The sequence below is a fragment of the Macaca mulatta genome, chromosome 17, assembly GCF_049350105.2.
Source record: "Macaca mulatta isolate MMU2019108-1 chromosome 17, T2T-MMU8v2.0, whole genome shotgun sequence".
NCBI lineage: Eukaryota > Metazoa > Chordata > Mammalia > Primates > Cercopithecidae > Macaca > Macaca mulatta.
Genome location: NC_133422.1, coordinates 32436290 through 32580468, shown reverse-complemented (window position 1 = coordinate 32580468; position 144179 = coordinate 32436290). Strand labels below are relative to the sequence as shown.

The 144179-nt window shown below is 40.3% G+C and overlaps 1 pseudogene; it reads right to left on the bottom strand.

The window, feature by feature from the left end:
- Positions 1–121719: 121719 nt before the first annotated feature.
- Positions 121720–123942, bottom strand: LOC100424365 (protocadherin-8 pseudogene; annotated as a pseudogene).
- Positions 123943–144179: the final 20237 nt, after the last annotated feature.

Genomic DNA, 144179 nt, shown 5'->3' with positions numbered 1-144179 from the left:
AACAGTTAAAATTAGCCATCAAAGCAGATAATTCTTTCTATTATAAGTTATTTAAATATAAGAATTATTTGTGCTTCTTTTGTGTTTCTATTTCAGCTTCCAGAGGTGTGTGTCTAAATAATACTTGGACAAGACATTTAATAGAAATCTGTTACATACGATGGCAAAATTCTCAACTCCAAGCTCTACACCTGGGATGCACATTTTCCTTCTTGTCCAGAGCTGTCTTTGAAATTCGTAGGCTCTTCATGCAATGTGATAAGTGGTTTAAGGGCAAAAGGTGGCGTTAGCTGGTGGATCTTTTTTCTAGCCTTTTTAGTGGTCTTCAGGCCAACAATCTGAGAGGCAGTCTCCTGTTTTAAAGTTCCTGCTTAGTGAGGAAAGATGGAGTGCCCTAAATCTTTACTCCCATAGGCAAGGCGATGTGCACACCAGTACAGCAGCCTCAAGCCTGCCTTCTTCAGAGCAGGACTTTCCCAGCCTCTGCCATATTTCCCTCAGGGCTTAATGGCATTGGTCAAGCCTAAACCACTCTGGTTCTAGCTAGAATTGACCAACAGCGGACCAAGAACATCTGGTTTGTACCTCCTAACTTGACTTACTATGTGAGGTAAGAAAACCGAAGTTAACTATTGCTAGCAGAGTCCAAAGACAAATGAGAGAACAAAGGTGAGAGAGGTAATTTTTAAAACTTCAACTAGCAGGTGGTTCTGAGTATTTATTTTATAGTAAATACAGCAGACTCCTGTTGTCTGCCTAACCCACATCTTCAGCAGAACCGAAGCTCTGCTCTTGATGGTCAAGGAAGGCAGAGGCCCTCTTCTCTCCCAGAAAAGAGAGAGAACCCTGCCTAAGGAAGAGGGAGGAGGACAAGGACAGATCTGTACATCCCTGGAACTCTCTGAGCCCAGAGTTCATTCCTTCTCCATTTTTAGAGTATTCTTCCTCTTTAAATATGCATATTCTATCCTCAGTTCCTTTGTTCCCACTCCAATAACTCTCCTCGGGAAAAGTCTGAACCCTTAGCTCCAATGATCAGGGAGGATTCAGTTTTTGTGAAGGCAGAAATTTACACAATTTTGAAAAAGAACGCAAAGTTGCCAATACGAAATTAGGTATGAAAGTGAAGGTTTACTAAGAATAAGAAAAGAAAACACAACACATTAGTGGGTAGGTCATGGCTGGTCCTAAGTGCTACCCACCAGGCCCCTTCTACCATCAGAGGATTTAGACCAGGGCTGCCACTGCTACCAAAACTACGACGCCTACCCTCACTCCCACTGTATTGATTTCCATTTTCACACAATTGTGCTTTAGAAAATTTCCCCTTTTGCAAATAAGGTGCCTAGTCAGTTGAGAGATTTAACTAATGCTTATGGGTCTTTTGTGCAATATTTCATTAAGCTGTTGCATATCCTGTTTGATAACTACAAAAGGAAATGAACACAGTTATTACAATTAAAAAAAAATCTTTCGGACATATCTTTATTTTCTTTTTTCCAAGGATTGTCTTTTATTTTACATACATTTCTAAATTACAACCACATGTAAAAATGAATTTTATTTTAAAGACTCACCATTGCTCTGTAAAATGCACATAGATTTGCAAGATAGATAAAACATAGACTACAAATTGCTCTCAGTAGTTAAAATTCAATTGCATTGATGAAATTATGGGAAAAGGTTCATTTTCTGGTGCTGTCTTTGGGGTTTTTTGAAATCCTGGGTGCTGGCTTACTCACTAATTTGGTAATTTGCAATAGGCTTCCCAGTCATTAGTGCAAATTAGCAAGGTTTAGCTATAATGTGAATATTAATATCTTCATTTAGAACCATTCCACGTGCTTTCTCCTGGTTTCTAAGGACAAGTTGTTTTTTGAAACCTTGGAGAATGGCTATACAAAATACATGAATATGATGTTTATGAAAAGGTATTTGGTAGCCAATGCATTATTTTTCATCTCATATGAATAAAATGTCAGTGACTTTGGTAATATTGTGTTTCCAAAGCCCCAAAGACTGACAGACAGCTTCATGCACATATTGTGCTATATTAAAGGAATATTGGTCCTTGGCTAGAAAGGATTTTCTAGCCCAGTCTGAGCAATAACCACTTGATCACACATCTCGCTGGAGTCTAAGCTCCTGATAGCAGAATATATGCCTCTCATTTGATGGCTCCAAGCCCTCACTCAGCATTCTGCACAGTCACTGGGGCTGTGTGCCTTCAGCTACATGACCTCTGGGGCATGTTGGAGAAATGTTGCCTTCTGTCCATGACCCTTTTAAGACCCTTTAATGTCTTCCAAAGTTGTCACCATGGCGCTCTCTTGCTTTCATAATTCTCCCTGACAACCACTCCTCCTCAATGCCTGCTTTCACTGTAGTGCTATAATTTAAGTGCATGCCACAGACTTCCACTGTCAGTGTATTTTTTCCTAATAGAACAACACTGGAATTTTTCTTACAAATACACCAAAACTACTAACTCACAGATTTCTTAAGGATAACCTTCTCAGCCTAGTACCTAGTCTTGCTTCGCCTGACTCAGGCCTCAGAGAATTCCAATGCTTTCTCCCCATTTCTTCCCTAAATGTGGCATTATTTCAATTTAACACTTGTAATCAATCAGCTTTCAGGCAAGAATGATCACATGAAACAATATCCTCATGAAAAAGAAAGATAAATTTACCAGCTGAGACCTCCAAACAAGACAGTAAGATGGATGGGGACATGAAAAATCAGAGTTCCTTATTTTTCTGAATTAAATCACCTTAAACTTATGGTTCTAATATTCCTGAAAGAATATTGAGGTTTAGATTTGAATCTCTGCTCTGACACATCTCAAAAACTCAGTTTCCCTTAATTATAAAATGAGGATAAATAATATGATCTCACAAGGCTATAGTAAGCCCTAGAAAGAACTATATGTAAAATACTTAGCACACAGCCTGGTGCATAGTTGAGCCTAAATAGATAGTGATGTTATTGTCTTAACTAAATGTATTATTTATGAGGTATGTGCCTGATTGTCCACTCCGGTCCTTACTGGGGCCCTAGGGTTGACTACTAGTAAAATACTCATTGACAAGGTTGGGCTCCTAATCCAAGAAGGATTCTGAGAGTAGCACGTGTACAAAGAGGCAGAGAGGCAAGCCAACTCTGGATTCTTTCAGAAATTCTAAGACTCAAAAAACAAGAGATTGTCCATACTGAATTCAAAGGGCCAAGTGCAGGAAATGTTAGGGACAAGATGTAAGAGTCGGGATGGACATGAAGTCAGAACAAGAACAGATGGGGCACAGGTGACAGCCATCCTGCACCTCAAATGCAGGTGCCCATTTGCAGCTCACTCCTCTCAGCCAGTGAACATGTGGCTCTTGCATAGGTAGGGCAGGTGTAAAGGGACCAAAATGGGACAGAGAACATAGAATATAAGTGATAAGAATGCTTTCAGCCTATTTTTTTAAATGCTGCATAAATACATTTCTAATACTACCACCTTTGGAAAATACCTGTCTTCAAAGCCTATCTACCTGAAAGACCACATTTTCTATAGACCAGCAGTTCTATTTCCTGAAAATCCCACACGTGCTACCCAAAGTCACATTCCCTGCTGTGCAGAGGCAGCCAACAGATCCAACAGCTGTGTACACTTGAACTGTGTGGCAAAATGACCCTGTTCGGGCAGAGGGCTCTGTAGAGCATCCCTCAGAATCGCCTCGGCATGCCCTTTCCAGCTGCAGTCAATCTGTCAACAGCCTTTATTGGGCACTTGTCCTCAGGGCTGTGGACAGTTGTGTGAACCGATGTGGGGTTCTCTCCAGGAGAGAATGAGATGTGACCTCCTCTACACAAATGTTTGGGCCACCCCTTCACATGGTTAAAGGCCCTTCTCCCCACCCTATCTCTTGCTATTATATGTCATAACTTTCCTACAGCCACCATCCTGATGCATCTGTAAATGTTTAATACTTTAACACAACATGCCTCCTCTTTAGACTCCTCATGCCTGTTCTTGAAATTCATTGAACTCTTTCCCCGCAAGTTATCACATACTTCCTGCTGGTCAATGTGCACCCACTTCAAAACTTAATTTTCAGTGTAGTGTTTAAGGGTTTAGTCTAGGGAAGGAAAAAAAAGGGAAAAAGAAAAAAGTGAAAATGTGAGCCTCATGAAAAGGGAAAATCAGAACAGATTGCAATAAAGCTAAACTGTCTATTCATTTGAATCAAATGCTATAAATTTCTAAGCATAATGTTTGACAGTAAACTGTCATCAAAGCAACAGACTCATTATAAAAATGCTAAGGGTATATAAATCTCATTGACTGCTTATCATTAACTGCACGGGGTGCTGATAGGAAATGCCTGGTTATAATTTACATTTCACTAATAAGGTCCATTTTAGAGTATAGCTGTCAAATCTATTACTCACCTTTCCCCAGTTTTATAGTTGTTCTGGACAGCACTGAAATTGAATGTTAAAAGTGTGGTTTCAAGCGTTATCTTTTCCTCTAATATCTCATCCTTGCATATTGAAGCATGCTTCACCTTTAATCAGAACTCAACAGCCAGATTGTTTTTCAGAAAGTAAACCAAAAGGTAGGGGGGGAGAAACATTCTTTTTAAAAGGCAAGATACAACAGAGTATTATTTGCCCACTTTCAAAATGTAAAAGGTAAAATGCAATTATAATATATCCCAATTATTTTTTCAACATGCTATCCATATTAATAATTTTGGGATGAGGGTTTTGGTGGTCTGGGGGAGTTGGCCGTAGTGACAAAAAGCTGCCAATAAGTTACTACCATGTGGCAGGCACAAGACTGGGTCCTTCCACTTAGGTCATTTTATTTATCTTAAAGCTGGTTCAAGGACTTCAAGAAGTTTAATCAAGAATTATACCATATATTCATAACCACCTAATAAGGAAAAAAGTCGTCATCCCACAAATGATGTGTACAGCAGGGTACATGTCCAAGGAAAATATTAACGCAAATACCAAAACAAAGCAACACAATGTTGAACTGCCAGCACACTTTAGGGTCCATATTCTTGATATGCAAAACACTGAAAAAGTCTCAGTAAACGTGGAGAGTAAGTTTTCATATTTTTGGAATGTGATAAATGGAGTTACACATTGGATCTCCAGTGCACCAGTTCTTGTTCACTAGACACTTCCAAGCTATCAAGAAATAGAAAGAAGAAGATTCCAGAATGTATCAAGCTTACGCATTAGGCAAGGATATAAATTGAAGGCCACAGTGGGAGTTGAGTTTTGACAAAATGTCAAATCAATGAAGAACAGGTTCAGAATAATGAAATCACAGAACTACTAGGTCAAGACCAGCTCTGAACTGAGGAGTTCAAGTGTGACAGGTCTAAGAAAAAGCCTGCTGGACTAGGAGTTGTTGTCCCCAGCCAGTTGGATTTGACTTTGAAATGCTTCCTTTTTGATGGCCATACCCTTTGTGCATTTATTGCAGTAGTACTTATGAGCTCTCCTAGACTCAAAAGATTGTAAATTTTAAGAATGAAGTCACTGAACGGCAATACCACTCCACAGTGGCACTATTCTCAGAGTCAGTGCCCTTGGAACTTCTGGTGTTTCTAAAAACTAATGCCACTGTCTAGAGGACAAGTGGAAACTATGTAACACCAAATTCAGCTCCAATGGGTCTGGGTTCCCAATCCTCCAACTAGATCATTCAGGTGAAAATCAACATGATAGATTATGGAGAAATTAGTTGTTTGTGTCATTGATGCTTAATGTTAGTATCCTACTACCACTCCCTCTGAACTCTGCTATAACTCTCCAGAAACTTCCCCTTAGGAAACAGCTCTTTAACCAGAAATTGTATAACTTCTACTAGATGCCCATCTTGCTGTTTTCGTAAATATTTTGAGAATTCTACATTTCCTCTTAAGATCTTGTTCCCTTTCCATTCTATGCAGCCAACTAGCATTCAGCTTGTCCTCTCTTTGGCCTGAGCCATAAATCCTTATCTACTCTGTCGCTTCTAGTCTCCCCTTCAGCCTTTTAGTGAGATGAAAAGAGCACTAGTGTATTTAGTCAACCTGAATGAAATCCTGCCTCAAACATCGCTAGATATTTAACTTGAAGGAAAGTCACTTAACCTCTCTGAGCCTTTTTCCTCGTTATTTAAATGAACGTGTAAAGCTGATCCAGTGTGCCCCTGTTCAAATGTGTTCAATAGTTCACAACTGCCACAGCAGTAATCTCAGCTCTTTTCCACTTACATTTGACATATTCTCAAGGGCACACCTAGCTTTTATAGTCACTCAAAGGAGGTTACAGCTAGGGTATTGGAGATGTGTAATCACTACTCTCCAACTGCCATTTGTTACAACATCTCCTATGATAAAAATCTCTTATAGAGTATAAAGGCTAAGTTCCTTTGCTTGGCAACCAAGGTTCTCCATAATCTGGCTGCCTCTGCCTGCCTCTGCCTGTCTGTGTGTAGTCCCATCTAACTCAAAACATCTCCCCTCCAAGTGCCCCCGCCCAACACACACACACACACACACACAGACACACACACACACACACACTTTAATACCCAGCAATACTGAACAACCGTGCCTTGAACAGCCATGCTGTCTTTTGTCTCCAGACCTTGGTATAGTTTCCTCCTCCTGAGGTGTTCTATTTTCTTTTCTTGTTTTCCTTTTTTTATTGGTATAAACTTATAACTGTCCTTGAAGTCTCAATTCAAATTCTATTCTAATCAAAAAAAAAAATTTCCCGACACCACCCACTCAAGCAAACTATGATTCTTCTACATCTATCCTCTTTCTATAATTTAAACCCTCTCTTACAGCAGTTATCACTGGTGCTTGTTTGCAAGGTTGGCAGCCCCCTAGATGTTAAACTTTTCAAGGGACTGTGTTGTTTGATCTCATTTCCAGATGTGCACAGTACCCAGCACATTGTAGTTGCTCAATAAATATTAGAAAGATAAATGAATGTTACCAATCCTTCTACAAAACCTCACCAGAAACTTCAAAAAGAATAAACTATTGTTCAATTTTGAGGCCACATAAATATGGCACTGGTCTCATACATCCTCCTGGCACTGTGTTCATAATGAGAGCTGAATAACAATTTGCTCAGATCATCCCAAGCCAAATGTAACTTCATCCAGGAACTTATCAAAATTGACCACATATATGAAGTCAACTGCCTGATAGAGTCATACAGGATCAAACTGTGAAACCGTCACACTCACTGGAGCCACTGACTCTACAGAGTGGGGAATGGAGGTAAAAAGATGACAGCAATTCGGTGCTTCTGAGGATCCATGAACATTACACAGGGAAAAACTGTGCTGTTTAATGTCTGGTTACAATCCTAATTTTAGCCTGATATTTTACTAAGTTGAGAAAGCACATACCATAAATCCATCTCCATAGGTGGAAAAAAATTCAGTGCATATATATCATGGATAGATAAATGATGATATGACTTCCTTAATGGAAGCAAGTGTGTGTGTGTGTGTGTGTGTGTGTGTGTGTGTGTGTGTGTGTGTGTGTGTAAACTATGCAACTAAATGCTTCTAGATAGTCTAATCTGGCCAACAAGACACTCAGAATCAAACCTGTGTGTGACAAGCAGGGTAGTAGAAGAAATAAGGCAATCCTCCTCCTAATTTAAGCTCACCTTTTTATTACCATAAACCAGTGAGAGTATGCAATTCAGCTAGAAACACTGAGATAACAATAGCCTCACAAAGTGCTCCGGAATCTCCAGACATGCTAAGCAAAGAAAAGCAATTTTTATTTTTTGCTGATAAATGGTTTAATCAAACCTAACAGATGAGGCAATATATTTTAAGAACATTTTGTTGTTCAGATCATGGGGTCAGTAATTTTCTTTGGTTGAAACACATTACGGTGTAACTGAGTGTGTGTTGTGGGGGGTGGTGAACTAGTGAGGGAGGATGACATAGTTTTCCTGCAATAGGTAGTGTATTATGTTCTATCTAGAAAATATTTTATAATTCTTATATTTCAAAAATGTTATAAGAGGAGAAAGGCATCAGAATTGATAGGTTTCCTGTGATTTTGCAGAAAGAGAATAAAATAGCAATGCAACATTATGTCTCTCAAAAAGAACACAAAAAAATAAAAACTAAGGTAATAAAAGAGTAGATGTTGAATTTTAATACAGCTTTCAAAATTCAACACATCTTATATATGGTAGGAAGCCAACTTTGGCAAAAATAAATGATCACTAAAAATAATGATCAGGTCATCAAATTACTGTCATGTAATTTACACAATTTAATTCCATAAAAGAGATGATCCTAGGCTATAACAATAGAAAGACACTGCTTTTCATGGCCAGCTATCCCTATGTCACAGCCAAAAGCTTCCAGCTTTCGAAGCTGTGTATCATGTGCTTACAGATTTGCTTTATGTTTTTGCACAGGCTTTTTTGTGCATATATATATATGCATACACACACACACACACACATATATATAAAACTTCATTAGTTTTAGGGGTACAAGTGATTTTGATTACACGGATGTATAGTGTGAAGTCTGAGACTCTGGTACACCAGTCCTGAGTAGTGTACGTTGTACCCAATATGTAGTTTTTTATGCCTCACCCCCTTCCCACCCTCCCCTTTCTGAGTCTCCAATGTCTGTTATATCACTCTGTATGCCATTGTATGCCCGTAGGTTATCTCACTTATAAATGAGAACATATGGTATTTGATTTTTCATTTCTAAGTTATTTAACTTAGAATAATGGCCTCTAGCTCCATCCAAGTTGTTGCAAAAGATATTATTTCACTCTTTTCATGGCTGAGTAGTAGTCCATGGTGGGTATGTACCACATTTTCTTCATCCACTCATCAGTTAATGGGTACTTAGATTGGTTCCATATCTTTGCAATTGTACATTGCTTTTTATATGCCTGAGAATAGACACTTTTAGAACCACACTGACTATAACTCTTAATGGAAAAACTCAGCATGTGTTTGTACAACATTGCTATGGGATAGTGAAAGCCCTTCCCATTTGCAGAGCACTTTCGGCTTTCAGACTACTCTCACACACACTGTTCACTGTCCTTTCAAATTTCCAACAAACCTGGGATGCATACAGGAAAGCACTATCTCATTTTACAGATGAAGACACTGATGCTGAAGTCAACTAGCTTTGGAGAATCTCTAACTAGATTTCCCACAGTGTTTCAACTCCAGCCCAGGACTCCTGCCACCCTCACGGCTGCCAAGAAAGGGAGCTTTGCAGATGTTCCATCATGGATTTGAGTTTCAGCTCCATCAGTTCCCTCACTGGACTACTGTGAGGATGTTGCCAAGTCTTCTATCTCTTGGCCTTACAGAAAGCTGATCTCAGGCTCAGCTCACACTCCCCTTAGTTTCTCATTCAGCTACATCCCCTGGAGGTACTAGAGGTTACTGCAACTAAATAGAGCAGAAATACTAGGAAGATAATCTCCAAGACATAAGACTTCTAGGGCAAACAACTGCCCCCAGGTTATCCAGTCATCCCAGGACTGAGGGATTTCCTAGTACATGAGACTTTCAGGGCTAAATCAAGAGTGAGAGCTTTCCTTGGAAGTAGGATTTAAGGAACAGTCCCAGGAAAATCAGGACAGTTGGTCACCGTGGTTTCAAAATTTTAGTTTAGTATCTTTAGAAACAAGGACTTGACTCACCAAAGGTGTTTGGAATGCTCTTCCCTTCTATTTCCAATTCACCCATCAGTAAAATTTAGCAAGGACTCATATAAGATGAGCCCACTTGTGAAAGACCCAGTTTAGGGAAAAATTGAAACTGAACTCACCCTTTATCTTACTTTCAGTCATTTGTTTAACATAATTGCTAAATGTTTTGTGCTTCATGATAAGCTAAGTATTAGAGAATACATTGTTAAACCATCAAGACTTAGAACTTGCCATCAAACAACTAGATAGATGACAAGCAATGAAGCATCTATACTTTAGTATGGAAAAGACAAAGGATGCTATGAGAGGACAAAGAAATAGGCTGGGCACAGTGGCTCACACCTGTAATCCCAGCAATTTGGGATGCCAAGGCAGACGGATCACCTGAGGTCAGGAGTTCGAGACCAGCCTGGCCAATATGGCGAAACCCCATCTCTACTGAAAATAAAAAAAGTAAAAAAAAAATTAGCCAGATGCAGTAGCACATGCCTGGAGTTCCAGCTACTTGAGAGGCTGAGGCAGGAGAATTGCTTGAACCCAGGCAGCAGAGGTTGTAGTGAGCTGAGATGGAGCCACTATACTGCAGCTTGGGTGACAGAGCAAGACTCCATCTCAATTAAAACAAGAAATGACATGAATCACACTTTGTTTTGGAAGGAAGAGAAAGGGAGTGGACATTCAAGAAAGGAATTTTTAATGAAGAGATGTTTTAGCTCATGGAACTTAGTTGAGTATACAGAGGAAAAGGCATGGGGCTTGGGCTTGGCTGGAACAGTATACTCCCAGCAAAGAACAAGAGGTACAAAACCTAGGAGGCAAGACAGAACATGGTGCATTCAGAGTCCTAGGGCAGGGAATTCAATAGAGGAGCATCAGGAGATGGTTCTAGAGAGGCAAACATGATGGACTTTGTATACCATGCTAAGGAGTTAAGACTATTCTGTGTGCAACTAGGAGCCACTGACGGGTCTTAAGCAAGGCACACTCTGGTTTCAATTTGAAGAATAGATTTGAGAGAAAAAGGAGTAAGTCTGGAATGTAGCAACACAGGAGCAAGTGCTAAAAACTACATGAGGAACCATGGTGGCTTGTACTAAGGTAGTGGGAGTAAGGATAGAGAAAAATGTACAGATTTTTTTTTTTTTTTTTTTTGAGACGGAGTCTCGCTCTGTCGCCCAGGCTGGAGTGCAGTGGCCGGATCTCAGCTCACTGCAAGCTCCGCCTCCCGGGTTCACGCCATTCTCCTGCCTCAGCCTCCCAAGTAGCTGGGACTACAGGCGCCCGCCGCCTCGCCCAGCTAGTTTTTTGTATTTTTTAGTAGAGACGGGGTTTCACTGGGTTAGCCAGGATGGTCTCGATCTCCTGACCTCGTGATCCGCCGGTCTCGGCCTCCCAAAGTGCTGGGATTACAGGCTTGAGCCACCGCGCCCGGCCCAGATTTTTTTTTTTAACTGTAAAGGTAGTAGAATAAGTAAAACATAAAAATGGATTGAATATAGTTTGTGAGGTAAAGGAAAGACTCTAGGATGTCTAAATATGTTGATAGAGATAGAGATAGATATCTCATATCTGTGTGTATATATAATGAATTTATGTTTCTCATTCTCAAAGCAATTGTGTCCCAGATACACAAACTTTAAATTTTGCCTGAGTAATAAATAGAAGAGCTTGGGATTCTGTAGCTGTCTCCTGCTATTACCTCTTTAAAATATTCAGGAAATACGTGGTTATATTCATGAGGACTTCTGGAGGAGATTCTCTACAGACCTCTTGCAGAGTTGGTTATATATTTCCATCTCAGCCCATCTCTCTCTTCCAGTGGGTTATTTATAGAAAAAGACTGTTTCTTATTTATTACAGAACCATACACAGTAGGTACTCAATAAGATACATAGATGGATGGATGGATGGATGGATGGATGGATGGATGGATGGATGGAAGGATGGATGGAATGAAAGGAGTAAATGGATATTAACCTGACCTCAAAGGATTGAGGAAGAATGGCCATCAATTCATGGAAAGTAATGAGGAAATAGTGCTTTATGGTGAAAAGGGATTTATGGAGAAGGTACTGGATTAAATGGTCTATTGGTTCAATTTTGTTTTGTGGAGTTTGACCCTTATCAGTTGATTCTCATTGCTTAGTATTTATTGAGCCAGATTTTCTCTGTACTTAAGCTACTCCCTGGGAGAAGGTTAGGCACTTCTGGAAGCTGCATTAACTCTTTCAAGCCACTAGGGTGCTATTCAATGAATTACTTTTCAGTAATTAAAGATGCTGCAACACAAAAACACAATGTGCTGGGAAATTGAGAGCTAATCTCTCTCCTGCCTTCCCCAGCTGCCTATTTCTGATTACTGAAAAGATAGGGTGCAAATATGTGGGGATTACACAATGACAGTCATTCCTAGTTTCACATAGGAACCTACAGTAGTCTCTTCCTAAAGCCCATGAATTTTTCGCATTAGAGAACAAAGATTAGCAGGATCAAGTGACTAAAGCACTTAACAGCTTTAATCCTTATTCCTGCACAGATTCACTCTGTGGTTTTGTACTTATCTCCTTCAAACTCTTTACCTTCTTTGCTCCTCTCCGTGCCTCTGCAGGATGATAAGAGCAGTTGTGAACCCAGGACAACCAATATCTCTAATCTTTTTTCTTCTAATATTAAAAAAATATACAGCTAGGTTTGAATGACTGCCTCTCTTTGCTGGTGCCCATATACATGCCTGAAATCAGTTCATTAAACAGGCATAGTCTGCCCTGCCCCCACCTCGCTTCTTTAAAGCCAGTGATAGTCACCTTCCATTTTCAAATATCTTGTGCTGCTAGTTTGCATCTTTAATCACCCAGAGCACTGGTCTTGTTTTATATGACTTACAACAAGCAGTTTTGTCCTCAGTTCATTTAAGCAAAATCATCCCTGGTTTGAGCCAAGACATATTCAATATACAATTACCTGGTGGGTCAGGGCGCTGCCGTTTTGTCATTTTTACTGGCATTTTCTCCATTATTGCTAAGTACTGAGCAGTATAAGCTGTCAGCCACATGGCTGGCCTGAAGCTTAATTTTCCTAAATTGCACAATTCTTCAGAAACAGCTTACCCCCCAAGCACAGTCCCCTTGACAAGGGGCAAATAGGGTTAAATTTCAAACTGAGTTATACAGAGCTTGCCAAGAGCAATGGTAGAAGGAAGCAATTAAGCAGAATTTGGGTTTGCAGGGTGAATTAGACTTTTAGAGACAATGCGGAATTCTGTGTCAAAGTGGTGGCTCAAAAACCTTTGAGTAGCCACAAGTTTTAGATTATGTAGTGCTGGAGTAAAAGGAAGCAGGCAAGGTGAGGAAAAGAAATGCTTACTCAACACCCATTATGTCAAAGACGGTGTGTTAGACATTTTTATATGCATTATTTCATTAATTCTGATAACCTTTAAGATAGATATTTTTATTCCCATTTTACAGATGAGAAAACAGAGGTAGAAAGTTTAGTGGATTGACCAAGGACTGCACAGTTAGTAAGTGAGGCAATCTTATTCAAACCTAGCTCTTCTGAATCCATGCACAATGTTCTTTGCACTGAACCACCTTGGAGATGGTTTAAAAGAAGTTTTCTTGGAGCAAAGGACTAATAATCTAGCATTATAGGCTCCCTGTTTAAAAGTCCTGGAATGTAACAGAGGAATACAAAATTAACCGAGTCCTGATGTAACCGAGGAATACAAAATGCCCAGAGTTAATCTTTCCTTACCTTCACCCCATTATCCTCAGTGCCACTCATCTGCTTTCTGCCTTGCCTCCAGGTGATCTGACAGAAGCATGTCCTAGGAGAGAAGAATCTCCTATTCCTATTCTGGGTAACATCTTAACCCCCTGCACTTACTTCTCATGAGGAGAAGCCCTTTGAAGTCCAATAATCTACACAGTCCCTTGCACCTGGAGAATTTGAGAAAACACAAATCAGCTTAGCCACTAGTATTGCATTAGCCTCAAAGACAAACTGTCTGTTCCAGCTTTTAATGAAGAGCAAAACAAGATTACTATTTCCTAAATCAGAGTGTCTCTGTGAGCAAGTGTACACCTCAGAGCACATTGAAATGCAAATGTTAATTATTTGGAGATAACCTGACAATTTCCCCAAGTCTTTGCTCTCTGGCCTGCCACCCCACTCTCTCTCTCTCTCTCTCTCTCTCTCTCTCTCTCTCTCTCACTTTCTCTCTCTCTCTCTCTCTCTTACTCTAAAGGATTGAGAATTTGTTTTAAGCAACATTTATTACTCTGGCATTATCAGGTATTTCTGTTTTTGTTGTGTGAAGATAGAAGTTTAGACTATGAACTCATAGCCACTAGTGGTCTACTTGAATGTAAAAATTGGGACAAGCCTAGAGATTGGACTGTTCTGACAAAATATGTGCAGTAGCTGCATTTCTACTCAGGTAGCATGTCTCACCTGGTCTCTTGGTGAAGCAGAGTTCAGCCCATGCAGTTATGGACCATGGCATGTGGCCACGAGTCTTCTGACAGCATTTTGTCCCACTGCTCATTCTCCCTGACCATCTGCTTGCCACACCTTTACACAACCTGACAAGTTTACACATCCATGAGCTTTGGGTCAACCCACATTGCCAAACAGCATGAAGAATGAACTTCACCCAATCAGAGGTCTGGCCTTTTTCCTGGCTCCTTAGAGGTAACCTCTAAACCCTTGGAATTGCCCAACTGATAGTGGCGCCTTTGGTATTCATCATGGTCCCTCAGACCATACATGACCATCTGTGCTAACAAAGTGACTCATAGTGGGGACCTGACAGTTTATGCTAAAGAATGACATGGGGTGGAGCCAGCCACATGGACAGGCTTAGGATGGGGTCATGCCACAAACGGCGAACATGTGATTAAAGAATTGGAACTGGGCCCGGCGCAGTGGCTCACGCCTGTAATCCTAGCACTTTGGGAGGCCAAGGCGGGTGGATCTCGAGGTCAGGAGATCGAGACCATCCTGGCGAACACGGTGAAACCCTGTCTCCACTAAAAACACAAAAAAATTAGCCGGGTGTGGTGGCGGGCGCCTGTAGTCCCAGCTTCTAGGGAGGCTGAGGCAGGAGAATGGCACGAACCCAGGAGGCAGCGGAGCTTGCAGTGAGCGGAGATTGCGCCACTGCACTCCAGCCTGGGCGACAGAGCGAGACTCCGTCTCAAAAAAAAAAAAAAAAAAAAAAAAATTGGAACTTTAGGTCACATGAAATCAGCCTGACCTCTGGAGAGGAAAGGGCTGGAGACTGAGTTCAACCATGTGGGGAATAACTCAATCAATTATGCCCATCAAATGAAACTTTAATAAAAACTCCACAAACTAAAGCTAGGATATGCTTTCTAAGTTGGCAATGTTCTGCACATTGCCACACATTGATGCCACGAAGGTGCTGTGTCCCTGAGAAGATGAAAGCTTGGTGTTTGGGACCTTCCCAGTCCCAGATTCTACCCTATGTGTCTCTCTCATTGGCTGGTTCCAATTTGCACTGTTTGCTATCATAAAACCGTAATTGTAAGTATAGCACTTTCCTGAGTTCTATGAGTTGCTCCAGCAAGTTATCAAACCTGAGGGATTCCGCAGGGATCTCCAAGTTTGTAGCCAACTGGTCTAAAGTGAAAGTAGTGCTGGTGACCTCCACACTCGGGATGGGTGTCAGCAGTCTTTGACAGGCTTGACACTGTGGAGGACATTGTCCTTAACCTAGATTTTGGCTGATTCTCGGTGCAAACCTACTTTCTGAAAGCAGTTGTTTAAATCTAGTTCCACCTTGCTTTTTCTACTGGCCCTGAATCAAACCTTGTATCTTCCTCATTTTCTAACTCAGTCTCATTGTAACACTCCTTTTAGTGTCCTGAGATGTGTCTTTCACAGGCTCACCCAAAATGTCAAAGGTTAAAATCCTTAATTTATGATCACTACTCACTCTGTCAAAAGAAAATTGTTTAAATGATTCAAATAGAGATTAATGACTTCATCCAGCCAATGCACATCAGCAAACCTCTGAAGACCAGGGACCGCTGAGTAGAAGAGAAGCAGGATTAGAGTTTTATAGCGTGAGAAGATGAGAGAAGTATGTGTCCCTGTGGTCCAGCTCAGGTAGCAGTTTCATCTTTTTATATATATATTCTTTTTTGTTTGTTTGTTTGTTTGTTTGTTTGTTTTTAAGACGGAGGCTCGCTCTGTCGCCAGGCCGGAGTGCAGTGGCACTATCTCAGCTCGCTGCAACCTCCGCCTCCCGGGTTCAAGTGATTCTCCTGCCTCAGCCTCCAGAGTGACTGGGACTACGGGCACATGCCACCAGACCTGGCTAACTTTTTGTATTTTTAGTAGAGACGGGTTTCACTGTGTTAACCAGGATGGTCTCAATCTCCTGACCTCGTGATCTGCCCACCTCGGCCTCCCGAAGCGCTGGGATTACAGGCGTGAGCCACTGCGCCCAGCCCAGTTTCATCTTTAACTGCTGTGAAATTTGAATTTAGAATGTTGTTTGGGCATTGGTGCAATCTCACCCCCAAAACTGTCAGAACAGTACTCTCAAGAGATGTTTTTACAAGCCTTGCCCTTTGCAGCTTAGTTAGGATTTGGGGATGGGGTGGTAGCATAAAGGGGAAAGGGAGAAAAAGAGAAAAGAAGCAAGGGTCAAAGGCAAGAGAATTGGGGGTCTCTCATGTCTGTTTCAGTCTTTCTAACTTCCTATGCATGGGTCCCCACCATCTAAGTGTTTAGAGGCTTAGTGTCCCCCGCTCTGCTCAGTGTTCTTTACCACTCCTGCCTCTTCCAGTCAGGCATCTACTCATTCCCCCTGCACGCTGGTATTACTGTTGCAGGGCCAGAACTTCCTACTGTGAGACCACACTTCCTGTAGATATATGTGGAACATAAAGAGATGCCTAGCTTTTCTTCTAGGATCTCCGATGTGACACGCACTATCTCATTGGCATTTTACTTGGTGCCTTAGAAATGAGTCTTGTTGACTGCTAGGCTTTCTGAGCCGGTGATTCTGTGTTTCTGTACTTTCTGGAAAAATAGACCTATTGCAGTGCCAAGAATACTACTCACTCGCTCACGTACTCACTGCAACACTGCTCCTCCTGTAATCGCCAGTCCTCTGAACGCTGCTTCTTCCTGCCTCTTCCTGCCCCATGACAATCAGGGAGGGGATGTTTACTGAGCTGTTGGAAGCTTGGAGCACTGAGGACCCTTGATATGCCTAAATACTTGTGCTACTTGCTTTCCATTGTTTATTTTGTGGGAAATAGTCAATTCTCTGCACAGAATGTGAGATTATCCTTCCACATAAGAAAATGGGAGAACTGGGAAATTTTTTTTAACATCTTTGTAAAACAAGAGAGAAAAAGCTTAAAAGAAAGTCTTGCTATTTTAAAACGCCACATGGAATCTCTGATGCCTCTACTGTCTCTTTCTAAGACTAAGAGAAGGAAAAAGTCTCTGGAGTGGAAGTCAAAAGACCCAGAGTCCAGGTCCAGCCCTCCCCTCACTAGCTATGTGACCTCAAGAAGCTCGCATGACCTCTACAGGCCTCAGCTTCCTCATCTATGAAACGTACAGATGACCTTAGAGGTCCCTTTTAGCTCCAAGTTTCCATGGTAAAGAATACACATAAGAATACACGCTCTCCCAGGGAGGAGAAGAGAAGACAGGGAGTCAAACATGAGAGAGGCAATGGAAAGGAGGCCCTTCATGTGTGGCTGGAGCCAAGAAAGAATCAGATCCCCCCTTTCTTCATAAGGGACTGCCTTGCCTGTAGTGACCCTGGACACCTTGGCTCTGAGAAATGTATTAAACATCTGAGAACCGCTATTATTCCAAGTGATTAAATGAGCCACTGAGACTAAAGTGGACATTAAATTGAAACCATCCTGACTGATTAGACTGTCCTTGATTGTGTGCTGTTAAACAACCACCTGAGTGGGCATGCTGAGCCCACAGAAAGAAGAGGATTTTTACTTAACAATGAAATAAACCATTATAAACCTAAAGAGGTCATTTTAATAGTGAGAGTGGGAGGGAAGGTAATTTGAGATGATTCTATGAAAATTAGTTATCCTACTTCATTTGCATTTTTTTTTTTTTTTTTTTTTTTTTGAGACAGAGTCTCGCTCTGTCTCCCAGGCTGGAGTGCAGTGGCGCTATCTCGGCTCACTGCAAGCTCTGCCTCCCGGGTTCACGCCATTCTCCTGCCTCAGCCTCCTGAGTAGCTGGGACTACAGGTGCCCGCCATCACGCCTCGCTAATTTTTTTTTTAATGTATTTTTAGTAGAGACAGGGTTTCACCGAGTTAGCCAGGATGGTCTTGATCTGCTGACCGTGTGATCCGCCTGCCTCAGCCTCCCAAAGACCTGGGATTACAGGCGTGAGCCACTGTGCCCACCCCTTCATTTACATTTTAAAGCACAGTAGGCAGGCATTAAATAGACAGGAAACATGTCTTTGTTATGCCAGTTGCAAATATTATTGAAGCATAAAAATTGAGGTGATATAGTTTGGATGTTTGTCCCCTCTAAAGCTCATGTTGAAATGTAATCCCCTGCATTGGAGGTAGGGCCTGGTGGGAGCTGTTGGGGTCATGGGAACAGATCCCTCATGAATGCTGATATGGTTTGGCTGTGTTCCCACCCAAATCTCATCTTGTATTGTAGTTCTCATAATCCCCACATGTGGTGAGAGGGACCTGGTGGGAGATAACTGAATCATGGGGGCAGTTACTGCTATGCTGTTTTCGTGACAGTGAGTTCTCACTAGATCTGATGGTTTCATGGGGGGCTTCCCCCCACCCCCTTCACTTATACTTCTCCTTGCTGCCACCATGTGAAGAAGGACATGTTTCCTTTCCCCTTCTGCCATGATTGTAAGTTTTCTGAGGCCTCCCCAGCCATGCTGAACTGTGAGTCAGTTAAACCTCTTTCCTTTATAAATTACCCAGCCTTAGATATGTCTTTATTAGGAGCATGAGAACAGACTAATACAAATGCCTGGCCACCATCCTCACCATAATGTGTGAGTTCTTGCTCTGAGTTCACACGAGATGGGGTTGGTTAAAAGAATATGCACCTCCCCACCACCCCTTGCTCCCTGTCTCGCTATGTAACCACTTGTTCCCCTCTTTGCCTTCCATCATGATTGTAAGCTTTCTGCGCACTCACCAGAAGCAGATGCCAGCACCATCCTTCCTGTACAGCCTGCAAAACTGTGCACCAATTAAATCTCTTTTCTTTATAAATCATCCAGCCTCAGGTATTTATTTATAGCGATGCAAAATAAAGGGACTAATGCACAAGGTTTAGAAGTTTTCTTTGTAATATCTTGATTGTAGTTAAAGTCTATTGTAAGTTTCCTGGTTACAAGACAGGGATGCCCTCTCTCACCACTCCTATTCAACATAGTGTTGGAAGTTCTGGCTAGGGCAATCAGGCAAGAGAAAGAAATCAAGGTATTCAGTTAGGAAAAGAAGAAGTCAAATTGTCCCTCTTTGCAGATGACATGATTGTATATTTAGAAAACCCCATTGTCTCAGCCCAAAATCTCCTTAAGCTGATAAGCAACTTCAGCAAAGTCTCAGGATACAAAATTAATGTGCAAAAATCACAAGCATTCTTATACACCAGTAACAGACAAACAGAGAGCCAAATCAGGAATGAACTTCCATTCACAATTGCTTCAAAGAGAATAAAATACCTAGGAATCCAACTTACAAGGGATGTAAAGGACCTCTTCAAGGAGAACTACAAACCACTGCTCAGTGAAATCAAAGAGGACAGAAACAAATGGAAGAACATACCATGCTCATGGATAAGAAGAATCAATATTGTGAAAATGGCCATACTGCCCAAGGTAATTTATAGATTCAATGCCATCCCCATCAAGCTACCAATGAGTTTCTTCACAGAATTGGAAAGAACTGCTTTAAAGTTCATATGGAACCAAAAAAGAGCCCGCATCTCCAAGACAATCCTAAGTCAAAAGAACAAAGCTGGAGGCATCACGCTACCTGACTTCAAACTATACTACAAGGCTACAGTAACCAAAACAGCATGGTACTGGTACCAAAACAGAGATATAGACCAATGGAACAGAACAGAGTCCTCAGAAATAATACCACACATCTACAGCCATCTGATCTTTGACAAACCTGAGAGAAACAAGAAATGGGGAAAGGATTCCCTATTTAATAAATGGTGCTGGGAAAATTGGCTAGCCATAAGTAGAAAGCTGAAACTGGATCCTTTCCTTACTCCTTATACGAAAATTAATTCAAGATGGATTAGAGACTTAAATGTTAGACCTAATACCATAAAAACCATAGAGGAAAACCTAGGTAGTACCATTCAGGACATAGGCATGGGCAAAGACTTCATGTCTAAAACACCAAAAGCAACGGCAGCAAAAGCCAAAATTGACAAATGGGATCTAATTAAACTAAAGAGCTTCTGCACAGCAAAAGAAACTACCATCAGAGTGAACAGGCAACCTACAGAATGGGAGAAAATTTTTGCAATCTACTCATCTGACAAAGGGCTAATATCCAGAACCTACAAAGAACTCAAACAAATTTACAAGAAAAAAACAAACAACCCCATCAAAAAGTGGGCAAAGGATATGAACAGACATTTCTCAAAAGAAGACATTCATACAGCCAACAGACACATGAAAAAATGCTCATCATCACTGGCCATCAGAGAAATGCAAATCAAAACCACAATGAGATACCATCTCACACCAGTTAGAATGGCAATCATTAAAAAGTCAGGAAACAACACGTGCTGGAGAGGATGTGGAGAAATAGGAACACTTTTACACTGTTGGTGGGATTGTAAACTAGTTCAACTATTATGGAAAACAGTATGGTGATTCCTCAAGGATCTAGAACTAGATGTACCATATGACCCAGCCATCCCATTACTGGGGATATACCCAAAGGATTATAAATCTTGCTGCTATAAAGACACATGCACACGTATGTTCATTGTGGCACGATTCACAATAGCAAAGACTTGGAATCAACCCAAATGTCCATCAGTGACAGATTGGATTAAGAAAATGTGGCACATATACACCATAGAATACTACGCAGCCATAAAAAAGGATGAGTTTGTGTCCTTTGTAGGGACATGGATGCAGCTGGAAACCATCATTCTTAGCAAACTATCACAAGAACAGAAAACCAAGCACCGCATGTTCTCACTGATAGGTGGGAACTGAACAATGAGATCACTTGGACTCGGGAAGGGGGACATCACACACCGGGGCCTATCATGGGGAGGGGGGGGGAGGGATTGCATTGGGAGTTATACCTGATGTAAATGACGAGTTGATGGGTGCAGCACAGCAACATGGCACAAGTATACATATGTAACAAACCTGCACGTTAAGCACATGTACCCTAGAACTTAAAGTATAATAATAATTAAAAAAAAAAAGTTTCCTGGTTAGTAAAGCCATTCCAGATTGAATCTATAATTTTGTGCATTCTGAAAGGCAGCAAGAACATAAGATCTTTGAAATATAAAGAATAAATCAAAATAAGAGCAATTAATACTTTATGCCAAAAATGCAGAAAACTTTAAAGTTTGAAAGGACCATTGAGAACCATCCAACTTCCACTTTCGCAGATGGGACATCAGCAGTGGGAAGCATTAACACTGTGGAAACATGTATCTTTTTTTGTTGTTGTTATGGTTTGCAGCACAGTATTACTTTGCTTTTTTCAGAAATAAATAGGGTTTCCGAATTTCTTTCCACTTGAGCATCATAGAGACTCAGTTCTAAATCTCGTTTTCACATTGGCAAATATTCTGCATTTGACATTTTTTCAGATTTTGCCATATTTTAGTCTTCAGCCCCAATATAGGATGGCAGTTAATTAACAAACAAAATCACCTACTATGTGCCAGACACTACGCTAGACCCTGGGAGGGAAGCAAAGATGGTAGGATGCCTGCCCTAATCAAAGAGGCAAATATGCAAACAACAGAGCGACATTGAAAGGGCAACAGGTATACGCAGATGGAAAAAAGTCTGCTTGAAGGAATTGGATAAGGCTTTCTCTACAGAACTCTGTACTTTCATATACACAGAACACTCCAGATATTCAATTCCTAACCACTGAAGACATATAGCTATGGAAAGTCCTGTTAAAAAAGAGTTGTTGCTTATATGTGCTGCATAAAGCCCTTTGTGACCTCTCAGAATGGGTAAACTGAAAAATTAGGAAAAGTACCCATGCTGAGAAGTGATCCCGAAATAAGAGTTCACCAGGGCACATGATGCATTATAGAAAGCTGAGTATAACACATTACATACCTACCAATCTTTCTGCCAATTAATATCTCACACAAAAGCAAAACACACTAAGAATTTTCATTTTGAAAACACACTTCTCCCTACCTCCCAGTGGCACAGCTTGCCAGGCATCAAAGGTCTTGTCTGCCTCCTCTGGCTGTCCTGCCAGTAACAGAAGCACAACAGACCTAAAAGGAAGAAAACAAAAGGTGAGAATAAAACATGATGTTTCTGTCGGCCAGACAGAGCAGCTTTCCCTAGAATCCACACGACTGCTGAGGCATACTGGAGAACATTAAAAATCAGGTTGACACTTGCTATTTAGAATTGCAATAAGAAAGTCCATTATACTAGTAGTTAACATTCTGAATAATACTTAAAAATAGTAATATATATATAATTTATCTCCTAATATAGCACTATTATTTCTGGAAAGCTTGCAGCAAGACTGAAATGGCCTTATTCCAACCACAAAATCAATTCTTTTGTACAAATTTGATACAGGCAGCCTGTGTACCATTTGAAAAGGCTCACTGACCTGTGAAGTCTGGCATTTACACCATAAAATTTAGATCCTATTTGATGAAGTTATTGAACACTGTACTTACCTCATCTAAGGTCTGAAAGCAATCATACATACTTTCACTTTTTCTCTTTAGGAGGAAGTTTTGGATAAGCAGCAAATCAAATTGCTTGTGCTTTGAGTTTGGGTAAAGTCTAGACTGCACTTAATGAAAACTGTAAGTTAATTCTGAGTGTCATGCTGTAGGTTCATTGCCAAGTTGAAATCATGGAGATTATTTTTAAAAGGCTTTATAAGTGAAGAAAAAAGAGACACACTGCAATATTGGAATATGAGTCTATTTTCTTCACTAGATTGCTAATTAAAAGTTTATTTTCATATTCTCTCATCTTAAGGTTCAGGGAAGACCAATGATACACAAAATCTATATGCTGTGTTAAATGGGGACAATAAAGAATAGGAATATCCAGCCGGGAGTGGTGGCTCACACCTGTAATCCCAGCACTTTGGGAGGCCGAGGCGGGTGGATCACGAGGTCAGGAGATTGAGACCATCCTGGCTAACACGGGGAAACCCCGTGTCTACTAAAAATACAAAAAAAAAAAATTAGCCAGGCGTGGTGGCGGTCACCTGTAGTCCCAGCTACTCCGGAGGCTGAGGCAGGAGAATGGTGCGAACCCGGGAGGTGGAGCTGGCAGTGAGCCGAGATCGCGCCACTGCACTCCAGCCTGGGCAACAGAGCAAGACTCTGTAGACAAACAAGAAAAAAAAAAAAAAAAAAAAAAAAAAACAAAGAATAGGAATATCCAACCTTCTTAATAACAGGCTTTACAATGGTCCACACACAAATGAATTGCCTGATTTTTTCACTGCTAAATCACTGCCTATTAGGACATCGACTTTTAAAAGTACAGAAAAAGCAGTCCAAAACCAGCTTGATCCACTTTATTCACAAAAAGAGCAAGCTTACCAGCTGTGAACATTCTTGTACATATCTGGTAGAACTTTGCACTCATTTTTCTTCGATATTCCTGAGTGAAATTGCTGAGTCATGAAATTATGTTCAGCTTTAGTAGATACCAACAAAGAGTTTTCCCTAATGATTGTACCAGTTTGCACTTATCTGGGGTGTGTGAGAGTTTCAGTTGATCTGCACCCTTGTCAACACTTCGTAATATCAGTCTTTATTCTAGGTATATAGTGATATTGTTGTGGTTTTGATTTGCACTTCCCTCATGAGTAGTGCAATTCTATACCTTTTGGGCATTTGAGGAATATGTGTATGTCTTCTTTGGTGAAACACCGGTTCAACATTTCTGCTTATTTTAAAAATGGAATGTTTTGTCTTTTACTTAAGAATTTGTAATTCTTTATAAATTGTAGATATGAATTCTTGTTCAATATACATATTATGAATATTTTTTCAGACGAAAACAAAAGCAAGTTTAGTTGTAACCATTCAACAGTGTTTAAAGAGGCCATGAAAATATCAGTATTAAACAGACTAAGCCGTGGGTGAAAACTGCTATGCCTAACTCTAATCTCACCACAGGTTCACATCACTGATGCGAGTTTCCAGCACCCAATTTAGACAACTTCACAGAAGATGATCTATGATCACAAACCCAGAGGGGCCCAAATATTGGCTTGATTATGGCAAATCAGTCAAACTTTCCAGGATTATTCTGATATGCCTTGTATAGTGGGTATGATTTTCTTTAAATATAATCCATTTATTTAGAAATTTGACCAAACTAATACAGCAGACACTTGATAATTGGGATAAATCCTAAGATTTCAACTCAATAGGCAACCATGGAAATGTAATTGCACTCAATAAAATCCACGTCATTTCTGAAATTGTTACTTTGTTTTGCAAATCTTCACACTGAGTGATCAATTCTTTCAAGTGTAGGTTGTTTGCTAATAGAAGTCTCAGTCTTGCCTCGTCAACTCACAGATATACCTTGAGTCTAGATACATACATATCTCATAGGAGGTAGGAATGTGGTAAGAACAACAGGAAGAAGATCTCTGTGAGATAGAAATAAGATTGCCCTCTGAGATCTACCCTATAAAATCAGCGTAGAGGGAGTAATTCTTTATTGTCCTCATTTTAGCACATAAGCATGCAGAGTCACCATAAAGAGGCAGGATCTCTCAGGACAGCAACTCTGGCCCATAAACTACTGGAATCTGTTTGCCAGCTGCATCCATGAACCTGACAGAATGTATCATGTGGTCATAAGCTAGTGCTATAAAGCATAAAGATAGAGGTAACTCCTTCTAACACCGTGATTGCCAGGCAGCTGCTGATAATTTGGCTTCCTGTGGAGCTTACCCACAAAGTGAGATAAGCTGATCAAGCCAGTTTGAAAGTGTACTCCACTTGACATTGCATTTATCAGCGTAAATTATAACAGCTGACTATTATGCCTTGCCTACTCCGCACCAGTAACATTCTAAGCACTTTAAATTCATTTTCTCATTCAGTCCTCACAACAGGACTGAGAGCTAAGTCGCTTAGCCAAGGTCATAATGGAGAAGCCAGGATTTGAACCTAGGGAACTTGCATCGAGAACATGTATTCTTCACTGCTGTGCTCTCGATAATCTGATTTTAATTTTCAGGGTTGCTGGGAGCTTCAAAATCACTTGCTAGCATCCAAATATATGATCATTTGTGAAGCACTAATAAGATACTGTTTTTGACACTGAAGAGCTACAGCTAAACCCAGGAACATACAGAATTCCCCAAGGAAATGCCACCCTGTGAGTGAAGTGCCACCCATGGCTCCCAAGAAACATCTCCATACATTGCCATCCCTGTGCACCTTGACTTTTAAATTCAACACTTGAAGAAATTAACTATATTTCTGTTTTCTTTGTTGCAGTTTCAATTTGACTGTGTACAGATTATTTTGTCACTTGAATAAGAAAGTGCAGTCTTCTACATCACTGGGAGTCCAAAAGCTGGACTCCAAAAGCTGGACTCCCAGTGATATAGAAAGTCAATGGCCTGGCCTCCTGTTTATGTAAACCAAATCTCCAGGCTCTTCTTGAGCTTTTCCAAATATCATCCAAATTATACACTGTTAAAGACATAGTCATGAACAAGATAGGAATTTACATGATCAGTGGCTCCAACATGCCATGCATGAAAACTGGATTCAGTGTCTTTTTGACATGAATAAACCATCAAAATCTTTGTCTTCCATCACTTTTATTTCTGACTTTTTATCTGGAGTTAAATTAGTTTATCCTCACATGGACACATGGATCAACTCTTGAAGGTATGTGAGTAGGTACTACAACTTTTTAATATCCTAAATAAACACACACATTCCTGAATATGCAATATAGCATTATGTTTGGTGTGTGGTATTTACCCACTGACTTCATTTTGAGTAGTTTTTTAATAAGATATTCCTGTGCATTCAAAAATATAAAGTATGCCCAGACTGGAGTACAGTGGCACAATCTCAGTTCACTGCAACCTCCACCTCCTGGGTTCAAGCGATTCTCCTGCCTTAGCCTCCTGAGTAGCTGGGACTACAGGTGGACACCACCATGCCCAGCTAACTTTTGCATTTTTAGTGGAGATGGGGTTTTGCCATGTTAGTCAGGCTGATGGAACTCCTGACCTCAGGTGATCCACCTGCCTTGGCCTCCCAAAGCACTGGGATTAGAGGCATGAGCCACCATGACCAGCCCAAAGTACTTTATAAACATTGCTTATCATAATTTAACAATTCCCAATATGTATTCTGTAAAACACGAAATACACAGAATACTAATAGAGGTAACCCACAAGAAAAAAAAATATTTCTGAAGCCTCAGAAGTATTTGGAAACACTGAATTAAATGAGTCTCTTTACTGTGTGGCTTCTCAGAACCTTTAGTATATAGTAAATACTGTGAATCTCGAAGCAAAAACAATAGTATATATCATTGTTTCTCTAACTATCTGTGGTGAAGGATCAGTTTTTGTTCTTGCCCCCCCCCCCAATTCAAAGAGGAGCATTATTTTAGTAAAATATAATAGAAGTGATTTACTAGAAAACTGAGATAAAAATAATCCCTAATTTTTAATTATTAGATTTAACAGATATAAAATTATTACATCAAGTTTCTATTCAGGTCTCTGCATATTCTCATTTTTGTATGCATCACATCACAGACAGGAAACAGTCTGGGGACTGGCATCAGTTAATGGACTGACCTTAAAGTTGCAGCAGATATAGTATTTGCCACACATATTTAATCACAAATCTTTGCTTTCCAGATAATATGAGTCTAGTGTTCAAGGTAACATGTGATGAGAAATGCTTCTCTATTTTCAAAACCTGTGTTGTTGCTTTTCCAAGTTTAATTACCAAAGTAGGGAAATTATCTCAATTAATTTTTAAAGAATCCCAGTTACTTGGGAGGCCAAAGTGGGAGGATTGCTTGAGTCCAGGAGTTTGATGCCAACCTGGACAACATAGCAAGGCCCTGTCTATAAAAATAAATAAATAAATAAATAAATAAATAAATAAATAAATAAAACAAATAAATAGATAAAATAAGGTTGAATTCTGTTTCTTTTCAGTCTAAGTGATGAGCATGATCAAAGTGAAAAGCATGTAGAATTAATTAGTGGTTGGGCTTAGCATATGAAGATGTAGAAGATGGGGCAGGTTGCTAAGGAATGAACCGGTATCTACCTGGTCATTGTTTCCTGCTGATATCTGCAAAGTCCAAACAAAGTAAAAGCTAGTGAGGAAAAAGAGGAGAGAAAATATGCAGTGTTTGCTTGTATTTGGGTTTATTTAAATAAATTTCCATGGTAAGGAGACAGAGCCTCCCATCCTAGATAAAATAGCTTTCTGTACAAACCCACAGGGTCATGCAAATTTCAACTAACCTAATTACATTTTCTCCTGTAATCATTTTGGATCAATCAATCACATTTTTCATTGATTACTCTGTACCTAATAATGTGTCAGATTCTATGTCTTTTCTGATTCTGAGCCTGTTTTGTAATATAAAAATCAATGAGAAGGTTTCTTGAGAGCTCTTTGTGTTTGCCTAAGGTTTCTTCCTCATCAGAAATGTTAAATTATAAAATCATAAAACACAGGTTTAAGAAATATGCCCTTGTCTAGGAAAAATATATATATTAATTCTGAAATTTAACTCAAAGTTTGAGTCAGTGGAAGAGTTCTAAAACAACAAAAGTAAATAAATTCTGTTGACTCTGTACTTTTGTTATCAGAAAGAGGTACCAAGAGAGTGTTCTTGGATCTCCTGCAAGAAAGAATTTGGGGCAAGTCCGTAGAGTAAAGTGAAACCAAGTTTAGTAAGAGAATAAAAGAATGGCTACTCCATAAGCAGAGCAGCCCTGAGGGCTGCTGGTTGGCTATTTTTATGCTTATTTCTTCATCATATGCTAAACACAGGGTGGGTTATTCATGAGTTTTCCAGAAAAGGCGTGGGTAATTCCCAGAACTGGGGGTTCCTCCCTTTCTTAGTCCATATAGGGTAACTTCCAGATGTTGCCATAGCATTTGTAAACTGTCATGGCACCGGTGGGAGTTTCCTTTAGTATGCCAATGCTTTATAATTAGCATATAATGAGCAGTGAGGACAAGCAGAGGTTACTTTCACTGCCATTTTGGATTTGATGGGTTTTGGCCAGCTTCTTTACCATGTCCTGTTTTATCAGCAGGGTCTTTATGACCTGTGTTTTGGGCCAACCTGCTATCTCACCCTGTGACTAAGAATGTGTAACCGGGCCGGACGTGGTGGCTCACACCTGTAATCCCAGCACTTTGGGAGGCCAAGGCAGGCAGATCACCTGAGGTCAGGAGTTTCTACTGGTCTGGCCAACATAACAAAACCCTGTCTCTACTAAAAATACAAAAATTAGCCAGGTATGATGGTGGGCACCTGTAATCCCAGTTACTCAGGAGGTTGACACATAAGAATTGCTTGAACCCAAGAGGTGGAGGTTGCAGTGAGCCAAGATCACGCCACTGCACTCCAGTCTAGGCAATAGAGTGAGACTCCATCTTAAAGAAAAAAAAAAAAAAAAGGAATTTGTAACCTCCTGGGAATGTGGGAATGCAACCCAACAGGTCTCATCCTCATTTTACCCAGCCCCTATGCAAGATGGAGCTGCTCTGGTTCAAACACCTCTGAGACTTTGGCACCATTGTTGAAACCAAAACCAAATTCTTGAATCTTGAATATAGACTCAGGTGTTAAAAATGAACTCATCTTACAGCAAAATGTTTTCGCCCAAATTTAAAAGTACAGGAATGGTGTTTGTGGTGTTCTCTCACTCTTCACGATGGTTTTTAAGAAAGATGAACACTTGTGCTATACATACGTATAAAAAGCACTTGAGTGATGATCATTACAATTGCAAAGGTGTCATAATAGATGAAATCGATTATTCAGTTTTAGAATCCTTTTTGCAAATTAAAGAAATGAATCTGAGACAAGGATGGCTCTGCCAATATTTGAGGTCACAATTACCATTCGTTATCCTTTTACCAAAGGCTGCCTCCATAGGTTAGAAACTCAGAGCCAATAGTAGAGTTAGAATAAAAAAAGATACTATTACTGATACTATCTCCACTCATTTCATAAGTGAAATGTTGTTGATTTCAGCTGACCTTTTCTCCCATGTACTCTTCTTACTTTTGCTAATGTCCCATTTTAACACCTGAAAAGGTCATTGTTTTACTGCAGTCAGATACATGAGAATTGATAATGATGATGGAAATTTTGCCATCCCCATAGAGTCAAACGATGCCACAGATTGCTTGACATTATGATATAAGCAGGGTAAGCTCTGTAGAAAGATATTACAAGTGGTGTCACTTGAGAACAAGCAAAATATCCACTTCGTCCTCCAAATTTTTCTCCCACTGAATGCTGTATTACCTGAAAATCTCAGCCTTGAAATTACTATTTGAATTAAAATACAATGTCCTCATGTCAATATCCTTCACTAATTCCTTAACGGGAATGGTATTTTTTATATACATGAGCCTGACACATAGCAAGATACTAAGGCAAGGAATGCAGAAGGTGTGGAAATGGAAAGGAGGGAGGTGGGAAGTACTGAATCTGTTGAACACTATTGTGAGAGTGGTGAGAAAGGACAAAGAGAAAATAACCACCTGGAGTTTCCAAGAACATCACAAGAGGAGGCTGGAACCAAAGACAAGATGCATCACCTATAGCTCTGCCAAGAGACTGAAACTATCCCCACAAGGTTGGCAAAAATTGCGTGCCAGGTTCTGGACAGAAATATCATTATAATTAAGCATTAGTCAAGCTGTACTTTTGCCCAACTTTCTTGTTGCTAAAAGTCACCATACCACTACACACTGACCATTTGCATCCCCATTGTTCCTATAGATAGGATTTCTGATGTTAGAATCATAAGGCTTTTGTTTAAGGATTGCTTAAGATGTTTTCCAGACCCAAAGTCGAGCAAAACGGCTGACACCCCCCAGTTTAATGACCCCCACAGAGAAATGGGTTCAGCATGAGAATACTGCTTCTTCAACTTCCTGTCTCATGACCTCACCCTGCCCTCTTCAACCAATCAATGATCTCCACACTTTAGCTCTCTCCAAAATCCTTAAAAACCCTAACCCCAGACTCCTTGGAGAGATTAATTTGAGGTTTCCTCCCATCTCCTCACAATTAAGCCTCTTTCTCTGCTGCAATTTGGTGTCTCTGTGTATTGACTTGCTGTGTGCATGGAGTGACAAACATATTATGGTTACAAGATCTGCATATGAAGGAGCTAACCCATGTTGGTACACAGAAAATGTTCAATAAACAGTCCTCCCTCTCCATTCTCTTCTATTGGGGAAGGGCCTAGTTTAGGGGATTGGTTTACATTGTAATAAACCCGAACAGAAGTTTCCTATTTTGCAGTTTGAAATTGACATGCACTTTATAAGCTTTACCCTCAAAGTCTCAAAACTGGAGGGGGAGAGAGGAGATTTTAGATACTGTAGTACATTTCAGTTGTTTTCTTATTTCATCTGCTTATTTACATTTTCAAACAGGGTGTGTTTGAGCTTGTTTCATATGTTGCTTATGTAGGCATTACCTCCCTTTTTCCTCCCAACCTATTGCAAGGTAAGAAAAGACAGGTGACATAATCCTCATCTAAGATGTAAAAAAAAAAAAAAAAAAAAAAAAAAAATCTAGGTATAGAAGGAGTAAGAAATATCAGGGTCTAGGACTAGAATAAGAACCCCTGGTCTCTGTCGTCTGTACCCAATATTCTACTAAATCAAAATTTCAAGACTTACACATAATGTGCAAAGCTTTGAAGCCATTTATGTAGCATTGGGTCAGGATCTGAAAGTTGTGAAGCTCTATGAAAGGCAGAAACTGGGTCTTATCACTGCTGTATCACAGGACCCATCAACAAAATCTCATGTGTACTAGGTAGTCAATATTTGCTTGTTAAAACTTTGAGTGTGTGGAAGGGAAGCTATTGAGAAAGAATTGGAGAAGAATATGAAAAGCATGGAATTCAGTAAGTCATCCATTAAATTTTCAAAAAAGCTGGGTTCTTGGTGGTACTATATTATGTGAAAGATACCTCTGGTGCCCTGTGTCAAATTTTCTCCGACCATATGTTAGCTGCACCTTCGGTGGAGAGTTGTGTGCAAGTGTAGGTTCACACTGCACTGATATGCACCCCCTCAGACATGTATTAGGCACGTTACTGTTTTCTGTTCCACTTCTTTTTCCGATGCTGACAAGTCTCCTCTATTTACACACACATGCAATCCAGAAGTGCAAAGGAGTGAATGCTTCCAGCAGAGATCCTCAACCCAAGGGGGATGTGAGCCTGGGGAAAAATGCTCCAACCTCCCCTTCTTGAGAAGAAAATTTTGGGAGGAATTCTCTCACAACCAAGGAGATGAGGCAGCATTCACCCTTATTCCCTATAGCAGTGACTTAGAAACCACACCCCTGGCTTGGATTTTCTTCTTTCTCCTCTCACTCTCCCCAGTCCTTTAGTCTGCTGTTCTGGGATCAATTCCCAAAAATCTACACGCAATGAGTTCTTGACTCAGACTCTACTTTCAGGGGAACACAACTAAGACCATCCTTAAAAGGGTATATTAAGACTCAAAGTTTGGTGGAAAATATATATAAGGAAATAGACCATTAGAATTACTTAATAGTATGATAAGTGTGTTGCTAGAGGAAGCATAAAGGGCCTAAATCAAGGCTGATCTTCCACTGGTAAAACTGCCATGGGCTCAGCAGTTAAGCCATTATACTAGGCCTGTACCATCTGGTGTGTAGCTGTTGCTCTGAGCTCCTAGAATGCCTCCCTTCATCACCCTAGCTCTCTCAGCCTCTCTGTACCTTCAAGAGTGCCTCTCAACCCAGCAACTAAAGGAAAGATGGCAGGGCCTCCCAAGACCCCACTCTAGTGCCATGACAGTTATAAAGATCATATTGATTATGCCAATGCTAGACTCATTATTAAATACTTATAATATCCTCCCTGGCTATAGTAACTCATAGGAAATACACCTAATTTTAGGAGTGAGGAAAGCGATTATCAGGGAAGACATTCCCAGAGAAATGATACTAAAGTTGGGTAAATGTATACCAAGGGATTACTTGTATGAAAGCCTGAAGATGAGACAAATTATAGCACTTTACAAGGGAAGGAAAAAAGTTAGCATATCTGGCCAGGAATATAAACAGAGGCCAGACTATAAAGGTCTCCTACGTTAAGATTTAGAGTTTCCCAAAGTCATTGAAGGAAGAAAGACTGATCACAGATATTATCATAGTGGTTTCCAGCACATCTAACTCAGGGATATGAAATCCTTGCTCAGAATGGAACAAGTCCCTAAATAAACTTTTTGAAATGGCATTCCCTCAATAATTGCAGAGAATGTTTATTGTCTGTCTGCTTCTAGCATGCCAGACGCTATTCTAATTAATTTGTTTGTAATAAGTCATTTAATCCTCACAACAAACATGGAAATTAGCCTCCATTACTACCCCCACTTCATAGGTGAGGAAGCTGAGTCAAAAAGAGGTTAAGTAATTTGACCAAGGTTACAATGCTAGCAAGTGGCAGAGCTGGCTCCTTAATTCTCATGTTTTACGCATTAGAGGGACTAATCCAATTTCAAATCAAGGACATGCAATTCAGAAGCTACTCCATACAGTGTTTTTTTCTCAGAGCTGGAGCTGGGTTTCAGCACAGCGTTTCTATCCAGATTAATAATGAGTGAACAGAAGCCCAATGGTCAATTATAGGAGTTTGAGTCTAAAAACACATCATGTTGGGTCAGCAAATCCCAATGCCAGTGAGGAGTTCCACAACATCATAAATACATAATGTGCAGAAAATAGAAGAAAACTCAATGGTCAGTCAATGATTGACATCATAAAGAACATATATGGGATTTGGAGAGTAAGTGTAGAAGAAAAGAGTGAAATATTTATAGTTATCAACTTCTCATTTACCGGTGAATGCAAGTCTGAGTGATTCAAACATCCTCAGTGGGTATCACAATTGTGAAAGGTACAGAAACATAGGAATTATGCCTCCAAAATATGGGAGACATACTTCCCACTCTCTAGAAGCTTACAATTTCTCGGAGAAAGACAAGATAATAAATAAATAACCACAATATGAGGCAGGATGCAATAAATAAATGAAGTCCAAATAAAGTCCAAGGACTCTCCCAGTGCAGGGAAGGCAGGATGCAGAATACAGACATAGAGGTGGGTTTTAGCAGTAAAGGTGGAGAGAATGTAACTATTCCAAAAGAGCAGAAGACAAAAGGAGAGGGTAGGAAATATCATTCTGTAATTGAGAAAATAATAATTTCGATTGATTCAGCACAGAATTACAGAGAGGAGTAAAGAACATTTATTCATTCATTTATTCAGCATATTGTTATTCAGTGCTCCTATGTCTCAAACATCATGTTAGGCATTGTGGATATAAATACATCAGTTGACACGGATGAAAGTGTCTCTGTCCTTAGAGAGCTTATTTCCAGTGTGAGTAACAAACAGTAAAGACAAATAAATAAACAAAGCGAGTAAGTTGAAATCAGTGGCCTGAAGGTTGGAAAGATACACCAGGTGTTTCATGTGGAGAGCCTGCCATACCATGCCACACAATGGCATTAGGACCACCTTCCAAGGCAACAGGAAATAACTGAGGGGTTTTGGTCCTAAGCGTGAGAGGGGAGTGACAGTCAAACTAGATTTTTGAGACATTTAATACCAGGATGGCCTGTAGGAGGAAAGACTGGAGCAAAAACACTAGTTGAGAGGCTGCTACACTGATTCAGAAAGGAGAACTAAGGTAGCAGATGTGGAAATGTAAAAGTGTATTTGTGAGAAAATGCAAAGGGAGTCAACACAGGTCCTGGTGGACAATTAGATGTGGCAAGCAAAGAACACGGAGGAACCTACAGCTAACATCTACTCAACCAAGGAGGACAGGGTGCTGCGAGCAACATGTAGAACCAGGAGAAGGTGGATTTGAGACCAAAACAAATGCTAAATTGCAATATAATGACTTTTTGAAAATGTCTACTAGTCCATCATGATCAATATCTAAGTACTTATTATGTACTAGGTACCGCTGTAGGTGCTTCCAATCAGTAACCCTGCAATTTGGGTAATAAATCTGAGCTGAAAAGAGATCTGCCAGGAATTGTTAATATAGACATGATGGTTGAAGCTATAAGAAAAGATGATCACACTGAGACGCATCTAACACCGTACATGTCATTAGGTTCTCTTTTTATTCCTAGATACAATTTTTTCTTTCTAGACCAGAGACAAAATCTAAGGGTGAAGGGATGTCAGTTGCCTTTGGAAACATTTTCTATCAGGACTACACTTGGCTTTTCATGGTGAATCCCTGAGACACTGGTTTTAGGAGCCTTCAGCTAGCATTGAGCTTGCATACTCCTGACTCTTTCTTATTCCCTCCTCCTGCATGTGGTACTAACAGCCCAGAGGAAAAAAGGAAGAGAGTCAAAAACAGTTCTACTGCCAGACAGAGTATGAGAAGCAGCTTTATACATATCTTTTGTTGTTGTTGTTTTGGGAGGTTTTTTTTGGTTTGTTTTTGTTTTTGTTTTGAGACAGAGTCTCGCTCTATTGCCCAGGCTGGAGTGCAGAGGGGCGATCTCAGCTCACTGCAGCCTCTGCCTCCCAAGTTAAAGCGCTTTTCTTGCCTCAGCCATTAGCAGAAACAGGGTTTCATTGTGTTAGCCAGATGGTCTCGGTTACCTGACCTCATGATCCACCTGCCTCGGTTCCCAAAGTGCTGGGATTACAGGTGTGGGCCACCGCGCCCAGCCTATATATATCTTTTTAGAGTCACTATATTCTACTTAACTTCTTCTTGGTATTTGTAAATATTAATTGAATCACTTACCCTGTCATAGAAAAAAATACATTACAGCTGGGGGAAAAAAATTATTGTCACCTATCCATGCTATTGCTTAGTCTATCTAGGCCCTGGAGAACAGCCCAGACATCAGCAGCTGCCTGAGTTCACTCACCTGATAGCAGGCACACGACACAGAAGAGGCAAAGGTACCCTCAATAGTCTGGCTTGAGATTTTCATTCCCACATTGCTAGCTTTCCTTTCAATGTTTCAATGTGATGTCTAGGATTAGCTTCAAAGTAATTCAGTGAAAGGAGAAGAGTGAGGAAAGATAAAGAGGAAACAAGATTGCTCATGAGGTATTTGTTGAAGCTGGGTAACAACCACATTGAGGTGCATCATACTCTTCTCTCTACTTTTGCATATGCTCATATTTTTCATAACAAGAGTATATTTTTCATTTTAGATGTATTCCTAGAAGTAGTAGACCTGGGCTTTCATGCTGCTCCCCTCTGAAAGAAGCAGGAATAAACTGTAGAAAAGCCAGTGTTCCCAAGAGCTGCAGCCTGAGATCGTCATAAATCATATCTGCCTCACAGGGGGCTTCTGAAAATAAACTAAGCGTGTATCTTTACCCCACATTCTCAAGAGGAATCACAATGAAACAATATGAATGTTGCACACAACAGAAATAAATCCAAGAATGCGTGGTGAACAGGTGGTCAATCTTCATTAGTTAGGAGACACTGCTGAATTTCTGAAAGGATAGGAATAAACCGAATCATACTGAAGTTTACCCTGAGCAAAGGAAGGCTCAGAAGAAAGCTTCAGTGGAAGTGGGAGCCACACACGCCTCCCCATAGAGCTTTAGGAAGGCCTCGACTCTGAACCATCTGTACTGAGAAGGAGCAGAACACCGCAGAGGAATCAAAAGTCTGTACAGCACACCTGTCTCCCTACGACTCTGTGCAAAGACGCTAACAGTTGTGGCACTGGCCCTTGGGGAAGCAGGCGATGAGCTCTCTGAAGAAGCTGAACAAGCTGTCTGGGGATTGCTGAGGCTGACATGCCTGGCCACACACACTGAATTTGCAGTCACCTGTTTGTAAGAAGAAGCCCTTTTGGAGAAGCACACCTACACAATGCCAGAGGAAGCCCATGCCAGCTATCTGGAACTGAAGGCATTGATATTAACAATTAAGGGACTCCAAACACTGTAGGAAAAGACAAAAGTATACAAGATGGAAAAATTATCCTGGAGGATATAGAGCTAGTTTAGGAAATGAAAGATAACTTTTAAAATACAAGTAGTAAACTCAGAGAGATTTGAAAGATAACCCAGCCATAAATTAGAAGAGGATGCTATTTAAAAAATAAAAATCAGAGAGAATTCAAATGAAAACTTTAATCATCAAAATGAAAAAAATACAGCGGAAGACATAGAAGATAAAAGGGAGGCCAAAAAAAAAAAAATGAGTAACGCAATCTCCCAAAACACAGAGCAAAATTATGAAAAGATGAAGACTTCACTCCAGGATATTCAATATTCATCTAATGAAAGTTCCAAAAGAAGAAACTAGAAAACTATGGGAAATAGAAAATAATTTTAGGAAGTAAAAGTAGAAAATTCCAAACACTAATATAAAAAGTCCACTTTGAAACAACCCATTGAATTTAAAGAAAAAAAAAATACCCTACACCTAAACACAACCTCACAAAGTTGAAATGTTATAACTATATAACCATATAATGTAAAAGCAATAGTCTAGAGCTGACAGACATTTGGAAAAGAAAAATGCAAATCTCATCTTACATAATAAGGAGTCAAGAGACATTGTTTACATTTGATATATCAAGAAATAGACCATGAAGTTATGATTTGGAATCATAAAGGTAGTCAGTAGAAGATCTAAAAATAATAAACAAGTAATAATTGATAGGAGAAACGCATAAGTAAGCTATATTCCTCATCTTTCCCGATGATGATGATGACGGGGTAGCAATAGATACATGTCCAAAATCAGTAAATCAAAGAATTGAGGTGTGAATGCATGGTAATCAAAGTTGTACTGAGAACCACTTAAGAACTAGAAATAGCCAGAGGAATGATTAATAGAAACAGAAACCGTTAGAATCGCAGACTTAATTTTTCCCAATGACTTACTTGGCTCCTTTACAGAGCTGAGTTCCTCCTTTTGCCTGGGTGCCTATACCACTATGGTTAGTTCTTCTGCCTCAAGTTACGGGGAAACCATTGAAAGTGGTCACTTCTGAAGAATAAACTCGGGAGTGGGGAGACAGGCATAGGGTGGGAGAACACAAGATCATTTTTATAGTCAGATTTGACATGCCTGAAACATAAGACATGTTTTTTATTTAAATTGAAAGACTCTCACAACTGGATCAAAAAAATGTGAGCCTATGGACCTTTTCACATAAGTGAACATATAACTGACATAGGCTGTGCCAAGAATCATCAAAAGGACATGTGATAATATTGCCATGAGTGAAGAAAATGCTAAGCCCATGAAAGCAATGACTGCAACCAAGGACTGTAACCACTGCGCTAGCTGAGAATCTCACAGTGGAAACTAGCACTGCTGATGCTTGTGAGCTAGTATCATGAGTCGTTGGGTTTGATGTTTGCTAGTGCTTTCTGGTTGTTTGTTTCATAAGTAAATGTTTATATATTAAATGCATAGAAATAAGTTATGCTGAGAAAATAAAATGTGTACATTTTAACTAATAGCAAACATCACCATAAAATATGTAAATACATAAAAATGCAGTGACAGCCTATTAGTAAGAAGAGAAAAATATACATATGCAAACAGAAACAGATTAATACATTAAAATACACTGACCTTCTATTACTGAGGAGAAAAAAATACATGCATATGCAAATAAACAACCTCTAATGAAATTATATACCATATGCAGGAGACAACAATTAGCAGCTTATAAAATACGAATGCTGAATTACGAAGACACATCTGAAATAAGATTGCTAACCTTGAACAATAAATGCTTTAGAGGCACAATCTAAAATGTTAGTGGGAAGAGAAAAGCAATAGTAATATTAATGTCAACATATTTGATTTTCCAACTAGAGCTATTGATTATTTCCTCCGGCACATTGGTTGGAAACAACCATTTGTCTGATATAATTTTATTTCAGTTATTATTCCCAACAGCTACTTTTTCAAATAGCAAGTGAAAAATAAACCAGATTTGAAAAGTTTTGGAAGGTTTTTTCCAGTGGGTTTTAGTAGACAAAAAAACTCAAAATAGAAACACATAAGGAAAGGTCAATTTGGTCCAATAAGGCCACTGCTTTCAGAAAATCAGACTTCACATTTGGGTTAGTATTTATTTAAGCATCTCTAACTCCAGACTGTCTTAAATTGGCAACTTAAGACCACAAAAAACAGCTCCTGGTAACCATAAAAAGGGTTGCACAGTGAGAATTATGACAAGTCCCTGAGAAGGCACTTTATTTGTCTGGGTCTACTAAGTTTCATTGGAGTCTGAGCAATCTTTTGAAAGATGAATGCCTTATTTGAGACAGGGAAGCTGGCTGATCGAGGTTTATCGAGATGACAGGTCTAGACCAGCCATCATTTCCAGTGTTAGGACAGCATCAAAGCCTCACTAATCCCAGCAGCTTTGAACTCCCAGCTTCTGCCTCTCTCCCTCCCTCAACAGAGTGGAGGGTCTAGAAGCCAATAGCCTGCCATGTAAATTAACAAGATCAGTCTTCTCAGTGGATATCCTGCACTTTCAACGAGTTGTGGAGCACAACTTACCATTTGCATATTCTTGAGAACAGGTTATTTTAGAGTTTCCTGAAGGTTAATATTCTTTCACCCATTAAAAAGAATGCTGGTGTCAGTAATGCAGGCTTGCAGCCAGGCAGCCCACACTGCTATTTGCTGCCGATTTTAATAATAGAATCACGCCATAATGAAACCTTTTTAACGTATGGCAATTTAATTGCAGAAACTCTGTTTCAACAAAAACCTTCCATAAGTAGCTTTAAAGATTAATTTATGGGAGGCGACTCTCACACCATCTCCCAGTGGATATGTATTACACTGCATTACATTCCTGCCATTCTACACTGGCACAAAGGCAGACTCAGATCTCCTTAACTCAGCTCTGAAATTAAAACTTAGATTTGTAAACTTATGAATCATTCTGCACAGTTGAGGGAGTTAGCTTTCAACCAGCTTCAGAACTTCACAATCTAACTGTGTTTAGAATCGGAGAAGGTGGAGTATATTCAGACAGATATAATGATAGGTAAAATAATTGTGTAATCACAATAGCTAAATGTATTCAGCTTCAAATGTGTGTCATGAACTGTGCTAAGTATTTTACGTTCTCCTTCAAAACAACTCTGGAGTAGGGGGTCTTTATTGTCCCACTTTTAGAGAAGGGTTTGGCATGGGTACCTGCTTTAGTTTTCTAGGGCTGCTGTCACAAAGTGCAACAAACTGGGTAGCTTAAGCAACAGAAATTAATGGTCTCACAGTTCTGGAAGCCAGAAGTCCAAGACCAAAGTGCTGGCAGGGTTGGTCTCTTCTGAGGGCTGTGAGGAAGAATCTGTTCCACGCCTCTCTCCTACCTTCTAATGGTTTGCTGACAATCATTAGTGTTCCTTGGATTGTAAAATCATCACCCGATCTCTGGCTTCTTTTTTTTCACATGGCTTTCTCCCTGTGTGCATGTCTGTGTCCAAATTTCTACTTTTTATAAGGATATCAGTCATACTGAACTAGAGCCCACCCTAATGACTTTAACTTAACTGATTACATCTGCAATGACCCTATGTCCAAATAAGGTCAAATTCATAGGTACTAGGAGTTACTTAGGACTTCAGCATGTTTGTTTTTAGGGGACATAATTCAACCCTTAGGCAGGCTCTATTTCAGGCACTGGGGTGACCATTCTAAGTTCCCTTGTTTTCCTTAATGTGCTTTCCCTATGACTTGCCCGTGCTTATATTTTGAGACTGCAAGAGGTTCACTGCATCCTACCTATACTTTAGACCCACAGTACCAGGTGAGGGGAGTCCTTGTGGCTCTGAGTGATCCAGCCTAAGTCACCAGGAGACTGTGATTTTTTGAAGTAGCCACAAGATATCTGTCCCCTTTGAAGCTCTGAAAGAGGTATGCAGAGCTAGTCAAAGATTCCTGGAGTCCCATTTTCAGCAAACATCAACTTCCTCATCCATTCTCCCTAGCATGGGATATGATCTGGCATTCTAGATTGTTCATGGGAGATCTGGTTATGAATAGAGTATATCCTAGGGGGCTCCTTGTGATGACAGCATGCCCTGAGAGTTCCTTAAGATCCAATGTAAACTACAAAGTGTAATACACAAGGAAACCACAGAGACTGACGATGAGAAAGCAAATGTGGGTCAGCAGGGGAAGTTAGAAAATAATATGTACCGAAGAAAGTAACCTATATGGAACGAGAAGCATAGTGTAGTCATTGCCTTTCCCCTGTAAGGCAACCATTTAATAACTGAATTCTCCTTAAAAATAGTGAAACTTCACTTTTCCCTAAACTGCAGAAATCTAAAATGGAGTTGGGCTTCTCAGTACATGAATGTTTGGGTAGGTGCCTTCCAGGACATGCAGCCTCTGGAGTAGACTTTGTGATCTATTATAATCATTATTGAGTCTCAACACAGAAATGTCACAATCAAACAACAATCTTCACAGGCTCCCCTCTGGACTGATGGACAGCCATTGGAAGTTTTAAGAACACAGAAAGCTATAATCTTGCTGTTATCCACAATGCATCCGTGCGAGGGCTTCACAACAAAACAATATTCATACAAGGTTGCCTGATGGTACTTTTCCAAATCACCAGGACCTACTGGGGAAAACACTTTAAGGAGACAGCCTCATTTCCCCTTAAGTATTGGTCACTGTTCTGCTAAATGTATCATGGCATGGCACAAGTCTTTCCCAACATCGCCCCAAAATTATCAGCATATAATAGGACTGTTTCAGAAATGGTGAGTTTGTTTCTTCTGGACTTAGAATCCCTAAATGATTTGCCCAATATTATCCAAACCACTGCGATCCTTGGAAAGGCTCAGAGTCATTAATTTCCAGGCCACTGCTGGAAACATTAGCCTCTGCACTCCATCACCCCTGTCAGGACTCGGCGTGCCTGCCTTTTGTCCCATGATATGCTTCCCTATTGCGCTCTCTGAGTTCAGTTCCATTTGCTATTCTTCAAGAATGAATTGTTTAAATGGTTGATACCTTATGATTATAATTCGGCAGGGCACTGTTACCTTATTAATTAGGTGAGCACTGTGTAATTTATTAGCACAGGAGCACAGGGTGTTTTTTTTTTTACTTGTAATTGCTCCAAGTACACCCAGGGAATCTAAAATTAAAGGGGCTGGGGAATCAGTAGCCCTGCCCGAGGGGAAAGAATGTAATAATCTCATCTTCCTTATTCAAAACAATCCTCTAGGCAGAACAGGTACCTAAAGAAGGACAGAAGCCAGCACAGTATCCCACTGTCCCCTGGCTGACCACCACCTTCCCCTGCCTCCACCCCAACAGACTCAAGGAACTTAAGGAACCTTGCTCAGCTGCTGAAGAAGTAATTGCCTTTGCTAGCTTTAACTGACTTTTGGGTAGCCCTGAGAGTTTGAGGTAAAACAAGGTTCCTCACAACCTTCATAACTTTTCTCACTCAGGAAAAAGGCTAAGTGGATTCACATCCTGAAAATCAAGCAAGTCTTTTTTTTTTTTTAATTTATTTATTATTATTATAGAGGAGACTGCTAATAGCAAAAACTCTTCTTGAAAGACTTGAGTAGGCGAGGTGGTGCCTGCCTTCCCTCTCTGGCCAGAGGCTTGTGGTCAGGGAGGATCTAAGATGACAGGCAGGAAGGCAGGCTGGTGGGAGAGAGTAGCCAGAGTTCTGAAGAGCTTATGAGAGGGCAAAGAGAGGTGGGCATGGAAGCATGCCTGGAGAGATCTGGGTGGCTTACAGTTACCTTACATAGAGATTTTTTTTTAACTTCACTAAATTCATACTTATTTCCCACACTGCCAACTCTGCCAATATCTCTGGTTTCTGGACTTGCTGACACAGGAGAATATCTGCTTTTAACTCTAGAACACAAATTCAAACCATGCCGATAGCTGTTTGACCTCAAATATTTCCCTAGCTTCCATATATGTGGTTGTTTTCTAGAAGGCTGTTGAAAACCTACTTTTAAGGCTCTAATCATGCGGGCCGGTCTCACAAAAGATACATATTTTTTTAAGTCCCCTTAACATTTTTGAGTATCTACATGGGCTAAACCCTTTACTAAGTGCTTTTATTTGTAGTCACTCAAAAGACCTGTGTAGGATAGAAGTTAAATGCTTGGGTTATACAGTCAGACAGACCGGACTAAGTTCATACATATGCATCTTGCAACCTATGTGAACTTGGGCAAATGAATAGGATCATAATTATTTCTACCTCCTGGAATTCTGGAAGGATTAAGTAAATTAGAAAAGCAGGCCAGGTACAGGGGCTTGCGCCCATAATCCCAACACTTTGGGAGGACAAGGCACGTGGATTCCTTGAGCCCAGGAGTTTGGAACTAGCTTAGACAACATAGTGATACCCCGTCTCTACAAAAATTACAAAAAGTAGTCAGGCATGGTGGTGCACATCTGTAGTCCCAACTACTCAGAAGGCTGAGGCAGGAGGATCACTTGAGTCCAGGAGGTCAAGACTGTAGTGAGCCATGACCATGCCACAACACTCTAGCACTTCAGCCTTGGCAACATAGTGAAACCTTGTCAAAAGAAGGGAAGGGGAGGGAAGGGGAGGGAAGGGGAGGGGAGGGGAGGGGAGGGGAGAAGAAAAAAGAAAAGAGCCTGGTGCTTGACACATACTAACAAGTTCTTAAGCAATACCTGGGGTGCCAGGGATGGCCCTTGTGTCAGAAGCCAAAGGGCAGTGGACAAAGTCCAGGCCAGACTGAAGGTGATGAAATGAGGCTTGTCTGTAAACCAAATAGCTTCTCTGTCCATCCCTCATTCCCCCAAGACAAACCTGAAAATGTAAATGATCCCCAGGAATAAAAAAGAAGCAATAAATCTATCCCTATCCCTATTGGGGGCAAATGAAAAGGTCCAGCTCCTGTAAATCTTTCTCAGCCAGTTTCTGATGATCTTCTAAGAGGCTCCTTATCTGTGTGGTCTAAGTAGCACTGCAGTGATCTCTGTCCCTCTAGGTATGACCACATGGCACCTAGGTTACAGCACCAACATTTTCTGATGTTTCTAGTTCTAGCCTTCTCCTAATGGCTGGAGAATCGTGGAGGTGAAGTGAGTCACCTCCTCACCCATCCCATCACTCCTATGCCACGAAAATGCATTATCCTCTGCTGCAAAGCTCTAGAGCAGAGGGGAGCTAGGTTCTTGGTTCTTCCTGAAGGTAGACTTGCTTCTGATTGCTGCTGCTCTCCTTAGGAACCTGTCATATATTTTCAAGTGGCCAGGACTGCAGACAATTTGAGAGCTGTTCCCTGGTTATACTCAAAATCAACCATTCATCAACTGCAGACAAAACTCATGTTTTTAATTCTCTCTCCACTAATGTAAATTCCTTCTTCCTCTAATATGTCACTTGAGAGACTAGATAGTGCACTTGTTCCCCCAAATGTTTGAAAATCCTGGTGCTGAGAAGCAAGATTATCAGTCTTATTATGTTCTTCTTACTTGATAGCAAAAAATACCTCAGCTGGTCTATCCATCCACCCTCCAGACCGGTCTGAGTTCATTTGTTTCTTTTTGTTGCTTACTCGATTATTGCTGCTGTCATGGATGTTTGTTTTCCTGAGTTCCTATTAAAGGATTCTTTGAAATGTCTTCATTTAAAATCAGAAGAATTCACATTAGGGGGATCAACGTGGTCCCTGAGGCCAAGGTCTGAATGACAGAAGACATCCCTGCTCCATATTCTGTAGCACCAGAGTTGGGGGGGAGGAGGAGAGAACCAGGGATCAGGGAGAATTGGAATAGAGGTTGTAGATCTCTTCCCACCAGGGTTTCTCTCCTCATCTTGTCTTGATATATTTGTCAGAAATGATTTGGAAGAATTATCCAAAGGGAGTACCCCATTTCAAATCATGTACAGTCTTTTCTAGTGTTTGCCAGATACTCTGCTCTCCAAAGCCATTACAGAATTCATGCAGTTTGGGCTGATTTGATCATTTCTAAATTAATAATAGCTCAAAAGATGCTGTGACTTTTTTAAGTCCTTTATCCATTGCTTAATTGTCTTACTGTCTCATACTTCCAGAACAGCTCTTCTCTCTGATGCATTGATGTACTCTCGGTGATAGAGTTACAGAGTACTGAGAGGGATCGGAGATTAAGAAGCAAGAGGGAAACGATGAGATTTCAGATGAGATTGGAAATTAGATGGAAAGCTGGTGAGAGAAAGTTGATGAAAGAAAGCTGCGGACCAATAAAGGGAGTCCAGCAAGAAAGCGGTTTCTAGGGAAAGACAGAAGGAATGTTTTGGCAGCGGAAGGAGCAAGAAATAGAAAAAGCAAAAGTTCTTCAGCCACATCTCCTAGATTGCCTTCCAACTTTGTGAATTTCGAAGCAAGTTAATATGCAAACTCTCGTGTCCTTTCATTTATTCAATGCCTTTATACTGAATACTTGCCATGTGTCAGTCAATTCTCAGTGTTAGGAATACAGCAGTGACTGAAACAGACAAAATCTTATCCTCATGGTGCTGCAATTCTAGAAAGGAAACAGCAACGAAGAAATACAAAAGATCAGTAACAGCAAGCACTGTGAAAAAAAAAAAGCAGGGTAAGAGGTTACAATATGATAAACAGTGATCATTTAAATAAGATGGCCAAGGAAGTTCTTTTTGGGGAATTGACAACTAAGCAGAGACCCAAAAGAAGAAAGAATTTGGGAGAAGAGCCTTCCAGACAGAAAGAATAGCAAGTCCAAAAGCCCTGAGGCTGAAACTCCATTGCCTTGAAGCACTGTGATAAGAATCAAGCAAGGAGAGGATCAGACATGAGACCAGAGAGCATGTTACATCAGGCCTGTAAGTTATGGAAAAGCTTGAATTTCAGTCACCCCACAGTGAGCTGGGCAGCGCAGCTTCATCCCTATTTACAACTGAGGAAACAAGTTTGACTTGAATTCAGGACACCTTTACTCCAAGTTACAGGAGTTAGTAGACAGAACAAAAAGAAATGATGGCCATTGAGAACGCCACCAAATGAGCTTGAACTGAAATATAAACTTTAGAAATCTACCATAATTTGAAAGGGAAAAACAGAAGCATTTATATCTTCCCCAGTACCACCATTGTATCCAGAATTTATTCCTCCTGGTGGGTTCTTGGTCTTGCTGACTTCAAGAACGAAGTCGCGGACTTTACGGTGAGATGTTACAGCTCTGAAGGGTGTCACATACGGAGTTGTTTGTTCCTCCCCATGGGTTCGTGGTCTTGCTGACTTCAGGAATGAAGCCATAGACCCTGGTGGTGAGTGTTACAGCTGTTAAAAATTGCACAGACCCATAAGTAGTGGCAGGATTTACTATGAAGAGCAAAAGAACAAAGCTTCCACAGCATGAAAGGGCACCCAGGTGGGTTGCCACTGCTGACTGCGGTGCCATCTTTTATTCCCTTATTGTCCCCGCCTACATCCTGCTGATTGGTCCATTCTACAGTGCACTGACTGGTCCATTTTACAGAGTGCTGATTGGTGTGTTTATAATATTTTAGCTAGACATAGAGCGCTGATTGGTGTGTTTTTACAGAGTGCTGACTGGTGCATTTACAATCCTTTAGCTAGACACAGAGCTCTGATTGGTGTGTTTTTACAGAGTGCTGATTGATACATTTACCATCCTTTAGCTAGACACAAAAGTTCTCCAAGTCCCCACTGACCCAGGAGGTCCAGCTGTCTTCACCTCTCAATACCCCCTTCCGTTTTTACAGAGTGCTGATTGGTGCTTTTACAATCCTCTAGCTAGACACAAAAGTTCTCCAAGTCACCACTTGACCCAGAAAGTCCAGCTGTCTTCACCTCTCACCATTATGCATGATGTTAAATGTTGCAAGTTTTTCCACAAACATAGCTCTGACACTGGCGACATAGTTTGGATCTGTGTCCTCACCCAAATCTCATGTCAAATTGTAATCCCCATTGTTGGAGGTGGGGCCTGGTGAGAGGTGATTGGATCATGGGGGTGGAATTCTCATGAATGGGTTAGCACCATTCCCTAGGTGCTGTTCTCATGATAGTGAGTGTGATGGTTAATATTGAGTGTCAACTTGATTGGATTGAGTCAGTGGACCAGGAGAGGCAGGCCCACCATTAATCTGTGTGAGCACCACCTATCAACTGCCAGCACGGCTAGGATAAAAGCAGACAGAGGAACGTGGAAGGACTAAACTGGCTTAGTCATCCAGCCTACATCTTTCTCCTGTGCTGGATGCTTCCTGCCCTCAAACATCTAACTCCAAGTTCTTCAGCTTTGGGACTCCTGGACCTCCAACTACAGACTGAAGGCCGCACTGTTGACTTTCCTACTTTTGAGGTTTGGGGACTTAGACTGGCTGGCTTCCTTGCTCCCCAAGGACCTCGTTTTCTAATCATGTGAGTCAATACTCCCTAATAAACTCTCCTTTGTATACACATCTATCCTATGTGTTCTGTCCCTCTGGAGAACCCTGACTGATACAGTGAGTGAGTGAGTTATCATGAGATCTGGTTGTTTAACAGTATGTAGCATCTCCCCCATTTCTTTCTCTTCCTCCTGCTCCAGCATGAAATACATGCTTGCCTCCCCCTCACCTTCTGCCATGATAGAAAGTTTCCTGAGGCCTCCCCAAAAGCAGATGCCAGTATTATGTTTCCTGTACAGCCTGTGGAACTGTCAGCCAGTCATACCTCTTTTTTTATAAATTACCCAGTCACAGTTATTTCTTTATAGCAGTGTGAGAATAGACTAATACAATTGGTTATCAAAAATTGAGAAAATCCCTGCTAAAATGGGTCACAAAATAGTATGATGTCAAAAAGAGGTAGGAGAGTGCTGAAAATAAAATGGATAAAAATTAAGCATGTGCCAACAGAATATTCTGAGCATTTGCTCTTATATGTAGCAAGGTATAGGCTTGTGCAATAATTACCAAATTAGTTCTTACCCTACTTTATAAAAGATCTTTTCTATGTTCGTGATGTACCACTATTAATAATGATAGTTAATACATAGATGATGCCAACCATATGCCAATGTTCTGAGTACTTGCATTACTAATTCACTTAATCCTTTTAAAAATTCAATGATTTATTTCCATTTCACAGATGAGAAAACTGAGGCACAGAGAGGTTACTAGCAAGGTGACTTGTCATTCAGATAGTAGTACATGGTAAAGTCAAATATCAAAGTCAGCCAATATCAGGTTTCATAACCCACACTATTTACCACCATAATATGCTGCTTCTGAATATTTATGGAATTATATTGATTTATAAATATATTTTCCCTTGGAAAGAAAACATTGTATTAATATAGTTTAACTAACAGGTAATACAATCCAGGGATTGGCATGCTTTTTTTTTTTATAAAGGATCATATAATAAACATTTTAAATTTTGAGAGCCATACCATCTCTCTTGCAGCTACTCATCTCTGCCACAGGACAGGGAAAATCACCATAGACAGTGTGAAAATGAATACACATGGCTGAATGCCAATAAAACTTTATTTACAAAACTGGGAGGGGCCAATTTGGCCCACACATCTAAGTTTTATGGCTTTTGACATAAACAATTTCAAAGGGAGATACACAACTATATTGCAGTTATGTTTGTGTTGTCCCTAAATTACAAAGCTCAGAAATGAAGTGTCAGAGATGTCTGTGAATCGAAAGTCCCAGATTTTTCCTGAATGTTCTGCATCTTTTCATTTGAACTTTCATGACAAATCCTAGAGAAATCTCATCGGATAGCCCAGTAGGAGCTATCAGCATAAGCATGCTGATCCAAATGTGTTAGAGAAAACATACATTTTTAAAAAATTATTCATCCCCAACAAGATGGCAAAATTTTATAGTCTCTCAGTATCTTAAATGAGTTTTCCTACGTTTACATACAGTCCTCTGAAAGCAGTCTCAACCTTTAAAGCCTTTACCTCAAAGCTGTTCACCACCCGATTGATGTGGCCACACTATGCCACATTTTCTTAGCCTCATTCAGGATCTTATCCTGATGTAAAAGAAAAGTTTCACTGGATACTTGTTACAAAAGGCAGGGAAGACTTCACTAAGACTATTACAACAGGGGAGGAGTCAAACTATTGTAATAGGAGCTAGATTAAGCTCAGCTCCACTGAAACAAAGGTGGGAGGATTTTTAAACACAGGTTTGAGCTAATGGAAAGGTGGGACATTAGCAGGGAGGGTGGTCTATGTGACTGAGTCATCTTTATTTGCCAAATGTTAACTGAAGTCAGGTTCCTACTCTCCCATAGAGACTGGCAAAGTGAGGCTCTATCTTTCCTGATGATTACATTTCAAAGGGATGGCTTCTAGGTCCTTGAGAAAGGCACTCCTAGGTTGTAGAAGATTTATATCTCAAAGAGGCAGAGAAAGAATTTACAACTGCAAGTGTTCTCAAATAAAAGGAGGTTGGGGCCCATAGTCAGGAAGAAGCTTTTCTAAAATTGAGTCAAGCTAAGGGGAATGTTAAGGTTGTCTTGGTCACTTGTAGGGAAGCCTCGGAACCTTCCAATTAGCTTTCTCCCCTAAAAACAGACACACAATCTGGAGTCCTTTCACTCTGCCCACACCACTTCCTTTAAAATCATACTTTGTCTTCTCTGTCTTTCACATCCTGGTTCCCCTACTTATCCTATTCTTACCTTTTTTAATAAAAGTTTTATTTTAGAATAGTTTTTTATTTACAGAAACATTGTAAAGATAGTACAGAGAGTTCTTAGACATAGTCTCTCCCTACACACGGTGTCTTCAATTGCTAACATACTAAGTATGGTCTATTTGTCCAGTAATGAGCCAATATTGACATGTTATTCTTATTCCAGATTTCCTTAGTTTTTATCTAAAGTTCTTTTTTTTTTGTTTTGGGATCCCATCTCTCTTAGTCAGTTTGGGCTGCTAAAACAAAAATACTGTAAACTCAGTGGCTTCTAAAAATCTGTTGTTGTTTATTGTCATAAAAAACAGTTATGAAGGCTGGGATATTCCAAATCAAGGGGCCAGCCGATCTAGTGTCTGGTGAGGGCCCACTTTCTGATTCGCCCTCACATGACAGCAGACAAAGACAGATCATCCCTCTTAAGTCTCTTCTTGTAAGGGCACTAATCCCACTCAGGAGGGCTCCACCTTCATGACGTAATTACTGCCCAGAGATCCCACCTGCTAATATCCATCACATTGAGGATGAGGATTTCAACATACGAATTTTTTGTCTCAAACTTTCAGTCCATAACACATTCCAATACACTATATTACATTTCTTTTTACGTTTTGTTTTGTTTTTTCTTATGGGTTTGTAAATCTAAGAAATGTTGGGGGTTTTTTAAATAAGTCCTACCACATAAGAAACTTCTATATATGTTCAAGAAACTTCTACTTTCTAGTTTCCATACTGGCTAGAGCATAACTGTTGAGAGAATAAAGCTAAAAAGCTTAAAGATCTAATAATGCCAAGCTCAATAGTTTGAAATTTTATTCTGTAGAAAATTGAAAAACATTGGAGATTTTTAAGCAGAAGAATGACATAAAGTGATAATTTGATAAAAATTAATTCATCAGCAATGTGCAAAATGGATTGAATCAGGAAAACTCTGGAAGTAGAAAGATGACTGCAGAGGTCATGGCCCCAGTCTATGTGTAGTCAATATGACCTAATTTTTGTTGCTGCCTACCGAGGTAGCAAGAACAGACACAAATATAATTTAGAGAGGCAAAATTTCTAGGAGTTGTCAAATGATCCAAAGAAAAGAGTAAAGAAGAAAAGAGGAGATATTAAATATTAATTTAATGTTTCATGTCTCAAAAGTGAGGAAGGGAAGTTGTGCTATCTTCAGAAATGCTGAAGTTAAGAGGAATAACTTAATTTTGAGATACAATAGTGGATGTACACTTAGAACTCTTAAATTTGAGACGTGGATAAGACAAATCTGGCATGTCAGTGATAATATCTTCTCTTTCTCCCCTGTGGTGGGGCTATAAAACATTGTATAAGCTACAAAATTCTATATAATTTAACTTTTCTATCCCTAACTTTGGATTGATTGTTCTGGTCAAAAACTTTCTAAAAATTGCCATATCAGACAATCAACTGAAGGGGCAGCCCTCTCTGTATGGGTGAAAATTGAAGAGATCTTCACCAACATGTCAGATTGCTCATGTTTTAACTCAGTAAGCGACGTTATTGAACATTGGATGTTCAGCATTGTCATCAAGAGTTCATATCAAAAACAAAAGAAAAACACCTATGTCACTTTTCTCTCTTTCACATGAAACTGCAATACTGTTAACATTTTCTGAATTGATGCTAAAATCGTATTATGTATTTCTCCATGTCAATCTATCCTTATTGTGGGGAAAAAAATCTATTTAAGAGAAAATGAGCTTTTTAACAGCTGTCTGTCAGACTTACGATGTGCAAGTAAAGATAACTATCTTTATAGTGAGGAAACTCCAAATTTAAGGAATTTTAATACTTGTGAGGTTAATATATTTGGCCAAAGGTCAAGTGATATGACTTAGCTGGTGGTGGGCCACCGTACACAGGTAATTGTAAATTGCTTCGTTCGTGGTATAGATTCAAGCATTTGCTACAATCTTTAAAACTGGATGCTACGTCTAAAAATGCATTAGCCTTGAGTCACAGCCTGGCAAATTTTTACCAAGTGCCTTGCCTGTATTTCCTTTCCCTTCACTGCTGATTACCTAGACACATATGTGTGTAGATAGGAGCATTCTCATCCGTAATTATCTGGCTCCTTCTGCTTAATTCAGTTGGATGCATCAATTCAAGTTTTGTGACATCACAATTTCACTAAAATGAAAAGAAATGTCGCATCTCAAGCTGTGGGTTGTAACATCACTGAATGAATCAGACAGCAGGGAAAGGCTTAATTTTAAAAAGGAGTTTTTATTTACACCAAAAAATCCTGAGTCACGGAATGGAAAAATAAAAGCCAGAAAAGGTACAAGCCATTCTGAAAAGATTTTGGATTGGCACAAAGTCCAACCATGGTTGTTTATTTGAATATTCTGAAAATTCATACAGTTTTGCCAGGAGTCATTTTCTATTTTTGTTTTGAGAATTATAAACTAAGAAAATCAGAGAATCAGAACAGATCTTAGAGGTCATCCAATCTAACTCTCTGATTTTATACATGAGGAAGTGGAAACCTAAAGAGATTAGGTAACTGTCTCTACAACTGGCAGTGAACAGAGCCAGACCTGAGCCCAGAGGTCCTACTGGCTCATTCCAGTAATACCTGCAAACTTCCGCTTTACGTGGAAATGCAAGTTCCTCAGGGCAGAATTCATGAACTTCTCAGTACCAAAGATTTTGCATCACCTGGTAGCTTAACAGAAGGGCTAATAAAATCTACCTTAAATAAAGGAAAACTTGTTGTTGTTGCTGTTTTTAAGGTAAAGAAGTTTTCACATGCTTTCTCCACATGTTCTGAAATAAATTTCAGTAGTTATAATTTTGCATTTCTGTATCATAGCCCTTCATATAAATTCTATTATATCTGGGTGTGATTTTGGTAATTTTCTCAAAAGGATAGTTTAACTAACTCAAGCCACATTTTCTAGAATTACAACCCTGCTCCACCTTTGATCTGGGTTTTGATGAATACGTTCTAACCTCTAAGCCGATGGCTTCCAATGATTGTGCTGGTGTTCTCTGCAAAATATGGAAATCTTCAAGAGCAAAGGGAAGGTCTCATGGTTGTCCTTTAACATTTAGTATTTTTATGGGGAGAAAAAAAGGGGTAAAATATGGACCATACATACTATATATTCTGATAGTTTCCTTTTTCTTCTCTCTAGATGAAACAGATTCTCTTGGTACACTTATTGTTTTCCTGGTGTATGCAAGTGTCAACATCTCTGATTCAAAGACCACAAATTGATCTCCACTCTTTTCTTTCCTTTACTTTTGAACTGGGTTAGTAGCCAAATTCTGCTTTATCCCAAAGCAAAATATTCTTCCTGTGTAGCTCTTTCTACACCTTTCTTCATTGGTCCACAGAATAAGCAATCTTCTAAGTGAAATATTCAAGGACCCAGAAAGGCCACTATGATCCCAAATGTCTTTTCTCCATGCAGATACCAAGATCTAAAAGTCAATCTATACAGGTATAGAAGCCCCAAGGGACCAAAGGCATCCGTCTACAGGATAAGTGATTTGTCCAAGCCTTTTGCAATACACAGTACTCCCAATCTGAGACATATGCCATGATCTCTCCCACTTCTTACTTCACTGTTATTTCCCAAACTGTCTTCTCCATGCACTGTTTTGAAAATCCCAGAGGCAAGGCTTTCACCTAGCCGCTAAACCTTTGCCCAAGTTAATACTCACCCCTCCTTTCCTTCTCAATTCTAGCTTGGTTTGTTCAATCTATCCTTCTCCAAATTAGCCTTTCAAGGCAATAATTCATTTTTAGCCTTCAACCTGCCACTCTACCTTCTATTTGCATAATTAGCAAAACCTTGCATCTACTTTTATACCTTGTGTGTATACCCTACATATGTCACTCATGTTTCTTGGCAGTTTGGCATTATAACCTCTCAGAGCCCAAGTTCTTAAATACTAGATCACAAAAGTTATCAGGAAGATAGAGAAAAAGTAAGGGGGATACAAAAGTTTTTCATAAAGCTAAACAAATCTAAAGAACTAACCTTCCTTGTGAGATTATATGCTTCCCACATTTTCTGAATCTTCGAAATTATACAATCCCTGAATTTTCTTGTATAAAATGATAGTGATGACAAGTAGTTAACAAAATAAATGATATGCAACCCTATGTGAACTACACACTCCTCAAATTAAAAAAAAAAAAAATCTGAAGCCTAAAAGTTTGGGAACTACGTCTTGGAAGACATAAAATATAATCTATAATTCTATCTCAGCTATGCTCATGACACAGCAACTATAAACATTCAGAAATAAAATTAGATAATATAAGAAAGTGTTGGTAGTCATTATTGCTGCTCAACAAATGTCTATTTTCTCCCTGGACACATGATAGGATTGTATTTTTGTTACCTTTAATATTACTTGTGCCATGTGGCATTCTTTGGCTAATAAAATTTCAGTGGAAAGGATTTGTAGCCCTTCTGAGTGGAAGTTAAAAGAGCCATAACATAAATTTGCCACTCTTTCTTTCTCTCTTCTTCAGGGACTGGCCACACTTCAGAGGGTAGCCCAGAGTGAGGATGACCAAGTTCAGACACCCCAGCCAATCTTTGTAGTGAAATAAACCCTGTTGGTTTAAGTCACTTAGATTCTGACAACTATGAATGCACTTTGAATGAGTTAGAAAAAGCATATCAATGCAAGGTATTATTATTATTTTCCCTAAAACTGAAAGCTAGGAAATAGATCCAAAGAAAATTAGAAGGAAGTAAAGGGTTCATCTTATGCGAGAGCCTTCATTTCACATATTTTCACAAGTGGGAGATCTGACTGACTATTGACAGATCAATTACCACTACAACAGGGGTGGACACTGCGGAAGGACAGGACAGAGTTACACTATACGTATCAGGGCTGTTTGATCTGTTCAACAAGATGTTTTCAGAACCCCCCCTTTTTCTATGAGTCTAAAAAAACCTCAGTCTGAAGAAAAATAGCTTTGTCCGCTCAAATAACTGAGACTTAAATGGCATACAACACAGAACTATTGACACAAAGTTTTACATTGACCTAGGTTTCCATCAAAACAGAGAAATCCTGAATTCATCCCTTCATCCGCTGGCTGTGGTACCAAAACGTATTCCTCTAACTTGACAGGATGAAAATATTTTCGTGCTGTTAAAAGTCCCTTTGTACCCCAAGCTCAAGTTACAGCTAGAAACAGTAATTCTGGATCAGAAAAGAGCAAAGAAGACAGAAGAGAAATCTCTTCAGCACCCGTCCACTACAACTCCCACATTTCCCATAGTTGCGTGATCCAAAATACTGCCTTCCAGCTCCCATTTCATGACGGCAGTTTGCTAAGTGAAGTATGCTTGTCTTTCACAGCCAGGCAGCTTCAAAGACAGCTGTAACCAGATTCCTGCCCAAGGAGTACCCCAAAAAGTTAAGTTTGCAAATGTAAGAGGACACTGGCCAGGACCACTACATTTGTTTCTGCTCTGACATCTCAGATGCTGGAGTTTTTAAGTATTTATGAATACATAACACTAATTTATTGAAACTTAAACGCTAATTTTATTAAAACTTTAACAACAACTTCCCCATTATAAACTGTTCAAAAGTCCTCATGTACTTTTCACCAGAATGAGCTTAGCACAATTATGAGATGAGCGGATTGCCAAAACCCAACAACACAGAGTTAATGAAATTGTCATCGGTGTGTGCAGTGAGTGGCAGCTCCATCTCCTACTCCGTGGTTAGCATGTGAAGAGCAAAAGCAAAAGCAAAAGGAGCCTGTTGTATTTTAAATGCTGAACAATGGTATGCCCAGCCTGAGCAGGCACATCAATCCAGACTCCCAGGGAGATAAATGGAAATCAAGCAAGTATAAATCATCATGAGAAAGTGCAGCCTAGTAATGTGAGTGGCATGGGAGGCCTGGGTTCCAGGCACAGCTCTGTTACTGAGCAGCTGTGTGACCTTGAGAAGGTCGTATACTTTTTCTGAGTTTGCTTCCTTACCAGAAAAAAAAGGAGACAGGACTAGGTGACCCCTAAGGCCACTTCCCTTCCTAACACTCTGATTCTCTATGAAATGTGTATTGAGTAGGGTTATTTGGAGAAGCATTCAAATGACGATTGCTCTGCCTTAACGGTGAGTCCCATCCTAATGCAGTGAGCACATTCCCATAAACACAGTACTCATTTCCCAGGCCCCACAAAGAATAGGTTGGGTAGGGAGTATGCAGTTAGAACCAAGAGCTAAAGCGAAAATCCAAAAGTCATTTGCCTTGGCTGGATCTTTTGGCTTCAGGCATTACTCTTGGTCTGAGAGAATTAATTACCCATAGTCCTTTCGATCGCTGTCGTAGTTAGGATCACCCATCACACGTCTTCAGTTCAATGACATTACCAGCCCCTCACCTATGCCTGAGTTCCTACTGGTCCCAAGATCATCTAGAGTCCTTAGCATAATCCTTAATAGTTCTTCAAGCTCCAGCTTCCCTCCACTTCCTTATCACCACAGCCAGCTCCATTTGCATCTCCTGATCATCCCTGCTCTTTTGGCCTCGAGTTATAAACTCTCCCTTGGAACATGACTACTTTTTGTAGGTCCCAGAGGCTACTGTTCATAGATCTTTCTGGTAGCCAAAAAAATGTTGTCTTCAGTACCAGCAAGGATATGGACAAGATCTAGATCTAGAACCAGCTCAGAAGCTGGCCTGAAATGTATCAAAGAAACTGTCCTCTAAGTTGTGCTATTATTTCTCCTCAATCGGCCCTAGCCCTAACTGTGCCTTACAATGGAGTTCATGGCCTTAGTTCTCTCTTTTATTAACTTTTCATCCAGAGTTCATTCTTGACCTTTCCAGAGAAGCTTCTCCAAAGATTTGAGGGCAGTTTTTCTCTCCTGTCTTGGTGTAAGACTCTTCAACCCCAAATCCAGATCTTATATTTAGATCTCATGTAATTATAATTTCTGGTGGCCTGAGGTGACATCCCATAGTTCCTGGGTTTGGTGAGCCAGTTACACATTGCCAGAACCTTCAGTTAAAAACACAAATAGTCTGAACGTGGTGGCTCACACCTATAATCCCAGCACTTTAGGAGGCCGAAGCAGGTGGATTGCTTGAGTTTAGGAGTTCAAGGCCAGCCTGAGAAACATGGCAAAACCTCATCTCTACTAAAAATACAAATATTAGCCAGGCATGGTGGTACATGGCTGTAGTCCCAGCTACCTGAGAGGCTGAGGTGGGAGGATCACTTGAGCCTGGGAAGTAGAGGTTGCTGTGAGCCAAAATCATACCACTGCACTCTAGCCTAAGTGAAAGAGTCAGATCCTATCTCAAACACACACACACAAATAGAAAACCAACAATACGAGTTAAGCAATATAAACAGCCAGGTGTATCATATACGTGATAAAACTTCATTATCATTTCAGCAAATGAAGTAACTTGAAAGCTGAAGTAGCCTGTGTTATCTTTCCAACTAGATCATTGAGAAGGAGGGTAAATAAAAAAATGGTTTTCGAACCTAGGCAATACCATTCAGGACATAGGCATGGGCAAAGCCTTCATGACTAAAACCCCAAAAGCAATGGCAACAAAAGCCAAAATTGACAAATGGGATATAATTAAACTAAAGAGCTTCTGCTCAGCAAAAGAAACTATTATCAGAGTGAAAAGGCAACCTACAGAATGGGAGAAAATTTTTGCAATCTATCCATCTGACAAAGGGCTAATATCCAGAATCTACAAGAAACTTAAACAAATTTACAAGAAAAAAACCAAACAACCCCATCAAAAAGTGGGCAAAAAATAAGAACAGACACTTCTCAAAAGAAGACATTCATGTGGCCAACAAACATGAAAAACAACTCATCATCACTGTCATGAGAGAAATGCAAATCAAAACTACAATGAGATACCATCTCATGCCAGTTAGAATGGCAACCATTAGAAAGTCAGGAAACAGATTTTGGAGAGGATGTGGAGAAATAAGAATGCTTTTAAACTGCTGGTGAGAGTGTAAATTAGTTCAACCATTGTGGAAGACAGTGTGGCGATTCCTCAAGGATCTAGAATCAGAAATACCATTTGACCCAGCAATCCCATTACTGCATATATACCCAAAGGATTATAAATCATTCTACTATAAAGACACATGCACACGTAGGTTTATTGCAGCACTATTCACAATAGCAAAGACTTAGAACCAACCCAAATGCCCCTCAATGATAGACTGGATAAAGAAAATGTGGCACATAGACACCATGGAATACTATGCAGCCATAAAAAACAATGAGTTCATGCCCTTTGCAGGGACATGGATAAAGCTGGAAACCATCATTCTCAGCAAACTAACACAGGAACAGAAAACCAAACATCACATGTTTTTATTCATAGATAGGAGTTGGATAATAAGAACACTTGGACACAGGGAGGGGAACATCACACACCAGGGCTTGTCGTGGGGTGGAGGGCTAGGGGAAAAATATTAGGTATTAGGAGAAATACCTAATGTAGATGACGGGATGGGTTGATGGGTGCAGCAAACCACCATGGCACGTGTATACCTATGTAACAAACCTACACATTCTGCACATGTATCCCAGAACTTAAAGTATAATGAAAAAAATAATAAAATATTTTTTTAAAAATACACATTGTGAAATATCAGGTAATTTTGGATATCGATTATAGGTTAAAATGATAATATTTTAAATGTATTGGATTAAATACACTATTAAAATTTAAAAAGAAAATAATAATCATTTAAAAAATTGGTTTTTTTGTTTCTAGAGTATTCCAGGAACTGTGCTAGTTTGTATCTCATTTAATTCTTACAGTGATCTTATGAGAAAGGCACAAATGTCATAATTTTTAGATGAGTAGAGGTTGCAGAATGTGAATATCTTGCTCCAGGTCACTCAGCTAATAAGTAGCAGAGTGGGTCTTTAAACAGCAGATTTTTCTCACTAATGAAAATGTTAGGTCTGTCTTACTACTGTCTTTTAAAGTCTGAGTCATGAATTACCTGAACCAGATCCACCTGGTTTACCTCTTAAACTGTAGATTCAAGAGCTTCCTCCCAGGGCTACAGAATCAGAATCTCCAGGCACAGTTCCTGTTTGACAATCTCTGCTGGAGGCTTGTATACGCTGAAGTGTATTTACCAGCTTTCTATAGCATGCTGGCACCCTCTAAAGTCAAAGGCTGTGTCTCATAAATCTTCCATATCCCTGGCAGCATCAAGCACAGAATTGGGCACCTGGTAGGTGCCTAATTAAACTCATGTAGAAACAAATTTGTTCAGATGCAACCTTTTTCTTCAACTGAGCAACAGTGTCTGTGCAGAGGTTAAGGTGACAAGAACACAAACACGGTGCTACAAAATCAAATACAAATTGAAATGCCTGAAAGAAAAAGATTCAAGGAAAGTCCTGGGGCTTTCTCACTTTGATTCCTTCCACCTCACCCATCCTGGTGTCGGGGGACGGGGGTTGCTTCCTGAGTCCCAATTTGGTCTAAAGCAGCTCTCCTTAGCTCCTGAGCACTCCTGCAACTCACTCAAAATTTCGGAAATAACTTCACCAAATACTACTCAGAAGTACAAAGAAAATATTTACAGAAAATACAAATAACAATAAAAAAGATTTCGTATCTAGGACACACATCTATGACCTTATTGACCTTCAGATGTGATAAACACAGTGACAGTGAAGAGCTTCCTGAGCCCCAAAACCCTCTGAAAAGTAACTACATCTCTGCCCACAAGGACTAATTGGCATAACATCAAAGGAGTCTGCCTTCCTCTCTGTTGTTTGCTTCTATATGAAGTTAAGGTTAACTATTTTTTCCCAAAATAAATACTCCTTTTTGCAGAAAAGAGAAACATAGGAAGGTGATTTAACACTGGCTTCCTATTCGGGCAAGAGAACAGAAAATGTGGGAAGGAATTGCAAAAGCCAGTCTTTGTGCCATCTCCTGGAAGTACCCACAAAGGGAAAGCACTGATTTCTCTAGTGAGTCGTTTTTTAAATTTACATGTCAGCATGGCCTTAGGAATATATTCAATTAAAATTCAGCCTGATTATTTATTGATTTTACATTTTCCTGCCCTGCTACTGTCCAGGCAATTTGCTAACCATTCTCAAAATACCTCTCAGGCTTCCTGGGAAAAGACTGATACAAACCAAGAATTCCCAAACAAGAGCTGAAGTATAAAGCTAATTATTTCAGGCATGCCTCTGCTACCACAGCAGGTCTTCATGGGTTCAAGACAAGTCTTAGGTCTGCCACAGAGGCCAGATTTCAATTTGGGTAATTAGACTTTGCCCTACCCTTGAGAGTTCCCCTGACATAGTTTTCTTGCTTTTCTTCCTGAGTCTCTACACACATCTGTTTTTTTTAATATTCTTAGTTCCTCTACACTTTACTGGCCTTCTTCAAGCAGATGGCTCTGAGTGCACGTTCCTGAGTTTCTCCAGCAGGATCAGAAGCAACTGCCTCAAATCTTCAGGACTAGTGCTAATGTTGCCTGCCCCCTAAATCCTTCCCAACTCACTCCCCAGTAGAATTAATCATGGCTTTTTTTCTCTATTGTTTTACATGTCTCCCTTATTAACACACTTATTTCATTCAGTCTCATATTAGAGTTAGTTGTGTGCATGTCTTTCATCCCCCATTGGAATGCAAACCCTTTCAGATCTCAAACACATCTTACTTCTCTCAACAGCTCCCATGGCCCCTAAGTAGAGAAAGGAGAAAAGGCTAACATTTATTAAAGCTTTTTATGTACTAGGCAATGCAAATAACATAATCTAACTAAATACTGAAAACAACAATTGATCCTAATTTTACAGATGAAAGAAATGGATAGAAAACAAGATGCATTATCCTACTCAAGACTGCAGTGTTGATAAGTGCTAAAGTAGGTTTTTCCAGAACTTTGGAACTGGGCTGATTTCACAGCTCAGCACCACTTCCTTAACTTTACCCAGAGCCTGATCTACAATGGACACACAAGATTATTGATCAATAAGTGAACAAGAGCTTCTATTATATAATCCCTTTCTGCACCTATCTCTCTGTTGATGATGTAGTCCACTAACCATCTGTGGGGCTGGAGGTCTCTCCTTGTAGGCTCCTCCCCATGGCTATTAAGGCTTTGATAGAATCCTATCGCCACCCATGGCCATTTGAAGGATCTTTAAGCAATGGTGTAACCCTCCTTTTTACTTTCTCCCTACTGCTATGTGATTGGTTCTGATCCTATCACGTAGTAGTAGGGAGGAAGTAAAGAGGAAAATACGATTCCAATATTTTATGGGAAAGCTCTCCCATGGTTGCCAGAAAAACAGACCGATAATTCTAACTCATTTTTAGGAGGAAAATATGTGATAAAAATTGACATAATGACATAATTATTCAGTACTATGAAGTACTCATGTCAGAGATTACAGCAGTCGTCCTGGAGCTGGGTTGTCATATGGTTCTCTCCAGATATTACTTGGGTTGAAAATAATTTTTTTTTTTTTTGCCACCCAGGTTTCAGGCTTTCTGTTTCTGGAAACAGAGCCAATAAAAAGTGCTGGATTTGTATGAATTTAGAAGTATTTAAACAAATAATCCAAACCCAGTGGTTCTGAAATTTCTTTCCATGATTCCCTTTTTATTGTTTCTATGAGGTATGATATTTTGAAGTTTTTATTGGGGATCATCAGCATCGGAAGAGAAATATATTAGAGTACTGAACTGGAGGGAGGGATTATACAACAATCCCCTATTGATTGAGACAAGTAGGCAAAAGATGGAGGACGCAAGAAGAAACAAGATTTCAGGTAAGAAAGCAGGAGGGTGGGTCCAAAGACAGGGAGCTAATACCCTTTCCACCTGGAATAGCCTGTTCTCTTCTGTCTTTGTCGTCATTGGCTGGACAGACTTTCCTAGACAAAGGGACTTCATAACACCCTGGGAGAAAGTGTCTTTTATTCCATGGTAAACATCCAGAAAGGGGAAAGAGCTTCGTGTGATCAATTATAGCTACATCTAAAAAGGCAAACTGAACAGACTTATGCCCTGCCCTTATAAAGACTGATTGACATTGATGATTAGTATATTAATAATGGCACAAATACTCAGTTATAAATATATGGCTGCAACCATTATCTGAACAAAATGAGGCCTACAGTTCAACTTAATTGTTCTATAAATTGCATGTTTGTGTGTTCATTTTATAACAACTCTCAGATGAGTTGACTAATTTTGACAAAATTCAGTGAATTTATAAAGGGAATAAATTTACATCACATGAAACTTATGAGTCAATGCATCAAATGACAGCCAATAAAAGCTTTCAAATAGCGCAATTTTCTACAATTTGCAATGACTTTCAGAGCCTTTATACTCTTACCCTCTTTAACCACACTGCAGAACACCACAAGATAAATCTCCCAATTTCATCTTAGTTCATCATTTTCTATATGCCACTCTCCTGCTTAAAAACCTAGCCTCTTAAAGTCTAAATTCCTCCACCTGACTTTTGATTGACTGATTGGTAGGCAATTGGACAGAGTAAGACCTACAATTCACAGAATCACAAATATCCAGGCATTTTTCATCAGGTAATGGGCAGGAAAGGTCATGAAATGTATATTTTGTGGGGGTCACAGAAAGGGCCACCTGTCTCTAGTTAGTCAAGGAAACTTCCTAGAGGCCTTCAAGATTCTGAGAAGTGTTTGAAAGGTGAGGAGTTAAAGGTGTCTCAGGCATATGGTTCTTTTTGGGACAAAGTTCTGGTGCAGTTGGGATAGGTATTTAGAAAGCCATCATGAAAAGGAGAAATGTGATCTGCTCTATGTGCTCTAGAGAGTAATCCTCAACTTTAACATGCCCATGGATCACGGTGGATCTCACTGAAATGCAGGCCTGATTCAGTAGGCCTGGAATAGGGCCAAGTGTTGACTTTACAAACCACAGGTGATGCCTATGATGCTGGTCCCAGGAATTATGCTTTGAGTAGCCAGCTGTGGACAATAAGGAATAGTTTTGGGTATGTTTGTTGGTTGATTTGTTTTAACAATTAGAACTGTCAAAAGATGGAGAGAATTTGTCAAAAGAGACAGAAGTGCTTTCTCAGAAAGCGCTAAATATGGCATGTAGACGGAATAAGATTTTATCTTAACTCTACCACTTAGTAACTAAATGTCATGATTTTATTAACCTCTTTAGACTCAATTTCCTTATCGTTAAAATGGGGATAATAAAGTCCAACTTGTAAGAATGGTGATAAAAATCAAATGCACTAAGGGGCCTAAAGTGTCTCTCACAGATTATATGCAAGTCAACTACTCAGTATAGGTAAGTTTCCCTTCCTGACCTCAACCACCCCTTCCATCACTGGAGATGTTCAAGCAGTGTCTATAATACCAGGCGTTGGTCAATGAAACCTGGAGCCAGTCATTTCCAGGATATAAGCCCCAGATAGATACATCAGTATCATTCAAACCTGTTGTTATTGTGAACACATCTATTTTGCCCTTATGATAGATCAACCGTCTGGAATCAGAAGCTAATGACAACTAATAACTGAATAAACAGTTCAATAATGAAGTCCGTGTGTGCATAAAGATGTTTCCATCAATATTCTTCAGAAAGGGACTTTATACTAATACCTTCCATTTTATACAGTCTTTTAAGTTTTTTGAGAGCTTTCAGTTCTACTATCTCGTTTGAGCCTAACGGAACTCTAGGAGTGAAGCTTATAATCCCCCTTTTCAAACAAAGAAGCTGTTTTGTGATTTGCCCAAGGTCCCCACACCACTGAGGCCCAGGACCAACCCCAGATCCCCGAGCTGACTTATCTCCTCTGTGTTCTGCTGCCTCTTTGAACAAGTTGTCAACTCAGTTGAATCCAACAAATATTAATACCTTCATGAACAAGCTCTACAAAAGAAAGGAAAAGGCACAAATAGAGATTTTAGAGCATACAAGAATGTTTGCTTTCATCTATTCCAACTCCTTTAAGTCGGTTCATAAAATTCAGAAAAATGTGACTTGCCTAAGGTCATGGGTTAGTTCCTGCCTACAAAGTCCACTGTAAACGTTTTGTGAGTCTCGAGTAGCCGTTTTTAGTATTCCACACTCCAGGACACACGGGTTTATCGTTTTTTTGTTCCAGATCCTTTCTGACCTGCCATCATTACCATTTAATCTGGGGTTATAGCATATTTATTTTAACAAACTTGTGAAAACCTTGAGATTATGGTCAGCGGAGAGAACAATCTTCCAGTTTTCTTTGCCCTCTTTAAGTCAAATATTCTTATGAGATTGTGTGTTCACATGTAAAGGTAAGATATATGACTAAGGTGCTAAAACTAACAAGGGCTGGTGTTGAAAAGTTTCCAATCTGAACTTGTGTGAAGGGTCACACTCTCATCTTCCTAATGACGAATAAGCCAATTCCTGGCTATTCTCCTTCCCATTGCTGCCACTTCTTTAATCAAAGCTGAACAAAATGAATTGCAAATAAAAAGGGAAAAAAGAAAACATTAAATATGAAAGGCCAACTTGCTAGCCTATATTTTTAGTTCAAGTGACAGTTTTAAAATTACAAAGGTAAAAACCTTTTGCTAAATCAGGTTTTAAATGTGCCACTTGTCAAACTAGTACATTTTTACAACTTTTAAAACTACTGTTTTATCATGAAAGGTAAAAATACAAAGTGGTGGTATTATTCTTCATTTCTACCACCACCCCGCACCACCCCTCTTTGCATTGGAGCGGCGGGGTTGCGGGGGGGTTGTTTATCTCTGCAGGAAACTGGGCTTTTCTCAGCAAAACTCTTGAAAAGACACATTTTCATTCATGTCGCAACACTGTTAGATCACTTTCCAACCCCAGAGCTGTTATCATTGCACAAGAAGGAGGAAAATAAGCCTTGCAGCAATCACAAAATGTCATAGCTGAGAGGAACCCCAGACGTCATCAGGAACAGATGAGAAGAGAGGCGAGAAAGGTAAACTGACCTCCAGCTGGGCCCCTAGGGGCAGAACCTGGCCGAGATTCCAATTCTCTTCACACCCAATGAGTGGTTTTGCATCATGTTGCAATGCCCTTCCTGACACCGTCACCCTCACATGGCCAGTGCCTCCTGGTTTTGCCCCTCAGATCTCTCTCCCTCTACCAGCCCAAGTTAATAGCTTTACTTACAGAATGACTCTCACCTGAAGACTTGTAGAATCTTTGTAGAGATAGCCAAGAGAAAAACACCTTTCCTGCAAGGTCAAGAAAAGGACCAAATCACTGTTTTATTAGAAATCAGATGTGGTGCCTGGGAATGAGAGGAAGTAATGTTATCAAAAAGAGAGAAGAAGCTACATAGGGAGCACAATGCAACCTCTCCTGGAAAGATAACTAACTCTGTTGTCCCTAGCCAACTCTGCCTTTTCTTCATGATTATATTCAAAAACAACTTGGTAAATTTTCCCTAAGAAAAGGGGAGAAGAAACTCAGATTTCAGAGGCACTCACAGGCACTTTCCTTACAGCTGTGGAATCTGTGCCTCTGAATATAAATAGCTCTGGCTGATAGGAAGTGGGCTGAAACCGTCATCAAGCAGGGAAAATAGCATCCCAAAGGATCCTCAGACCAGGTTCTGCCTCCCGTCTTCTATGGACTACTCATCCACCCCCTTGCTTTCTGCCATTCTCCATGCTTACTCCTAAAATGGAAGGCCTAGGAATGCATTTGTAAAAAATTTTGCTTAATCCCGTCCACAGAACCCAATATAGTTGTTCATTTCCACCGTGTCCTCTAACGACAGCCATCCTGAGAATAAGACAAGCCTCAGTCTGGGCATGAGGAGACACCAGCCGATGAACACCAAGCACTGGCTGAATACAAAATGCCTCATAATAGAATTGCAGCCCTGTCTAAAATTGAAATTTTTATTTTGCTAAAAATGGGATATCACCATGTGATTCGTTATTAATGAAAGAAAAAGCATGTATTCACATTTGCTAATTATTTTACTCACATACGGCAAAAAAAAAAAAAAGAGCTTTAAACCCTATAATTTGGTCACCAATTAGTCTTTGATTTACCCTGATGTACTTGGAGGATTTTTTTAATATTAAAAAAGGCTTGCAGCTGAAAATTTACATTTAAAAAGTAGTTAATGCCAATTCAATGAAGAAATCCTCAGTTTCCTATAGAATTGTATTGAACTTCAAGTCCTTTATAAGGCCAGCAAAAAATGATCACCAATAAGAGGTGCTTCATTGGTGCTCTGCTGGACGTAATGCACACAGTGCCTTACTCAAGGTAAACTGATATCAGACCCCTTCACTCTTCATACCTATGGGTGTTGTTACTCAGAAGACAGAATTTGACTAACAGTTATGTGTCAAGTTCTATTTCTTTTTGTTCCAACTGAGTGCCTCTTAGGCATAGACCAGTTCTGCTGCAGAGAAACCCAGGACGAAGATAACACGGATTCAGGCAGAACCACTCATCACCTAGGCCAGCTGAATTTTCCCCTCCCCTATCTCCTTTCTCCCCTCCCAGGTTTCCTGAGACCTCATATAACTATTTATTTTCTTAGTGTGAAAAACTTACCATCTCATTCATCACTTTCTTCCTGCACCCTCCAAAACGAGAGCCCCGCTTTAGCACAGGAGACTGTGGTGACCAGAAGCAGCTGCTATCCATAGAGCAGTAGTCTAGCTTGCAATTATCATTCTGCTGTTATAAGAGCCACAAGTGTTAGAAATTAACCTCTGCAAGGTTTTCTGAGCCAGATAAAAGAGGATATCTGGCAGTCTTTTTACTATTGGACCAAGGAGATGTTTCATTTTTTCTTTTGAATAGACTCCTTCTGGCTTTTGTGTTGGCACAAACTTGAGCAAAATGCAATTTACTGAATGTTTCCCTTAAAAGAAAAGTAAGTGGGGCTACAGTATGTCTTGGTGTTTCCAGAGAGTGCAAGCCATATCAGTGATTCTCAACCTTTCATTCTATCACTGCCATTCAGATGTAAACACTCTATCCTTTACAGTTCTCCTTACATCAATGTTCCCAACTGGGGGGTAAGGGGACAAGTTGAGGGATGGGAATCACTAGTGCCTGCAATATGTAATATATTCAAAAAATAAATGCCAGATCTACAGCAGAGAGGGTCCACTTGATTTTTTATCAGTATCAAAAGACCAGTATTAATAAAATTATTTTATTTGACCATTTCTTTTTAAAATTTTTTTAGAGATAGGGTCTCGCTGTGTTGCCCAAACTAAAGTACAGTGGCTATTCACAGGTGCAACCTCACTACTGATCAGCACAGTTTTGACCTGCTCCATTTCCCACCTGGGTCAGTTCACCCCTCCTCAGGGAACCTGGTGGTCCCCAACTCATGGGAGATCAACATATTGATGCCGAACTGAGTGCAGACACCCAATCAGCATAGCACACCACAACCCAGAACTCCTGGACTCAAGTGACCCTCCTGCCTCAGCCTCCCAAGTAGCTGGGACTACAAGTACACACCACCATGCCCAGTGACCACTGTTTCTGATACCCCCAATTTACTATAGGTTTAGTGCAGTGCTGCAGTGCTCCGTAACAAGGCTTTGGGCCATGCATATATGCATGTGTATGCCATTTCCATTTATTAAACAGTAACTCTGTGTGAGGCATTTTGCATACATTTTCTCCCATATGACTGAAAAGGACAATCTTATGACCATTGTATTGATAAGAAATCTCACATTCAAATAAACTGTTTGGCCCAATGTCATTAGCTAGTGAGTGGCAGAGCTCAATTTCAAACCAATTCTATCAAACTTCGGATACTGTATTACATAGAGACTTGCAAGTAGGATGTATTCAGAGTTACAAAGTTTACATCTGGAATTGGAGCATGTGGCCAGTGGCCTCTATATAAATTCTTTATATTTAAGAAATCTGAATGCCTAAGCTATCACACATCATCCAAAGACATCAGAGATATAAAGGATTCAGATGTTCCTTCTGGCATCTTCATCTGGCAGCTATTTGCTGGGTACCTTGATGGATAGCAAAGCCCTGGGAAGCGGAAGACGCAGGCTTTATGGGACATGAAAGGACTATTCCTAGTAACTGGGCAACAGTTCTCCTCTGTGCCCATCTTTGTCTCCCCAGCTCACAGGAGCTTGAGTTTTAGGAAAGGTCCACCCCTGGCCTGGATCCCCTTGCTGCTGTGCCTGCACTGGCCAGGCTGAGAGACATAACAGTGGCCTCCACTCCATCAGCTTTTAGTGGCTTCCAATCAAAGCATGGGTTCCAGACCTGAGATCTGAAGAGTTTTATCATTGTTAGGTTCCCATATTGCCCTCCCAACAAGTGTCTTCGAAATCCAACAGTCTCAGGATGTGCAGAGTCCATGATGAGCCCTGGGCATCCAAGTATTTCCATTTTATAGTCCTATAAGCCCCTCCCACATTGACCCTGTTGATAAGACAGATATTCCTCAGTAATTTGCTCTGTCAAGTCTAGTCCACACCAGCTTCCCAGGCTAGGTCTGGAGACACCTGCTTGGTATCCTGGTATGATAGGGGTGGCCCAACTTGCTCCACCAGCCTTCTTTGCCAGAAGCTGGAGCTTTTTTCTGGTGTTCAGGATAGCTGGAGCCTTGCCATGTGTGAACAGACCTTCCAGCCCCCATCTCCCACTTGGCTGATATGTGTTCAGCCATTGCACCTCAGGGCTCTGCCTCCAGGATTGAGCTAACCCAGACCCACTAGTTGTTGCATAACAACAGACACTGTCCTTGGTTAATCCAGCAGCTCTTTTTAGGTGGCCCTGCAAATCCCCCATTCCCAGTCCAAACGAAAGGTTCCCTCCTACAGCCAGCTCACTCCCAACCCTCAGGCTGTGAGTTGCTGCCCAAGCTGCCCCAAACACTTGGCTTCAGAGCTTGTCCAATTTACAACATCTGGGGACAGGATTTGGTGCCCCTACCCTACTTGAGCTGGCTTTTCTCCTCACTGCCACCATAACACATAAAGGAAATGGCATCTTCCTCTCTTTAGGAAGCCTATTATACACCAAATAGCCCATTACTAATTCGAGTTATTCAAAGTGACCCTGGAACCAGGTCAACTTCACCGAGTCACTCTAGTTGAATATTGGATAGGCCTCTAATCTAAGTATTTAGGGAAATATTTTGAAATATCCAAGTAATGGCCAATTTCTTAATAGTTTCATTTCAGTGATTGTCACCACATAAACCCAGCAAGAGGCTCAGCCAAGAGGACTCAGGTGTGAAGGTCCTACAAGGGTCTCCTCAAGCCTCAGGACCCTGTGCCCAGGCTGGTACTGTAGAAAGAACAGGAGGGCATCTACCCAGCCTAATCCAGGACACACAGATAGGAGCAGCTCCAGCAGCAGCACAGCTTTTGCCTCTAAGAGAAGCAAGCACTATGGAAATAACATTATTTCTCTAGCCATTTCATCCTCTGCTAGAATAAAAACAAGTGCAGCACCACACACCACCAAAAGTAGATTTTTCAACCTCTGTAAGCCTCACAGACAGGAACCTGATTGCTTGGGCTGGCTTCCAGATATATGCGGTGGCACCTAAATTCTAATAGCCTCCTTCCCAAGACAGAGGCTGCCTCCCACGCAGCCAAGCTAATGAGTGATACTAGCAGTAGTGTTAACTATGTCACTTTGCTAATTGTTCAATCTAAATTAATCAGATATTCTGAAATTTCTCTTGTTTTTCCAAAGGCTCCTGTTAGAGCAGACTTAAAAGAATCAGGGTCTCTCTTAATGAGGGCAATAACAATATTCTCTTTTAATGTGCGGCCCTACCACCTACTATCTCAAAAGTTTACTGTGTCCACATAGGCAAAAGGAGTACAGGGCCAAGCAATTGCCCGTAAATATAATCACTATAGATACTTAACCTAGTTCAAACAGGCCTAAGGAATAACCTAGTTCAAACAGGCCTAAGGAATATTTTTCTACAAATAGCAATTTAAAATCTGAATTATATTCATAATGACCTTGGCTCCTCAATGCTTTCCTTGTTTCGTTATATCTCAGCACCCCAGAATGAAAATGCCAGAGAACTATAATGCTTCTTTTTAAAAGTCCCTTTGCTGCTTGTGTGCCAGCCAAAATCATATCTCCTGGAAAATTTCTTTTCCCAAAAGTGTGGCAAAAGAAAAAGATAGGCCATCTTTATTTAAATCTGGAAGGCTATCCCTGACTTTTTCTTTTGCCTGAGATGGAGTTTAAGAGTAGGCAAAACAGATGACCTTTCATTCAATGTGATGTGAAGGAGGCCAAGCAAGAGCTCCCAACCAAAACATCACTTCCCTTCATTTAATTTGATCCTGAAATTATATAATTACTGCTTTTATATTGTGAAGGTGTTTTCAGTCTCCTAGAGATAGAACATAAGAGGAAAAAGCCTAGGGTGGGAATCAAAAGACCTTGATTCAAGTCTTATCTCTGTCATTTACCAGCTGTGTGACAGTGGCAGGTTGCTTCACTACACTGAGCCCTAATTTCTCACATGCAAATTGCAAGAGTACTAACTGTATGTTAATACTGTTGCAAGTGGTAGACGAAATTGCACTCATAAAGTTCTTAACTAAGTTTATGGAATATACTAAGCAACCTATGAATGTTAACTCTTTTGTTTTTGATTATGATGTTGTCAATATTATTATTATGAATATTACATATTAACATTACAAATAAGACTAAGAAAGTAATCTTTGTTAACTCAAAGAGGAGATTAAGCATAAGGGATAGGGTTAAACAGATGTATACTTATCCCCAAATTCATTGAGTTGTATACATTATATATGTACAGCGTTTTACTTGCCAATCATCCTTCAATGAAGTGGTTATCAAAAAAAAGATGCAGTCTTACAGGTGCAGGACCATGGACAGCTACGTTGCACCTTGGCTGGCAGAGGGGACAGGTTCAGAGGAGGAGGAGTACTATCTGCAGATACTTCCCACCTCTAAAGCTTTGCTCAAGGCCTAAACTTTCTGGATCATTTCTAGGGCAGAGTTGAGTTTTTTCTACCCTAAGTCTCCTTTTTATCCACTTTCATCTTCCTGTGGCCTCCTTCAATAACAACAGCAACACAATCAACAGAGGGGAGGCCCTGGTGAACAGAGAATCAGAGATCCAGAGGCAGTGGGAGAAGCAGTAACCTAGCAAGTGGTGCACCAGGGACAACAGAGGAAAGTACGACAGCTTCTGGGGAGCTTGTGAGGCCTCATAGCAGAGAACTGCAGGCGGAAAGTCAAAGGTGTGGCTCATCCCCCGTCAGGCTGTGAATCAACAATGTAAATCTTGGGTGCTGACCTTCTCCAACCAATACTGTCTTATTATGGTCAATTTAAAGAAAAGAAACACAGTGGGAGACAGGGAACAACATAGGTTTAAAAATTCCAGATTCCATTCACTTCACTAAGTACCCTCTTCTAACGCTCATGTTATATTTTAAATATAGTGTTTATTATTAGCTATATACTGGGGTCAAATGGTAAAGATACAGGAAAACATTATACATAAAGGCACACCAGAAAAAGCAATTACAATGCAGTGTTTATAAAAGTGGCAAAAGTTGCTTGGGAGCATAAAGAAGGGACAGTCCAAAAAGTCCAGGAAGATGCCCTGGTAAAAGTGATATTTCAGCCAGCATCTAAATGACAGGTAAAAGACAGCAGGATAAGAGGGAGGTTGAGAATGTTGTGGCAGGCAGATAGACCATATATGCAAAGGACCAATAAAGGTTCTTCTTGTAAGAACTAAGAGAATTTTCTTATTCAAAGGCAGATAAATAAGTCTGAAGAAATGATAAAGACTGCGTGATATAGGGCCTTATAAAATGGAAGTATGGCATTGCCTTGAGAGTCTACAGAAAATAAATCAGAAGGCAACTCCTGTGTATCAATCAGAAGAGTCTAGGTTTTGCAGTGGTAACAAATAATACCAAAATCTCAATAGCCTGGCACAACAAAAGTTCACTTCTTACTTCCAACTAAATGCCCAGCATGAAGTTGCATATATGATATGAGTTGGAAAGGGGACTTTGCCCATCAAGATCACTTCACGGACTCAGGCTGACAATAGTTCCATCTCTCAAAATCTTCCAGAGTGACCTAGGTGGGGAGAACAGAATACAACCATTCAGACCAGATTCTTAGAGTTTCTGCCTGAAAGTGACACATAATTCCTTCCACTCACATTCTCTGGCCAAAGCAAATCATCTAATGTCAAGAGAGCAGCGAAAGGGGGCGGGAAAGAAAAAGAACCAGAAATATACGGTGAATTGCACTAATGGTATCAATGCCCCCTTCGTCCTTCCTCATGGTTAGTTATAAACTTATGTTTATAAGTAAGTAAACATATTTAAATGTTTCAATGTAAGTAAGTAGTGCTCCCTTACATTGGACATACCAAATAGTTCTTGTCAACTTAGTCTCACAGGTTTACTTGAACCCCAAGATGCCTCTGTTGAGACAGCAAGTATTACCGTGCCCCTTTGATTAACAAGGAAAATGAACAGAAAAGAGATGGAGGAATCCTTGCCAGTATCATTCAGAAGTGGAATAGAAGCAAACTCCTTGGCTTCTATCTGTTGATTTACCCATTTCAATCCTATCTCATCACTACCTAGAAGAAGAAGTAAACAGAACCAAATAAAGCAAATTCCTGCAGAAACCAGAGATGCCTGTATTTCCTGGGTCACAGCAATGACGAAGGTAACTAGAGCAAGCCATCCTGTTCTCTTCCTTTGTGCTAGGCAAATATTAAATCCCCGGGTCTGAACCATGCTAATGAGATGAAGTTCTACAGTGCCACTGGGAAAGTTCTGAGTCCTCCGGGAATGAATGCGGTTAGAAAAGTTGATTCTTTGTAGGTTCACAACTCTGAAAGTAATTCACTAGAGTCTTCCTGTCTGCTTATAATTGCAAAGTCTGAAATGGAAGCATTTGCAAGGATAACTAAACCACACCAATATGATTCCCTAAAGGTAGCGCTTTGCTAGTGAATGCCATAGGCTCACTAAGCTAGCTGATTGGAGGACTGAAATATTTTCCAGACTATTCAAGAAAACTCAAAGAACATCAATTTCAATGGCCTAGTTTGTATGAGGGGGCTTATAGGCCCAATGCAGATAATGGACTTCATGCTTCACAGGTTAGGGACTACCAAAGCATTTTCTGAGCCTTTTTTTCACTTCTTTGATCACAGATCCTCTTTGTGGGGAAGCAAGTCCAAATACCGTAAATTAAGGATACGCAATAACATAAAATAAAACATCTTATATTGTAGAATGGGCCACTTTCTTTCACGCACTAGGGTTTGTTCTCATCATCTCAACAATTATTACTCCAAACTATTAAAATCCTGCTGCAGTAATGATTAGCTTTAAATTATTTAAAAAAAAAAAAAGTACAAGTAACCCAAAAGGCTATGTGGTTTGGTAGGCACATAAACTTTCAAATATGTGAGTGGGCATGTGAAATGTTAGAAAAGGAAATAGATACATGGTTTTCCCAGGAACAAATGAAGCTGTGGAAAATGCCACAATCTCCTCTTCATTTTGCTTTTTGCATAGATTTCAGATTCTAAATCCAAATAAAATCTAGCAATTTTTCCTAAATAAAGCAGAAATCAGAAGCTTAGCCTAGACTCAAACATCGACTGAGGTTTCCAGATACTGACTGACCCTGAACTCAGTGTGTGACTCAAATTTTTAAAAAAGAAAAAGAAAAAAAAATGTACACAGACAGTGGCCTGCACTCTGAAATCTCATGGGTGACTTGGAGCAGTCTTCATTTCCTGCTTTCTTCTGAGGGTGATTTAGCCTTAGCTATTTCTGAAGGCTTGGGGACAGAGATAAAGATTATCTCTCTTCCTGCCCATTTCTCCATCAGTTCTGAGCTATATATCTGGGGTCCAAGACATATGTGTCCTCGTCCTGGATATTGAATTCTGCATTCACCTTGTATATCACTCACTTGCTGCATTTCCTTACCATCGTTTCTTTCCTTCTTCCTTCCTTTCCTTCTCCCCCACCCCACTCCTTTTGAGCGAGGCTGCCAGGTCATTTTAAAGCATGAAGATGAAAATGGATCTGACTTGACTATGTAGGCCACTCTCTTTGGAATATTTAAATGAGATAAATTATCCCAGTCTGAGCACCAGTTCCCTGACATATTGGAGTGCCAAGAGCCATGTAGAGCTGTCACTCTGAAGAATGACTTCCAAGCCACCATCCTGCTGTCCTGCAGTCCTTCCACCCCCAGCACCCTCACACAAACGTGTATTTCCTGCAGTGGGGTGGGAAGGCAAGCCCATCCGTACTGCTTGGGGCCAAAATCAACTAAGAAACAGATATTCCCTTAGAACAAGCTAGCACACACTCACCCACACAAACCCAAGGTTTGAAATGAGGAACTGAAACTGCAGTTTCAGATGTGGATTTGTATTCCTTGCAAATGTCTCCAATAGCCAGCAAAGCTGTGAGGGTGCATGATCCCTCTAAACTGGACTATTGTATTCAAGCTGTCATTTTTCATTTTTAAAACCCAGATCCCTTTAGGTAATCGGTAACCTTGAAAAAAAACTGAACACTGAAGCACAGGTCTGCTGAAAGTCCTCTGAGAGACTAGAAAACTTGGTGAAAATATATAAACATCAGTGCCCACACTGCACCCCACCGCCTCCTCCAGTGTTCCTCGCCCTTTCCTTCTGTCTTCACTTTGAATGTTTCACAAAGTTGAGACAGGTTTAGGTTATCACTCAAATGCTATGACTCAAACTCGGGGAAATTGTTCCTGTAATGGAGTTCTCAATTTATTGGTCAATTTCACCTTGATTTTGTGTCACTGTTAGCTTTGCTAGCCCTTCAGCTTGTATTACATGCTCGAAAAATGTGAAACATTTTCAAATATTTTAAATATCACAGATAATTTTATTCAGCTCATAATCTCCTTCTGGAAAGATAAATAAAAATAATTTTAAAAAAGAAAAAAAAAAAAAAAGGAGACTCGTCTCTGGTCTTGTCTTTTCATAGATAGCTAAAATCTGCCACCTTCTGGATTTTCCAGGACAGCTACCACATAAAGTAGCCCGCTATTCTTTATCACTTGCCCAGATGTTCTTTAACTATGCAGTGACACTGCCATCTAGTGGGCATTTTCTAGACTGTTAATTCAACAGAAATGTATAAAAGAAGGTTTTTTAAGGAGGAAGCAAAATACTTATTTAGATCAATGTACTCGAATTACAATGACCAAAAGAAAACAAACTTCATAAAGTGTATTGAGGGTTGAATCTAAAAGTCAGAATTTATAAAATAAATTTTCAGCATGGAAATAAGATATTTATGGTCAAATTAATACAGCTGCATGAAAAATGCATTTTTACTTCAAATGACAATAAACAATACTCTCATTAGAACCATGGTAACTTCATTCTCCACCTAAAACAGATGGAGAATTTGAGCTATTTTTCAGTGTTTTTACTTCATCAGAGGAATAGATTAAATTATATTGTTGGTTTAAACTCAGCTCTAATGTTGCAATGAAAACAAGATCAATATTTTTTTTCCAACAATTTCCAGGCTCTGCACTTTAGACCCATTCTTGAATTTCTTCCGTGCCTTTAGGACAATCCATTTCAAAGAGCATCAGAGGCCAGCAATGTCTGACTTCCTGGTCATTACCCTGTTTCATCCCCAGGAATCAGGTCACAGTGAGAGCAGAATGTAGGATCAGATGGGGCCCCTACTTGTGATGTTTCAAGGACGTAATTTCATTGCTTTCTTTTCTCATATGTTTTGAAATCTCCTGGGAGTCCTCCTTTGGTAAGATGAAAAGGTTTCGGGGGATCTTTGCCCCCCATGTCAGAAACAGTGACTGCAGCTGTGCACTCTAGTTTGGAGAGTTGTCAGGAATTTAACAAACTATCTCGGCAGCTGTAAATCTACTTTGCGCTTGAAACACAGTAAAGCATATATTGTATATTCACAATCTGGCACGAAATTTAGTTTCAAAAAATCAAAATCAGTTTAAAGTTTTTACTGACAGAGAAATAAGCTCACCATCCTCATCCTTCTTCATGTCTTCTTTCCCATATATGGGACGACATCTGCCTGGCCTCGTCTTTTCACATGCCACAGCCCTAAACAATTCCCTGGAGCCTTTGTTCTTCATGGTGGTCACATGATGCCAGCCTGGGAACATTGACTGCCTCACCTCTGTGGATGTACAGGGAGCCTCAGGTCACTTGTCAACCCCATCAGCGTGGCCACAGAGAAACCCTCCCCCCGGTGCCTCCTCACCTCTCCTTCTTTAACTGTTTGTTTGCTGTTTGTGGAGAAGGGGTTAGGGTTAAACACATAAAATAAGTTGAGTTGACCACCCAGGAAAAGAAACATTGCATTGAAGCCAGCCCCAAACCATACAGTATTTTAAAATTTGGAAACACAAGCAGCAGAAGCTTGATCTGGCTGAACTCCCAAGTCACTTGGGAATCAGAGGTAAGGATTTCAGAAATGCTTCTGCTCAGGGTATTATTAGCAACACCATCTCTAGGCAGATATTGATCACAGAGGAACTACTACATGTTTTAATTCCTCTCTCCTTTCTCTCCCCCGGCTGCAGGTGACCTGCCCCCATAGCCCATTTTCAGGTCTGCTTTGACAGGGGATTAAAAACACGCAGATTGGGGTGAGGGGCTGAGAAGGGGACGCTGTGGCTAGAAAAGCAGCCCCAGGGCTTTGGTGAGATTTTGACTGACATAGATGAGGCTTAGATTTTGAGTTTCTGCCTTCTAGTGCCCGCCATGAGATGGACCTAGCTTTCTGATCTCTGGAGCCATAAGTAGTGTCCTCACAAAATTCCGTATCTCATCATCAGCCCCTCTCAAAGGGAAAAATAAAGTAGAGGTCAGGAAGATTATTTGCATTGGCTAACCGTGGATGCTACTCTAGCTCTCAGCTGTTAGGTAACTTAGATATTGTAACCTGTCAGGTACCCAAGATGGAGGCATCAGTAGGTTCTTTGGACAAGGTATCACAACAGCAACTACCCACAGTGGGCTAGGCTGGTGGCAAGAAGAGTTGGGGGTCAGAAGATGCTTTTTCTGAAAAGTAGACTTCAGAATAAGGGTTGTCCACTTCTAATTTATTACGTAAGTATGTCCTGACAATTCTTCTATGCCGAACAGTGCTAAACACCAAGGATTCAAAATGTCTCCTGGATTCAAAGGGCACTCAGGATAGAAGGAGAATCAACACTTTTATAACTAACTGTACAACAACTTGGCAAGTGGAAAGAACACAGAAGTATGGGAGTGAAAAGGATGGAGTAACTAATTTTTCTGGAAAGAGAGAAAATCTCACAGAGGAGGTGACATCAGTAACCCCTTAAATTTTAAAAAGGGAGGGATGGAGGTGCTAACAACTCAAGAAAAGCACCTGTACAAAGGCAGGGAGGCCAGGGCACTCATGCAGGTCTGGAGAGTTGAGGCAGAAGAAGCCTGAGTCAATGTGGTGGGTGAGGCCTGGAGAAACCAGTGGTCCCTCTCAGCTGGAAACTAAATATCTTACAAAAAAGTGTGGCAATAGGGAGCTGGCATAATCTTCAAGCAGGAAAATATATTTGAGATTAACTTTGGCAGTAGTAATGAGAAACGCTTGGAGTGTGTATTAGTCCATTTTCACGCTGCTGATGAAGACATATTAGAGACTGGGCAGTTTACGAAAGAAAGAAGTTTATTGGACTTATAGTTCCACATGGCTGGGGAAGCCTCACAATCATGGCAGAAGGCAAGGAGGAGCATGTCACATCTTACATGGATGGCAGCAGGCAAAGAGAGAGAGCTTATGCAGGGAAACTCCCATTTTTAAAACCATCAAATCTCATGAGGCTTATTCACTATCACAAGAATAGCACAGGAAAGATCCACCCCCACGATGGGAAATCTTCAGTTATCTCCCACCAATCCCACCCACAATGCACGGTAATTATGGGAGCTACAAGCTGAGATTTGGGTGGGGACAGAGAGCCAAACCATATCAGAGTGACAGGCTGGGGGCGGGAAGACCAGTAAGAGGCTATTCCAGTGGTCCAGGTGAGAAATGATGAGATCCTTAACTTTAGACAAAGAATTAGAAGTGGTGAATAAAAGAAAGATTTGGGAGAAAAGTCCAAAGCAAAATCGAAAAAAATCATATTGGAGATGAAAGTTAAGGGCAAGATGGTTAACTTACATAAAACTAGGGGGTGATGGTGCCATACCTTCAGAGAGAAAGAGAACAGTTCTGGGTTCACGTAATAATGAAATTGGGTTCAGAGATGCTGCACTGATGGAGCTTTGGGGATGTCTGGCAGGCAACTGCAATTACAACTCTGAAGATCCCATGAGAGGCTTATAGCACAAATTTGATCCCATAAAAGCATGAGTTCCATAACTGTTTTGTTCACCAGCACATCCCAAGCCTAGAACAGTGCTGGGCACCTATTAGAGGCTCAATGAATATTTGTTGAACAAATGAATGAATCTGATGACCATAAGCCTGTGGGAGACAGCAGAATGTACTGGAGGTGGGTAAGATTTTTCAGAGAGTGGAGAACCAGGGTTTGGTGGACCTGTGATTGCCCAAGGCATCAGCTTGACTGGATTGAAGCATGGCTGGATGGCTGGTAAAGTATTGTTTCTGGGTGTGTCTATGAGGGTGTTGCCAGAGGAGACTGACATTTGCATCAGTGGACTGGGAGAGGAAGTCCCACCCTCAGTGAGTGCGTATCATCCCATAGGCTGCCAGCATGCCAGAACAAAGCAGGCAAAAGAAAGGAGACAAGCGACTTGCTGAGTCGGCTTGCACTCTCTCTTTCCTTGTGTCAGACTCTTGCTTCCTCTCCTCCTGCCCTTGGACATCAGACTCCAGGTTCCTTGGCCTTGAGACTCTGGAACTTACACCAGTGCTCTCCAGGGAGCTCTCAGGACTTCGACCTCATACTGAAGGCTGCATGATTGGCTTCCCTGGCTTCAAGGTTTTTAGACTTGGACTGAGTCACACTACCAGCTTCTCTCCTTCCCCAGCTTGCAGACGGCCTCTTGTGGGACTTCACCTTGTAATCCTGTGAGCCAGTTCTCCCTAATCAACTCTCTTTTATATATCCTATTGGTTCTGTCCCTCTGGAGAACCCTGACTGATACAGTGGAATTGAGGAGGACATCATAAAAATATAGAGGACACTTTTAAGAAGTTCGCTGTGAAGAAGAGGAGAGAGAAACAATGGTAGCTCATGGTTTCTTTAAGATAGGCACAATTGCAGAGTGTCCAGCTGACAACAGAATTTCATTCAGATATTTCATATGAAGAGACTTGATGATGAGGTGGTTTATTGCAATCTGGACACAGTTAATAGGACCATAAGGAATGGTGTGGCACTGATGCCATAACAACATCAGAGACCGATGGCAGTAGGAAGCCCTTATTATCCCCTGGTCTGAATGGGCAATGGCAGGAAATAGTGTTACCAGTGCCCAATGAGAGATGATAACTTGAAGCAAAACCTGCAGGCAGAAGCTGTGGTTGCAGAGGGATAAAGCCATTGCCAGACCACGATGCCAAAACAGGGAGTCAGTAGGAAAGAAAAATCCTAACCTATCTCTTCTAACTTCCGATCTCTTGCCCATGCCTCCCATTGACAAAACCCAACTGGAAACCAAAGGGCAATGGAGTGAGGTAATGCATTGTTGGGAACCCCATCTCCTGGAGCACAGAGCAGGGCAGAGAAGGGACAAAAAGTGATCTGGTGGGGTGGGGCAAATGGAGAATTGCCAACACATCGACCCAAGTAAAACAACAGAAAAATAGTGGAAAGCTTGCAGATGCAAAAATGAGTGGAGCTAATTGCTGGAGTTAGGGAACCTAACTATGAGATGGCAGCATATAGGCTTAAAAGAACTGATATTTCAACACAAAGTAGATTTTGATGACACCAATCTATTAGATGACCCTGAGTGGCCCCTCTCTAGGTGCCAAAAATAAGTGCTACAGTAAGATCACCCTTCCTGTCTTCCAGGATGACACTGATGCTGTGAGTTTCAGGAACTTGGTTCAGCTGGCTCATTCCAGGGCCACCTCTGGGCATATACTAAGGATCTCTCTTTCCTCCTGATACCACCACCACCTGCTACCTCTCCAGAGGCTGCAGATGCTGAAGCTTTCTAGTGAGACACGAAGCAGAGCCCTCCAGAAGCGTCATACCACTGCAGCTCTTAAAGCTGAGTTTTTACCAACACATCCAGCCCAAACAGCTGTCCATGAAACGCAGCCTGCCAGATACAAAAATAGCTTTAGTTGCTTTAGACACCCTCCCAAGAACACTAGAAAGTCACTGCAGTTTAGGGACGAAAAGCTAGCACTTAGGATTATTAAGAAACTTGTCCGAGGGTATGCTTTACTATCTGACTCCAGAGCCCATGCTTGGGACACTTTTTTCAGATAACACATATTCACTGACCATCCAGTATGCACCAGGGATAGTTCTAGATGCTGGGAATTAAGAAATAAACAAGGCAGAATCCTCGCCCTCCTGGAGCTCACATTCTAGGCGGAGTGGCTGGGCAGCGAGCACAAATCCATATGATCATCTCGGATAGCAAGGAGGTCCTCTCCCAGCACCTTGTTGTGCAGCTTTTGGATATTCTCCAAAGCCGAGCTCCAAAAATCCATGATCACAACACAAAACCTTGATTGTTAAGAAGGCAACACACCCACACAGCAGGTCTATCTGCTGTGTTTGTGCTGCATCTTCCCATCAAGCACTTGAAGTGTGTTAAATAATCATTGCCATCCTACTGCAAGTGCATTTCTCTTTTATTTTAATCCTATTATAGAATTTTTTGATGGCAACCTGCTGTTAGAGTACATCTAACTATGTTAAAGCTCCCCAGGCCCTGAGCATGAAAGAACCTCTTCAGAACACACGCTAGGACAGGTCTACCTTGTTAGCATGGAAATGAAAATAAAAAGCGCTGCTTTGGGGCAAGGAGGAGGAGGACGGGTGTTCTAACACCAGCGCTTAGGAGGTGATCTCTCCTTGTTCTCTACTTCGTGCTTCAGGTGGTAGTGGCTTGATGGTGGAAAGGATTCTTTTCTGTATTCTACCCCGTGCCTGGTGCTTGGTGTTTAAGCAGAGATGACGAGTAATATAACTTGCAACTCTTTAGCTAAAGGTCATCTCTGCTGCTCTTTTGCTCCAGTTGTTTTTTGGTGTAAGGGAATCAGTAGTCAGCATAACCTACAGGCTCACTGCTGAACTTTGGTGATGTTCCATTAACAAAGTGGAAATATATATCATTTCAATATGCAGGCGAACTTCTTCCACCTGCAAATATGCACATAGAGAACAGCCCTGGCATGGCACAAATAACAGCTTCCTAGAGACTAGTGAGTTCATATTCCTTAAACAAAGCTATGTTTATGGGTTGCCACAAGAAGTTGTATTCTAATGAATTATTTCACTTTAAAAAATGACAACACAGAGGTAAAACTTTACTGGCAGTAAAAATTAGAAAATATATAAGACACTCAGACTTCTGAGTGACAACCTGTATGCCCAGGAGAATATTTAATGGATGCCGTGAATAGTTAATAATTGAAGCCCATTTGGACAAGACATGCTGGCTCTTGTTTGTGGTGGTGGAGGAGGAGGTGACAATCGTTAGCCACTCTTCATGTTCTGAAGGGCCAATTCCTGAGAAAACTGTTTATAACGAGTAGGTTCCCCTGTAAGGATAATGACTTATTCTGATCTTTTTGGCCCACAATACACTATTACGTCTCAATGTATGTTCAAGAGTCAATATGAAGAGTTGAAATTATTAATAATGTTTTCTGAATGTTGCTCATGAATTCTTTTCTGACTAATAGCCACAGTTGTACCAAGGAGATAGGAGCAGATTATTTTAAAGAAAATTTGGCCAAATTATTTACATGTAAGAGTGTGCATGTGTGTGTGTCTGTGTGTGTATGACTAGATTCCTTGCTGATACGGAGGTGTGACATACAAGTCATCTCCTTAAAAACAGTCTAGAAAATCATACTGAGTGAATCCCTCAACTTGGGGGTGATTTTTAAAATATTTAACAGCCAACCAGGCATGAAGCAATCAGAGCAGACCTTGGCTGTGCCAACGCATTGTCACAAACATGGGTCCTCTCTCAACCCATGTGAAGCTCTCATTAAATGAATAGAAAGGACCATCTATTGATTTAATAACAAACTGTTTCTAAGTTCATTCTGTGGGGATCAGGGATCCTGGGCTAAATGATAGTGATTCATAAAATAAAAGGATATAGCTCCTGCCTACAAGGAGCTCAGAGTCTATTAAAAAATATAGAATGTATACAAAACTCATAATACTCAATCTACATCATACTCAGAAGAAAGTATAACTGTCTTAAGACGGGTATGCATGAGGAGCTAAGGGATTTGAGAGAAGGGAAAACTTGCCATAGCTGGAGGAAACAGGTAGCTCTTCATGGAGGAGGTAGTGTGTCAAAGGAGCTTGAAGGGTAGATAGGATTCAGATGTGAACAGTCAAGGAAAAGAGTATACCAGGGGAAGGAAAAACCTAAGTGTCAACTGAAAGGTGAGAAACTGCGCAGGCAGTTTCAGAGAATGTTTCAGCTTGTCTGTATCACAGGACTCATGAACCCTGGCAAAAAGAGACACAACTACGAAGGTAGACTGGGGTCAGATCATTATAAGCCATGGACACCAGAGTAAGGAATTTGAACCTGATTCTGTAGGACTTGGAGCACACTCAAAAATTATTTCAGCAGGAGAGTAGCATGATCACAGCTTCATCATCAATCAGCTCAACAATATTTTAACAGGTAATGGTGGCAGCAAGCTGGCTCCAGAATGCCAAGCTCAGCTGCATAAGGTCAGGCACCGGGTTACATGTGTCTCTCATGCCTGAGCCTGGAGAAATAACTGCTTATTCAAGCTGTCAGTCACCAACTCGCTGGAAGCACCCTCTGTGCGGGGACAAAGACGAATGCTTCTCCCACTTAGTACTTAGCAGCAGGATTTTGCTCTGCTCCACAGCTGTCACCCGAGACCCGGACAAAGGAGAAGCTTAAGAGGATCTGAGAGGAAAGTCTGTGGGCACGCCCATTTTTACTGTCTATTTCTGTGAGCTTGGCTGACAATGCTGGTCAATGTTGATTTTTCTGCATGAAACAGAAAAGCAGAACGCTGTTGATTTTATGTTTTATGGCTGATCAATGGGGGGTCAGAGTGAGACCTTTGAGAGGTGCTGAGTGGGAGGAACTGTGATGCTTTTGATGGCCTCATTTGTGTTGTGTCTTCTTCTGGGAAAGAGGAAGGTCAAGGTGAATCCCTCTTTCAGACACATATGGCTCAGGCGATGTCAACCCTGGGCTGAAAGGCAATGGCGGGGGCGTTTCCAGCCAGGCCGAGCAAGGAGAGGTGACATTTAAGGGCTTTTGAAGAAATACTGCACTTTTGGCAAAGAGACCCCAAGTTGCACCTGCGTTTCTGCAGGCTCTTCACTTGCTTTTTATATCCTCGCAGGCTATATCTGGAATTGCTGAAAGGTGGAAAATCTGCACACCCCTTAGGCATTAAGAAAGACAGCAAGGACAGGGCAGAATGTGATGAAAACTCAGGAGACCTGGCTCTCCAGTAACCAGGTATGTGTAATTCCAGCCCTTACCACGGTGCCTTCAGTCAAGGCTCATAATCTTTATTTCTGCAATACTACCACTAATAATAACTACCAATTATTAAACACCTTCTGAATGAAGGTGTTTTACGTGTACATTATTGTATTTAATCCTCATAATAACCTCAAAGGAAGTTACTATTGTCCTTATTTTAAAGAAGAAATTAAAGTTCTGGCAGGTTAAGTAGCTGGCCCAAGATCACATGAAAATAAACAACAAAACAGAATTGATCCCAAAATTTCCTGTTCTTAATAATTTGCTATGCTGTCTCCTCTACATTACTTCGCTTACCTGTATAATGGAGATAACCAACATAAGAATCACAACCAAACTAATTACACAATATGGACAGACAGGCCTTACACACCATGAAGGACTGGGCAAATATAAGACTTCGTTGCTGTAAAGTCCACTCTGCCTCTCTTTTGTTAGGAATTTGTGAGATATAGATGTGAATGTGCCTTCAAAAGCCAAATATGTAACGCAAACTGAAGTGTTACTATTGTTTAAAAAAAAAATTGCTACATTATTATACAGCACATATCAGGAAAGCAGAGAAACAGGAGGGGCTACCCTGGGATCCTTGGGAAGCATTTGACTAGGGAAAGAGGTTAAATGGCCTCTTGGGCCAAAACAAGAGGAAACAGTGCAGAGACACATCTGCTCTACTCCACAGAGCCCGAGACGTGGTGCCTGACACAGCATCGCTCTTCTCTCTTCTGCCAGTTTAGGGTTTTTTTTTTTCCCCCATTGTTCTGCTCCCACATGGTTTGCATGTAAAAGCAGCACAGTATGGACATCATTAAAAGTATCGTGACTAGAGGCTAAAATGAGACACTGATTGTCCTATTAAGCAACAGATTTCATAAACAAATGCAGTTCATTCTGCCCGCAGCCTGACATCGCTGTCTGAGGAGCACTGCTGAAAATAATTTATCTGCTAGCGTTCTGTTTAAAGTTTCAGATTCCAAAGGGCCCCAGTAAGTCAAAAAGAAATAGGTCGGCAAATGGTTTGCTGCAGCCGCATAGTGCTTAGTGAGACCCCTCCCAAATCACCCCGGAGCCTGCCCCCAGAAAGCCTCCCAGTGTCCCTGTTGCTGTTAAACCGCCATGGCTACAAAGCCACCGGTGCAGCCAACCGAAGCTATGGCCTCCCGAGAAGTGACAGATTTAAAAGAAGAAATACTGTGCACTTGCTGGAGGCGAGTTATTTTAATATAATGCCGAGATGACAGCTCTCTACATTTAATCATCAGACTCCTGATTTTTTGCTACGATGTTAGAATTTCTCACAATTTGAGAAAAATGTTTCTTTTCCATCTAGGCCTGACAGTTGCATGTTTGCAAGAAATGTCTGTAAACTCCAATTATTTTTAGTAAAATGTAAATGATTGTCTACATAAGCCCTCTCGTTTCCAACAGCCCTCACCTCTAGGAAAGGGCAGCAGTTGGCCGTGCTTTGGGGAGAGGCCTCGGAAGCTCTGTCACTTTCCTAGTGGTACTAAATTGCCACTCAGAAGGCTTGCCTCTCTCTCTGTCACCTGTATTATGACCATTTCTTTCTTTAATAGCGTCTGTGATCAGCAGCTGTCAGAGAAGCTGTGCATTTGATTATCTATGCTTAAGTGGGTTGAAGCAGCCTGCCTGGTTCCCAATCGTAGCTCAGCTACATCTTCAGGTTTGGCAGCCATTAAAATGGACGTTTGCGTAATTCTCTAGTTTGCTAATTCATACAAGGTCCCATAAGGTAGATCTGAACTATTCTCCTACCTGTTTCTTTTTTAACAGATGAGAAGCTGGAATGGAGACAGGTTATAGCTTCATTAAAGATACACAGTACAATGGGACCGCTGCCAGGACCCACACCCGGCGCGCACGTGACTCCATTCATTTCATTTGGGAAACTTTAGGTAAATGTCTACTCTCTCGAGGGCCTGAGGATGTAAAAATAAATAAGACGTGGGTTCTTCTCTAGAGGAGTTAACAAGATAATGGAACAAATAGAGAAGAAAATAAATAATTGCCGCACGTTGTGAAAGGCAGGGCAATCCAGGAAAGCTCAAAGTGCCACGGGGATGTTTCCGTGACTGAGCCTGCCTGTGGGCTGGGGAAAGACTCACAAAGACGGTTAGGTAGGGAAGGGAGGGGGACCTCCGCCTGCAGACAGATAGAGCCAGATCCGCACAAGCAAAGGCAGGAGACGTGAGGAAGCACAGAGTGTTTGAAGAGCACGGCACCCATGGAGAGACAAGAGTACAGGTCACTGAATGGAGGAAGCATCTGGAAAGTAAGCTGCAAAGGAAGACTGAGGCCACATGGATGACATTGGTGGCCTTTTAACTCCTGAGGGTCTAACGCCCATCCCAAAGCAGTCTGGAATAAGTTTTTGCACATCAGCGACACTCCTATCCCTGCCCTCAAGAAAGGGCAACCCGAAACCTATGGCCCCTCGAGGGAACACCAACCCACTGAGTGAAGTTCCCTCTATCCGCTGTGATAAACCAACCAGGACGCCTTCCAAAAGACAAAGCAGGCCCTGAAACTAAAGAAATCATTTCTGGCACCTGAGTAAATAGGAGAGAACTTTGCTTTTCCTACAGTAACCTAGAGAAACTCAGCCTATTCTTGAACTCCTGTTAAATAATTCCTCACCTGCCCATTCGTGCTCAGCCCACTTCATTTACAGCCTTCTCCACTGGCTTTGGTCTAGCTATACCTTATTAACTGGAATGTGGGTCTCTCAGAGAGAATGAGGCCATCATTAATACCCTTTTCCTGTCACCTGAAAGAGAAGTGTTGATATGCATTCCCCTGGAAACATGATGAATTGCAGCCTCCACCTCTCTTTGATCTCATTGTCACCTATTTCTGAAGTGCAAAGCTGGGACTTGTGAAGTGGTGCTCCTGCTAATAACAGGAGGCATCTTGCAGATCTGGGTTAACTTCCAAATTGTATCCTGGGTAAACAATGAGTGCTTCTCTGTAGCAGTCTGTGTTCTAAATCGCTACTCACCAGAGACAACAAGTGAGGGACTTTCGAGTCCTACTGAGGATGCCCCTGGAGATGAGTCACATTCCCTGCTCCATTACCTGCTGTGTTTGCCACTGGGCACCTCGCCCAGCACCACCGACAGTGCTAACGGGATAACTCATGTAAGCAGCCTTCTCAGAATGCCTGGACAGGCTGCTGCTTTGTAAATGCAAAGTATTGTTCCCAGCGAGGCAGATGCCTGATTCTTAGCAATGTACAAGATCCGGTTCTGCAGCCACTAGCACTTGTGCTATCTTTGCAACCTCTCTTCCTTCTCCTTCAATGTGCTAAATTGAGATACAAATGATGCTGAAAAGGAACCTAAATTCTTTTACAAACTATACACTCCAAAGGGGAAGAAAAACATCTCTGGAGGTGACTGTATTTATTCTAGCACAGCTCAGTATAAATGCCACCAGACCACCTCACCACAGGTTCCAAATGAAAAATTTTGAGGGCTGTCGAACACACTGCAAGTTTTCAGAGCAGATCCGTGGAAAGTTACTTAGCACAGTTGTCACCGTAATTGTGACACATTAGAGAAGTGTGTGGTGTACCTTGGCCCTCAGCCTCACGCTTGCCTGGGTGGTGGGACAGCCTGAGGTTAGGATTCTGCGCCACAGCCTGTTAATACCAGCAGGGAAACTGCTGCCTGACAACCGCATCACAAGCTGGGCTTTGCAGCTTAATCCTATTTGGTTTAATGGATTTGTTTCCTGAATCAGAGGGTCATGAATAGAAAGAGGATAAAACTGGTGCCACGGTGATGCCTTTGAACTGGCCTGGTGTGCCTATCAAGTGGGCTCTTTTTCTCTGATATCCACATATCCATGGTGCTAAACTACAGAGACTACAGAGTGGAGACACCCTCCAGGGTCCTCCTTAGCCTAAAAGCAACTAGAGGGTGTCTTCTCCTCCAATTCCACTGCCTTCCACCCCCATGCCCAGCCCCTGCCCCCTGACATCATAATTCAATCCAATGCAGTTCCTAGGCAGAAAAGAGATTTAAGACATTTTAACACATGGATTTTTTTCTTTAGATCTTCTTTCAGCTATATGTGATTTTGTGCTTTCTCATTTACTCAGTGAGGGCCATGGCATGGCATAAATAATCATACAAAATTAACAGAAATCCCAGGCTAATTATGTGCCAGAAAGACACTGAGGACATAACTTATCATTGCTTTTTTACTCTTCATAAAAACCCTGTGAAATAGCTATGATTATTATGTCCATTTTGCAGATGAGCAAAAAGAGGCAGGAAAAGGAAATTTTTAAGCAGACATTATTGATTGCAGAATTTTATGTATTATTAGAACAATGCCATAATAATGATGTCAGTGGTCACCAGTCGAAGGACTGGAAATTTCCTTCTGAAGTGGAAGAAAGAACTCAGATTTCAGAATCTAATCTGGGTTAAAATCCCAACTCCACTACTTGCTAGCTGTTACATTTTATACAATTTTCTTAATGCATCTGGACTTCAAGATAATTGCACCAAAGGTTGATTTTTGTAAGAGTCAAATACGGAAAAAATATATGATGGGTTTAGCACAAAGTAGGCCCTTGACATATGCATCTGCCCCTTCATTTTTCTGCCTACCCATCTCAGTTCTGCAACTCATGAACCACAATATTATCTGTTTAATTGCCTGTGGCAACTCACTGTCACCTTATAGGTGTTTTATATATCATTAAGATGTATAAATGAAAGTGGTAGGGTAATACACCCACCCTCATCCCTACCCAGAAAGGGCATAAAATAAGGGTGTAAATTACTAAAATGCCTTAGAATGTTTATCCGTGCATTTAAAAAATTACAAAGGAAAACCTTAATTAACCAGACCCCAACAATGAAATCAGTTAGTCAGAATTTCTAGCTATGAGACAGAATTATGAAGTAATAACAACAAAACAGTCTTCAAATATAGTGAGCTGCATCATTAAGTAATGAGCTCCCTGTCACTGGATATTTTCAAGCAAAGGCTGGACAACTAGCTATGAAAGAGGTTGTGTTAGTCCATTCTTGTGTTGCTATAAATAAATGCCCGGGGCTGGGTAATTTATAAAGAAAAGAAGTTTAATTGGCTCACAGTTCTGCAGGCTGTACAGGAAGGATGGTGCCAGTATCTGCTCGCCTTTACTCATGGCAGAAGGTAAAGCAGGATTAGGCATATCACAGGGCAAAAGAGGGAGCAAGAGAGAGAATGGGGAGGCCCCAGACTCTTTTAACAACCCGATCTTGCATGAACTGACTGAGCAAGAACTCACTGATCACCAAGGGTGTGGCACTAAGCCATTCATGACAGATCTGCCCCCATGATTCAGTACCTCCCACCAGGCCCACCTCCAACACTGGGGATCACATTTCAACAGGAGGGGACACACATCTAAACCCTATCAGAGATTATAAAGGGAATTAATACATGGGCTGAGGATGCAATGAAATCAGTGATTTTTCAAACTGTTTTTAGCAGCAGAATAAAAATGAGGCATTGGTAGAGCCACTTGGGCCGAAGTGAGGTGAGAAGCTCTGATCCCCCCATGAAGGCTCTAAGGAATTCTTGTGATGTCTTGAGACACTATGAAACTCTTTATAAAACAACTGGCCAAGATGATTTCTAAGATTCTATAACTCTGTAACTCTAATTCCATCAGGAATTAAACCAAAAAGAAAAACCAACATTAGCATAGTATCTTCCAGTTTTGCAAAGTCTTCCCATGCATGGACATTATCTTGCAGAGTGTGTTATAATGTGAGTTCAGACTGATATACACTATGATTTACAGGGCCATACACATGATGGCCCAAATAAAATAAGCACAAAATTGTAACCACAGTGCTGTTATGGAGACAAGAAAGAAGGATGCTGGGAAGTTGGGGAAAGGGGTTGACAATGAGACACAAGAAATATTAGCATCCTACAACTTCTACCCCGAAGGAGGGGCATGTTTTCAGGCACTACTCTTTGAGACAAAGCAAATATAGCCTTTAAATTATCTACCAGTTCTGAGGCCCAAATTAGGGAAACAGCCTAGAGAGAAAAAAGATGAAAAGTAGAAGCCATTTTTTTTTTGCAATGAACATCTGCAACTAGAATTTTGCATTGTGCACCCCTTAGGAAAGTGATGACCTAAGGTCTAGTATTATTACTCATAAATCTGTGCAATAATTAATCTGAATAGCAAAGTGGCAAGTTATAGCAATGTGGTTCACGGAAACTTATCATTGAGATGGAGATTTTGTGCAATCACCAACAGATAGACTGAGGTTTTTCTGTGATTTAATAACTTAGCTCTTACTTTTAAAGAGAGTATCTCATTCCTCATAAAACAGGCCTAAGATTCTGAACTGCTTGATCAAAGTTCTTAATTGAAACTATGCAATCTGGTAAGTTTAAAGAAAAATAAATTTAATACTGTAGAATGTTATATATGGGGTGTGTATGAGTGTGTGTGTGTGTGTGTGTGTGTGTGTGTAGCAGAATCATTAAAGGGCTGAAGAAGCAGGTAAACAGATGATTCTAGAATGAGGTTTTAAGAATTCTTCTCAAGAATCACAGCCCAGAACTGACCACCAAAGAAGCTCCTCCCAGAGCAACTTACTCCTAAATCATGTAGGCTCTGCCATGATCCATGACAGCAAATAGATGTGTTCCAAATGAAAGTTACCCATGCATGCATCTGATTAGTGGAACCTCATCATGTACAGAGCCCCAGCTGCAAGTGAGCCTGGGAAATGTGTTTGGTTTCCATTATCTTAAGGACAAAGAGGCAGTTCTAGGAGGGGGATGGAACAATGCGTAGTGTTCTCAACTGAACCACTTCAAAAATACAAAAGATGGGTAATTGGAATTAAGAGAAAGTCATACCGTGGATTGTATCTCATTTGCTGTATTATGTATGTTTGCTCAAATATTGATCATAAATTAAATATTTTACTCTAGAATGTAGGTTTATTAATTCCCATCTTGTCCTTTTGCTGCCCTTGTAAGATCATGAATTGAGAGTCCTTCCAGATGGAGGCACCATGGTGAGTCTGAAAAGATAAGGGCTTTCAAATCAGAGAGGCCAAATCCTGAATCCTAGCTTCAGTACTTACACAATCAAACAACAGTTCATTATTAAATCTTTTGAAATTTCTATTTCTCTTTCTGTAAAGCAAACATGCTGCTACCCACCTTTCAAAGTCAGTGTGATCACTAGGCTGGGCACAGTGTCTCATACCTGTAATCCCAGCACTTTAGAAGGCCGAGGTGGGTGGATCACTTGACGTCAGAAGTTCAAGACCAGCCTGGCCAATGTGGTGAAACCCCGTCTCTACTAAAAATACAAAAATTAGCCAGGCATGGTGGCATGCACCTATAGTCCCAAGCTACTCGGGAGGTTGAGGCTCAAGAATCGCTTGAACCCAGGAGGTGGAGGTTGCAGTGAGCAGAGATCGCGCCACTGTACTCCAGCCTGGGAGACACAGCCAGACTCCATCTCAGAAAAAAAAAAAAAAAAAAAAAAAAAAATTCAGTGTGATTACTGAGTGAGATCCTATCAGTTTTTAAAACAGCCTGGCACAGAGCAGGTTCTCGATGACTGCTTGTTTTCTTCCACCCTTGTTTTTATCAGTTAAACAAAGGACTCCTAGCTGACAGTCATACAAAAGTTCTGTGGCCACAAATAAGCCAATCTGGTAAGTTACATCCCTTACGCAGTCCTAATAAGTCTCCACCAACCATCTAACAAAGTCTTAGCACACAGGGACTCCCGATTATGGATTTCCTTTTAGAGGGACATTTCTTGTGAGTGGTGATCGGTCTTAGGCAGAACTAAACCTGGTATTCCCCCTTGGTCGGAGGCTGCCCCAGAAGAGTTGGCCTCATTTTTTCAAGCTGACGTGAACCTTGATGGCAGTAACAATGGAAGCTGTCAGCTAACTGCAACCCCTGCAGCTGAAGGGCAAGTTCCGTCTTGAAGGGTAATCCAAGTGTCCCATTTCTATGACTGCCACAATTTAAGAGTAATTGAAAACAAATTATTCACACTTGTTACAGACAAATACTATCATACTCAAACACTAACATATAAGAACTGAAGCTTTACTATAATTAAAAGTTGTTAATTTTGTCATCCAATAAATATTATAATGAGTATTCACTCCATGCCAGGCTCTAGTCTAGTGCCAGGGTTATGACAAAGAGTAAGAATGATAAGGTCCCTGCTCTTGTGAACTTAACACAGGTTTTTGTGAGGAAGAATCAGAAAAACAAATAGTGCTATGTCCCAACAAAATTATAACTGAGTGTTGTAATAACCAGTCACAATATGAATACTTTCAATTAGATGATTTTAAATTTGGTGGTGGGGGAAGTTCTTCTAAAAGCGGTGATATCTGAATAAGAAAGGGATGCCAACCTTGCAAAATTCTTGGGGAATCTTACTCTAAGCAGAGTTAACAGCTGGCACAAACTGCTAAGGTGAGAATAAGTTTAGTTAGAAGAATCTGAAGACTCCCAGATCCAAGCAGGCAAAGGGATTGAAATTAAAACCAAAAATAGCATCTAGACTTTTGGGTTGAGTAATTGAGAAGATGGTGGTTCCATTATTGAGATAGGAAGAAATGACAGGTTCAATGGATGAGAATCAAAAATTCTATTCTATAAATACATTAGGTAAAATATCTATTAGATACTCAAGAGCATAAATGATACAAGACATAAAAAGAGTAAGGAAGGAGGGTGGGCAAGAGATGGAAACTTCCTTTAACCTTTTTTTTTTTTTCCCCCTTCTTCTTCATTTTTAACCATGTTTATAGGAAAGGGTTTTGGGTGGGGGATGAAACTCTGTAACCATACATCAAGTAACTCTAGAATACACTCTGAAAGCCAGAATTATTCCTATAGATACAGGCATCACCAGGAGAGGGGGTAGGTGCTTCGTTGAAGACTTCAAGTCTCATGAGTCTTCCTAAAACTATTCCAGTTCTTCAGAAGTTCCATTTCATGGGGGGAAATGTCAGTTACACAGTTGCTAAACCTTTGGCAGTTACTCATCCTATGAGTCCATGAGGCAAAGTTGGTTGGCAGGCTCAAATGTCAGCTTTGGCTTTGTTCTTTGCAGAAAAGTGTAGCAAACCCAGCTCAGAAGACACATCAGCCATATCCCTCCCCACTGTTCCCAGAAGCAGGGTGCTACAAGATTGTCTGTCTAATCCTTGAGATTATGATGCAGAGATGTGCACATGTCCCATTAATAGATCACCCTGAACTCATCACTTAGAACATGAAAATATGCCTGTGAATTGACCAAAGGATATGTTTTTCTAATAAGAAAAAGATACATGTTATTTTAGGTATTTGGAGAGAGAGAGATATTTGGAGTGTGCAGCATTCCCTGCCTCCCTCTTCTCTTTATGCTCATTTTCATAATGTGAGACTGTATGAATGAAGAGCCCACAATGAAAGCCACTGATGAATGAAGATTGGTGCTTCTAAGGTGCATCATCTCCAAGAAGCTCTGAATTAAATAAACAGGTAGAGCCTTTAAGGAGTAGAAATAAAACGTGGATATGTATGGGTTTAAATGATTCATGGAGAAGAAAAATACTGTATTTATTCCACTCTAAGAGAAAGGTTTGACCAGTTTATTGAAATACATAAGCCCCACTAACATAAAAGAAATCTATTTTTGTGGTTATTTGTGGTCAGTTTGAAGTTATTCATAAGACAGATCAATCCAACTGACGACCAGACTTCTCTTTTCAACAGCAGTATTCCAGGTTTCTTCTCCAAGATGTGAGTTCCTTAAACTCCTGTGTGTTCAGGTTACCCATGACAGAGCATTATTAATTCTGATCCCTTTACAATTTGGAACTTCAATGAAGTCTTCCCATTTGTCACCTCTTTAACCCAGCACAGATTTGACACCTCTCAAATTAATTTGGGTGATGAATCTGATTTCAAAGAACATTCATCCAAAGTTGAACCTATGCACCTGTTAATGTATTTCACTTCTTTTACTAATAGCTTTAGAGAGCTTTTTAATTTATATTTCACTGTATATTAAGATATCCTCCTTCAGTTCGCCTGCCTCTCTGTGAGAACATTTTTCATATTTCAGATTAGGACACCAAACACTAGAACTAAATGGATGAGATCATTTTAAATATTATGCAGATGCCCATGCAGGTCAGGTATTTTAATATTTTCTCATCTCTAATTTACTTCTATACTTGTTGAATGTAGCTTCTCATACATCCTTTTAAGTACCTTCTTAATTTTAATGACATTTTAGAAAATTATTTGAGTATGTTCTGTGTGTAGAAGTTTTAATATAATGGGAAAAGGCCATGGGGGTAATGAAGTAGAAACTGTTCTGGTTTGGAGTTTCTAGCACAAGAAGAACACACAATGCAGCTATCAGTATGTTCACTGACCTTGGACAAATCACTTAACCTCTATGTAAAATGGGTCAGTTGATGCCCATCTCATCATCAGCCACCCAACTCTCTCAAGACAAACTTCACAGTCACTATCTATCCTGTGCTCTCCTGAATCGAATCTGTCTCCAACTTCTCCTGCCCCTATAGTTTATTCAATTCTGTCCCCATCACTGCATCCCTACCAATCAGTTTCCTAACTTAAGCATCTATCATGCCTCATCCTGATGGCCGCAAAGCCTCCTACTTGGTCATCCTGCCATACCGCTCTTCTAAAATCCACAGGTTCCTCCAATATCTGATTACACAATTCACCTGACATCAAACAAATGAGGCGACCCTCAGCAGCCTCCTCTCCTACAGAAGAGTCAGTAATGTTCAATAATTGTTTCTTGAATGCTGGAACTGCTCAGCTAGGCAATGGGAGACCTTGCAAAGCTACTGGCTGGGCCAGAATTGAGAACCAGAAGGATAGGACACAAGGCAGACATTCCCTGACCAAGTATCTGTTTTCATTTCTTCATATGCATTCAGGGATTTTTTGGTCACTGTTGACAAAAACAAGAGGAAGATAATGGTGCATTAATAATGATGCCTGTGTACTAGTGGGAGAGATAAAGTCAGAGAAGACTGTGGAATTGTAAATGTCTTCCCTTTGGACCTGGAGGATGACTTTAAGTCCTAATGAGAAAGAGTGTAGGATACAAGCTGAAGAGTATTCAGGAGAGAATATAAGATTCCAATTTCGAGAACTACAACCTTACAGGTCTCTCTCTCTCTCTCTCTCTCTCTCTCTCTCTCTCTCTCTCTCCCTCTGACACACACACACACGAAGGAATACAGGAGACAGCTTGATCTATCCCCAGGTCCCCCTTTGCAGTCACAGATCTGGTGCCTTGAGAGTTGAAGGAGGTCACCAGCAAAAGCACTCTGGGCTAGGCAGAAAACATTCTGGTGGAGGCCACAGTCAGCAGTGGTGAACTCAAGAAAACTCAATGAGGCCACCGGGACAGACGACTGAGACTAGCTGATTCTGAGTCTAGGCAAAACAGATGCCTCTGGGGGTACAGGAAAGTTCCCAGAAATACCTAGGAGAGACTTTGGGCATGGGATACCCTGAAGGATTAGAACTTCTTTGTGAACAACCGTCAGAATCAGGACATTAAATGTTAACATAACGTCATTATACTCATCAGCAGGTAAGGCCTGGGATTTTCCCATGACAGGCTCATCTCCCTCTGCACTCTATCACCAGCCTCTCTTGAACAACCTGTATCCCAGGTATCTGGAGCCCTGTGCCCAATGCTTCTTGGGTGTTTGCCTAGAGTAATTGTCCCTTCCTTCTCTGGGTAGTGATAATCTCCTCATCCTGCAAGACTTACCTCCTTCGTCAGTTCTTTGGTTAAGCCCTCTCTCCAGCCATATCATCATCCCTCCCAAATGCACTTCAGGCAGCCAATCACTCCCTCTACTGTGCCCCTGTCATTTGATATGCACACTGCACTTTCAGATTCAGTTCTCAGTTGCTGTTTATGGGGTAATTCTCTCACTAGATTGAAAGGCAAACACCAGGCTTACTCAGTTTTATACAGACAGTAACCTGGGGCCTGGACACATGCCCATTCCAGTTCCCTACACCCTTCTTGAACCCACAAGTGTGGGTTAGGCACCTCTCCTCTTGTCAGTCATGCTCTCTGTGGATTCATCACCACTGAAACACTTAGCATACTCGCCTGTCACCTCCACATGACTGTTAGGTCCCCATTGCTCATACAATAGTTGTCACATGACAGGCACTCAATGGCTATCAAATGAAGGAATTCATTGAATGATTAATTGACAGAACAAATTAACAAGATTTAAAAAAAAAAAAAGAGAGTATTTGCCATGTTTCTACTAGGCATGAGTGTCAGTGAGCATTCATAAATGACTTGCAAAGTTCCAATGCAAGAGAGATGACTGTGGAAAATAGACCCTCTCATTATTTTTTAGATATAATTCAAATGCCAACTCTGGTTTTGTCTGTTTTGTCTGTGTGAGCGTAAGAAAGTCACATTTCTTTCTGAGGCTCAACTTCTTTATCTGTAAAGTGAGAAGGTGCTACTGTTAGCTAGAATTTATTGAGTACTCACTCTGTAAAAGGACTTTGTTAGCCACTTTAGTTGCATTGTCTTATTTAATCCTCAGTAATTCCATGAAGGAGATGCTACATTTTGTATTCCAGAATTTAAATAATCAGCTCCTGGTCACACAGCTAATAAAGCCTTGCACACCTGAGCCTAGGCCAAAATTCAAATGCTCAATTCTACCCTTACCTCCTTTAAAGTGCCTTTCACTTCCAAAATTCATAAATGTTAAGAAATGTCTGTGGCTTTGAACATCATGCACCAGACCAGTTCTAAGTCCCTTTTCTCACCACACAGCTGCATCTCACCCCACAACTGTGTAAGTTTGTGAAGACAAAGCATCATATTGCATTAAATTTGTAAAACAGCATGCAGTTTACTCCTTTGTAACACTAGGATCACATAGGTAACACTAATGATTCTACTGTTTCATTGTGAACACTTTGAAACTGTCTGTGCATGTCCAAAATGGCTAAACAGGGAATAGGAGGAAGCAACCCAAGTGTCCATCAATGGATGAATGAATACACAAAATGTGGTATATTCATGCAAGAGAAAGTTATTCAGCCTTTACAAGGAAATTCCACCACATGCTACGAGGTGGGTAAATCTTAAAAACATTATGCTAAGTGAAATAAATGACTCACAAAGAGACAAATACTGTGTGATTCTTCATATAGGAGGCATCTGACGTATTCAAATTCATAGAGAAGCAAAGTAGGGGAAGGAGAATGAGGAATTGTTTAATGGATACAGAGTTTCAGTTTTTTAAGTGAAGAGTTCTGGAGATGGGTTGCACAACAATGTGAATGTATTTAACACTATTGAATGATACACTTAAAAATAGTTAAGATGGTAGATGTGCATTGCCATAAGCAATTACCCCAAAAAAATGTTGAGAGAAATAAAACTGCTTCTGAAATTTCAATCGTTGGCAAATATGCCACAGATATGTTAGCTCTCAGATGACAATTATGATGGCTGGATACAGGGCGGGGGAGGTTTGGTGAGCAGAGAGACATGCTATTCAGACTCCATGCAGTATGAGTCTGGGTAGAGGCAGGAGCAGCAGGAAGACCTCAGGGAAGAGGGACACAATTTTCCCAAGTATTGTTTGGATGGTTTTTTGTTTGTTTGTTTGTTTTTGAGATGAAGTCTTGCTCTGTCGCCCAGGTTGGAGTGCAGTGGTGCGATCTCGGCTCACTGCAAGTTCTGCCTCCCGGGTTCACACCATTCTCCTGCCTCAGCCTCCCAAGTAGCTGGGACTACAGGCACCCGCCACTATGCCCAGGTAATTTTGTTTTGCATTTTTTAGTAGAGACAGGGTTTCACAGTGTTAGCCAGGATAGCCTCGATCTCCTGACCTCGTGATCCACCCACCTCGGCCTCCCAAAGAGCTGGGATTACAGGCGTGAGCCACCGCGTCCGGCCTGGGTGTATTTTTTTAAGAGATGGGGTCTTGCCATGTTGCCCAGGCTACAGTCCAGTGGCTGCTCACAAGGCAATCATTACAGTACACTGTAGCCTTGAACTCCTCCCACCTCAGCCTCCCAAGTGGTTGGGACTACAGGAGCACCACCCACTCAAGTGTTGTTGCTGTTGTTTTTATAATTGAGAATAATCAGTCATTTTGGTACTATGTACACACAATGTAAAAAAATTAATTCAAGAACTAGGTTTTCCTTCTACTTTTCTAGTTTTCTCAGTAAATAATTAGATATGTGATCCTGAGAAAGCCATTTAACCTCTCTAGATGTTTATTTCTTCCAGTAAAATGAGAGGTAGCAGGATATGATGGCATCTAATTTTCCTTGCAACCATAAAATCCTGATTCCACCCCAAATTACATAGTTTTCACTCCCCTTCACCAACTAACCAGCCTCACCACTACACACAATATAATTTAACTTATCTTTCCCCCATTCAGTCTCGAACATTTTCCTCAAGCAAATTATCTCATTAAATATTTTTCTCCATTGCGAGGGGTATTTTTTTTTTAAGAGACACATTCTCTTCATTAATACAACCACACACTTTGTTTCCATTTAAATGATAAAGAAAAAATAACAAATTATCTTCTTGCTCCTATTCCTCTTCCTCAAAACTCACCAGCTGTTTCATTACCCTGAATACTTCCTTCAACAAACACAAGGAGTGTGATATGGTAAAATGTTTTCTTTCTAAATTCTTTTTTAACTTGAAAAGAAATAAATTGTATTAAGACAGATGTTCACTTATGGCAGCTTCTGCTTTAAACATCTTGCAACAGAAGAATAAAATAAACATAAAAAGTCATCTATTTCATAATGATATGATCTAGTAGGCAACAGACTATGGGAATAGGAGGATTGGGTTTTAACTTCCTACTTCCCTACTTTTCCTCTGTTAAAAAAAAATAACCATAACGAGAGCTGGTGTTTAGCTACTATGCACAGGTACAGCCCTATCTGTTTTTCAAGGTTGGCTTCTTTTCTGATTGATTGAATAGGCTTTCTGATTGGCTCATGCATTAGTCCACTCTCTCATTGCTATAAAGACATACCTGAGACTGGATAATCTGTAAAGAAGAGAGGTTTAATTGGCTCACAGTTCTGCAGGCTATATAGGAAGCATAGCAGCTTTTGCTTTGGGGGAGGCCTCAGGAAGCTTTCTATCATGGCAGAAGGCAAGGGAAAAGTGGGTCTCTTACATGGTGGGAGCAGGTGCACAAGAGAGAGGAAGGATGTGCTACACACTTTTAAATGACTGGATCTCATGAGAACTCACTCACTATTGTGAGGACAGCACCAATAGGGATGGTACTAAACCATTCATGAGAAACTACCCCCATGATCCAATCACTTCCCACCAGGTCCCACTTCCAACATTGGGAATTACAATTCAACATTATATTTGGTGGGGACACAGATCCAAACCATGTCGGTTAGGCACCGTTCTGATGGATGAGGCAGCTGTTCTGATTGATTGGCACCCATGCCAAACAGTTGTCAAATATTTTATCATTGCCCCATGCCTATAATTCAACAATATAAATAGTGTGCTTTCTGACCTGTTTATTTGGCCCAAGCATCAGAATGATACCCCATGAGTAATGGAAATGAAGAGAAGAAGAAAAAATGAAGGGAAGGGTCAGAGGAATTGCTACCGGCATAATAGCTTATCACATACAGATTACTTATCACATACAGATTACATGAATTAAATTTTGAAATTATCATGCTTCGTAAGCTACTATGCATAGAACTCTATTCCTTAGACAGGCTTTGAATTAGATTTTAAAATTAACATGCTTTGTAAGCTATTCATAGGACTCTATTCCTTTGACAAATAAACTAAATTAAACAATACCTTGTTATCATTCTGTTTATACTGCAATTTAATATATTTGAATTAGTACAGGCTAGTTGTCAAAACACCTAAACAGTAGAGTGCTAGGGATAGCATGAATCTCCTCCTATCAGTGAATTAAGTGTTTAGCCCTGATATTTAAGCATAATTTTCCAAGTCATCAGTGATATTTTTAGAGTCTTGGAAGAGGTCATTTATTACCTGAAAATCCAAGTTTATTCACCTTCCATGGATGAACAGTTTGTATTTAGGGAGTAGTATAGATCATTCATCAAAGGATCTGACCAATGTTACCCTCATTTTGTTTGAAAGATTTCTCATGATTGTTAAAACATCAGCTTTTTTTGTTTTGTTTTGTTATTGTTGTTGTTCCATTTTGTTTTTTTGGAGACAGGCTGGAATGCAGTAGCACTGCAGCCTGAACCTCTCCGGCTCAAGCAATCCTCCCACTTCAGTCTCCCATGGAACTGGGACAACAGGCATGTGCCACCAAGCCCAGCTAATTTTAGAAATGAGAGTCTCCCTATGTTGCCCAGATTGTTCTTGATCTCCAGGGCTCAAGGAATCCTCCTGCCATAGCCTTGCGAAGAGCTGGAAGTGTAGGTGTGAAGCCACCATACCTGCCTGTAAACATCGTCTTTGACACATTGGTTAACCTGTAAGAAAAGTCCTCTGTAATACTTGCTAAACTTCTATTAACTTCTCACTTTCCAAATCTGAACATTTATCATTGTTTCTTAATTTATATTTGTATTAGTCTATTCTCACACTGCTAATAAAGACATATCCAAGACTGGTTAATTTATAAAGGAAAGAAGTTTAATGGACTCACAGTTCCACATGGCTGGGGAGGCCAGATCTCGTGAGACTTATTCACTATTACAAGAACAGCATGGGAAAGACCTGCCCCTATTATTCAATTACCTCCCACCACGTCCTTCCCATGCCACATGGGAATTATGGGAGCTACAAAGACGAGATTTGGGTGGGGACCCAGCCAAACCATATCAATATTTTATCTTATTCAAAAGCAGATTTTTAAAAGATTCTAAAAGTATAGTATAGTGAATAAATACATGAAAAAAGCCATATATGAAGTTAATATCCCCCCCAGGAAAAAAAAAAAAAAAATATATATATATATATATCTCTAATAAAATCCCATTTGTTTGTTACAAGTAAAACAGAAATGCAAAGTGGATAACATAACAATTACACAGTTTATTTTATCTTTTCAATAAAAATACACTGGCTAATTAGAAGCAGCACTCTTCTTGGTACTGAGACTAGAGAGAAATTTTTTTTTTTTTTTTTTGGATCCTTCAAAAAATAGCATTGCATATGGGGGCAATGCTGTCGAAATAAAAACTTGTATTGTTTAACTATGAGGGACTATTGCTTGAATTATGTAGCTTGCATTAGACCAAGCTTCCTACTAAGAGCAATTAAAAAAATGAGTACAATGCAAAAAATTAGATCAGCCACAAAAAGATTCTGGACAAAAAAGAATTGTAGGGAAATGAGTCAACATTCTGTATTATGTTCCCCATAAAATCTTTGCTGATTTCTGAATTACCCATAATGAGAAGCCAGGCATACAGCAACATTTATATCAGGCCTGAATATTGATAAAGTTTGTGAAGTACAGTTTCCCAGATGCAGCTTGGACTCCTCTTGAGTACAGTTCCTCTCCTTCTGAAGACCTGTGAACCAAAGACACCAGTTATCTGCCCCCACACACTAAACATAACAGTGGTAGTACCAGGATATTATAACTGCAATGGACAATGCCATTCAAAAGTCGGGCATGGGAGTGGAGGAGATAAGAGGACAAGAGTCACACGGCAGTCACTGGTCCAAAGCATTTCTGAAATCTAACTGGGCATATGTTGCCAGTTCCTTGATTAGGGTTTGGTTCTTAGAGTTGTTTTCCATGGCTTTTATTTCTACCCTCAGAAGTACTGTTGTCTCCTTCTTGGTTATTAATCCCAATCTTCCTTTGCCACAGAAATTGTTCATGTTTGCAGCTAAGTAACTGTATCAGTCTGATCTTTGCTGATATAAGATGAGGAACCCAGAGGCATCTTTTCATTTCAAACTGACTCTGACCCTTTTAGTCCAAGCTTATGATGTTTCTATATACACAATTCTCTTAAAGATTGTATAGGTTTCCTATGAATAGTAGTTGGGTTCACTCCAATAAACAAAAACTTCACTCAGAAATCTCTCTGATACAGTTCCCAGTTTGCCTTGTACTGAAGGTGAGAGTGTTGAGACATAACACTCTTAAGATTCTTAGAAAACTTTTGTCTAATTCAAATGGTCTATAAGACACACTCTTAAATCTTCCTGAAATCTTACAAGGTGTCTTACAGTTGCACTGTCATCCATGCTGGAATGCAGTGGCACTGCATTAATAATCATCTGAGATAATTTTTATCCTGAGATCAGGTGTTATGTTGACATCCTTTGCAATAGAGTGGCTAAGACTAATAGACAGTTTCACTTTTACACTTAGTAAGCCCTAAGTTCTTCATATCTTCTCTAATTTCTGCTTTATATTAGAAAATTTCTTCCTTAGCACTTCTCTCTCTTCCTCTTTACCTTATTATACATGGCTAAAAAAAATCAATTTTCCTTTTGACATTTACTGTGGCAATATCCATACATAGTTTTGCTATTTCATTAGGTATATTTTCTATTATGCATCATATATCAAAGACAACAGTTCTCCTGAATTTTCTGACACTGCATAGCATGAGTTTTCTTCCCTCTAGCCTCTAATTACAGACTCCTCACTGTTCTTCAAGTTTCCATGAACAATTCCCTGAACATCTTCCATCCTCCTCCTGCTCCTGGTCCCAAAGCGGATACCACATTTTTCAAGATTTAGTTACAACCACACCCAGAAAATAATCTAGATATTATTTCTGTTCCATTTATCTATTTCAATGTAACTAACCACACCATAACTTAGAGTCTTAAAATAATAATTATTATAACAGCTCTCATAGTTCTGTGAATTAATCAACTTCAGCTACACAGTTCTTGCTTGAGTCTCTCATGCAGTTGCAGTCAGTAGTGCCAGGGTTACCATCATCTGAAAGCTGGACTGGGATAGATTTCCAAAATGGCTCAATCTTGTATCTTTTATCTCAGATTTTTTTATCTCTCTCATTCTCTCTCTCCCTATCTTCCCCTCTTTCTCTTCCCAGTAGAAACTTATGTTCTAGGACCTTTCAGGGCTTCTCTATGTGGCTTGACTGTCTCACAGCACAGTGGTCTCAGAGGAGTTGCACTTCTTAACAGTTTTCCACAGGAGCATCCTAATAGTGGGTGTTCCAAAAAGCCAAGCAAGCAGCAAGACTTCTTATGCCTGGGCTTTGGAAGCAGCCCAGGCAAGCAGCATTGCCAAAGCTGGTGTACTTTCCTAGTCAGAAGTGTCACAGCTATCCTAGATTAAAGGAGAGGCACATCACAAGGGCATAAATACTACGAGGCATAATTCATTAGAGGAACATCGTTGGAAACTAACTAACATAGTAAAACCATTGAAAAATAAAGATGAAGAGGAAACTCTGAAAAGCAGTCAAAGAAAACATGACACACTACCTTCAAAGTTACAATAATAGGACTGACATAACTTTTCAAAAATAAAATAATAGCATCTAGAAGATAATGGAGTATCATTTTTAAGTGCTGAAAGAAAACAACTGCCAACCTAGAAATCCATATCTTACAAAAATATCTTACAAAACGTGTAATAAGATATTTTGCAACAGCATCAAAGAACATCAAGTTCTTAGAATTAAATCTAAAGAAGTATAGAGGTCTTAAATGTGCTCAAGACCTCTACACTAATGACAGACGTTTTTTAAAACTTATAGATTTGATGCAGTCACAATAAAATTTTAGCCAATACTTTGACAAAATGTACTGACTATTCTTATAAAAATAAAGAGTCAAAAATAAACAGAATAATTTAGAAGATGAACAGAGCTGGAGTATTATTCTATCATATATTAAAACCTATTGTAGGGTCAGCAAGGTAATGATGCAGTAATAGACAAATTGACCTATGGAAGAGAACACAGACCTAAGAAACAGAGCCTCACATACATGACCACCTGGTTAATAATAATGGCAAAACCACAATTCAGTGCATAAAAGTTTATCTTCATACTAAGTGTTGCTGGGTCTGTTGGATATCTATATGGGGATAAAATGTAACTTGAGCCCTGTTAAGGACCAAATTTTGTCCTCCCAAAATTCATATGTTGAAGTCTCAGCCTTCAGTGTAATCATATTCGGAAATAGGGTCCTTAAGGAGGTAATTAGGGTTAAATGAGATTATAAGGATGAGGCCCTAATCCAGTAGGACTGATTTCCTTATGAGAAAATAAATTGACACTAGGAGTACACGTGCCCAGGGAAAAGATTATATGAGGGCACAGAGAGAAGGTAGCCGCCACCTGCATGCCAAGAGAGAGAGTGAGTGAGAGAGAGGCCTCAGAAGAAAGCAACACTACTGGCCCTTGATTTTGGACTCCGCCTCTAGAATGATGAGAAATTGAATTTCCATTGTTTAAGGCCAGGCTGTAGTATTTCATTATGGCAGCCTTAGCAGACTAAAACAGATTTTGGTACTGTGCCATACTGTGCTGCTAAAACAATCATTTAAAAGTATCAAAGTGGCTTTAGGGCTCGGTAACAAGCACAGGCTAAAAAAGTTTTTCAGACAGGTTGGTGGGAATCTGGGCATTAAAGGTGATCCTAGTGAGGTCTTGGAGTAAGCAAAGAATATGTTATTGTACAATAGAGAAAAGGCAATCTTTATTATAAAGTGGCAAAGAACTGGGCTGAATTGTTTTCTAGTGTTTTGTAGATGGTAAAACTTTGCCAGCAAAAAAACTGGATATTTAGCGGAAGAGATTTTTACTCAAAGTGTTAAAGTTGTGGCCTGGTTTCGCCTTACTACTTAAATGTGAGAGGAGAAAGATCAGTTGAAGAAGTTATTAAGCAAAAAGGAATATGAACTTATAGACTTGGAAAATTCTCAGCCTGTTCATTTTGCAGGATAAAAAAGTATAATGCAAGTTATGAAGAAAAAACCAAGGGTGCAACTGGACAATCACCCCGAAAATAGATTGCCTATGGTCCAAGCAGCCATGTCAGCAGAAACCAGAAATAGAGGTGAGTCTGTACCGTTAGAAACACTGCCAGCATGGACAAAATGCAGGAAGACTGTTGGACTTCTGGGATTTCGCAGGATGGGACAGTGAAGCTACTTGGCTAGAAACATGCATCATCCTTCAAGAAAAAGAATAAATGATCCTGAAGGCTATTCAGAGATTACCGGGGGTGCCACTCCCACCACAGGCCCAGAAGACACAGGCCGGCCCCAGGGGCAAGTGTGCTCCTCCTTGGTGTCAATGGCCAGGCTGCCACCACCCAGTGCCTCAAGGTCAAGGCTGCCAACCAGAGCCTTGGGGGCAGAGCTACTGCCTGAGACCACAGAGGAGAAACATTCACTCCAGTGGGCCCAGAAAGCAGAGCATCAAGCCAAAGAGGATTGTTCGCTAGCCTTAAGGCCTAGTGGAATTTTCCTCCTGGGTTTTGAACTTAGTTGAGACCCATCACCCCTTTCTTCTTTCTGATGTCTCCTTTTTGGAAAAAGAATGTCTATTCTATGCCAGTCCCACCATAGTATTTTGGAAGCACATAATTTATCTGATTTCAGAGGTTCACAGCTGGAGAGGAATTTTAACTCAGGATGAATCATACATCAAGTCTTATCCATACTTGATTTAGACGATGTTTAGATGAGACTTTGGACTTGGAGTTGATGCGGGAATGAGTTAACACTTTGAGGGCTGCTGGAATGGGGCAAATGTATTTTGCATGTGAGAAGAACATGAATTTTGTCCTAAAATACTCATAGCAGCACTATATGTAATCAACCAAAATTGGCAACTACCCAAATCTGTATCAACAGTGAATGGATAAATAAATATCTGTATGTTTATTTATCAGATAATGGAATACTACACAGATGAATTACTACACAGATAAGCACCAACTTTATAAAACTACATGCAATAATATCAGCGAATGTCACAGGTTCACAAATATAACTGATAAAAGAAGTCAGTCATAAAAGAGCATATAACATATTATTCCACGTATGCAAAATTCAAACATAGGCAAATATAATCTATGATGTTAGGAGTCAGAAGAATGGATACCCTTTGGAAGCAACAGTGACTGGACGGAGCGTGAGGAGCTCCTGGAATGCTAGCCATATTCGCTTTCTTGAGCTTTTACACAGCGCTGATTTTCAGTTTGTGAAGGTTCATTGAGTTGTATGTTTACAAGGTGTGCACTTTTCTGCATGTATGTTGTAGTTTCATGATGTTTTGTTTTTAAATGGAAAAGAAAGAACAATGTTTTCAGACAAATTAAATACAGGGAATTCTTATCCAGCAGGTTCAGAGGAAAAGAATTATTAAAATGAGTTCCTCAAGCAGAAGAAAATGACCCCTGATGGTAGCATAGAAATGTATTAAGAATAACAGAAAATAAATAGGTGGGTCAAACTAAACAGATATTGACCATATAAAACAATACAAATATTAGCTTATGAAGTATCATGTATATATGAAATTAAAATACATGACAAAAGCACAAAAGATAAGAGAGGGGTCAATGCAAACTGTTCTTCATTCTGACATTTTTCAGGAAGTGACAAAAAGTTAAAATTCATAATAGATTATCTTAAATCTAGTATGCATGCTGTAATCTCTAGGCTAACCACCAGAAGAAAAATAAAACAACCTATGCAGATTATAATATGTAATATGTAAAGAAAACAAACAGCAAAATAATAGATGTAAGTACATGAAATAATAATTACATAAATATAAATAAGCTGTTCTCAGAATAAAATTTTCAGGATAGTTTTATTTTAAAAAACTATGCTGCTTATGAGAGACATACTTTTAATGTGTGGACACGCAAATGTTGAAAGTAAAAAAGATGAAAACAGAAATGCCATGAAGACAATAAACAAAACTGATAAACCAATATGTTATACTATCATTTAAAGTAGATTTTAGGAAATAAGAATTACTAGAGCACAACAGTGTTAATATACTTAAAACTACTCAGTTATACACTTTAAAATGGTTAGGATGCCATATTTTACATGTTTTTTGCAATTAAATTTTTTTAACTTTGTAAGGAAAGAAAGAAGCATCACTAGAGATAAATAGGGATTTTATAGTAACAAAAGGGTCAATCTAGCAGAAAGATACAACAATGTACCAGAAAAACAAAACAATTCTAAATTTGTGTTTACATAGCATAGCCTCAAAATACAGAAAGCAAAAACTGAAAGAACTAATGGGGGAAATAGACAAAAACATCCTTACGATAAATACAATTGTGAGTTTCGTAACTCTTCCTCTTACACTGTTGCCCCCAAGTTGGCCCTCTGGCTCACATCCAAAGTCAAGTTTAGTAAAAACAAGTCTTTGGGAGGGCAGAGTGATTCATTCCAGATATATAGATCAAAAAAGGCTTGCCTTGATCTATAGGTACAATTTAGAGTATCTAAAAGAATGCATGGGCTGCATATCCATCAGATAATCCCCTGAAAGGAGAAATGTATATATTAAAATGAATCATATGCAGCTTCCCAGGGAGATTATTGATATACAAGATTTTGTTTGTTTGTTTTTTGACATCTAACCACTAAAAACACAACTGGCTATGACTCAAGATAAGAACTGTTATAATAGTCACTGGGGGCATATTATATTTAGTAATATATGTGTGAAAAACTGTGCTCAGTGGCTTACAGTCTCCATTTAACTGTGTTTAGTGACATGTGTGAAACACTTTGTTTAATGGTGCATGATACATTTGCCACTGTGTTTATTGATATATGAATGTCTGAAACATGAGCAGAACCAAAGAATGTAACTACCAGGTTTACCAAAAAAGGCAGCAAAATATAGTAAAAGAATATTTGAACTCTCAAATCAGACATACGTAATTAAAATTTCAGTTTGACAATTTTATAACTTGTGCCCTTAGGTAAGTCACTTAACTTCTCTGAGTCTGGTTTCCTTATCTTAAAATGGGGGTGACAATATCTACCTTTCAGAGGTCTGCAAAGGTTACAGATACAGGATAGAAAGCCTCAGTCCTTTGCCTGGCACACATACTGACATTCACAGCCTAAAGTCATTTCTCCTTGTGGAAGATCTCCAGGCTACCAAGTCACATTCATGCAACCCAATTTCAAGCACATCTCATCATTTCCCAACACAAACTCTATAGGTCTTCAGAACAAGGTCTTCTGCAAGGAGATGAATTGATGCCTAAGTTTTTGCAACACAAACAATAGACTTAAAATATGCTGACACTCAGAGTAGCTGAACTACATATAATGCCATGTAGATTTTCATTCATCCTTTACTAAAGAAGTGGTAAAGCTTGACTCTATTTCATCCAGGGCTAAAAAAGAAAGAAACATGCCTTCAACATGTTCATATGGAGTTCAAAATAAAATATGGATATAAAAGTATGCTAATTCTATTTAAATGAAATTTTTATTTACCTAACACTTTTCTTGGCTTAATCATCTCATTATTTAACAAGTATTTCCTGAAAGTCTACTGATGTCAAACAAGATAATCACTAAGGCCTTTATCTTAGCCATTTCAGGCTTGCTATAACAGAATACCATAAACGGGATGGCTTATAAGCCACAGATATTTATTTCTCCCAATTCCGGGGCCTGGAAGTTCAAGATCAGGATGCCAGTATCACTGGGTCCTGGCTAGGGCCCTCTTCCAGACTGAAAACTATACTGGCTTCTCATCGTATCCTCGGATAGCAGAAAGAGGTTGAAAAAGATCTCTAGGGCCTCTTTATTTGGGCACTAATCCCTTTCATGAGGACTCCACTCTCATGACCCTATTATCTCCCAAAGGTTCCACATCCTAATACCATCATATTTGGAGTTAGGGTTTTGACATATAAATTTTGGTGGCACACAAATATTCAGTCCGTAACAACACTATACAGGGAGAAGGCAAAAGCTTATCTGCTGTCACTCTGTACTGGCTGCATAGAGATCAGACTTTTAATACTTCTAACTTGATTAGATCTTAAGCATAAAGAGAAAATGGAGAGAGAATAATGAATGAAATAAGACTGTAGTATATATTTTCCATTTCCCAAAACATCCCAGCCCAGCTTCTACAAAACTGAAGATGGGAGGTTACCTGAATCATCAGGGACAACCATCTCAACCACCAGGGACAGCAATAAATCCATCATCTTTCCAGGCTGCTGTGAACTTGGGTGTTTGATGGGGAGCTCACTAAGCAAGGAGCAGATGGCTATAGAAAAGAACCCTCCTTCCAGACAGCTGGGCCCCAGTCTGTCCCCAAGCTCAGCTGTCTCCTTCCCCTCTGGGCAGAGCAGGTGCTTAGCAAGAAGGAAAACTCTATAAAAGAGGCTCACAAGTCCAGCTGAATGTGGACCACCTCTAAAGCTGATAGGACATGCATGTATGACCTTTTTCTCATAAGGTCATCTAAGTAACTAAAATTACTAACCTTCAGTCCTGAAAAAAAATGTTTTTTCATTGAATCTTTTCTTTGGTTTGCTTTAGAAAGCATGGGTTTCAGCTATGGCAACTGTTTAAAAAATTATCATTGCATAAAACCAAATTCTTTCACTTTTCTATATATTTATGGTTAAGTGAAGTCTATAAATGTGACTCTTGTAATCAATAATCTTGAATCTTTTTTAAAACAAGAACTTGGACATCTAACTCAATTATTCTCCAAGTTTTAACTTAGTCTTTCTGAGGAATGTGGGCAATCAATTGCATGGAATTGTAAGTATGACTGTGTGGGATGCCAGAAAAAAAAAAATACCCTATGGGATGAAGTTGATAACAGTTGCAGAAAGCTAGTATTCATATCTACTCCCTACTCCAATTTATTCCATGTATCTAGAAAAATAATAGTAGAAACTGAAGCTCTAAACTTCGCACTGGTTGCTTGATTTATTTGATCACTTTCCTAAAACACTTCATGGGCCAAATCACAAAAAGTCAAATATATATGTTTGACTTTCCTCACTCTTCTATTTTAGCTCTAACACTAGAAAAACACTAATGAGTAGGAAACAAATAAACAGTATCCAGGAGGTAAAAAAACTAAAGCCATAGAGGAGAGAGAAGGAAAATATTCAGGTTATTGGCAAAGCTGACATAAGTCTCAGAATTAATTAATGAAAATTATATATACATGGAGCTAGGTGAAGATTGGGGCACTGATTTATATCTATATAAACAAGGGCACAGTATCATTGGAGGCGTTATAGAGCTGTTCAGGTGTATAATGTGCTGTCTTAACATTAGTTATTGGGCACTGAGCACTTTCAAAATGGATTTTCATAGTTTCTTAGTTTAGGGTTTTCTTCCCCCTTAGGGAGCAATATAAAAACAAGTCAGATGACATTACCACAACCAGATAGAAGAGGACAAAAGAAAGTTAAATACTTCAGAAAAAGTATTTATTATTTTAAAAAGCAGTTTTCTTTTATTTTAAAGTGTAGTTTTAAAAAGTAGTTTTATTTTATTTTAGAAAGTTAGTGGTTTGTGAATTACAGAACAACAACAAAACAGGTTGCAAACAGGTTAAAATCACCTAAAAGAATCATTGAATTACAAGTATAAACCCCTGACCAGGCCACTAACTGTTTTCTAGTGTTTTATGTAAAACTCAAAATTATATTTGCCAACAGACATGGAAAATTAAATTCCCTTGAGAAAGTTCCAAGAGCCTACATTTTGCTACAGGAGAAATAGGACATTAATGGAAGTTGCACAATATCTGTCTTTCTTAATCAAAACCTCAACAGGGCACTGAACAGTAGCATGCCTCAAAGGAAGCACCACCGAGAGAGGGAAAAAAGCTCCTCTTTGTGCAAGACCTGTCATGTCTATCAGGAGCATGCATGATGGATGAGCGGCGCTCAACCAGGGACCCGATCACAGCTTCAAGTGGTTGAATGTGCATTTAGACTGTTCATTTGCTCCTGGTGATTTGAGCAAAGAAACTACCAAAATGGGGTTTTTGATACTTTGATTTCCAAGCCTATACACATAATGAAATGGAGAACTAATAAGCTAAAGGAAAGGCAGGAAGGCAGTGTGGAATATGCGCTGAACCCAGAAGACATGCCCTGGCACTGAAGCTTCACCACACTCTGGTTCTGTGACTTGTTAAGTGATTTAACCTCAATTTTCTTACATGGAGGAGAAAGATAATCATGGTACCTGCTTCACAGGATTGTTCTAGCACTGTACCCAGGAGGAGCTGTACTGATATTAGTTATTACTCCATCATCATGCCTGATAGACATGATTAATTAAGATAGGATATTCCACACTCTGCCTAAGGAAGGACCTGTGGGCTGTCCCCTAGGAAGCCTTAGGGACTTGCATTTATTGTCTTTGTCAATTAGACATAATACAGGATCCAGCTTTCAGATATGCAGACTCAGAACCCTGGTTATTCAGCAATATGAATGAGATCCTTCTCTGAATAGCAGAATCACATCAACTCAACCTCATGGAACTAATGTATACAACCAAAACACAATTTAATATACAATGAAAATTCTAATTTGCACAAGAACACAATTCATGCTCTTACATGTCCAGCACATTCTCTCCCTACAGACATACCTACACAGAACCCTAAGTCACAGGCAGAAGGAGGAAGGTTGCTCAGGGACATGGACTCAAATAAACCAGTTATCCATGCATTTCAGGTACCTATTTCTCTAAAGACTCTTGAGTGGATTCTGGTCTCAGGGCTGAGAAGTGGGCCTGGCTCCTGGGATAAGAGCTTGACTTATTATCTCTGTGGCTGCCCTTTCTACGGTGACACTTAGGAAGTGCAAGCAAGAAGGTGACAAGAGATGAAGCTGAAAACCAGCAAGGACCAGTACGCCTTTTATAAACATGCCTGCAAAAATGTCTACAAATGTCTGTGAATGTCTTCTGGGTTATGTAGGAGATGTTCTATAGGTTTTCCTGGTTTTAGATGGAAGACAAATACCTTTTAGATTGAGTCCTTCCTGGAAGACTCTCTTATTATGTCGCAATGCCTCACTATCAATAATCTCCCAGTTACAGTGGCCTGAGCTAGAAGCTGATCATTCACCCTTTTATTACTTAATGCCTCTTGCAGGGTATTACAACTACACCCTGATGGGAGTATTTGGGATACAGAGCAGGTGTCCTACAGGTTCAATTAAATGGCACATTAACACGCGTCAAAGCAAGTAAAAGGGGGATACCTGCTTTTGTGAGATTATTGTATAATCCTTAAAGAATCAGTATATTTATTATTACTGAACCTTAACATTTAAATACCCTCATACGTCTGTCAAGATTGCCACTGGCTTGAAATATAGCTGTAGACAAAATGACCCACTGATCTAACTTCATAAGAACTATTGTAAAAAAAAAAAAAAAGTTTCTACTAAGGAATATTTTTAAAATCAGTCTCATACTGCTGTCAAAAATATTATGGTCCCCAGGGTTTAAACCATTTTTGGTCACCTATTTGAAAAGTTAGTTTAAAAAATAATAATGGTAACCAACCAAAAAGGATGGAAAGTATTAGTTGCACCAAGCAGAAAGAAATAGAGAAAAATATAGGAATATTTAGAATACGATGCCAATTTAAACAAAAGAAGAGAAAAATGAAAAATGTTAATAACATTAAAAACATTTTTGGCCAGGCACGGTGACTCATGCCTGTAATCCCAGCACTTTAGTAGGCCGAGGCAGGCAGATCACCTGAGGTCAGGAGTTAGAGACCAACCTGGGCAACATGATGAAACGTCATCCCTACTAAGAATACAAAAATTAGCTGGGCATAGTGGTGAGCACCTGTAATTCCAGCTACTTGGGAGGCTGAGGCAGGAGAATCACTTGAACCCAGGAGCCACAGGTCGCAATGAGCTGAGATTGCATCACTGTACTGCAGCCTGGGCAACAGAGCGAGACTCCATTCTTTAAAAATCTGACGTTAATAATAATAAATATTTATTATTAGTAGGTGAAAGGCATTGCTGTATGCATTTTATACATACTGTCTCATTTAGCTAACATAAAATAGCAACAAAGTAGCTACTATTCCTCCACTTTACAGGTGAGGAAACCAAAAACAAACAGATAAAGGGATTGTGATATTTCTTTTAAGAAAGAAGACATTATTTCACTGTTATTTCAGGCCGTTTTTCACAAAAGCAGTAGTGTTCAGGTATAGTTAAACCATTACATCTTCTGTGTTGTGCCAGGGAAAAAGGCATTACAACTTGTCAGAGACTATACAAATCCTGTATGACAACGGCAACATGGATTACTCTCTAAGAAAACCAGGCACACTGTGGAAACCTATTCTATAACACACAGGTCAAGTCATTCCCCTAGAATGCAATGCTGCATTGTCAAGAGTTCAAGAAAGCTTCAGAGAGTTCGGTTAGCCTGTAGAGTCCATTTTAGCTTCATCTTCCAACACTACATTACAAAAGGGCTACTCTGTACATCTAACAATAAGAATCAATGGGCATTAAATTAAGATGAGTACCAGTCTGAAAGAGGGTGATAGAGCAGGCAGCTGGCTGAGGTTTTTCCTTCCACTACAGCTAAATATTTCATCTTCCTCAAACAGTGAAATGACTAGACCACACCTAATTAAACGGCATAGCGATCGTGCTTGCTGCCTTTAAAGAATGACAGACAGATTGCCTCACCAGTAGTAAGCCACAGAAATCAATAGCTGACATTTACTCGATGAAATACAAATTGAGATTAGCCAGCTTCACTTTTTATTCAGCAAATTCAAGTCTGCAATCAATTCCTGTGCATGTGTAGACTATGGAAATTGGCTTTAAATTGATTTGTTTCTTCCTTGGCTAATTACAGTATACAAGTAAATGAATGATCAATTGCTAACTCTACTCTTATTGTATACATTTCAATGAGTAAAACAAGTCTGTCAAAGATGGGTATTATCATGATCTTTTCAAAAAGAAGCTACTAAGTGTTCCACATACATTGTAATACATCAGCTATTTAATAATAACGTAAAAGACTCTCCTCTTTGTTGAACAAATAGAAGACCTCCCCCTGCTGTTATTAGTTAAGCTTATAGAAAGTTCTCTATTGAATCAATATCCTGCTTAGAAAAGGAGAGCTTAAAGACCTCATAGAGAGCTCTCAGTCTTTATTAGCTGCTATTGATGTAATGAGTGTTACACAATGGATAATAGTGGAGTCAGAAAACTCAAGGTTCAACTTGGGTACAGGGGTGCACACCTGTAATCCCAGCTACTAGGGAGGATGAGACAGGAGGACTGCTGGAGCCTAGGAGTTCAAAATCAGCCTGGGCAACAGAGTGAAACCTAGTCTCAAAAAAAATAAAAAATTCAAGCTTCAAACCGTAGATACATCACTCTTTGACACAACAATTCTACTCCTGGGTATATGGCCAACAGAAATGAGTGTTTATGTCCACCAAAAAAAACATGCAAACTAATTCATTATTCACAAAAGTCAAAAACTGAAAATTTCCCTAAGCTCCATCAACTATACAATGGATAAATTGTGGTAAATGCATACAATGAGATACTATACAGCAGTGAAAATGCACAAACCATGGTATACACAGCATGGAGTGAAGTTCATAGACATAATTTTGAACCAGGCCCCAAAAGTATAAATTGTATCATTTATATGACATTTGCATACAGCAAAAAGTAATAGTGAAAAAGGTTTGAATAATAGTTACCTCTTTTAAATTTTTTAATTGAAATTTTATATATTTAAACTGTACAGCATGATGTTCTTATATACATATACATAGTGAACTGATTACTATATTCAAGCTAAAAATTAGATAGTTGTTTTTTCCCCATGTGGTGAGAACAGTTAAGATACATTATCTTAGCAAATCTCAAGAATCAAATACAGCATTATTCTATGGTCACTATGCTAAACATTAGGTCTCTAGAATTTATTTATCCTCACTGAAACTTTGTACCCTTTGACCAACATCTCCCAGTTTCCCCTCCCCCTCACCTAGCACACCACCACTCCACTCTTTGCTTCTGTGAATTTGATTTTTAGATTGCACACATAAGTGAGATCGTGCAGTATTTTTCTGTCTGTGACTGGTTTGTTTTACTTAGTGTAACGTCTTCCACTTTCATCCAAATTGTCACCAATGGTTAAGATTTTCTTTTTTCAGGCTGAATAACATTCCATCATACATATATATGTATGTGTATATATACACATATATATATACTGCATATATAGGTATATATAGATATATATATACTGTAATTTCTTTACTTATCCATCTATAGACACTTAGGTTGATGCCATATCTTGGCTATTATACATAATGTTGCAATGAACATGGGGGTGTAGATACCTTTTCAAAATAGTGCTTTTGGTTTTGTTTCATTTGGGTTTACACCTAGAAGTGGGGTTGCTGGATCATACGGTAGTTCTAGTTTTAATTTTTTAAGGAACCTCCATACTGTTTTCCTTAATGACTATAATGATTTTTACATTCTAAATAGTAGTTACTTCTGGAAGCGGTATTGCCCAGGAAGGTATATGTGGGAGCCATCTGGGGATCTGGAAATATTCCAAACCTTGATCTAGGTGGTAGTTACAAGAGTGAGTATACATAAAACTTCATCTGGCTGTAAACTCGAAATTCGTGCACTTTAGCGTTATACTGTAATTTTTTTTTTTTTTTCTGAGGCAAGGTCTCCCTCTGTTACCCAGGCTGGAGTACAGTGGTGCAATCACAGTTCACTGCGGCTTCAGCCTCCCCAGGCTCAGTGATTCTCCCACCTCAGCCTCCTGAGGAGCTGGGACTACAGGCACATAACACCATACATGACTGATTTTTATATTTTTTGTAGAGATGGGGTTTCACCATGTTGCCCAGGCTGGTCTTGAACTCCTGGGCTCAAGAGATCCACCTGCTCAGTCTCTCAAAATGATAGGATTACAGGCATGAACCACTGCACCCAGCCTATACCGTAATTTTTTAAACTCTAAGTTCATTTGCTTACTATGTAACCTCAAACATATTACCCTCTTTAAACTCATTTCCTCAGTTATAAAATTGAGGTAGTAATATTATTACTTCCTAGGATTGTTACAAGGTGTAAAAACAATAATTCATAAAAAGCATTTAGCATAGAACCTTGCATATAGTGTTTGATAAGGATTGCCTATTATTACTCATAGCAATGCAATCATAAACAGACAAGATTCAGGAATTATAAATTGCATTAGGAATCATAATTCAGGTAGAAGCTAATGTCACAAACACATGAGAGCCTCATTTTAAGAAAAGTAAAAATATCTAATTCTATGTTTGTAAATTTGAGGAAAAGTTTTAAATTCCCAGCTTTTAAAAATGTTTCCCACAGAATGCATTTACACAAAAAATTACTCTAAAATTTTCAAATATTATTAGATGTAACCCAAAAGACAGGTGTCCATTTTACTTTTAAGATATGTATCAGATAAAGCAAGGAACATTCACATTTGCCACAGTCTCTCTGGGGCCTAGACCACCCGATCTGGAAAGCTGACACATCAGAGGACACACTGACTCTCCGAAGATAACACGGGACTCAGAAACTAATTTCCAACAGCAGTAATTTTCTGTGGGAGACCAGTGGCCAAAGGATTGAAGTTCTTCCTAGCTTCTCGCCTGAGCATGGATAAGGAATAAATTACAGTTTTAAAAACTGCTGAATTATTTTTGGGAGAGTTTAGGAGGAAGAGCATGTAGGTTTTATCATGACTATTGCTACAAAATCTCTAAAGTGATTGGACTGAATTATAGCAGAGGAGCCTTTAGAAATTCTCCAGCCTACAGAAAACCTTCTACCACTGAGAATTCTTGCCTTGAGATATTTTTCAAAGATTATATAATAAATAATGTGTCAATCCATTTTAAAATACATGAATCATTAAAAGGCTAACTGTCACGAAGTAGTTAGTTCTCCACACTTGGAAGGGTGGAAAACAGACAAAAACACACAGTTCCCCATATATGTGCTGAGCAAGGACAGCGAGTCATTGGCTACCTTCAACTCCCAGCCTGTGAAGGTAGAACTCTGGCCTGCCCCTTCTTCTAGACCAAAGCCATCCATCAGAACGTTCTGTGATGATGGAAACATTTTATAGTTACTGTCTGAGACTGAAGCATTTTTCATTGTATTGAGTTGTAATTCATTTAAACTTAAACAGCCACATGTGGCTAGCGGTTAGTATATTGAGCAGCACAGTTCCTGCCCATCAAATCTTAATGAACCCCAGGCTCTTCTAGTTGGAGACACAAAACATCCTGCACTTTACAGACTCAATTCTTCCCACAGTCCGAGCCGATCCTGCAGAAAACAAGACACAATCAGACGCTTCCATCTCATCACCCAGCCTTGCTGTCCTTGGATCTGGTTGGACCCAGATTAAGCCCAGCTGCTCAAGTAGCCTTTAAGTCACTGCATTTGGGGCCCAACTCTTCCTTTAATCCTTGCTCTTATGCCTCAGTTTTCTCCTAGCATCCTGTCATAGCTAAGAAGGAGTCCTGCTAGGAATTCTAGCCCACATGGCTGAGGCCGTAAGACACTCACTCCTTCTCACGATCTCTCTCTCTCTCTCTCACCATGCTGCTCCCTGTAGCCCCAGCCTCTGAGCTGATGCTGTGAATGGGATAAGTGCCCGGAAACACATCACCAGCCACTGCCATATGATTTTCACCCACTGCCAAAATCTGCCACTGTTATACCCATGAAACACTCAGCAACCCTCTCAGACGCCAGGCTAGAGCGACAATTTGAGTAACCCCCACTCAAATACTGCCTGCCCACAGCTTCCTCTTCCTCCTCACTGGGCCTCATGATTAAGGTCCGGGTCCAGGTTAATTCAACTTAAAGTTATTCTGAAGTTGAATTGCATTCGCAGTGGAATCACATACACATTCAAATGTAAATGAGTAGCCAGACTGAATATTTTATTTATATTCATAAAAGGTACTAGAATATAAAATACATGATCATTTATTATATTCATGGCAATAAAGACCACTTTTAAGACTTTTTGGTAAAATATCCTAGATTCTATAAAATCATCCTGTGCTGTGTCACGGACTGTCAACCTAATTTAAGAAAATGTATATCAAAACTAGAAGGCTCATGCATGTAACCTGGCTTGTAAACACTTGACAGAAATGACCGTCTATATGAATTGCAGCTTTTTAGAATGAAGTGGCTATTTCTGAAGTATGTGAAGGTGATCCATCCACTGAAGGATGATTTAATTCATCATTCTGTCCAAGAAGGGGGAAGTGGCATTGCTGGCCTGCAGTTCTGAACTCTGTCATAGACACTTGGCAGCCCTTTACTTGGGAGGCACAGACTTGAAAATAACATCAATTGAGTTCTGAGTGTTCTGGTTGGAAATCTGTATTTTTCATCTGGGAAATGTAAGGGTAAAGGGTACTTGAAGAAAGTTCAATCCTGTAGCTATATGCATGATGTGAACCATTTTTGCTGGTTTGAGATTCCTGGTTTAATTTTTCAGGATCCTTGAATGTTTTTCATCCTGAATAATCCGAAAAAAAAGTTGGAAAAAAAATAGTTTAAAATTCAAAAAAAGGAGAAACAATTGAATGCTACATAGAAATATACTTAAAAATGTAAACAATATTCGGTTGTTCCAGGACTGGTTTTCTAGCTGTTTGCTTTTTTTTCTTCCTCCGGATTTTCTGCCAATGACTTGCACCTCCACCTGCTGGTGTACTGAGGAAATGAAGTGGAAATAAAATTCAAGCAAGTCAATTAAATTATTTGCTGGAATCTTTAATACAGGTTTGGTGGGAGGAATGGGTGAAATAACAATCTAAAATGAAGTTTCTGAGGGCTAGTAGTGTATTCATTGATTCATTAATTCTCTGTTAACTATTCAGAGTGAGATGCAAAAAAAATTAAAATATTTTCATTAAACTTCTTATCTCCTCTCTATCAACATCTAATTCAATTCTCTTGCCATTACCTATGTGTCATCCTTTCAATAATCCCACTAAAAGTTTTACAAGAAAATGCAGCAGAGAGTTGGAGGATAAACCAAACCATAAATCAGAGCATCTCATTCAAACTCAAAGACAGAAACATCCTCAGGAATGTAAACTGGCCCTAAATCTTTAAAAGACTCATAAAATAAGTGTTTAAAAACCTGCAGAAAAAATATGCTACAGCAGAACATTAAAAGCATGAACTCTAGAACCAGACTTCCCAGGCTGGAGACCAAGCTCTGCCCCTCACAGCTGAGCGGCCTCAACCAAATTACTTGAACAGCTCTGTGCCTGAGTTTCCCATGTATGAAATGGGGTCAAATGATAGCACCTGCCTAATAGCACTGTTGTATGACTCAAGTGAGTTTAATATTTATAAGGTACCTAAAACAGTTTCTGGTACATAAAGAGTCCTCTGTAAATGTTATTAAACAAATAAAAGGTTTTTGTTGAATACAGGTAAGAAGCAGTGCTGTGACTGTTATTACTAAGAAAAAAATATTCTCTCAGGTTGAATGCATTGCCTTGATCACATTCTCGTTTGCCATAGCAGCACTTTGAGTTATCATGCTTGTTATTAGGAAGAAGAAACTAAGTTAAGACAAGAATAAGCTGGTAATTTCCTAAATAGAAAATATAAACAGTAGGAGTTCCAGTCCTTTGATTCTTTTGAAAAGGCTAATTTAACACTAAATTATCCGGAAACATGAACTCACTATAGAATCTTCAGGTTTTAAGATCACACTAACATTTTTCAGAAAGTTAGGGAGTACAATGGAACTTCCAAAAAATACCAATACAATTTTACCCTAAAGTGCAATATGATCATAAGAACTAGTCATACAAGTTTCAATGTATGTGCTGGTTAGACCACACCTTTCATTTATCCACTCAGTAAATTTGCTGATTTTTGTTTTGCTCTGTTTTTTTGTTTCAGTATATATCTGATGGTGGCCATTCAACATGGAACAAGAGACAAATAATAAACAAATAAATATACAAATAATGCCAGGGAGTGATCAATGCTAGGAATGAAAATAAAGCAGAGTAAAGAAGATGGAGAGTGACAGGGAGGAGAGGCAATATGAGTTTTGGAAGACCTCTTTTGATTAGATGGACATGTGAACAAAGGCCTAAATGAAGGTGGGAAGCAACATGGATATCTAGAAAAAGCTTACCAGGTGAGAGAACAGCAAGACCCTGAGGTCTGAGATGGAGAGATGCTTTGTGTATTCAAAAACCCCAAGAAGGCCAATAAGATAATCTAAAGCATCCTGGGGAAGAGGGGTAAGAAATCAGGTAGAAGAGAGAGCAAAGGGCCAGATAATGCAGGACTTGATGAGTCATGTGTGGCTGATTTACAAACATGGCCCTCAAAACTCTAGGAAAATTTTCTAGGGTAGGCATAGGGTCTTTGTCCCCTCCACTTGAATCTGGGTGAGCTTAAGACAGCTTAGACTGTAGAATATGATTGAAATGACCATGTAATTTCAGAAGCTGGGTCACAAAAGAGGGTGTGACTTCTGTCCTGTTGGATGAATCATTCATGTTTGCAGCCCGAGCTGCCATGTGACTTTGCAGAGGCTGCCAGGCTGTAAGAAGTCAAGCCACGTGTAAAGAGAACATGAAGCCTCCCTTTTTCCCACTTCACCAAGTCAGCTCTCCTAGGCTTTGGCTCATCCCAGCCCACAAACCTGGCATGTAACTAAAGAAACTTTCAGATGGTTCCAGCCTCCAGCCATCATATCACCCCAGCTAAGGCCCTAGATGCTTTGAAAGAAAGATAAGCCATCCCTGCTCTACCTTGTCTAAATTGACCACAGAATCTACAAGCATAATAAAATGGTTGTTTTATGCCACTATATTTTAGCCTAGCTTGTTACACAGCAATAGTAATTAAGACACCATGATAAGGATTTGGGATTTTATTTAAGTGACAAGTATTTGGAGAGTTGAGTAATGCAACCTGATTTATGAAGTAAGAGACCAGTCTAGTTCTCATATGCAGAATGGTCTGCAAGAGGGCCACAGTAGAAGCACAGGGGCCAAGTTTGAGGCTACTGCCATTGCTGGGCAAGCGATGACGGTGCCTGGGGTAGAGTGGTAGCAATGAATGTGGTGAGAAGTGAATTGATTGAGAATATATTTTGAAAGAAAATTCAACAGAATTTGCTGATGGATCAAAAGTTGTGTGTAGGAAGAAACAAATCAAAAATAACATCAAGGATTTAAGCCAGAGCAAGCAACTAAGTGAACAGATATGTCATTTTTGCTGATATATCAACACCAGAGGAAAAACAGGTTTGGAGAAAGAAACGAAGAGTAGTTTTGAACATATAGCATGTCCATTCAGAATCCAAATGGAGATGTTGAGTAGGCAGTTGTGTATACGAATTTGGACCTCAGAAGAGAGGCTGGTACTGAATCACTGTATACAACTTCAAGTTCTCCATCTTAGAAAGTATGTTGACCACTAGAGAATATTCAGAGGAAGGTAACCAGGAGGTGGATGCTTCTGGAAGCCCCTCATTTAAAAAAAAAAAAAAAGTCAAAGGAACTGAACATAGACTGTGCAAAAACACCTGTTATGGCGACGAGGCATTTGAGTCAGTAGGACAAACCATTATGACTGCTCTTTGAGTAACATATTTTCTTTGAGGGAAAAGATCTAGTGCCCATTTTCATGCACACTAACAGAAAATACCTCACAATTGACAATGCCTTTCACCACAGGAGCTACCACTCCAGAACCAGACACTATTCCACAGAATTGGGCCTAATGCGCACCCCCAAATGACACAGCAGATGGACCGGATAGAATGAGGTTGTGTTGGTGCAGCATTCTGTAAACAAAGCAAAGCCAAACAAAATCACCTACTCACTTATTTAGTATTGTAATTAAGTCAGGAATGCGTCTTATGATGCTTTGAGAAGAAGAGCTTCAAAGTCACAGGTTTGAACTTACCCCCTTGTTTTGCAATCATTTGAAAGGATGCTTTCTTGAAACCCTCTCTGCTGATATCCAAATGGCTGTCATTCAATTCACTGTCTACTTTTCCACTGTCCTTCATACTGAACTCTTCTATATTTGAATGTATACTGAAAGTGAAAAGGAAAGAATTATTTTGGTATCCATAAAAATGTATAAAATGTCAAACACATTACTTAGAGATAACAATAAATATTCTGAAATTACCTTAAACTTGCCGCAGATTTATTTTCTCCACAAGGGGATGAGGAATGAAAAGGAACTGAGATTGAACCCTATTTTCAAAAGGGGTGAGAGCAGCAGTTAATAATATTTCACCGTCTAATATCAAACCTGACAGAGCAGGCGCCGCATTCCTCATCCGGAGTGTTTCAGAAAAACAGCATTAACCCTGAGGGTTGAATGTATCCAAATCGCACCCAAAGGAAGTTAATACAGGCAAAAACAACAAAAACAGACATGAACCTACATGAATGCACATGTGACTATCAAGCCTGCCCCTAACCGTGTCTGTGGATAACTTTTCTTTTCAAATAAAAAAAAATAAACAAGCCCGGAAATATCAACCATTTGAAGTCCCAAATCAGTCACTGCAGTTTCATAAGGCTAGTAGCATGAAGATCTACTCCAAGTGAATGAGGACACTAAGAAGGGCAGCGGTGCCCTACCAGGTCCCATGCAGTCCTGCTCCTCTCCGGACAAGAGGAGCTCCAAGACACCTCACTGACCTCAGACTAGGAATCCTCCACAGACTCAACCGCCTGGGCCCCGGAAATGGAAAATGGCCGTGTGTCTGCGAAGAACCCGGAGCGGAAGCCCCCAGAGTCAGCCCCTATGGCTCTGACACGTGGACCACCGTGGTCACTCGTTGCCTGAAATCTGCTTGGGGAGTGCTCATGGAGCTTCTTCACCAGCGTCCTAGCCTTGCTTTGGCAAGAACAAGTCACAGTGATGATGGCCACTAGCAGAAGGACGCAGCCGCTGGCCAAAACACCGACCAAAACAGGGAGGATTCAAGCTGCCCTCCCATTCCCTGCCTGATGCGTGGCTCCCCTCCCTCGTGAGGCGGCGGCATCAGCACCACTTCTGCGCTGGGTGGCGCCCGAAGCCGGGTGCAGGGCCAGCACCTCGGGGCCGCCGTCGCTGCCGAGGACTATGTACGTCGGCTCGGTGTTGGCGCCCTCGTCCGCGTCTTTTGCCTGCAGACGGTCAGCACGTAGCCCAGTGGTGCATCCCCGGGCAGAGGCAGCTGGGCTGAGCCACTGAGAAGCAGTGGGGCCACCAGGCGGGGCGCGTGGTAGTTCTGGTCCTCCGCCTGCAGCCGCACTATGGCCAGGCCCCATAGCGCCTGACAGCAGCCGTCTAGTGCCTCCAGCCGCAGCTGCATCTCCGCCAGCTCCTCGCAGCCAAAGTGCCGTCGAGCGCGCAGTTCCTGGTTTTGGGTCCACCGAGACCTAAGTGGACATACCGCCCCCGGCGCGGCCCACCTCTGCCTCCAGCAGCCTGTAGGTGACCTGGCCGTTGCGGCCCAGGTCCGGGTCCCGGGCGGCCACCGTAGCCAGGTAGGCGCTGGGCGGGGCATTCTCACTCACCTACACCTCATAGACCGGCCGCGTGAAGAGCGGCGCGTTGTCTTTCTCGTAGCCCACGCGCACCGTGTAGGGCCTCCTGGTGCACAGCAGGGGCGCGCCGCGGTCCTCGGTCACCAGCGTCAGATTGTACTCGGCGATTCGCTCGCGGTCCAGCGACGCCGCGTTCACCACCAGGCCGGCTGCAGCCGGCAGTGCACGTGCCAGTAGAGGGCGCAGCGCATCCGCCGGTTGGCGCCCGAATTCCTGTCGGAGGTGCTGACCAGGGCCACCAGGCTCTCGCGCGCCGCCCCCTCCGGCACCATCGAGGTGGCGCCAGCCTTGGGCGTCCCGGGTCCCGCCGACGAGCTAGCGTCCGCTCCCTGGAGGGCAGCGGCGGCCGCGGCAGCGGCGAAGGGCGAGGCAGCCGGCGCGCCCGGGGGGCCAGCGGGGTGATAGCGATGTCGGGTGCGTTGACATTGACGTCGCGGATGCGCACGATGACCTTGCAGGCGGCAGCGCGGCCCTGCGCCGGCAAGTGCAGCTCGTAGGTATCCTGACGCTGGTAATCCACGGGCCCGGCTAGGGTGAGGCGGGCCAACCGCTGGTCCAGCTGAAAGAGGCGGCGCGCCTCTGGCTGGGTGCGGGCGCCAAAAGCGAACACCACTTCGCCGTTAAGGCCCTCTTCGAGGTCGGCCGCGTCCAGGTCGAGAAGCAGGGAGCCCACCGGCGCGCCTCCGCCAGCTCCACTTCGGCCACGGTGCCCTGCGGGAAGGCCGGGCTGTGGTCATTGGCGCCCAGGATGCACACACTGAAGACGGCCGTGGCGGAGAGCAGCGGGCGGCCGCCGTCCAGGGCCACCAGCTCTAGGCTGTAGGCGGCCTGGCTTTCGCGGTCCAGCTCCTGCAGCAGCACCAGGTCCACACACTGAGCGCCGTCCGTGCGCTTCTGCAGCTCCACGCGGACGGGGCTGTGCGTCTCGGCCAGGCGCACGCTCTGCAGCCCACTGGCGCCCACGTCCTAGTCCACCGGCACCTCCGAGGGGATGCGCGTGCCCACAGCCGCACCCTCGGACATCTCCACCGGGATCTGGACCCTGGGAAAGCGCGGCGCATGGTCGTTGACGTTCCTCACCTCCACCTCCACGTGCACCAGCCGGAACTGTTCCTGCAAGAAGCTGACCACATCGAAGGCCAGCACGCACTGTGGGGCCTAGCCACACAGCCGCTCGCGGTCCAGGCCGGCGTCCCCGACAGTCAGCTGCCCGTAGCCCTCGCGCACCCGGAGCAGAGAGCTGTCGAATTATTTAATCAGCTGAAACTGACTTGGCACCTCGCGCTTGGAATTAGACTGGACGTGATCAAACAAAACACCGATGCTGGTACCAGGGGCGTCTTCCTCACAGGTGAAGAAATTGACAGTATCGGTGCAAAATCCTGACACTAGCAGCAGCCACAGAATCAGCAAGGACTCCAATCCAACCCTGCATGAAGTGTCAGCAGGAAATCTGAGCCTCCTGCGAGACATTTATTCCTCAAAGAGAAAAGCCAATCGCGAGCTCTGCACTAAGACTTTCAGGCTTCTCAAGCCCTCTCGAGTGCGCAGTCAGAAGACTCTTTTCCCCTTAGAACATCTTATCACTAAGTCCTCTCTGCTGTATACTTGCTTTTCTCTGCCCCAATGCCTCTTCATAACCCTACCGGGGAAGCTACATACAGAAGAATATGCAAATAAGCATCCATTTGGGCCAGTCCACAGTCTCTGGGCCTCTGGGCCATGCTGTTTCACTAAAAGGACCCATAGAAGGACCTGAAGAGCTGACCAGTGGCCAGGGTGGTGCAGGTAGTTATTAAGATGTCTGCACTATAAAAACACGTCCTGCTTGCTTTTCCATTGTACTGGTCTCTCACTTTGACAGTAAGAGCAGGGATCCACAGCCACTTTATTCCTTCCTAAGCACACTCACATATTCCCCACACAGAGGCACATTTGACCCTCTTTACCATTTTAAGATGAACACATACATGCTTAGAGCAATGCATCCTTTGCCACCCACAGTTACCCATCTATGTTGGGTTGTCATTTCCTGTATTGAAAGATTTTTGGGAAATATCTTCTAGAGTGTCAGGCAATGTCTAATTAGGGAAGAACTGTTTTCCAAAATAATCATTTCTAAATAGCTTTTTCTATAGCAAAGAAACCATTAATGATGAAATTTCAGCCCCTTCATCTTTTATGTCAGTAATTACTTATATGTGAGGAATCAGTGTCAGACAGAGAAGTCTGTCAACCACAAACCACTGTAAGGGATAGTTAAGGGTTAAAAAAAAGGTTTAGAAAAATATATTGCAGTCAGACTTGTTAGAAAATTGCTATAGACCAATTATTTTTTAAAAGCCCTTGGCTGAAGGAAACCACGGGTGGTCTGATAGGCTGAAGGCTAAAAAAACATTAAACCATCTGTCTAAAGCCCAATAAATAGTCCTGTGTTAAGTTCTCTTTATGAGTGAAGTGTTCAAAATGCTAAACAGTCTCACATGTTAATGATGACATTGTTCCTCGTGCCATGGAGTCCTCATCAGTGCAGAATGCTATTTAACTAGTCATCTCAAATCAGTGAGTCGGCCGAGTTATTAATATGCCCAGGCTATTCTTGTCTCCTCTATGATCTGTAATGTTATTGATTCCCGCAGGGACATGTCAGTAAGTGACTATTTTTCCTTTCATTCTTAGGAGGGAGTTGGCATTTATTTTAGTGCCAGGATGTATGAATCCGGTTCTGAAAGTGAGCCATCTTTGATGAGATAATTAATTTTCAGGGGTTTTCATTTAGTGAAGCATTTGGCAATGACTCTCATTATAAGTACCAGTAACTGGTATTGGAGAAGTGTACTGGGAAGCATGAGTTCATTTGAGCGGGGTACTCTGAGATCCTAAAAAGAAAAAGTATTCTATTTTCCTAGATTTTTAATTTTGCCTAATGAGGCGTCTGTCTGAGGAAGAGAAGAGCTCTACTTTGGCCTGGTAAGAACAGACTTCTTTTAAGCCAGTATCCTCAATGGCATATTGGAGAGCTTGCTTTCTTTCTGAGAACCGAATATCTCTGGAAGTTCCTGGTTATTCAGCCTCTGGGTCTCAGGGCAGACAAGAGAATCTGGTTCTTCCACCAGACATCATAATTGTTATATATCCCTTAACTGAAAACTGAATCTGCTTCAGCTGATGTCTTTAAAAGGTGCCTGCTTCCATATGTATTAGCCAGGAGAGGGACCCATTTAACCACAGTCCAAGTCTCATGTCATCCTCTTCTTCAGCTCACACAATTCCTGCCAAGCCTAGTCTCAGCTAGTCTCCAGCATTACTGTTTTTCTGATGATCCATGATCAGAAAAATCATTCAGCATACTGAAAATGAAGAACAGTACATGACTGCACCTACAGAACATCAAAAGATCCAGATAAAATATTTTAAAAAGCAGGCAATCAAACATATTACCTCCACAAAGCTAAGCATCTGGATACTGATGTTTGGAAACATCCAGCTATGATATTTAAATGCTTGATTGCATTTTCCCCCACGTTTCCTCCAGCTGTTTGGCATAAAGTAGACCATCCATGATAAGAAGTGTGCTGTATTGTTAGTGATTCATTATTAGCGCTATCATTGTTTCATACTAAACAACCACCTTATTAAAACACCGCTTTATGAATGAGGGACAGCTGGAGTTTCAGAAAAGAAACATTTTTCTGAAGCAAAAATCAGTTCTGTGCCAGTCGAATAACAAGCTGAATAATATAGAAACTGTATGATCTGTCCCCCTAGGGATATGTCATCAGGAAGCTGTGTTTACAGCTCTGGGCTGCTGGTGCACTCATGTTACATTCTGTCGGCTCTGTTGGATAAAAATCTGTCTCAATATTAAAAGCATTGTGGAAAAAAATTTGCTTTATGTGTTTTCCCATTTGCCAGCATATTGCCAAACTATAATTCCAAAAAAAATGTATTTTGATCTCTGTTGGAGTCAAAGATAAAGCAAAACAAACAATAGACTGAAGGGAGATACCATACCACAGGAAGACCAAAATGTGAATGAAGCAACAATTTGTTCCTCTTAGTTTGTAAAGGGTGAGGATTTTGGTGAACTCCCTACGGAGTTTACTTTTATTCCTAAAACAAAAGCAACAGACATGCTAGTGTTCCCCCCAAATGTCAAGAAATCAGATCTGAAAAACAGGATTTATATTCTAATCATTTAAATAAAAGATTTTCTGTGTTATTGAACACATAATACCAATGTATCCGCACACTAGAGCACACTGTATGTAAAGAAAAGCAACTTTCATCAAAAGCATGGGAAAATATTAGCCCCCTAATGCAGAATAGTGTTTGTGCCTTTGCATATTTCCCATTTCCTGTCACAGAAAACCAACAACATACGTTTGGGGAAAAATTAAACCATAAGAAAGTTTCTAATTTGCAAATTCGGCTGGATTATTGCATCCATGTGTCAGAGTAAGCATCAACTTATACAGGACCCTGAACTAATACTTCCCTAGGCCAGAAACAGTTTAGTGCCATTTAGAAGAAATCACTCTATGTACTATATTGAGACCCATTTTCATTTCTCAACTGAACAAACATTCTGGAGATGAATGAGCAAAATATTATCAAGTGCAATGTTACTGTCTTCAAGAAGTAAGTTCCAGAAATTGAAGCTATTAAGACTGTTTGAAAGAAAACAAATCAACCTAACAGCTTTTTTTTATTTTCTTTTTTTAAATCATTTCTTGAAAACACTGAAGTCAGTCTTCAGCAGTATGAGTCTCCAAAGCAGAGAGAAATTGTTTTAAGTTATTTCATAACAAGTATCATTATCTCACATTCTTGTTACCCCATTGTATAATCAATTTGTTATTAGGTCTTGACTATGTGGTTATTTGTAACAAAAGTTACCAGCAAATTGCCGGTCTTTTTCCTGTAAAATTATTTCAGAGAAAATAATTCAGCCTTGAAGTCAGCCAAAACACCCTCTACAAGACAAGCATAGAAACAAATGATATTTTATTCACTGCTTAAGTGCTCCCAGAGAAAATCACAGAAAACCTCTATAAAATATCAACACTAATCACAAGTTCCCCTTAACATAAAATAAGGATTTAAACGATGTAGTCTTCATTTAGAAAAAAAGTTTCCTGTAAAGATCATTATGTTAATAAAGATATTATCAAAACTGTGTAATCTTAAATCCTACATAAAATTACTTCTTAAACTACTGGTATTATTAAAATCTCTGCATGAAGGAAATTAAATCAATGAATAATAAAAAATATTTTACTGGTTGGGCACGGTGGCTCATGCCTGTAATCCCAGCACTTTGGGAGGTTGGGGCGGGTGGATCACAAGGTCAGGAGTTCGAGACCAGCTTGACCAACATGATGAAACCCTAGCTCTATTAAAAATACAAAAATTAGCTGGGCATGGTGGCACACACCTGTAATCCCAGCTACTCAGAAGGCTGAGGCAGGAGAATCGCTTGAACCCAGGAGGCAGAGGTTGCAGTGAGCCAAGATTGCGCTGCTGCACTCCAGCCTGGGTAACAGAGCAAGACTCTGTCAAAAAAACAAAACAAAACAAAATTTTACCATTTTGGCTCACTAATCCAAAGTGAGTTAGTGAAACTGACTTTGGTACTTGACTTTCAGTTCATACTGGTTCATACTTTGTGTCCTTCCCACCCTGCAGGCAAGAGACTTTCTCCTTCACCAGAGAATGTATCAAAGCAAGATGAAGAATAAAACTTAAAGACTGAGGGGCCAGGTGCAGTGGCTTATGTCTGTAATCCCAGCACTTTGGGAGGGCAAGGCAGGAGGATTACTTAAAGCCAGGAGTTTAAAACCAGCCTGGGCAACATAGCAAGACCCCCTTTCTACAAAAAGTTTAAAAAAAAAAAAAAAGCCAGATATGGTGGTGTGCACTTGTAGTCCCAGTTACTCAGGAAGCTGAGGGAGAGAATCTCTTGAGCCCAGGAGTTCAAGGCTGCAGAGAGCTATGATCATGCCACTGCACTCCAGTCTGGGCAACAGAGTGAGACTCTGTCTCTAAAAACGAATAAAAATTAAAAATAAAGACTGCGAAGCAATTTTTCATCTGTGCCTTATTTTGTTCTCATCTTTTTTCCTCTTAGCTGAGTCCCTCTATTCCTACTCTGCACAAAAGCTCATGTCCACCAGTAATTAGAACACTTTCAAACCCTTTATCAACAGATGTTTAATCACATATTGGTGATGCAATGAAGCAAAACATCCTTGTTAGAAGAAAATACTTACACATTTAAAAAATTAACTCATCATAGTTTAGAGAAGGTCACAAATGCCAATGACGCAGACCAAGTTATAGGAAGTACAAATGAGAAACCATCTCAGAGTTTACAAATAAGATTACCATCAGGCCACACACGGTGGCTCACACCTGTAATCCCAGCATTTTGGGAGGTAGGCAGATCACTTGAGGCCAGGAATTCAAGACCAGCCTCAGCAACATGGTGAAATCCCATCTCTACTAAAAATACAAAAATTAGCTGGGGGTGGTGGTGCCCGCCTGTAGTCCCAGCTACTCAGGAGGCTGAGGCAAGAGAATCGCTTGAACCCAGGAGGTGGAGGTTGCAGTGAGCTGAGATCATGCCACTGCACTTCAGCCTGGGTGACAGAAGGAGACTCATCTTCAAAAAAAGAAAAAAACAAGTGAAAAAGATCACAATCAGCCAGAATTTCCAGTAATGGAGAGAACCTAGGAATGATGTGAACAAGATGTGGAGAAGGGCAGGCACAGATGCTACAGAGACTGAGTAGGCCAGTTGGTTGCGGTACATGGGTCAAGAACAATATGTAGAACAAGTATGAATGGATGGCATAGCTAAGGAAGACCTTGATGCTAAGCTAAACATTTTCAACACTTTTAAGGCAGCAGTGAGAAACCATTGAGGTTTGTGGAGCAAAGGATTGTTGATGTGTGTTTTATTAGGATAATATGGATGATTGCCTTTCTAAACATTGATGAAATCCTTAAAAATGATTGTGCTTTATGTGAAGCTTTAAAGCAGCATCCAGCACAATGACTTCCTTGTAATGCATATTTATTAAATAAATGATCAAGGCAGTATTGTATGGTGTACAACTTCTACCAACCTCAAAAACCCACTTAATAGCAGAATGAATTAAAGAGAGACTGAAAGTAAAAGGAAGCTCATTTAAAGTGTCTCTGCAATCTAGGTACAGGATGTTGAAAGCCTGACCCATGAGTAGGAAGAAGTATAGGGTGAGACCTGAGAAATATTACTTAGGAATAATTGGTAGGACTTCATGACAGATAAGCTCTACAAGGTGGAGATGAAACAAATAAATGGTCCCAAAGCTTGTGGATGGCTAAAAGAATGGTCATGCTTTTGTAGTATTCCCAAATACTAAGAAATAAAGTATTTCCAAATAGAATTCCCAGAACTTCCTGCTACTCACTAGCTGGTTAACCAAAAAGACTTCATCTCTCCAAACCTCAATGTCTTCAGGGAATACTGCCTACCTTGAGGAGTTGCTTTGAAATTTAAGGAAAAAAATGTGGGAGGAGAAAAAAGCCCAGTGCCTAGCAATTTGTGGGACTTTAGAAGACAACTGTGTCCTTTGTTATAGGCATTTCACGATACACTGTGATTTATTTATTTAAAGTATATGTCTTACCCCATTCTGAGTCCTTCTAGGGTATGAACCATGTCTTCATCAAATTCGTATCCCAGTCCCCAGTTCAGTGCCTACAGCATAAAGGGGGCTCCTTAGTATTTGTGGTATACTGGTGAAGTTCCCACCATTTCATACGATTTCAGTGAAATACTTACCACATAACATCATCTGAATTCGAAACCAGAAGATTGACTAAAGGATCATAGGATTAGTATGTGGAACTAGTATGTTATATGAGACTTCAGCAATAAATGAAATTTGCTGAATATTTCAGAGTTGGTCCAGCCACATGTGATAAAACTGGTTTTTTAGAATCTTTACATTTTTTTCTATATTTAATTTTTTTTGACCTGCAGAGTTTCTTTGGGTATAAAAACTGGTTTCTTGGATCAATTTCAAAACTGACCTATCAGGACATGAAAGACATTTGTTGTTTTTACCTGCTCAGCATCTAGTTTTCTTTTAAGAATCCATCTCTTCACCAAATTAATCATGCAAGTAGGGGTACAATAGACCCCCACCCTTGCTGTTAGGATGGCCACATGACCCAGGCTTAGCCAAACTAGAGCATTCCATCCAACTAGCTACAGTGACTTATCCAGATAGGTACATGTGTCCCAACCCAGGTCCTTTTTAGCCACTGGGGATCACCTCCAGGATTATTGCTGCAACTACTATGAAAGAGATATTTTCCCCCACTGGAGTTGCTGAGTTCAGAAGATAAAGGCTGGGATGTGAAACTACCAGGTTGGGAATGCTTGCCTGAGAGTAAAATCAGTGTTTTGCAAAGAAAAGCTGAGGTGGCTTTCAGATCCAACCATACCTGATCTCCAAATGAATTTTTCATTTAAGTGAAGTAAGTTCCCCCAATATGTTTAAGCCAATTAGTGGTTGGATTTCCATCACTGACTCCATAAACAATCAAAACAAATTCCAAATTGGGAAAGAAATTGTAAGTAAAAGACCCCAACAAGAGTGATTAGCTGAGAGGATCTAGGAGGAGGTTTTCAAGGAGACCTATCAATACTAAGCTGAGAGGCTGATCTGCATTCTTCGTGGGTGATTGCACAGCTGCTGGTAAACCGCTGCTCACATTTTGAGACTGGTTGTGTGTCTGTTAAAGCCAGAGACCAAATGGTCAGGAATTGGAAGGGATCATATACATTTATAAGAAAAATTTAATCTCCTACTGAACATAGTCCCTCAGAAAGCAGAAAGAGAAGAAAATATATCACTAAAATAGACCCTTTCTGACTGACGCCAACAAACCAAGAGAACTGAAAGTCACAACCTGGCAAGTTTTAAGGACGAAATGTGCAAACTTTTCTCCATCAAAGTAAAGTTAGTGCAAGAAAATAAAAGGAAAACATAACCAAGGAGATAAGAGTGAAGCCTCAGAGTCTTGACCCCCACGTCTCTTCCAAACTCTCCTTAAGTCTGGCATATCTGATTGAAGAAAAATGGCAGTCAACCTTCAGCAAAACGCCATCCCCTGAGCTGCAACCTGGGGGCAAAAGGGGCATATTAGCTGTGACCTCCACCCCAGGAAATTGTTCTGAATGGCCCTGAAGAGGCCCAGGGAGAAGTCATTTAAGCTGAGGGCTAAGGGCATGAACAAATCAAGATCCGTTACTCAAAGATGAAAATCGCTAGGCTCTGAGTAAATTCAAATTATCTCCAGCTTTGATTGTGGAGTTAATCAAATGCAAATAAACACAAAACTTTTACCTGGCAAACAAGGGACTGTGACAGCTGAACCCCCAATTAAAAATGGCCTGTTACGTTGGCAAAGCCCCTGAAATATCGTCCTTAATGACCAGCTTAGATGTGGTCACAAAGGACAAAAGCTAAGAAAGACCACTGTTTGCGACCAGAATCTGGGGAGGCCACACTAGGAACACACACCTCCGGCAGGGTAAGGAGTTCCTGCATCTTGTGGTCAACAGGATTTTCTCATGTGCTATGGATAATGGCATAGCCCACCCCACCATGTGTGGGTTCCCTTTTCCGGATGAGATTAATTGCAGTTATCTGTCATTATATTTGTTGGGGAAGGTTAACTATATCATACAGATAGTCAGATTTTGAGTAGCTATGCCCAGTCCTGACTGAGGGCAACGCAAATCTTCCCAACATCTGACTTGTAGGACCCAGCAATTATATCAGTCTTTGAGCTTCCTTAAGGGAACTGGTTAAGTCACCAACTGGTGGGAACAAAGAATGTCCTAGTTAGCAAGACCCAAAGTACAGGAACAGAGATTTTGATTTTTACCTTTCCCCTTTTCCCTCTAACTCACCCTCCCTGAGAAATGCAACTGCTCCTGATATGAAGCATCCTGTGTCTAGCTGCACTTATCCCTTCCTTGTCTTTGTTCCTCAACCAATCATTGGGTGTCTTTGTTGACTCATTTTGTTTCTGTAACGCTGCTGTCAGCCTGTCCATTCAGTTAACTCACCCACTCTCCAAAATCCTCTTCCCTTCTTTTAATCCAAGGCAGACAAGGCTCCCCCTCATGCCTGAGAATGTACCTCTTATCTGTTTCTCTTATTCCTGGCTGCCTTATTCAGGACAGCTGACAGCTTTACAAAATAGCTTCTGTCTCTCACGGATTCCTCATCAAAGGAACCTGGGGGGATTTGGGAGCACTTCTCAGAACGAGAGAGCAAAAGGGAGCCTGACCCATGCAAAATACTGAGGGACAATATACTTTGTCTACTTGTTCTATCTACTCATGAAGGACAAGACTGTGTGGGTTTTTAAATCCCCTAGGTCAGTTTAATCATCAAATCCCTAACAGTAAATACATGATTGGTGTAGAATTCAGAAGTGTTCATTTTTGCCATCAGGATTCACTTCATTCTCTTTTAATAGCCTCCACAAAATTAATACCTATTAATAATAGATTTGTTTGGTGATTTGAAGACTAAAGGAAATATATGGAGTCACGTCTTACCCAAAGGTTAAGTTCTGAACGTATCACAAAGCTTAAATACTTTATAAATTTTAAGAGTCTAGTCAACAAAAAAATTACATCACCTTCTGACCAAAAACTTTGATATTCCCATTACCTCCAGAACAAGATGTAGTTCTTAAGCCCTCCATGAATTCCACCCTACCTATCTTCCCACTACTCACCATCTTTCATTCCAGTTTGTGCCACAGCTCAACCAGATATGATATACCCCCAAAGGGCTGTATTCATTCCCACCACTGTGCCTTTGCTCGTGCCATTCCCTGTACCTACAGTGCTGTTCCCTCTGTATATGCTGCTGAAATGCTATCTGCTCTTTGAAGCAGTGCTTTTCAAACTTTAATGTGCCTGCAAATCTCAGGGGATCTTGTTAAAATGCAAATTCTGATTCAGTATATCTAGGGTAGGGTCTAAGATGCTGCATTTCAAACAAGGCATGCCATTGCTGTCCCTCCATAGCTGCTCTCCAAGTAGCTAGGCTTTAGAGCTTATTCCGAGGTCAGCTCTTTGGGGAAGCGTCCTCTCACTGCCTCAGCTGTGCAGCATCTCCCCTACCATGCTTATTAGGCTTACCTCATTTAGCCATTCTGCCTTACTTTGGAGCTAGGCTTCAAAATAAAATTATGATGTGGCACAATTATTCTTGTAAGCTTAGTTGTATACTTTAATGTCATAACAAGAGTACATCATACTTTGTGAAATCACAACAGTGTCATGCTCAAAGTGGTTGTTGTTTAATGAGTGTAGATGATTAAGGCTAGACTGGATAAGCCAGCATCGCTACAGAGTACTTCCCTTAAAGGGGCATGTTTATAATAGACCCAGACCGGGTTTCATGGCAACCACCTGGACGCTGGATAGAGCAGTGCTTACGAGTGCAGATGGATGACCTAGGTTTGAATCCTGGCACAATCGTGTCCTAATGATAGGACTTAGAACACGTCACCTAAATTTTCTAAGTCTGAGTTTTGTTCTCTTTTATAAAATAATAATACTACTTTTTAGAACTACTGTAAGATGTAAATGAGATGGTGTTTATAAAGCGTTTAGCACTGTGCCTGTTGAATAGTAAGTGCTCTGTCATAAACATGAACTTTTATCGTTAGCTGCAGTGACAGTTCTTCAAGGTTGCCATGAAAATTCTAACACAGGTTTTAGATTCCTTCCATCATTGTAGGGCTGCTCTTGAACACTTCCACTGTGACTCCACTACTCTCTATAGGCTGAACAGTCATCACAAATACAGCCTGTAAGGGTTAATAACTGACAGTTATTGCCTTGTTCTTGTATGTTAAAGCTAAGAAGATGCCAATTCCAACTCTAGAAACTGACATAAAAGATTTCTAACATGTAGTCTATAAGGTTACCACAGCAACCGCTAGATGTCATCTTTAGAATGTCCCTCTGCTTCACATCCTTTTTCAGTAGTAGGAGCTGTAAAGTATATACATTCGCCCATCTACTAAATAACTGGCTCACCACTTTGGGAGGCCGAGACGGGTGGATCACGAGGTCAGGAGATCGAGACCATCCTGGCTAACACGGTGAAACCCCGTCTGTACTAAAAAATACAAAAAACTAGCCGGGCAAGGTGGCGGGCGCCTGTAGTCCCAGTTACTCGGGAGGCTGAGGTGGGAGAATGGCGTGAACCCGGGAGGTGGAGCTTGCTGTGAGCTGAGATCTGGCCACTGCACTCCAGCCTGGGCAACAGAGCGAGACTCCGTCTCAAAAAAAAAAAATAAAATAAATAAAATAAAAAAAAATAACTGGCTCACATACAGTTTTAAGAGTAATTATAACCATTTATGCATCAACATAACAACTACAGCATATATTTTAAAATGCACACAGGGACAAGACTTCCTCAATATTTAATTTCTATATTTTAAAATTTATCTGTTAGTGTAGCCTTTTTCTTTAAAATTAGTGAATTGCAATTAAACTTGCTTATATATACACACATATATGTGTGTATATATATTTAAAAAATAAAAATATTTGCAAATATTGTTTATCCTTCTTTTGAATGTCATTTATTTTTTTCCTCTTAGTAAATTTTTTAACAGTTGCTTGGGATTCTACCCTGTGCCTATATCATAATTTAACTTTCCCTTTGCTGTCGAACACTGCATTTGTTGGGATTCGATTTGGCTATTTGTGACAGGAAATTTAAAATACAGTTGCTTAAACTAGATTGAAGTTTAAATTCCTTCAAGTAAAATAAGACTCCAGGCTTGCATGGTGATTCCCACAGTGCCAGGACCCAGAGTCCTTGTGTCTCACTGTTCCATCATCCTTAGAGGGTTGCCCCATGTTCCAACATGTGTACTTCAAGTCCAGTCATCACATTCCAATTCGGTAGGCTGGAAGAAAAAAAGGTCAAAGCAAACCTCCCTGTAAGGCAAGTTCTTAGAAGTCACATACAATATTTTGAATGACCACAAACGAGCTGTAAAGGAGGGTCAAGATATGAAATGCGTTACTGGGCAACCATGTACCCAACTACAAACCAGGATTCCTATTGCTAAGGAAGAAGAGATGAGAGTGAAAGGAAAACAACAGTCTCTGACAGACATTGAACTTGTTTTCAATTTTTCGCTATTGTGAATAATGCTACATGCTTGTGCACACATCCATACGCACATCTCTAATAATTGCCTTGGGATAAATTCCCAGAAGGAGAATTGCTCAGTCCAAGAATATGCCAAGAGTTTTGATACATATTGCCAACTGGCTCTCCAGAAATATTGTACCAATTTCTACTCTCATTAGAAATGCAGGTTTTGGGGAGAAAATGCTGTTATAAGATTTAATTTAATTTGACTGTTCAAAGATTCCAAACCTCCTGCAAGGAAGATAAAAATCCCCACATCTTCGGGAAGCTAGTGATTGAGAAGATTTCAGAAAAAACTCAGTGCCAACTGAAAAAGCCTTTTTCTATCTAATAGCATCAAAGGAAATGCAATTTAAGGCCTAGCAACAGAAAGGACATTATTAGCTTTGGTTATTGAAAATATTTTCAAAAGGATGCATAAAAAGAGAAATGGCATAGTATAGTGGAAAGGTTATTGGATTTAGTGCCAAAATATCTGAGTTTGAATCCCAGTTTCCACTTTACTATGACTCTAGACAAGATGTTTAAAACCTCTCTGAGGCTCTTTTTCTTTAATATGAAGATGGGGTAGTTAATGCCTCTCTCTCCTGCCTTTGTAAAATTTAAATTTGTTAATGTGAAAAGGTTTAATCATAGTTGTATTTGAGTTAAAAGTCATGTTCTCAAATTTTATATTTTTATTCAATATTTCATATTCCTCACAACTGATTGGAGATGAAAAATAATTCCTTTTTTCTTCAGTAAGAGGACCATTCAATGAGGCATTCCTGAAGGCTTTATTTTTCTCACTGTTTTTTGTTATTTTTATTGATAAAGGGTGGTTATTTTTTAATCAGCTTTTACATACAATGAAATGCATATATTTTAGGTGTATAGCTCAGTGAGTTTTGGCAAGGGCATACACCTGTATCTATTGCCACCACAGTTAAGATGTAGATAGAATATTTCCATAATCCCAGAAAGTTCCTTTAGTGCCACTTAGTAGTCAATCCCACTCCAGGCAACTCCTGATCTGAATCCTATCACTGTATGTTACTTTTACCAGTTTTTAAATTTCATATAAATGGAATCATACAACATGTTCTCTTTTGTGTCTTTCTTCTTTCACTCTGTATAGTATTTCTGAAATGCATCCATGTTGTTCCATGTATTCCATTTTTGTTTGCTTGTTGTTTGTTTTGTTGTAGACTAGCATTCTATTGTATGAATATACTACCTATGTTTATTATTCACCTGTGTAGACATTTAAATTGTTTACAATTTAATGGAATCTAGGCTCTTAGGAATAAAGCAGCTATGAACATTTGTATACAAGTATTTTTGTGGACATATTCTTTATCTTGAAGAGAGGGGGGTAAATACTTATGAGTACAATTGCTGGAGTATACAGTAATTGTATGCTTAATTGTATAACTGTCAAACTATCTTCCATCATGACGTGCAATTTTACATTCCACCAGCAGTGTGTGAGCCTTCCAGTTGCGCCACATCCTTCCTGGCATTTTCTATTTACAGTCTTTTAAACTCATTACATGCAGGTATAAGTAAAGTGATATCCTACCATGGTTTTAATTTTCATTTCCCTGATGGATAACGATGTTGAACATCTTTTCATGTCCTTATGGACCATTTCTATATTTTCTTGGTGCAGTGTTTGTTCAAATATTTTTCCTGTTGTAATAAATTATCTTCATCTTAACATGTTACTAAAGAGCAAAATTCTTTGTGAAGTGCTAAGTCTTTTGCCATTTTTAATGAGTTGTTTGATTCTTATTGTCGAGTTGTAAGGGTATTTTGTATATTCTGATCACAAGTTATTGGTCAGAAATATCCATTGTATTTTTTTCAGTCTATGATTGCCTTTAATAATGTACTTTGAAGATTTTTATTTTGATGAAGTTCAGATTATCCTCTTTTGAGTTGATGATTAGTCCTTTTTGTGTCCTGTCTAGAAAATATTTTTCTATTCTACCTTGACACAGATTTTCTTTTACTCTGTTTTCTAGACGTTTGATAGTTTTAGCTTTGACATTTAGATCTATGATCCATTTTAATTTAATTTTTCTGTGTGGCATAGAGTAGGGCTAAATATTTATTTTTTTCAAAAGGTTATCAAGTTTTTTCAGTATCATTTGTTGAAAAAAGTGTCCCTTTTCTATTGAATCATCTTGTTGCCTTTGTCAAAATGAATTGATCATATATATGTGGCTCTATTTCTGAATTCTGTTTTATTCCATTGATTATATGTCAGCCCTTCTGATAATTTCATACTTGATTCCAATAGGATTGATTACTGTTGCACTTAGAGTAAGTTATAAAGCCAGATAGTATAAGTCCTTCACTTTATTTCTCTTGTTTAAAATTACTTTGATTATTCCAGGTCTTTTGCATTTGTGTGCAAACGTTAGAATCAGCCTCTCAATTTCTACCAAAAAAAAAAGTGGTTAGGATTTAAAAAATGGTTGGGACTGCATTGAATCTATATTTTAATTTAGAAAAAAATGAATGTCTTAACAATATTGAGATTATCAGTCCATAAACATGATATATCTCTTTATTTAAAATTTTTAAAATTTCTCTGAGTTGTTTGTTGTTCTCAATATGAAAGACTTATGTCTTTTGTTATATTTATTTTAAAGCACTTTATGTTTTTTGATGCTACACTAAATACTATTTTTTAAATAATTGTTTGTTGCTAATATATGGGAATAAAGGGTTTTTTTAATTGGATGTATCCTGGGGCATTACTAAATTTATTCATTAATTCCAATTGGGTTTTTTTGTTTGTATTTTGTAGCCTTCTTGACTTTTCTAAATAGATAATCATGGCATTTGTGAACTGAGACAGGCTCACATCTGCCTTCTCATCTTTATTTCTTTTATTCCTTTTATTCCAGTGGAATACACTGGCTAGCACTTCCAGTATAGCATCGAATAAAAGCAGTGAGAGAAAACATCCTTGCCATGTTCCCAGTCTAAGAGAAAAGCATTCAGTGTTTCACTATTAACTATGATATTTGCTATAGATATATTGAATAACCTCTGTATTGGTTTTAGACATTCATTTTTATTCTTAATTTGCTAATAGATTTTATCATATGTGGGTGTTAAATTTTGTTAATCTTTTCAGTTTTTATTGAGAGATTATCATATGATTATATTCTCCTATATTTTGTTAGAGTAGTTAATTACATAAATTGGTTTTCAAATGTTAAACTAGTTTTGTATTCCTAAGACCAGCCTGATTTGTGCATAAGATCTCACCTTTTTTTTTAGATACCACTGGTTTTGATTTGCTAAAATTTTTAATTTTTGCATCTATGTTAATGAAAGATATTAGTTTATTAATTTTTCTTCTTGTGATGCCCTTGACAGGCAATTTAATTACTGGATAGTAAATTTGAACTTTTTAGCCTGTGAAAAGCCCTATTGTTTCTCATTCCGCAGCTTAGTCTACTCAACCTCCAAACTGTGTCTCCCCTGCAAATCTTGTCAAAGCTTGGTTTTCTAGGCTTTATCAAGGTAGGTTCAGAGTAGGACCTACTGCAAGACATGATCCTTTATTCTAAAGTGTGATATTTCTGGTGCCTCAGATGAATGCCTGGGGTGTTGATATGGTCTGGCTCTGTGTCCTCACCCAAATCTCATCTTGAATTGTAATTCAAATTGTAATCTGAATTGTAATCCCCAGGTGTTGGGACAGGGACTTGTGGGAGGTAATTAGATTGTGGCAGCAGTCTCCCCATGCTGTTCTCATTATAGTGAGTTCTCATGAAATCTGATAATTTTATAAGGGGCTTTTACCCTCTTTGTTCAGTACTTCTCCTTCCGGCTGCCATGTGAAGAAGAACCTGCTTGCTTCCCTTTCCACCATGATTGTAAGTTTCCTGAAGCCTCCTCAGCCATGCAGAACTGTCAGTCAATTAAACCTCTTTCCTTTATAAATTACCCAGTCTCAGGTATGTCTTTATCAGCAGTGTGAGAATGAACTAATACAGGTATTCATAAGAACTCTCTCCTCAGGCTGGGTCAGAGCCCCAGCGTCTTCCAGTGATGTTCTATCTGGTATTTCTGTTCTAACTCTTGAGTCCGATAGTAGCATGCCCTGTATGATCTTGTCCCACACCTTTGCATCTTAGTCCTCAGTCAAGAACGTGTGGGAACTCCTATAAAGATTTCTTTCTCCATCTCTCATGACCCAGCACCATTCTTTCCTCCTCACTGCCCCATATGCAGCTACGCATCACCGGAGCAGGCCTAATCTCTTATCCTGCCTTTTCAGCTCAGCTGGACCATCGTGTTTTGCATGAACTCCAGCTTCTTGTGCCACAGCTGGAAAATTAGGCAGAGAGTGAGGTGAACATTGAGAGAGTCTCTCCCTTCTCTTGGGAATCATGCTGCTTGTTTGATACCTGAAAACAGTTGCCTCATGTATTTGTCCAGTTTTAGAATGATTTATGACAAGAAGTGGAAGTCCTCATGGCTTTGTTTTATATGAACTCTTTGACCTGTGGCTGTCAGAGGGAAGGTTTCAGAAGCTTTAGTACAATTATACAATTGATTTTTTATTGTATCAAAGTAGTGTCGAAAGCAGGAAGGTTGCAGGTATTATATGGACATTTGGGAAAAAATCTTCCGTGTTTTTCAGTCATTTTTAGATCTTGTCTTCTTACCTTTTCCCAAGAACTCTATTTATTGTCATAGTATTCCATGATTTTTTTTTGCTGGTAGCCACATGCTGAATCAACAAGAAAAAACCAGAACAGTTGTTCCTTGTCACATTCTGAAAGGGAAATGGAAGCAGGAAGTCCACCTATGTTTCTTCACTGAGAGTGATTAGGACTCAACAAGTTAGCTGAGTTTTTCCTGGAACTAAGTGTGCTTGACCAGAAAGATGAGTATGAAGGAGCTCCTTGGTAAATCTGGGAAGCAAGAGACCTGTTCATAGGAACTAGACGCAAATCCTTAGTTCCAACTTCAATTAGGAAAATGGTGGAGGAGATCACCACTGTCTTTCCTTCCATCAACTTGCCCTTCATAATGTCCCTCCCCAACTTCTAGATCTTTTTCTTATTGTGTCAAGTATCTGTTGCAGTGAATCAAACCAATATTTACTGGCTTAAGTAACCAACATTTTATTTGCTCTGATTCTGTGGGTCAGCAGTTTGGGCTGAGCTCAGCTGGGTGGTATCTTTTCTGGTCTCACCTGGGGTCACTCACATTGCCACAGTCATCTGTCAGCTCAAATGGTGTTTGTTAGTCTAAGCCTCACTCACAAGTCTGGTGGGTGGTGCTGGCTGTCAGTTGGGCCATATGTCACCAGGAGGCCAGAAGTCTTCTCCTAATAGTGGCTATGATCCAAAAGTAACAAAAGATAGGGTAAACGCTAATGAGCAAGCATTTGTTGAGCTTCTGTTTGTCTCACATTTGCTAATGTTCCATTACCATCAAAACAAGTCACATGGCTCAGCCTAGAGTTACTGTGGGAGAGGATTAATAGAGGATGTAGATTCAAGGAGGTGTGATTTATTAATGCCATTATTATAATAATCTATCACATTTATTGAGATATCTATTCATGTACCTAAGCCTTCATGCATTTGTGCTATCCTTCTGCTGCAATTTTTCAGTATCACAATGTTCTTCTTTAACAGAGGATGCAACAGTGTGTAAAATCAGGAAGATGGACTAGTGAGTCCTAAGGTCTTTCTGCTTAAACAATTTGAGTCCAGGGCTCCATTCCCAAAAGTGTAGTTGATATTTACCTGGCATGCACAGGTGCAGAGCTACTGGCTGTTTATAGCAAGCCTCCATTTTGATTGGAGTACTTATAATATAGGGTTGGTAAATATTTAGAATATCAACCCTGCCTATATATGTTGGTTTCTTGTAACACACTAATCTAATCCAAGTCTGATAAATACCCTAGGCATAATTCACAGACTCATGGACTCTCTAACACATTTCCAAACCCTTCAGATTGCACACGAAGAAGCAGTCCCAGAAAGATCAAGTGATTTTCTTTAATTACGTCATAGGACAAGAAGATGGGAGAAGCAAGCTTGGAATCCAGACCTTTCCACTGTTGGGCCAATATTTATTTATTTGTTTGTCTCATTTATTTGTTTGAGACAGAGTCTTGCTGTGTCACCAGGCTGGAGTATAGTGGCGTGATCTTGGCTCACTGCAACCTCCACCTCCTGGGTTCAAGCAATTCTCGTGCCTCAGCCTCCTGAGTAGCTGGGATTACAGGCATGTACCACCACATCCAGCTAATTTTTGTTTTTTTAGTAGAGATGGGGTTTCACTGTGTTGGCCAGGACAATATGCTCTTAGTAAAGCATCCCAATTGATTTTCATGAGATTCAGTCCTGCCTTTATGCACTTGAGTCTCTCACACTGCTGTTTTACTTTATATATTTAAGATCTGCATTGTAGTCACAGATTTTAAATGTAAACTTTCCAAATCGATCAACAGGAGGAAGAAGATGTTTGAGATTTCCTTCTTCTAGTCTTTAAAGAGTTTGATAGGAACACATTTTGTCATAGTAATCCTGCCCCATGGCTTAGGAATGTGTGGGAATGAGGAGGGAGTGTTATTCTAAGGATGGATGGAAAAACTTATTTCTGAATTCTCTCACTCATAATTTCATCCAGAGCATCCCTGAGCCCTGATTCCACCAAGTGACCCTGATAACAAGGAATTTCAGCACCTCCATCATTGCTTTAACATGGCAGTCACCTTCAGAAATGTTTTCATTCTGATTTAGTTACCTACTAATATGTGCCTCAGAACCACTTCAGTTTCAGCCTTTTAGGATCTGGGATGTTTTCCCCCAAAGCAACCACTTTATAGTAGGTTTGATCTGTCCTCCAAAAGAGCATTCAAATTGGGTTCTATAGTAGGTTAAAAGGCAGGACACTGAAAATAGAACTGAACTGTCTTTTGCCTCATATAAAATCCAAGTGAGTCTTTCAGAACAAACAAAAGTATACCTGAAAAAGAAAACTTGCTCTGCTGTCAAAATCCTAGGGATATTTGGGGCTGCTCCGACCAGGACCTTATGATTTAATGTGTTCTAGCCTAACCACACATTTTACAGGTATATAGTCATGAGAACTCTATGCAACTACAGATCACTAATAAGTCTATACAGGAAGACATTAGAAATCCAAATTCATCTTTAGCAAGTGAAGAAGAGTGTGCTAACAGGAGGCAATAAAAACAGAGCATGGAGAGAAATTCATAAGAAAGGTACTAACACACCAATTCAAACTCTTGTCAGACATCTCCTTAGAGCTCCTGTCAGCAGGAAGCCAATTACTTGAGAAAGAATGAAGTTTGTTTTATGAGCACAATATTACAAATGCAGCCCCTTCATCCTAACATCAAGGAAACATTTTGCATTTCCAATAGAAGCCAGCAGTGTTTTGCAGCTGATGAGGTGGTAGTTCGTCTTGGAGGTTAAAGCTATGGTAGGGATATGGGAGGAATAAATGATCTCCTTAACTCCCTAAATTTAGCTCTTGTGATTAATCTATGACACTTAATTTGTGTTAACCCGCTATGTTAGACTATGGTCCTCAGAGCACAGTAACTAATGCCATCACATAACTGTTGACCTCATGGTCTTCTTAAGGTCTCTAGTATGACAAACCTTTAATGTTTTTGGCATTGGAAACGTATTACCTTCATCAGAGGGATGGAAAGAGAAGCACAGAGCATCACCCTCCATTTCATTACTTACTGGCATGATTACTATTATTTAATAATGTAATATTTTCTACAAAGGAACAACCTTTTGCAAGTTTACCCACTTAAAAAAAAGTTTTCATTAAAAGACCATCTTTGTCCTTATTCTGCACACAGAAACATCTAGTATCTAGTTTGTCTCATTTTGTTCTATCCCTTTCCTTCATATTCAAGGAAACAGATAGCAGGATTCTTAATTATTATGCACAGTGTGCTTGGTTAAATACTGGTATAGAGTGCTTCACTGTGCTCTTAAAATTCGGCCAAATTGTATCCACAGAAAAGTAACATTTTATATCAATCAGAAGAAGAAAAAGCCCAGGGATCCCAGTCCTTTGGGAGGCCTTGGGGGTGGGGCTGGGTGGTCGCCTGAGGTCAGGATTTCAAGACCAGTCTGGCCAATGTGGTGAAACCCCATCTCTATAGAAATACAAAAATTAGCCAGGCATGACGGTGGGTGCCTGTAATCTCAGCCACTCGGGAGGCTGAGGCAGGAGAATCACTTGAACCCAGGAGGCGGAAGTTGCAGTGAGCAGAGATCACGCCATTGCACTCCAGCCTGGGCTACAGAGCGAGACTCTGTCTCAAAACAAAAGAAGATGAAAGGACTCAGGCCATTTTACAGATCTTTGGGGTGATAGAAATATCACTTTTACACCTGAGCATAACATTCAATATTTTTAATATTATTATTA